The sequence below is a fragment of the Mauremys mutica genome, chromosome 1, assembly GCF_020497125.1.
Source record: "Mauremys mutica isolate MM-2020 ecotype Southern chromosome 1, ASM2049712v1, whole genome shotgun sequence".
In the NCBI taxonomy this organism is placed as follows: Eukaryota; Metazoa; Chordata; order Testudines; family Geoemydidae; genus Mauremys; species Mauremys mutica.
Window position 1 is genome coordinate 157922338 of NC_059072.1, and position 144179 is coordinate 158066516.

The 144179-nt window shown below is 45.6% G+C and overlaps 2 protein-coding genes and 1 long non-coding RNA gene across 9 annotated transcripts; 1 reads left to right on the top strand and 2 right to left on the bottom strand.

The window, feature by feature from the left end:
- Nucleotides 1-10365: 10365 nt before the first annotated feature.
- Nucleotides 10366-32834, bottom strand: MAB21L3 (mab-21 like 3). Of its 6 annotated transcripts, none has more exons than XM_045001191.1 (8): nucleotides 32761-32834; nucleotides 26784-26962; nucleotides 23419-23559; nucleotides 20497-20568; nucleotides 17283-17574; nucleotides 14147-14328; nucleotides 12674-12868; nucleotides 10366-11666 (listed from the first exon to the last, which is right to left on the bottom strand). In XM_045001191.1, the coding sequence occupies exons 2-8, from the start codon at nucleotides 26829-26831 to the stop codon at nucleotides 11433-11435; spliced, it is 1164 nt and encodes a 387-aa protein (XP_044857126.1). In that variant the 5' UTR covers nucleotides 26832-26962; nucleotides 32761-32834; the 3' UTR covers nucleotides 10366-11432. The 6 variants fall into 6 exon arrangements, with proteins under 6 accessions (XP_044857126.1, XP_044857121.1, XP_044857122.1 ...); XM_045001186.1 differs by lacking the exon at nucleotides 32761-32834 and adding an exon at nucleotides 31649-31854; XM_045001187.1 differs by lacking the exon at nucleotides 32761-32834 and adding an exon at nucleotides 31649-31854 and having other exon boundaries at nucleotides 26784-27041.
- A 17447-nt stretch (nucleotides 32835-50281) lies between these two features.
- Nucleotides 50282-91614, bottom strand: SLC22A15 (solute carrier family 22 member 15). Of its 2 annotated transcripts, none has more exons than XM_045001183.1 (12): nucleotides 91388-91614; nucleotides 81444-81656; nucleotides 76405-76537; nucleotides 75116-75280; nucleotides 73620-73749; nucleotides 71788-72003; nucleotides 69480-69620; nucleotides 68373-68458; nucleotides 64448-64568; nucleotides 63577-63649; nucleotides 61111-61236; nucleotides 50282-52540 (listed from the first exon to the last, which is right to left on the bottom strand). In XM_045001183.1, exons 1-12 carry the CDS (start codon nucleotides 91472-91474, stop codon nucleotides 52454-52456), a joined length of 1578 nt encoding a protein of 525 aa, XP_044857118.1. In that variant the 5' UTR covers nucleotides 91475-91614; the 3' UTR covers nucleotides 50282-52453. The 2 variants fall into 2 exon arrangements, with proteins under 2 accessions (XP_044857118.1, XP_044857117.1); XM_045001182.1 differs by having other exon boundaries at nucleotides 61048-61236.
- A 31883-nt stretch (nucleotides 91615-123497) lies between these two features.
- LOC123361726 lies at nucleotides 123498-136941 on the top strand. The gene is made up of 4 exons (XR_006576203.1): nucleotides 123498-123975; nucleotides 125110-125541; nucleotides 133282-133510; nucleotides 136874-136941. It is a non-coding gene; the product is annotated as an uncharacterized LOC123361726 (long non-coding RNA).
- Nucleotides 136942-144179: the final 7238 nt, after the last annotated feature.

The following is a 144179-nucleotide window of genomic DNA, read 5'->3' on the forward strand; positions in this document are numbered from 1 at the left end:
AGGATGGATCAAAGTGCGTTAGAACTTCAGAATTTAGCAATGCATCTTTAGCTTTGTTAAATGTAACATCACAGGCTTCAATCCACTTCCAGGCCTTGTTCTGCCCAAGGAGCTCATGAAGTGGTTTTAGCAGTGTGGCTAACTGTGAGATGAACTTTCCATAATAGTTCAGTAGTCCTAGAAACGAGCGCAGCTGGTTTATATTTTGAGGTGGGGGAGCCTCCACAATAGCTTTAACTTTTGCAGGGGCCTTATGAAGACCTGCAGAATCAATGATGTGTCCCAGATATTCAACAGAGGGCTTGAAGAATTCACACTTGTCTTTGCGAACTCGTAGGCCATACTCTTCCAGTCTTCATAGGGTAGCCTCTAAATTCTTTAAGTGATCCTCTTCATTTCTTCCAGTGACCAGGATATCATCCGGATAGCACTGAACTCCTGACAAGCCACACAAGATCTGGTCCATAGCCCTCTGGAACAGGGCGGGAGCAGACGTTATTCCGAAGGGTAGGCGACAGTATCGATAAAGCCCTTTATGAGTCACAATAGTCAACAGCTCTTGGGACTTTTCATCGACGTGCATCTGTAAATATGCTTGACTCAGATCAATCTTACTGAACTTTTGTCCCCCAGCCAGGCCTGCGAAGAGGTCATTGATGCGGGGAAGCGGGTATTGCTCTGCACACAACACTGGGTTGACAGTGACTTTAAAATCACCGCAAATCCGGAGAGAGCCATCTTTCTTCACTATTGGAACGATAGGAGTGGCCTATGAGCTATGAGTAACTGGTATTAGGACTCCATTGGTAACCAGGCGCTCCAGGTCTGCTTCAACTTTTGGCCTGATGGCATATGGCACAGTTCGGTCTTTCAGATATTTTTTGGTGGACTGTCAGGTTTAATGTTCAATGTCACAGTGATTCCCTTCATACTTCCCAAATCATCTCCAAAAACAGCAGCATGTTTCCTTAGTATAGGGGTTAGACTGGTTTCTTCTTTAGTCATCCGGTACACTTCTGCCCAGTTCAGTTGAATCTTCCCAAGCCAAGACCTACCCATTAAGGCTGGGTAGTTACCTCTCACCACAAACAGTGGCAATTTAGCAGCCTGTCCATTGAGCTGCACCTTAACATCAATAATGCCCAACATGGGCACAGCTTCTCCCGTATACGTCTTCAGAACAGTTTTTGTTGCCTTAAGCGGAAGATGCTGTAGCTTTTCTTTATACACAGTCTCGGAGACCAGCAAGACGGCTGCACCGGTGTCCAGTTCCATACGTATAGGTTTGCCATCCAACAACGGGGTAACCCAGTATTCATGTGAGCCCACTGCCAAAGACAAAACATGCAGTGGCACTTCCTCTTGCGATGAGGTGTCACTTTGATCATCCTGGGTCTGCTCTAGGGTATGCAGGGTTCCACTTTTTGTCGGCCAGACCACAGGCCTCTTTTTCTTTTGTTTACAGGCACACTCAATGTGTCCCTTTTTGCCACAGTGTCGACACACCAGGTCCTTACACCAGCATTATGATGCCTGGTGACCCAGCTTACCACAGCGGTAACATTCTTGACTCTGCACAGTTTTGTGGGTCGGTTCTTGTGACACTTTTTGCACCCTAGGGGATGCACCGATGTATTGCGCCTCCCTTGTAGCCAGTTCCATGGAGACAGCAATATCAACAGCCTTCTGTAAGGTAAGCTGAGCCTCTATCAGTAGGTGCTTCCGTATAGCTTCACTGTAGAGGCCACACACTAACCTGTCACGCAGGGCATCATTTAACATCTCTTTAAATTCACAGTGTTCTGCTAGCTTTTTTTAAATTGCTACAAATTGTACAACTGTTTCATCTTCCTTTTGGTCTCTTTTGTGGAACCTATATCTTTCAGCAATTACCAGTGGTTTTGGGGAAACATGGGACCCCAGGATTTCCACAATGTCACTGTAAGATTTAGTCTCAGGCTTAACAGTAAGCTGCATAGTAGGTTTTAGCCCCTACAACACTTAAGAATATTGGCACCTTCTTCGCTTCTGTAATGTCATTTGCAATAACAAAAAGCTCAAAACGCTCAGTATACACATGCCACTGCTCTGTATTCTCATCAAAAGGTTCCAGTGGCCTGGTCAGAGTAGCCATGATTTTTAGTTTCACTTTCACAGTCAGTGCAAACAAGCAGGTTTTTTGTTTGTTTGTTCTTTACCTTGACTTCTACTTCCTTCTGTTACTGGAGCAGCACCGGAATCCCACCCTCGTTGCCACTTGTTATATCCTTGGGGGCAGCCGGTTTAGGAAGAAATTACTTGAGGCCAGACAGCAGACAGCTAACAAAACTACCATTTTATTTACAGACACAGAGCTCACCCAACCGGCCGAAACTGGCTGGGCTATCCCCTAATAATCTAACTCAGTTGCCATAGGAACAAAAACCATGACAACCAAATACACAACAGCTATGTGAACTTGGAGGCTGGCAGAATTGATCTTCCTTCCAAATATGGATAGTTTCTTTGGATATTTCTCATCAGGCATCAACTTAGAAGGCTGGTGCTATTTTGTTTTTTCGCGTGCTGCAGTCACTAGTAGAGATCCAGGGGCAGGGTGAGTATAAAAACCCTTTTGGAGGGACTTGATCATTGTGATTTGTTCTTTTAACAGTGGCTGCGATAGAGGCCAGGGTCTGCCACAGATCTTGGCCAGCTCAAAGATGCCTTCATTAATGGGCTATTCCTCTGCCTCCTTCACCACTTAACGGGTACTACTGTGAGGGCCAAACTGTGCCCTGGGATACACAGGGCCTGGGCTACCCTCCTCAGCTCATGCCAGTCAGCATAGCTGTGTTGATTAACACCAGACATGGAGCCAATCCACCCCACAGCCATAATAGCGCAGGTTGTAATCTAATCAAAACTCGTATACTAAGCCAAGCTGGGCGTGGTAAGATTTTGACCCACTTTCAAGAAAAGCCCAGCAGCCGCCTGAAATAGTGCTAGGAATTCCTTACTCCTCCCACTACCCCAGAATGGAGCTTGTGGACTAGCATAACTGGCCTCTTTCAGATGTGATGTAAAATTAGAGTCCTGACCAATTGTGTTCATGGGTAGCCCGCACTGAAAATGCTCAGGGTAGGGCAGGCTGCAAAAAGGAGAGCAGAGTCTCCCAAAGCCGTCTGGTTAACACTGAAGTTAAACTCACCAACCAGTCACAAGCTGTGCTCCTGATCCCCCACACTGGTTATCAAGAATCAAAAAAGAAATCACACAGCCCCCTCTATTGCATTCCAATGCTCGGGCTCCCAGTCAGCACACAGGTCCAGTACAGGCAGAAGTTATTTGAAACTCTGCTCACTATACAAAATGTTCTTCTGACCCCAAAAGGCCAGCTACATTACCAGGTCAATATTAGTTTGGATCTTACCCAAAATACCAGGCTGCCAGCCAGTTCTTTAGTGTCTGAAACTAAAGCTTTATTATAAAAGAAAGAACAAGAAGAGCATTGTTAAATGGTAAAGCAGTCACATACATACAGAGACTTCAAAGTCCATATACCAGATTCTTAGCAGTGTTGGTGAGTGTGCTGGCTTGAAAGTCCCCCTGGAACACACCCACAGTTTGAAAGGGTCATTCAGCCCTTTGCAGTGGTGCAAGTAGAATTCACAAGGGGGGGCACCAGCTACAGGGGGGCAGGTGACCTCCCCACGTGACCCTCCATGTGATTCTTCCCGGCCCCAGCCTGGGGCCCCCATGCTCTCCCTGTCCCCTCCCCATGATCCATCCCACATCACCTTGGGGGGGCCCTCTGACCAACTCCTGCTGCCGGAGGAGCTGCCAGGCATTCAGCTCCTTTCTCTGCTGCCCATCTCATCAGGGAACGGAGCAGAACCCCCAGCCCTGCCCCCTGCCCTTCCACTGAGCTGCATCTCCTCCAGCTCCATCTGTACAGCAGCAGCCCTGCTGGGGGGGAGACGGGGGAGAGGAGACTGGATGTTCTGCCCCTTTCTACACTGGGAGGGGCAGCAGGGAAAGGAGCACAACAACATCGGCAGCTCCTCCGGCAGCAGTACCACGCCCAGCCTCGCCCCCCAGCCCTGTCCTCCAGCAGAGCTGCTGCTGCACAGACAGAGGGATGCAGCTCTGTGGAAGGGCAGGGGGCGGTAAAGCCACACCAGAGGAGCTCGAATCCTCCTGTGTCTTTCCAGTACACTGTACTGGCTATAAATACCTTGCTGATACGGCATGGCGGACCGGACCGCCCTACTTGCACTGCTGGTCCTTTGTTCAGAGCTTCAGTTTGTAGAAAAGTTCCTCGAGAGGTAAGAAGCAGGAATGAAGACAAAATGGAGAAGATGCAGCTGCCTTTTTATATCCTTTGCCATGTGGCCTTTGGCCCAAACACAAGCTTCACAGCACATGGCATGGAAAAGCCTAGAGTTCTGTCCAGAGGCAGGCATTCCCCTGCATGTCTTGCTGACTCGTAAGGTGTAGTCCTTGGCTTTTTCAATGGGTTCATTGTACAGCTGATGAGCCTTGATGGGCCATCGAACCGGCTAGGCAGTGCTGATGCCAATCTGTCTGGGGGTGTCACCCAGAAACACAGCACAAGTTTGGAAATACGGCGATACCCTAGATATCTATAACTCAGAATACAAAGGTGATACAAACATATAAACAAGATTATCATACTTGGCAAATCATAACATTTTCACAGATAGCTTACACAGCATATCTGGTCCGATTCGTTGCAATTTTATATTATTGGCATCAACAATATCCTGAAGTGTCTCCCATATTCCATACAGCGTAACAGGTTATCCCACAGTGACTTTTCATAAGAGTAGTACAATCAAATCTGGTGTCCTAATCAGAGTCCATTGTTCAGGCCGACATTCTGCTTACTTAAACTCCCCTCTACCCTTTCAGGTGGATTCAGTCTGCTTCACTTCCTGTCATAAATTACCATATGGCAGTGGTGCGTATTGGTAAACCGCTGCTGCGTGCCGTAGCAGCAGAGGCTCCATATGAGTGGTGCGGGAAGAGAGAGGACCACCACTAAGCCCTTCATCCACAAGACACCACATCCGTCTTCTGTGGGTGGTGGTACAATAGGTACGAGGCCCCTGGCCCAGCTCCGTGGCTCTCAGAAGTCATTCCTAGCACCAGAGATGTGGGACAGGCCCTGATTCCACCCACACAAACCCCTGCCCTGAGCTGCCTCAAGGGATACTAATACAAGCCTTCCTTGACCTGGGACTAGTGCTCCTCGCACAACAAGCCTTCCAAACACAGGGGTCAGCCATGTGGCACCCAGGCAGTCTTCTAAAGGCTAAAGAGCGGGAGCCGATTGGGAACTTTTGGACAAAAATTTTGTCAGAAAACGCTGATGCGTCAAAACTGACATCTTTTGCTTGAAACGTATCTGCTTTGATGCAACTTCCATTGAGAAGGCGCTGTTATATCCTTGGGGGCAGCCGGTTTAGGAAGAAATCACTTGAGGCCAGACAGCAGACAGCTAACAAAACTACCATTTTATTTACAGACACAGAGCTCACCCAACCGGCCGAAACAGGCTGGGCTATCCCCTAATAATCTAACTCAGTTGCCATAGGAACAAAAACCATGACAACCAAATACACAACAGGCGCCTGGGGTCCAGGGTGGAATTTCTGGTCAAAACCAGAGCGCACCTCAGAGATTAGGCAATACCCTGTAATTAGAACCCTCACCTGGGAGACCTTCAAGTTCTTCCTGTCAGCCAGACTGAAGAGGGACTTGAACTTGGCTCTCTTCTAGACTGGGCTGTAGTGGGGCCAGATTGCACTGCAATGGCAACCCTTCACTTTTGCTGCATGGAGAACAAAATGGCTTTCTCCAAATAGCATCCGCCGCTTAGCATGACCTCTCCTGCGCTGTTCTGGACGACACCACTACTCCTATGCCGGCGAGTGCCCCAACCAAAAGGCTATTCTGGAGTGGGGCCTGATCAATCACTCCTGTTGGAGTTGTTCCATTTTGTATAAATTATTAAATATTCAGTGGGCCACAAAAAGCAATAGACAGACTCTGTGATCCAATGGCTAAGGTACTCGCCTGGACTGTGTGAGAGCCATGTTCACATCCCTGTGCTGAATCAAACTCTGATGGGGTGGTGCTGGGTGTCTTTTCTTTTTTTGAAACTTCTTGATTTCATCCCAGGGCTGAATGGAAAAAAGTTGTGAACCTTTTTGAGATTTCATTGGCTAGGAAAAGCAGTTCCTACCCACCTCTGAGAAAGAGGCATGGAGCAAACCTCAAAGGCTAGGGATCTGGATTTGATAAATAGCCAAAACTCAACCCTGTGCTCTGGACTATGAGATCTGAACAAACTCAAAGGTGTGTTGCTTCCATTTATAAATCAAGGAGAGAGAAAACACAGACTATATAAGAAGAATTCCTGGCCATACCACAACTTGATACTAGAGGGTGCTGCAAGTCCACAGTTATCAATATAGGTGGAAACTTGGTGTTCTCCAGCCCCTTACATCACTTTTCACGTTCTTTGCAGCCCTACTGTCATCTTCTCTTCATCTTCGCTGTGCGGTGACCGTAGGATGGGGGAAGAGGCCAGCGTGGCGAATGGACAGGTCTCTTTATAGCCATTTTGGAAGCTCCCCATTTCCGTTCTCCTCTCCATCTGGGGACTGGGCAGAGGAGGGGTTGTAACTGAATACAACCCCTCTCCCAGCTTTACAGAATTATAAAGGGTGGTGGAGATGACAAGAGAAACACCAAAGGAGCAGTAGTGACTGCTGTATAAGCAGAAGCTGCGTGCTTGCATGAGATGTGCATACCATGCATGCTGAAGGGGGAAGGTCTGAAAAGACCCACAGGGAAGGACCTATCATGGAGATGAAACAAATTTTCCCTGAGTGTAGTGATCACATCAGGCAGAGTCATCTTCGTTGGTGCTGGTAACGGAGACCTGATTATCCAACCCATATTGAATTCCCTTCCTAGCATGAATGCTGAGAGGAGGTGAGAGACAGGCAGGTGCTGTAGGGGGACTGCCTTAAACAAGACAGAGTGAGTTCTGGGGAAAAGGGTCTGGCAGTGAAAAAGAGCCGTCTGGGGCGGGAGGATGGAACTGGAGGACAGAGAATGATGGTATCCTGCTACCACCTCAGAAATGGACAGTGATGCAAAAACGAGCCTATCAAATCCATGAGACCTCCTTCGAAGCAGACACTCAGGGCTGTTAGCTTGGATGACACTTGTATTCCTTGTCATGTCAGTGATGTTATCAAAGTTAAAATTGAAGTGAGAGTTTGGGAGCGAGAGTGAGAGGGCCAGACATGGGTGAAAAGCAGCCTTCGATATGAGAGAGAGCTGGGCCAGAGATGGCCTTTGAGAAGGAGGGACTGGAAAGAGACAGGGGAGGGAGCTGGAGACAGATTATTATTATTAGGGTTGTCAAGCAATTAAAAAAATTAATCATGATTAATCACACGATTCATTGCACTGTTAATATTTTTGGATGTTTTCGACATTTTCAAATATATTGATTTCAATTACAACATGGAATATAACGTGTATATAAGAACATAAGAATGGCCTAGCATTGGGCTAACAGGTACTGGGGGTTGCAGAGGGCAACCCAGGGGTAGGCAAAGGCAGCAGGTCCAAACCCTCCTTGCCAGTGATGAGTAGGCGTGGGGGCTAGATGATGACTGGCAGTAGCCTGATACTGAGGCGAGGTGGGAACAGTGGGTGGGGGTTCCCCGGGGAGGGGAGGCCCTAAGACTGATGGGTACTGCCAGGGGGAAGCACTCCAGTTACAGAGGTACCAGGGTCCAGAGAGGGACACGGGGGCCAGAGGACAGGTGGATCACCGGCCTGCAGAGTATCAGAGGGGTAGCCGTGTTAGTCTGGATCTGTAAAAGCAGCAAAGAGTCCTGTGGCACCTTATAGACTAACAGACGTATTGGAGCATGAGCTTTCGTGTGTGAATACCCACTTCGTCAGCCTGCAGAGGGCACTCCAGAGCTGGAACGAGCTAATTCCCGGAACAGACCAGCAGGAGGCACCACAGGGGTGAGTCCACTCCTTTACACATGGATTTATATAAGGGCAATAAGATATTCTCTGTCTTATTCTCTATCCCTTTTTGAATGATTCCTAACATCCTGTTTGCTTTTTTGACCGTCTCTGCACACTGCGTGGACATCTTCAGAGAACTATCCATGATGACTCCAAGATCTCTTTCCTGATTAGCTGTAGCTAAATTACAGTGCTCACTTTGTATTTATTTTTTATTACAAATATTTGTGCTGAAAAACATAAGAAATAGTATTTTTCAATTCACCTAATATGAGTACTATAGTGCAATCTCTTTATCATGAAAATTGAACTTACAAAAGTAGAATTATGTACAAAAAAAAACTGTGTTCAAAAATAAAACAATGTAAAACTTTAGAGTCTACAAGTCCACTCAGTCCTACTTCTTGTTCAGCCAGTAACTCAGAGAAACAAGTTTGTTTACATATGCAGGAGACAGGGCCGTCCTTACCCATACCCAAAGTACACAGCTCCGTGCTGGTCCAGCCCCTGCTCTGGCTCTTCCCCAGGGCCTCCGCCCCTGCCCCAGCCCCACCTCTTCCCAACCCTGCCCAACCCCGCCCCGACTCTCCTGAGCTCTGCAGCAGGGCCAGGGCTGCAGTCACCAGCGTCGGGTGTGCAGCAACCCAACCCCAGCCATGCTGCTGGTGAGTGCTGGGGGTGGTTCCCCCTCCCCCCCCCTGCAGAGACCTGGGGCCCGCTCCTCCCCTGTGGAGGGCCCCCGAATAGCTAGGGATGGCCCTGGCAGGAGATAATGCTGCTCACTTCTTGGTTACAATGTCACCTGAAAGTGAGAACAGGTGTTCACATGGCACTGTTGTAGCCGGTGTTGCAAGATATTTACGTGCCAGATGTGCTAAAGATTCATATGTCCCTTCATGCTTCAACCAGAGCATGTGTGTTCATGCTGATGACGGATTTTGCTCAATAACAATCCACAGCAGAGTGGACTGATGCATGTTCACTTTCATCATCTGAGTCAGGTGCCACCAGCAGAAGGTTGATTTCCTTTGTTGATGGTTCAGATTCTGTAGTTTCCGCATCAGAGGGTTGCTTTTTTAAGACTTCTGAAAGCATGCTCCACACCTCTCATCCCTCTCAGATTTTGGAAGGCACTTCAGATTCTGAAATTGTTATAGCTATCTTTAGAAATCTCACATTGGTACCTTCTTTACATCTTGTCAAATCAGCAGTGAAAGTGTTCTTAAAACGAACAACATATGTTAGGTCATCACCCGAGATTGCTATAATATGAAATGCATGGCAGAATTTGGGTAAAACAGAGCAGGAAACACAATTCTCTCCCAAGGAGTTCAGTCATAAATTTAATTAACACATTTTTTTAACAAGTGTCATCAGCATGGAAGCATGTCCCCTGGAATGGTGGCTGAAGAATGAAGGGACATAGGAATGTTCAGCATATCTGGCATGTAAATACCTTACAATGCCAGCTACAAAAGTGCCATGCGAACACCTGTTCTCACTTTCAGGTGACTTAAATAAGAAGCCAGCAGCAGTATCTCCCGCAAATGCAAATAAACTTCTTTGTTTTAGCGATTGGCTGAACAAGAAGTAGGACTGAGTGGACTTATAGGCTCTAAAGTTTTACATTGTTTTGTTTTTGAGTGCAGTTATGTAACAAAAAAAAAATCTACATTTGTAAGTTGTGCTTTCACCATAAAGAGATTGCAGTACAGTACTTGTATGAGGCAAATTGAAAAATACTATTTCTTATGTTTATAATTTTTACAGTGCAAATATTTGTAACACTTTGTATTCTGTGCTGTAATTTAAATCAATATATTGAAAATGTAGAGAAGCATCCAAAAGTAGTGAATACATTTCTATGGGTATTCTATTGTTTAACAGTACGATCAAAACTGCAATTAATTGTGATTACTTTTTAAAATCATGATTAATATTTTTTTAGTTAATCGTGTGAGTTAACTGTGATTAGCCAACAGCCCTAACTATTATCTATATTGTGGTAGGCTTCGCTGCCCCAATCAAGGATCATTGTGTTGGGTGCTGTATGCACTCATCATGAAAAGACAGACCCTGCCCCAAATCATAGAATCATAGAATATCAGGGTTGGAAGGGACCTCAGGAGGTCATCTAGTCCAATCCCCTGCTCAAAGCAGGACCAACACCAACTAAATCATCCAAATCACACGAAAAGAGTGTAAAGGGCTAGAGCAGAGCTCAGGATGATCCCCTGGCCATGGTAGCTAAGAGAAGGTTTCTTTTTAAATTATGTGAGCATGTTATAATCCAGCCAGCAATTTACGGTAGTAGAAAATAAAACACTTTATTGTAATTTGAGTAATTTAATAACATTAAACACAACATTCACTTTAGAATTCTTTTTGTTTCTTTTCTCAGAAGACTAGCACTTTATTTTTTTATATATTATATATAGAAAGCTCTGGAATCCTCTGCAACTAGGAACCTTTGAAAAATGCTCCTTCTGTCTCTAACAGCACCCAAAAATATACAGGTGCTAAAAGGTGAGAGATCAGTTCATCCCCCAGACAGCTGGGCAGAGCCAGGTGTGCTAGAGAGCTCTGTCACAGCAAACACCGCCAGGGGGCTGACGGCATGGCACTAGCACGGGTGGCAAAGGCAAACCCGAGGAGCCTGCCCCAAGAAAAACTTGAGAGAAAAAGACCACGAGGGAAAGGCGAAAAACAGTAACTGGACTATTCAACACTTACCAATTAAACTCTCTTTACAGTGAGGGTGGGACCACATTTAATTGTGGAGGGAGGTGAGACAGACTGGCTCTAACAATAACACCTTGTGATTGTACCGAGGTTTCCATCTGTGTATCTCAATGCACTGTACAAACATTCATTCAGTCTCACAACAATGCTGTCAGGTAGGTAGGTATTAATTCCATTTTACAGACAGGCGAGGAGGCAGCATAGAGGAGTCAAGTGATGAACACAAAGTCTCACAGCGAGTAGGTGGCAGAGTAAGGTCTCCTGGTTGCTATTCCCCTGCTCTTACCACTAGACCACTCTGCATTTTGGCCTATGAGCCATAGGACTAGTGACAAACAGTGGGGCAGTATCTGGTCTGGCTTGTTTTGGGGATCTGGATGGCAGTGGCTCCAAGACAGGCAGCTCAAGCTGTAGAAAGCACATTGCAATGACTGGGCATCAAGCAAACCCTCTAGATAGTTTTGTCCTCTCACTGCTTTCAGTTTGACTCTTCTCTTCCATACTGCACGTGCCACACGTCTCACATTCAAGGTCACAGCATCTACTGAAAGGGCAGAACAACTACAGACAACAAGAGGGACTAGGGTGTAAAAACAAGATTGGGAGATCAGGTTCTCTCTGCCTCAGTCCAGGCAGAGCACGGGGTTCTCCAGGAAGACGGCGAGCTTGCCGGCCACTAGGTCCAGGTCGCTGGTGTTGGCATACTTGAGCAGGTTGGTGCCCCTGACAAAGTAATGCTTCAGGAAGTGCTGGCTCACGCACTTGTGCAGCTTCTTCACCATGCGCAGGAAGCCTTCCCGGAAGCAGCGCCAGTCCTTGGCGCGTGGGTACTTCTCGCATGTCCAGAACAGCACCATCTGCAGGAGGCAGATGGGAGGGGAGGAGGAAGGAGAGATGTTACAGGGATGCTGCCACAGATTCACACAATTAGCAAAGATAATTTTACTGCTGATGAAAAGTGCTGGAGTGACACCCTGGAGACTGAAGGCAATGGCAACGCAAGCATCTCTTGTCACTTTACCCCCGCCCCCAACACAGAGGGATCATGCTAAATCAATCCTGGCCCTCCTATCTAATTACCATGCCAACAAGGATACCAATGGTGGGTTTTACTATGTGGACACCAGTTCACCACGGGCTGGTGAGTGAGACCCACCAAATTCATTTAGTGAGGCCACCAAACAGCCATCCATTGGGAACAATTTTCAGTCACTACTGACCTCGGCAGGATTGGAACCAGTGACCACTACCACCAGCATGCACTGTGTCACCCTGGGCAAGCCACTTCCCCTTTCTGTGCTTGTTTCCTACCTCTGTACCTACCTTGCTACCTCAGAGAGGGTGTTGTGAGCATGACCGGGTAAAAACTTTGAGCTCCTCAGACAGAAGTCTCAGTAGAAATGCAAAGTGGGTTAGGTTGTAGCAGGGAACATAGAGTATAATATATGATATTGGCCAAGAAATAGTGTGTCATCATGCAGTTGAAAACTGTATTGTAATGCATATGTGGACTTAAGGTAGCATGGGCAGCCTTAACTCTGAGACTGCCTGACTTTTGTGTGTTTACCTGTAACTGTGCAACCATAATGTTCTTTTAACATAATATTTTTGTATGGAATGTAGATAAACAACAATTCTCACACCATGTAAGAAAAGAGAGTAATGTGGTGAGGGTCGTTACCTTTGGTGTTAGCTAGGGGGCGCTACAGCCACTTAGGCCAATTATTTTATTACAATTGTTGCTACAGGCGTCCCGCAGCAAAGACACTGTTTGGTTGCTACTGTCTCCTGATGACAGTATATTCCCCCACCCCGCCCTAAACTCCTCTCTGCTGACCTCACCACTCTTGCCTGCTATACACACCTGTAGGTGATAGGTCGTCAGGATTGGCTTATTTCCTGTACACCAAACATCCTCCTTCATTTGTCTCATGACCCGGAAGCACTTCATGCGGCAGCCACCGTCCTCGTCAAGGCCCTCGATCAGCATGCGCTCAGCTCGGGAGAAGCCCAGCTGCCAGTGGTAATTGGAGCGGGCCAGGAGATTAAAGCCAAATGACTGCAGAAGAATGGGGGAAAAGTTACAAAGGGGGGGATGCAAACTTATCTTCAGAGCAGCATGAAGGGAGGATAAGGGAAGGATCCACTGCACCTGCCTGTTACCGCTTGAGATCTGGTTGTGCATTATGGACTGAGGTACAAGGGACAGCAAGTTTGGGTTTCCTAATTCCCAGTGAACATCTGTCTACATCAAACCAGGCCAGTTCCTCACATGTGGCTATTCCTCACCCCAGAGAGACCCAGCTCCAAAGGAGAAGGGGGAGCTGCAAGCAGTGCTGCTCTGGCAGAACTGTCTGGGGATGTGGTAATGGCACAGCAGGGCCCACTGCAGGTCAGGATGAAAAGGCAATTGAGTTACATGGGAAATCCCTGGACTAGAGCAGCAGGAGGAAATTCACTACATCAGGACCAAGGTGGCCAGAGCTCTGCCAGTGGTGTAAGACAGGACTCACCATGTACAGGGCAGGACGAGACTGAGGGGCATGTGCAGAGAAGGGTGGGGGGTGTGACAGTAAGAGGCAGAGTGATAAGACCAGAACTACCAGGATGGTGCTGGTCAGGACTGAGTGGCATTGGCAGAGCTGTGGGGAGAGGCATGGGGAGTCTTACACAACATCTGACTATACTGTTCCATACATTATCAAACCTGCACAGGATTCACAAACACTAATATTAAGAAAACTAGTACATTTATAAGCATTTCTAAGTATACAGATGTTTTTACTAAAGAAAGTAGCCCTTCCGGGCATTTAAGAAGCATGACTTTCTCAAGCTCTTTCTAGGTCTGATTTCAGGTCAGGAAGATCATTTTAGACAGCTACAGAACAGGGCGATCTGAAACCTTAAGACTGACCCACCTAGGAAGAAAATGATGACACTAATTGGAAATCCAGTACTGGCTGCTTGGCGCTCATCCTCCTCTGGGGAGCATTAGCTGCAGACTATGGAAGTCAAGAGAGCTTTCAGTGCCTGATGGAAAATGGTGTCTCATCCTCCCCATAAAAGGCCTAGTTCTCCCCATCTTGCACCTTGTCATTATTTACATCTGTGCCAAATGAGTAACAAGCAGGTAGAAAATTCTGCTGTTCTGATTTGGGTCAAGCCACCCTGACAAGGGTGTGCCGCGACCTCTGTGCTGCTCAGAACCATTTAACACTGATATCTTCTGGGAGTTCCAGCAGGTTTCCCAGTTGTGAGAGGTTTTTGACAATATGGTCAGACCTTTCACAGCGTTACTGGCCCTTTAAGTCCCCCTCCTGCGCCCCCTGCATTGTACCTTGATGCACTGCACTTTCTCCTGGGGAGGCCAGCGCTTGAAGCAGCGGGGCCACCGGGCTGTCTCAGGCCAGCAGGTTGGGATTTCCACAGTAGGGACCAGCTCCACCTCTACCTGGGAGTCTGGTGTCTCCACAGCAACTCGAACCACCGAGCTGAAACTCTCCAGAATACTGACTTTACCTGGGAAGGAACGACGAGAGGAGATGATAAAGACACGGCTGACCTTCTGTACAGGCCAAGCAAGAGGCCGTTTGGGGCTCTGTATCCCTTGCGAACCCTGCTGCTCAGGGGCCTGCTTCAACTCTCACTTTCCAACAACGGGACCAAAGAAAACAACTCACCACCTAGATCCCCTTGGGGCACCAGGACAAGGGGAGGAGGTAGCAACTCAACATCTTGTTTCCCCCTCAACCTCGACCCTTTGTGTGGGGCCAAGCAAATCATAAGACCAGCCTAAGATAAAGAGGAGCAGAATTGCTGCAACCTAAACATCTCCAACAACCCACTGACACAAGAGGAAGCAAGGGAGCTCAGTTAGTCTGAGTAGAGAAGGGTCTCAATTGAAACCTCAGCTTCAAAGACCCCCTCATCTTTAGGGGCAGTCCAGATCCATGAACTCTGTTGTGAGGCGTATCTCTGCCCCAGTGGTTATTAAGGATATTGTGTGAGTTAGGCATACTCTGGTCTGGCTGGGAACTTACATGGAAGCCAACTCCAGTGGACAGTCTGACCCGTGTGAAGTGACAATGGCAAACTGAGGCACTGCAAAGCCTCCAAATCTGCTACTGTGCGGCAAAGAGGCAACAGTGAAATCAGGGAAGTGTTCGGGTAACTTAAGCTGTCTTTGGCAGAGTTTGTCCTATTTGAAAACAGTTAAGCACACTGTCCTACTTCAGTCCATCTCTTCTCCCATCTGTCGTGTTCCAGAGGAGTCAGCACCATATGCCCAGACATCTTTGATGAACCAACAGTTTGGGAGCTGTTCCTTTAAAGAATGTTAGGTTTTCACCCTGACACGTTGCCTTCCACATAAGTAAAATATCTGAGGCAAGAAAACAAAACATTTGACTTTTCTGCCAAGCCATAGCATCTGCTTGGTGATGGGATTTTTTATTTCTCACTACTCCATCCCCCTCAATAGTAATAAATATTTGCTATAGGAATGAGTTGCTAAATGAATTGGTTGAACACTGAGTTTGATTTTAACAGGTCTCTCCAGGATCTTGCAAGACCAAAATCCAGAGTTACATCTGGGTAGGGAAAGTTGCATCTGTGCTTTTGCAATGCTGGGATGCAGTGTCATCCCACTGAAAGGTAAAGTTGTCCTTAGAAGAGAGGCAACATGGTCTGAGGTCAGCCTTGGACAAGATATAACCAATGTGCCTCAGTTTCCCCAGCTAAAGAATGGAGATAATAATACTCAGACCAGAGGGTGTGGGTTTAATAAGTTAAAGCCAGTAAAGTGCTTCAAAGACGACAATTGCTAAGTATGATTGTTATTATTAAGGTGGCCTCCCTTAAGCTAGCAGTTAGAAGTGACTGCAGCCACAGTTCTAAAGGAGTGTTTAAAACACAGCACAAAGCACATCACATCTGCAATCAATTCTTCAGTTTCTTTTGTATGGAAGGCTGGGATGTAAACACATATTTTGGAGCTGCCTATGAGAGGTAGCAGCAGTGTTGCTGCAAGTGACCCCCCGTGACATTACCTTGAAGTAGGATGGGGTGGGAGCAGCCTGGGCATAGCCAGTATTGGTCTAAAGTCTGAATAAAGATAACAAAGGGTTTTGCTCAAAGGAGAAGATCTGCCACCCAGCCGCTCAATATCACAAGCTGCAAAGCTGTGAAAGCCGCAGGCTTCTCTAGGGGAATATTCACCTCCAAGCAGTGGTGCCTGCAGCCAAACACACATTACACACGGCGCATGCCATTGGCAGGGTCTGCAAGTCATCAGGGTCAGGCCCTTCCCCATGGCAGTGGTGGGGAGGAACAGTGCTGGTTGCCCCGCTACTCACTCAGGTTTGACCCCGCCATCCCTGCATCATCATGGGAGGGCAGCAGGGCCAAAACTGAGTGAGCGGCATTGCAACATGGTGTACGGGGGTTGCAGCACCACTCAGGTTTGGCCCCACAACCCCTGCATCCAAACCTGAGCTGCGCTGCAACCCCCATGCACCAGGTCGCAATGTCACTCACTCATTTTTGGCCCTGCCACTCTCTCACCCCCACCATAATTGAGCGGCCTTGGGGCCAAACCTGAAGGGGCAGCACGGCAGCCAGCATTGCTTCTGCTCACCACTGCCATGGGGCTGGCTCTTGCACCAGGCTCCTACCCAGCCTCACCCCACATCAGCCCACGTCCCCTCTGCTCTGCCCACGGGACACAGTCAGCGACAGCCTCAAGAGCTGCGCTGAGTGCCCCCATGGGAGAGCTGTCTGGGAGAGGGCAGCGGGGAGCCCTGGGGTGTACCATGTCAAAAGTACCTGAGGGTGCCCCTGCCTCCCAGTACCATTCTCAATCCTCTCCCCAATCACTGTCCGAACCTTCATCCACACCATCACAGAGTGCCTTTCTGGTTGGTCTAGGCCCAGAAAGGAATGGACTTAAACACCAGCTGGCCATTGATATAGGTTTCAACCTCAGCTGCCTTCATTTAAAGACATTTGCAGGCAAGAGGTACCAGTGCTTGCCCTCTGCAGAGGGCACAAGGACACCCTAAGGAAGCTCTGCAGCTTGGGCTGGAGAAGCCTAGAAGGCCTATCGCGCCCACATAGTTTCTGGCCCAGCAGAAAAGCAGGTTATTTTCTGAAAATTTAGGCAAAAGACAATGTTGGTTGCTTTTTTGGGGTGGTGCTGAGGGAGGACGGGGTCCAAATTCATAACAGAATCCGAACATTCCTGAGCACTGACAGCTTGTAATCTGAACCTGGGTCGAGAGATCTTACTTGTGCAAATGGACCTCATCTTCATCATGGGCCAGTGTCTCCTCAGCTCTGGGGTGTGTGAGCCAATCTCTGTTCACAAGGAGTGAGGCAAGTGGCCAAACACCTGCTATGGGTAGTGATCACAGTCCCCTGTCAGAGGACTGCGCTTGAGAGGTGGATTCCCTTCACACCTTTCCCGCTCAACTCACTGGAGAGGTTACAGGAGGTAATTGACTTCTCCATCAACTCCCTGAAGATGGCAAGGACCTTGGCTGGAACGAGGTCACCTTCGATGTTCACCTCTGTCTCATGCCACTGCTGCAGGCTCTTTGAGAACTGCTCCACCTCCAGCCACTGCTGCAGCTCCTCTGGGTCCCGTACTGGGGAAAGGAGCTTTGCCCCATGCACGGTGTAATACCGCCAGTGCCGTACCTGGCGCTCCCGGTACCCTGTCAGGCCACGCAGTGGGATTGTGATGAGGAAGTGGCTGGGTGCTAAGACCTGGAAGAGTTCAGAGAGATTGAGAGAGGAAATGAGGGCAGATTTACAACCTGGATACGGGGAACGTGGTCACAGCAGGTAGAATCACTGGGGCTTCTGAGCAAAAGGGAAAGTCACGCTGGAATGGAAGCAGCTCAGTGCAGATAGATCCCACTCGGAGCCTATCTGGCTAGGACACCGTCTTAGAATAAGGCTGGAGGCTAGAATGTGTCAGCCATGTGCTATTTAGGTTCACAAAACAAGAAAACTGTCATTAGAAGGAAGCTGAAGTGACCATCATGGGCAATGCTACCAACGTCAAATTGGAACACCGTTGGCTGATTTGTTACCTCTCCCTCCACCTTCCCCTCCTCACCCTTCAGTGGAGCCATAATCTTCCACAGTTAGATCTGCAATTGCAAAAGATGCAGTTACCGAGAGAGATGCTAGGACGGAAGGCAAGATGTGTGTAAATTATTGCCTAAGTATTATTTCTAGAGATTGGCCTAGAGATTGTTAGTAGTAATAATAATGTCAATGCTCACTTCTCTAGCCCCTTTCACCCAAGAATCCCAAAGTCCCTTAAAGACATTAGTAAAATAAGCCTTTTACAGACTGCTTTGTGGTAGGGAAATATTGTCCCCATCTGACAGATGGGGAAGTTGAAAAGTGAAGTGACTTTCCCAAGGCCACACAGTGAGTCAGTGGCAGAGCCAGGAAGAGACTCCAGTAGTCTGGTCACCTATGTCACATGGAATTGTTTCTGTTCTTTGATTGGGTGACAAACTTTTAAAACATGATCGTAATAAACAAGTTGATAAATAACAAATAGCCACTAGTCTTGCTTGCATAACAATATGGTCTTTATATGAAGAACAACCATTCTCCTATAAAAAGCTCTTTGTGACTAGTGAATTAGCAGGGGAATGAACATAGTCAAACCTATTAGCTACTCAGAATTTGAACAAATGTTTCCTAACACTGTTCTTGGAGTATTGAACCATCTCAGCTCTCTCGGACCAAACAACGTGGCTAAAACATCCAGACGTTTACCAGTCTGAACTCTGAAGCTTTTCAGCTTTGCTTATCACTAATCATAACTCAGCCTGACATTATTAGGGGAAAACCTACTAGAGAAACAGAATCTAAACTGACAGCAACTGCTGGAAGGTGGTTACCCCAAGGTAAACAAAACACTACGCCATTCTGCAGTAATGAGCCGAAGCACTGTCGTAACACCGTTGGTAGCTCCACTGACTTAGGGTGTTGCTGCTGAACACGGTAGGGTCTTTTTAAACAAAGCCCACCAGCAGGAAGCATAGAAATTGCAAATGCAATGGTGGAAACCTTTGTTTAGTCAAATCCAGTTCATCAGACAGGAGGAGGAAAGAGGACAGTCACCACAGGAAATTTCAGAACAAAATGGACCCCACAAGAAATATTTTTGTTTCTGGGTATTGAGAAATAAGCAAAGCCAATTTAGGATCTACATGCTACACTCCATAAGAACAGAATGCAGCAGCTTTCATGGGATGACTGGCTTATTTTACAATGCATCTCCTTAATCACATCTGCACAGAAAAAAAATCATGCAGGACAGAATCAATTTTTCCCCAGCCTTTTTCCATTCTAGGACGTCTACTTTTACCTGCTCACACTGATTGTAACGTAATTGTTCTGATGCACCTGGGAACCACAAATGCTCCCCTCCTAGTGAATTATCAGCGATCCACAGGCTAAGAAACACTGGTCCAGTGATCCGAGCCAAAGACAAAGGTCCCAGGTCCTAATATGAACTCAGCCACGGCTTAAGCCTTGTTCAATCAGACTGAGATTCCCCCGTCACTTCGAATTACTCTTAAAGTGTTGTAAGGCCTCTCTCTCTCATGATGAAGGATTCTTCTGCGGTGTGTTTCAATGAGATATTTTAAAATCTCACTTCTTCAAGCTGTCCTGGATGGGAGAGAATCTGTGTGTGCATGGCCTCTGGGCAAGGCTGCTTTGTGCCACATGATCACTCCTGCCTCAGAAATCAGGCTTAAAATAACAGCAGGGCCTCAGTGAATGACACAGCATTGAATCTGTGCTGGCTAACGTCATACATCAATCTCACTGTTCAGAAGGCTGGAGATGGGGTGAGCAAGCCCCAGTGTATTGAACAACCACATTGCCATTCCCAAACTTTCAAAAATCATGAGTCGAGCCATAAGAGAGCATGAGATTTAAACAAAATAGTAATGATCTGGGAGGTTCTTTATATTCGCCTTCCGGTTTCTGAGCCCCAGGGGCTGCACTCAAGTCGTGCTTTCAAGCTTTTCTCTGCAACCGTGAGCACTAGAAATGTACTTTTTTGTTTTTCAGATGAAATCTAGGAGTCTCATGGAATCACAAGACTCCTGCAGATGGAGCTTTAGCAGAAAACACCAAATATCAAAAGACTCCAGACAGAATCCCGAGAGTTAGCAATAATGGAATAGGTGCATTCACATTTCAGCCCATTGGCTGAATAGGACTCACACCCACCTTTGTCTTTCATATGGACATTCTGTGCAGCCTGTATGTACTACAAGCCCCAGCATGCCATGTGCCACTTTTATCTGAGCAAAGGCACTGGGAGCAAACTAGAGCAATCTATGCTGGCACCTGTAGTCTCTGGCCCATTCCTCTGTATTAAAAACAGTTGTTAAAGTTATGGAATTTGATGCAGCCCAGCCCTTGGGCTCCTGGCAAATTGTAAAGCATTCCTTAGGGTATAGCAAGAAGGAAGTAGTAAGTTAGAAACAAGGGTCCTGCGCTCCGAGCTCCCTTGCAAGGAGGCTGGGAAGGTCGGAGGGGAGATTGGCTATGCGGGTGAGGGATCTTGTGTCTGGAGAAGAGGGATGGATGAGGATGAAGCAGGCATGGGGGCAACTGTTTGGAGGAGTTGGTGTGAGGTATTTGTACCTGGACAGATGGGTGGAATGGGCGTTTCCCCCGAAGCAGAGCGGACCACTTGGCCAGTAAAGCTGGCTGATCCTGAGAGAAGCAGAGAGGAAAATAAGAAGTATACAGAACACAGAGAGAAAGCATGTGCCATACAGTTAGTTCTTGCAGCATTTTGGAGTTTCCGCCGAGCCTAATAATAAAGAAAAGGTTGCCCAGCTATTGTCCACAGAGATAATACACTGGTGGGAAGTGCCACACTGACAGCTCTGGAGAGGGAGCTAAGCTGCCCAACTCTGCCTCACCAACGCCCCTCAAGCTGTCCCACGTGCCCCAGATTGACCACCTTGACTCCGGGAGGGGAGTCCCATCTCTACAGCTTGTTCAATCCATAGGAACTGTGTTGAGGCCACCAACATGGTGTCAACTGTGTGATGGTGGTTTTGCAATCTGGAATCTCTCAACTAGGAACTGAAATGAGACCCCAGACTCCTTTTGTACAGGCAATAATATCTGAATCAGTGACCTATATGTGAAAGGCTTGAGACCTGATTAAATGTCTCCCTGTGCAATCCACCAACTGGACAGATGTAGCCACTAGAGTACTATTTCCTGATGACAATCATGGGGTATGTTCCCTTTTTGTTGGGTATATGAGGTGATTACTTACCTGTAATTGTTTTTTTCTGAAATTCTGACCTGTAATAAATTCACATTCTTGGGCCTGTTATAGCTGCTATCTCTGAAGAACTCCCTCTGGCAGGCACAGAAAATAATGTAAATACTGGGCTGGGAGATGAAAATAAGGCCCTTTTCTGAAGAATAAACCATATCCACACTGGAGCATCTGGCTACTGGGAGCAGGTGAGATTTGCTTTGGCAAGAGCCTTTGACATACTTGCACTGAACAGTTTGTGGGTAGGGCTGATCAGGAATTCTTCAACAAAATCATTTACTGTCAAAAAAATGCCAATTTGTCAAAACTAGAAAGGGTCAGTTTCGACAAATTCCTCCTCTTGAAAATTTTTTTGAAAGAGTTTTGAAATTGTTGAAATGAAAAGTTCCATTTTTTTTGTTCAACATGACTTTTCATTTTCAAGTTGAAGTTCATGTACACTAAAAATAGTTTTAAAAATAAAAAGGTCAAAATCAAAACAAATCTTCTATTTTATCAAAACAAAATGTTTCAGTTGACGTAAACTGATTCCCTCCCCCCGGATTTTTAGTTTGTGAACATTTTCAAAATGTTGACTTTTTGTCCTGATTCAGGATGGGAAATCTGAAAAAAATCTTCCCAAGACAGGAAAACAGTTTCTTGTCCATGTCTATTTCTGGAAGAACACAGTTAGGAATGCTTAAAGTACAACATGGATGTCTAGATCTTCCCAACAATTGGAATCCCACCATATTAAATGATTCCTATTCCCAAAAGCAACACCCAAAAAGTTCTACTGAAAGGAACATAAGAATGGCCATAATAGGTCAGACCAATGGTCCATTTTGATCTAGTCCAATATCCTGTCTTCCAGCAGTGGAAGATGCTTCAAAGGGAACGAACAGAACAGGCAGTCACTGAGTGATCCATCCCATTGTCCACTCCCAGCATCAAACACAGACTGGCATGTGCTCTGACGTCTTTTCAACCATATTACTCTCCCACAGGCAGTCACAGCAATAACTTTATGGGCTTTGTTTTGGAAGCAGGAGTAGGTAGTGCCCTGAGCTAACTGTCATCTCTTATAAATACATCTTTTAAAACTCCATTCCTACACAATATAGTTAACAAACAGCTACATCCCCTTCCCCCCAAAAAAACGTAACTATAACATGCAGATTTTTAGCACTGGATTTAGTTAAATATGGATGATACACTGGCCACTTTATAGATAGTTAAGTTTTCAGGGTCTCACTTGGGCAGATCAAGTTTACCTATAGTAATTCCTGATTTCTGCCCCCCAAAAAGATTATCTTGCTTTTTTTGCAGGCTTCAGCAGCCATTCCATCTTGGACTGGGATCTTGCCACATCTCACATGTTAAGCAGAATTCATCTAGGTCAATATGGGAGAGCAGCTGGATGATGCACCAAGTGGTGTTTGTAGTTCAGAATGTGGCACTCTTCTCTGTGGATCAATACTGGAGTGGAGTACTGTGCTGCTGGAGATGCCATATTTCAAAAATGACCTACGAATGACAAAGACTGCGTGCCCCAGAGCATAGCTAAATTCCAACTCAGGTAATAATGTTCTGCTTCCCCAAATGCCCACGGAAGCTTCAATCACATACAGTATTTTTTTCACTTTCTGCCCCAAACTATTGCAAAGATTGCTCTGTGCTTTTACTCAGTTGCTTTGTTCCATCCTAGAAGTGGCTGCATTTCAGTAACGGGGTCTATAATGCCTAACTATAGTAACATAACGCTCTTCAGATGAAAGGGTCTGTTCAAATTTATTATTATTCTTTCATTATTAAACTGATTTATTTTTGACTTAAAGAGCCACATGAAATAACCAGTCTTCACACTGGCAGAGTTGAGAGTGAACATTATTATTTTGGTGGGTATCTGACAGTCTAATCCAGGGGGAAGTTTCACTTTTCCCACCATCAAACTTACATCCTCATGATGAAAATGGAAAAATTCCAGCTTATGAGTAAAATCTCTGAGACCTCCCCTGGTGACAGAAGTCCTTTGGTTATCCATGTTACACATGGCAGCAGTAGCAAGGCAAACTACCCAACTCCTTAATCTTGCCTTGCCAGATCCTCCTGTAGCAGTAACAAGGGAATTCAGTCTCCACACTCCCTTCAGACCGTGGCTTCTCTGCTGAGACTGCCAGTAAAGATGACAATGTGTGATATGGACACTTGCTCACTATGAACAGGGGTGAACCACCAACTCATTGCATGCAGCTCACCAGACGGTACACTAAACCCTTCACCCTTACCCTAAAATTCTCGTTGTGCACACCAGAGTTGGAGATGGCCTGAAATCGCGTGTCCCTGTAGCTGATTTCTGCGGTCAGCTGTTGGATGATCTTCTGCACCTCATCCACTGTCTTAGACACCAGCTGGTGTCGCCGTTCCACCTGTAGATATCAAGCAAGTAACTTTACATGCAAACAATCTGCAAACTGACTGCAAACAATCTCTATCTCCAGCCAAGAGATCATCTGAACCTGGGGCATCTTGAAATGTGTGCGCGCCTGTGTGCACACATGCGTGTGAGTACAGAACTCTGCGCCATAAAGGTTTAGAGTTCTCCTCTTGATAATTGCCAGCTTACTCCATCTGGTGATAATGGAGCTCTGGCTGGAGGCTCTAAAGTAGATGAGGCCACTCAGCAATGTATTACAGTATGGAAGGGTAGGTAGAGAATTCATTATCTTGGAATTTTTCCATTCTTTGGCCAATTTTGGTTTTGGCCTAAGACTACCCAGCTTTTCCTTTGTGTAGGCTAGCCAGTCACTGATCCAGGAACTGCAGTCTCCTAGGAGCTTGTGTGGCTCAAGTATTCTCTCCTGGGTCAAGCCCACTGATGCTGTGACAGAAAACACTGACTCAAATTAATTCCTGTCGTAGGCTGACACAACTCAACTGACTGGTCTGGCTGACACAACTCAACTGGACTGGTCTGAACTTGGCATGTATGAAGCATAGGAGCAATTCCATTCCTAAAGGGTGCTGAAGTTCCTCCTCTGTGCTGATCTCAGTGGTAACCACAACCACAAGCTCTCACGGGAAGTTCATGCCTTGCTGTACTCTCCCTCCAGTCAAGCAGTATCAGCCAAAATACTGATTATCGCGAGTTTCAGTGGAACAGAGGAGGTGGAGGACGAACTGAGGTGCAGGATGGGCAAACCAGATAAATAAGAACCAACATGAACCATCCCACACCAGCACAAGTGCAAGGGTCATACAGGGATGATACAAGATACAGGCCAGAGTCAATTATTCAGGGTTTAACAGAAGGAATATACAAGACCATGCCTAGTGAAGGACACTGGCATATTCCACACATGATCCTCACACATTCATCAATATGGGATGCAGGCTTATCCACACTGAACCATTCTGAGGCTAGTTCATTGCTACTACTAAGTAAGTTAATTAACATATGCCTAATTACTCCTCCACCCAGGGATCATTATGTAGGATAATGGGTGAGGACTGTTCACTGTACTTCCCTTCATCCTGGTGCCTGATCTTATATTTTAAGGATAGAGGCAGTGAGGAAGACACCCAGCAGAAACTCAACAGCCAGCGTTAGCAGAACTAATTGGGCGAAAATGAAACCAACCAGAACCTGCAGCCAAAATCCCAACCAAATGATTTGCAGATTTGAAATCGCAACATTTTGAAATAACAGCACTGAGGCTCAGCGAGCGGAAGTGACTTCCTCTTAGGCCACACAGTAAGTCACTGGCAGAAACAAGAATAAAAGCCAGGTCTACTCTCCCAGTCACCTCCTCTGACCTCAGCTGCCACTGATTCACTCTTCATTAGAGTACTGTGTGTCTGAAAACTCACCAGTGCCATGGTGATTATTACTATATCTAGTAATAGATGAACCTCAGGCCCCAGAATCTCTTAGGTCTGCAGAAACAGGATGGAGGTCTTGGGAGAAGCGGCTTTCCCATGTGATCTCTGATGTTTGCTACTTCCCGTCACAGTTATAACACTGCACCGAACAGCCTCTTTCACCATATACTGGTGTTTCCCTTTCCAGATCCCAGCTTTGGGAGTGTCAAAGCAAATGTTAAAAACTGAACACCAATGTATTAATATTTTGGATATCAAAAACGGGTTTGGTTTGGGATCTGGAACGGAGTTGGGGTTGGGTCTAATTCATCCCTCCATCTCCATCCAATACATATTTGGATTTTTTCTTTGCTACAGGAGTAACAACACTGATTCAGAAAAAAAGCAGACAGTAGCTTGCAGGCAGGCTGGTGGCTGGCTGCTGCCCTGCCTCCCTTGGGAGGAAGATCAATGACCGAGGAGTGGATAGAAGAATCCATACATTTAATAGACCCAGTTGTAAAAAGCCATTTAAGTTAACATGCATAAATTATTACATGGTATCTGTGCTGGCTCATTGAATAATTATAAGTTTTAACAAACAGGCTGTGAAGGGACATGATTTAATACATAATAATAATGATTAATAACTGAAACCTTGTCTTTCTCACTTAGGAGGCTGCTGGAAAAAAGTCGCTCTCTGAGGGATGAGAAGCTTCTGGTGGAACCTAAAATTTTCTGGGCCCCATTTAAATGCTACCTCTGGTGCTTGGTACCGCTGCATATGAGGCAGTACACTACCACAAATCTCTCTAAGCACAACCGTGCCCTCCGGCTCCTATGTCACCCTGCAACAGAAATCTTTACAGCGAGAAGTACTAATTGGCAGAGTTGGCTGGAAATTTTCGGATGGAACATTTTTCCATTGGAAAAATACCAATTTGTCAAAAGTGAAACATTTTGCAAAAACATGTTGATGTCAGTGATCTTTAGTTTAGAAAAAAATGAACAGGGTTCTGATAAGGGCAAAACATTTCCACCTTTTTGAAACAGAAGCCTCGCTTTTCTGTTTAATATGACTTTTTGTTGAATTTTGGTATATAATATAAGTTGAATTGGAACAAAACATTTTGATTGACCTGAAATAATTTCTCATTGTGCAGGCAATTTCAATTTTGGGGGGGTTTGGTCCATTTCAGAACAGAAAAAAAATTCAAAATCGGGGCATTTCCCATGAAATTGAAACCTGGTTCCTGCCTAGCTCTCTTAAAAAGGTTAGATGGCTTGTTTAGATAAGCATCCGAGGTTTAGGAAAAGGATTAGGTGAGTTCTAGTATTATCCACCTCTCCCTAATTATTGAACACATGCATTATCTTTCTTAGAGACAACCTTGCTACTATATTTTTGGCCCTGCTTCTATCAAATCTGGGCTTTTGGCTGGATAAAGATGAGCCCTAGAATCTCTCCTAGGTCTAAACATAAACAACTCCAGCTGTAACCACATTTGAAATTCCAAGTTTGGAGGACAGAGCCCAAAACACAAACTGGTTCTGGAGTGGGACAGGATGACCATGTAGGGAAAAGCTAAGAGGCCACCAAGCCAAACCCTTTGCTAAGGTGCTGAAAGGGAAGCATTGGAAATGTCACTAGAAAGCTTATCATCATGATACTTAAGCCCCATTTTGTCCCAAGACTCAAGAGTCAGACAAGCATCCAACCCTTGAATTCTGAACTTTTCAAGATCATCCCTACTTGTGGAGATGGAGAAGAGACATACATGCAAAGACTTACCTTATTCTGGATGTAAAATTCCACATCTTCTTCTGTGAATGGTTTCATGGTAGGATGTTCTTCCTTGTGCTCCAAAATTTAAATTTTATTCTCTTGCTTGGCTCTGGGTGTTTCAGAACCACTTCCAGCTTTTGGTCTGCAGCCTTCCTTGCCTTGCAAACCCAAGACACCTAATTCCTCTGTGGATGGAGAAGAGGGGAGACAAGCTGGGAGGTTTGCTTGTTTTTTCCGTTTTGTGTTACGATGTGTTTCAACTTACTAGGAAAAAACATGTCCAATTATTTTTTTCAAGCTCTGGTTTTACTATTGTTATTTTAAAATGGTGATTCTTAACATATATACATATATACAAAATCCCAAACACTGCTTTGCCTTTGGTCTGAATTCGAAGCACCTTTCAGACTCTGTTGGGGATTCAGAGCTCTCTTGCCCAGCATTATTTTCTGATTGCCACAAACACTTCCCTGTTTTCTAACTCTTAACTAGATCATTTATAAACCCTTTCAAAACACTCCCTTGCCGAGGTCAATCCACCCACTTTCCTTCTGTAGCTGTACTGCTATGTTTACATTCAGATCACTCATTTGGGTTGCAGTCCACGGCCTCTGCTCCTTATATTTCCTTTCTCTCTCCTGCTATATTGACAGTAAACATCCCACCGCCTGTCCCCAGCCTGCAGTTTGCTTCGCCTTCTTTACAATAAACAGATCTAAAGCTGCCTCTTGTTAGCTGCCAGCTGCCCAGATAACAAACCCAACACGTCGTTAGAAGGGAAAACCATTGATTGGGCCTTATCGATCTGATAAGAGTTGGTGGCTTTTAAAAAAAGGGTACGTCATCCTGGGGGAGAGTGGCAGAGCCCTGAAGAGACATGCGTCCATGCTGCAAACTTTCCCTGGTTAGGAAGAATGGGCCCATTGTTTAGCAAAATAGTTATTTTGGCCCAGATCCACAAAGCTATTTAGGCTCCTAAACGTCCACTGATTTCTGTGGAAGTTTAAACCCCAAACGCCTTTGAGGGTCTGGACCTTTTCCACTCTGTGTTCTCCAAGCCCTCTTTTATGTGTTCTTTGTACAGTGCCAAACACAATGGGGCTCCAGTCCTGACACTACCACAATACATTTATTAATTATTATTATTATTCATTAGTCAAACGATGATAATGTGCTAGGCACTATACAAGACCCAGCAGAAAATATGGTCCCTGCCTCCAGGCGCTGATAGTCTAAAACTCAAACCTGCCTCCGGATCTCCCAGTGTATTTTCTATTGTCTGTTTATTTAAAGCATTAGCCTCCCAACGTTCCCACCACACATTCTCCTACTCCTTTTGGGGCCCTTCTTTAAAGGAATGGCCCAAAGGAGCTTGGCAGGAGAAGTCAGCTTTAAGGCACAGAGTGTGTGAGTGTGGAACAGTGGGCTAAGGAGGGCACTGCGGGGACCAAGGATAGAATGGAAGAAGATGTAAGGAGAGGCGGGGCAGGACACACTGGCAGAGGAAGGATAAGACGCATTTTAAATATTCAGACAGAGTTAAAAAGTAGGTCCTTATTTCCCCTCCCCACACTCACTATCCCTAGTTAGAGATTTCAAATCCAGGAAGGTATGAGGAAGCCCGAGTCATTTTTCTTCACCTCATACACCCACAAGCCGTGTACGTCTGTGGTGGGTTTCAGCTTCCCTTTTCCCATGCCCACCAGCTGCCTGGTGCTATAGCAGCTATTGGACAAACAGGCATCAAGGAATCTGGTCCCAGTCATTGCACATTAAACAATAACACACAGCACTTTACGGTTCAAAAGCACTTCACAAAGAGGAATTTAAGTGTCACCTCCCCGCCCCATGAGGGAGGCCAGTGAAGCAATTTGGGCCAAGGACCATCTTTTTGTCACATGCACGCACAGCACCTCGCACAATGGGGGCCTGACCTTTCTTTGGCAGCCTCTAGGTGCTACTGCAGTGCCAATAATAAATCATCATTAGGATTACTACCCTCCTTTTACAGATGGGGGGAAACAGACCGAGAAAGGAGAAGTGACTTGCCTGAGCAAGTGTCAAAGCTAGGATCAGAACGCAGGAATTCCCGACTCCCAGACTCCTGCTCTAACCAGTAAGTTTTGCTGCTTTATTTGCTTAACTGCAGTTAATTCCAACGGAGAACAAAAAAGCTGGGGGTTGTTCAAGAGCTGACCCCAGTAGCCAATGGCCGACTGCGGTGTACTGGCCATGGGGGATTCCAGTGGATTTTGACATGCCTATTTTGGAATCACAGTGCTGCTGAAGGACAGCCAGGAAAACCTGTGTACAGCAAAGGGAAAGCCTCTGACACAGTAGAAGTCATGTAAGTGCAAGGAGTGTCGGCAGCTCCGCCTGGAAAGTGAAAGTGTCGGGTTTGGCCAGAAGCAGCAATGCGGCAATGGCACCAGGTGCCCAGCCCTGCTTACTTGTACCTGGCCCCGAGTCAGGATCAACAGGTCAAAGGCAACACACCAACCTGTGATTACAAAATACACGCGGGAGGGAGAGAATAAGAGGGGTGTGGGAGGGTAGAGAAAAATAGCGAGAGTGGGGTAGAGAAGAGAAAGAAAACAGGGGGGAGAGAGCTCTGGAGAGAGAGTGGGAAGAAAACAGAGAAACGGAAGCGAATATAGTCCAGGGACCCACAATGAGCACTTCTGGGCAGGCTGTACAGCAGCTTGTCACAATGGTGAAGCCTCCATCCATCTTCAAGCAGTGAACTTTGATCTCCAAGCCAAGTTCAGGACTCAGGATTTCCAGAGGCTTTTTTGACCAGCTACACTGAAGAAAGCACACCTGAGCTCCAATCTGGCCTCCCTGTGGTGGCTTCACCCCTCATACCATTTGTAGCTGAAAATAAAATTGGAGAGGGAGAAAACACTCAGGGAGGAGGGGAAGAGAACCAAACCACAAAGGCACCTGGACTGATCAAAGCAGCGGGGTACATAACAGGGATGTGCTGCCAGAATGATAAAAAAAAACTCCCACAAAAGTGCTTCCCCCAAGCTTATGAGCAAGTCTGTCCCAGGAGATTCGGGCATCAGAGAGGAGTGGCGAAGGAACAGGGCAATCAATTCATTTGTTTGGCTATTTGAACAAATGGTTTTCTCAACCCCCTAACCAGGGAGTGAGGCAGCACCATGCAGCAGACTCCTCGTGAGTACCCTTCCTGGGACATACTTAGACTTTGTTTCTAAATAGAGAGTCAGCTCAGCACTAACTGTAGCTCTTTGAGTGAATTATCTGCATGGATCACACTTTTGGGATGGGGAGGAGTCCTGGGGCTTCAGTTCACATCCCATTAGAAAGCAGTATCAGTCAGGGCCACATGGATTCTGAGCAGGCAGGGTCCAGTTGCTGAGTGCAGATAACACCAGAACTTTATTTAGGCAATGGGGAAAACTAAGTTTAACTACGGGAGTTCCCAAAGTACTAGGCCTCAAACTGGAGCAAGACTTATAAGAATTTGAGATGTGTCAGATGGAAAAGAGCTTTTATATCACATCTAATCCACCTCCCCTTGGACACTGCAAGATTGTGCCCTACAATATTCTCTGGGGCTGTGCCCCTTTTTAAATACCCCAAGCAATGAAGCTTCCACCCCTCCCTTTGGGATTCCATATTAGAAAAGATCTCGCTGTCATGATGTTTTGCCAGATGTTCAGCCTAAATTTTCCCTTTCTTAACTTCATACCAATATCCCCTAAGACAGCAAGACAGACAGAGAGCTGGAGCTTTGTTTTGAAACAGTTCAGTTCAAGATGGCTGGGAGTAAGCAACCAAGTTCCTCTTACTGGAGTAACACATCCAGTCCTTCTGACTCTAAACACAGGTACACACTGGAACGAAAATAAGCCCTAGCACAGTTAAGTGATCAGCAATGGGGACACCGATGGCTTTGCAATATCAGGTCACCACAGTTTAAGCAGATTAGGCCAAGACATCCAGCTGCAAATAGACTACAGAAAAATGCCAGCTGTCCCAGCTTTTCATCCTTAGCGAGTTAGTTTGCTAGTCCAAGGAACCTTCCATATTAACATCTCCTGAGAGCACAGCTCACCAGCATGCCACCAAGCAGTGTTGGTCATTGGTACTCTCTTGCCATTTTGTGGTTGCATCAGCTTCCACATATGAAAATAAGAAAGGCCATATCGGGACAGAGCAATGGTCTAGCTAGCCCCATATCCTGTCTTCGGACAGTGGCCAGTGGAAGGTGCTTCAGAGAGAATGAACAGACCAGGGCAGTTATCGAGTGATCCATCCCTTGTCCTACACTCCCAACTTCTGGCAGTCAGAGGTTTAGAGACTTCAGAGCACGGGGTTGTGTCCCTGAGCATCTTGGGTAATAGGCTTTGATGGACCCATCCTCCAAGAACTTATCTCATTCTTTTTTGAACCCTGTTATGCTTTTGGCCTTCACGACATCTAGCAACAAGGAGGATGAAGAGACCTTTGTGTGGGGTTAGCAGGTGGAGTTAGGGATCCTTTGAAATACTGTGCAGAGTAGCTGTCTCTAGCAATGACCAACGGCTGCTCAACCCATTTTTCATGCAGGGTGCTCTGGGACAAAACCTGCACTTGATCGGTTTATTTTGGGCAAAAAGTTCTGTGCATTTTACTTTTCCTTTCTCTACCACCGCCCCCGCCCCCCCGCAGATTTGGTCACAAGTGATGTTTAGTGCCCTGGGAGAGTTTAGAGGCGAGAGGAGGAAGGCTTTGTGTGAGTGCTGCTAATTCATTGTGACAGCATCAAGTCACATACAGCTGCCGCATTGAAATATGCCTCTCCCATACGCCCATCTATTTCCTGTCCACAGCCTCCTTTCTTCCCCCACCCTTCCCCTTACCGGGGTGCCCATGGCCACTCGGGGCCTTGTTCAGATTGGGCGCTGCATGATGATGTCACTGGAGGGTGCCTTCACCAGCACTCCCTCCCCAGCGGCACCCTACGCTGGCCGCAGGGCACAGAGTGGCCACCCCGGCTGGAGCTGGTCACCCACCGAGGGGAGAAGCTGGAGCCCCTCACTCAAGTGTCAACCTTGCCTGGGGAGGGGAGAACCCTCCTCTGATTGGCTGCCTGCCCCACTGCCCTGTCTCCTGAGGGAGAGCAGCCAATCAGAGTTGCAGGAGGCTGACAGAGCTCTCCCCGCCTCCCCTCAGGGGATGATCTAGGGTTGCCAACCTTCCAGGATTGGCCTGGAATCTCCAGGAATTAAAGATTTTGTCATGCGATGAAACCTCTAGGAAAACATCCAACCATAGGCACCAACTTTCCCCAGCACTGGTGGGTGCTCCTGGCCCCGCCCCAACCCACCCCCATTCCAACCCCTTCCCCAAAGTCCCCGCCTCTTCCCCGAGTGCACCACCCGTTCCCCCTCCTCCCTTCCAGCACTTGCTGTGCAAAACAGCTGTTTCGTAATGGCAAGCACTGGGAGCCGGGGGAAAAAGCGGGCATGCGGCACGCTCAGGGGAGGAGGCGAGGCAGAGGTGAGCGGGGGCGGGAGCTGCTCATGGAGTCGGCGCCTATGCATCCAACCAAAACTGGCAACCCTAGGCTGAGAGGGGGCGGGGGGAAGGAACAGTGACACCATGATTTCAGGAGGGAAGGAGGAGCCGAAAGATCCCAGCAGCTTAGGGTGTCTCCACTACCCCCTCCTGTGAACAATGGGCAGAAGCACTGGGCAAGCGGAGCGGTGCAAGCCCCCTGGCACCATTCCCTGGCTGGAGTGTGGGGGGATGGGGGAGATTACAGACAGAAGGGATGGGGAGGGGCCCCCACTTGCTCTCGCCCAGGGCCCCACAAAAGCTTAATCCATCTCTGAATGCACCACAAGTGCTGAAAGGGGGGAGGTTTGCAGAGTTGCCTTGTGGTTGGGGTTGCAGCGGGCTTGCCTTGGGGGCTGGGCAGCTGCCAGGTTTTTTGCATTTCAAAGGTGGTAACCCTAGCTACGGTACTTACCTGGTTCCCAACACCCTAGTATTTGAGCACTGCGTGTGATGTATTCATCCTACCCCTCTGAGCTAGGCAGAGCCATCATCCCCATGTCACAGATGGGGAACTGAAGCACAAAGAGGTTTAGTGACCCACTCAGGCTCACACACGGGAAGGCTGTGGCAGAACTGGGGATTGAACCTGGACCTCCCACAGCAGGTCAGTGCTCTAACCATGCTTCCTCTCAACACCAGGCTTGGGAAGGGAGAGAACTCCACTCCAGCTGCCCGCACCTCCTTGGGAGAGGGGGTGAAGAGCCCTTGGAGCTTCAGAAAGAGTAGATATGAGGGCTGGAGAAGCAGGCAGATGCGGGGCTGGGTATGTGAAATTAATAGTGGGGCTCTGGGGGCGATACAGAACTAACTAATTAGACCAGAGGTTCTCAAACTGTGGTCCGTGGACCACCAGTGGTCCACGAGCTCCATTCAGATGGTCAGTGGATAGTTCCTTTAAGGTGCGCGCCTGGGTGGCCGCACACCTAATCAGTGGAGATGTGCAGGCATGGCTCCACTAATTAGGTGCCTGGACTTTGGAGAAGACTCACATGTAAGGTGAGGTGGTGGCTTGAGGGGAATAGGGGGTAGGTGGGAGGGGGCAGTGGGGTGAGAAGAGGGGGTGGGGGGAGTTTGGGATATGCAGGGTTGTGGTGGGCAGAGAAAGAGGCGACTTTCCCCAGCTCCAGGACTGCAGCTGCCAGGGAGAGACGGCCTCCTTCCCAGCCCCAGTTCGGGGGCTGCTGCAGCAGGGGACAGAGGGCACATCCACCGCATGAGAATGATATTAAATGAGTTGTGTGCTTTTATTTATAGATCAAAAAATATTAATTTTTTTTTACATAGTGCTTCTATCCAAAGCGTTTTACAATAGTTAGCTAATGGTACAAACAACATTCGGAAAGATCATTAAGTGGTCCAGTGAAACCCTCAACAATTTTCAAGTGGTCTGCAAAAAAAAAAAAATGTTTTAAAACCACTGAATTAGTCTGTTGGGGTTTGGGGAGATGGTGGCAGCTCTGCTCCATCAGCAGCTGCGAGAGCTCCTGCAGCAGGGCCAAAACCTCCTCACTCCGTACAGGCGGGGGAGCTGGCAACAGCGTAACTGCCACCCCTGGGGTGTTAGACCAGGTGGGTGAGGTAATAGCTCCTATTGAGGGGGGGCAGGGGGAAATTGAACTGTCAAAGACAGGCCAAAATACTATACAGGCTTTCAAAATGTTATGATCTGGGATGGGGACAGCTCATAATTTTTGAACTTTTGGGGGATGGCAAACTTGCTTCAGCTGCACAGAATCAGTCCAGAGCATGTGGCCAGGCTCGATGTGTGTAAAAGCCCAGCCCCAGCACTGAGCCGGCAGGCCCACAAGGCTGTTTTTACAGTTACTTTTCACACCAGAAGTGCATTTTGGTAGTGCTCAGTATTACTTCCCCAAAGTCCCAGTCCCCATGCAGAGGGAAGGCAGCCTCCTCACCAGCCACCAAGACTTCTTCCTACAGCAACTTGGCTTTTGCTTGCAGGTTACAAAGCGTTGCCAGTGCTCATATTTGGTGTTTGTCTTATAGCCCCAGGTGTTGAAATCAAGTGATTATATGAGAACCTCAGTTTTATTTTTATAAAAGCCTCCTAGGATATGGCTACAGCAATGTAAGCCCAGGGTCAAGCCTAACCGCCACTTGCGTCCACACATCCATTGTACTAACCTAGGGCTCAGACCCAGGGTCCTAGGACCCTGCAGAGCTGGAGGGTCTGAGCCTGTGTTAAGCTGGGACATCGGGTCTGAGCCCTGTTGCTTTCCTGTGTGGACACAGACCCAGCTTGACTCAGGTCCTGGAAGTCCTCCAGATGTATCCCAGAGTTTCCAGAAGCAGAGCAACAGCACTCCAGGCAGTAAGCACAGTGGTTGGAAGTGCCATTGCTGCCTGGCTGAGCATGCTGCCTGTTCCTGCTCCTCTGGTGGCAGTGGCAGCTCTCGCCCCAGCTCCTCCTCACTGCTGGGTAGGGTTACCATATTTCAAGTTCCCATATAGAGGACACTGCCAGGAGGAGAGGTAGCTGGGGCAGATGGGATGGGAGGACGGGACACAGTTTCTACTATTGTACAGTTTCTTTCAATTTTTAATATCTAACATTTATAAATAACAAGTGTAATGGCCCCAAAAATAAATGTAAATCAAATTGTACCTTTTCACATGCAGTTAGCCCTTTCCTACTGCACTTCTTCTTGTGTCCATGCATATTTCTCTGTAGGGCATATCTTTCTCAGCTGTGGTTGATAGCTCATCAAGTAGCCGTGAAAGTCTTTGCAAGAGGTGTGCCTGAAGTTGTACTGTACAAGCAGGATCCCATTCAGCGATTCAACAGTCAGTACCACGCCACCCTTCCTTCTGCGCTGCCCACGGCAGTGGTGCTGCCTTCAGAGCCAGCAGTCACCACGCTCCAGTACTCCGCTCTGAAGGCAACACCCCCCAGCAGCAGCAGCAGTACAGAAGTAAGGGTGGCACACTGTTGTTAAGGCACACCAGGAATTGCAGTTCTACCAGAATTGATGTTGGAAAAAGGACGAGCAAGGAAGGGTGATGGACATTTGTTCATATTTCAAAAATCTGCCCGGACAGAAATCGGAGGACCAAAAAAAAAAAGTGCATGTCCAGAAAAACCTGGCTGTACTGTAACCCTATGTGCAGAGCTTGCCTGGAGCAGGGAACAAAAGCTGACAGGCAGGAGCATCATCCCTCCCCCAGCCGTGCTGAGCTGGAAGCTCTGTTACTTCCCCTCCCTGCAGGGCAGCTGCTTGGTCCTGCTTTGCTCACTGCCCCTTGCTGTCAGCCCCCCCCCCCTCCCTCCCTGGGGCTGTGTGTGCAGAGGCACCTGGGCACCCTGCACTGTGAGGGCACTGAGTGACAGCCAGCCCCAAAACTTCCCCACAGCCTCCCAGGGTGGGATCCCATATCCCTACTTCCTGAGGTGCGGCAGGGGCAGGAATAAGGGATCCCAGGGGTGCTGGAGCACACTACACCCCAAGCCCTTGGTGATGTATTTCACCCTCTGCAGCCAACACCAGCCAGGCTGGGTGGGTGGGTGTGTTTTCTCTGATACCTTCATTTTATGTCAAACTTCAAAATAAACAGACAAAAATAAATAAAAAAAAACAACCAAAACCACCTTCATTGAAGAGCCCAGTTTAAAAATTAAGAATTGCAAAGTTTCATAGTAATCATTTGACAGCCCTGGAGACTGATGTCCTAGTTATCCTCAGAGCAGGTACCCATGGGCATTGTCCTGCCATGGGACTCAGCCTAAAGGTGGGGAGCCCAATTCTCAGATTAGATGGTAGTTCAGTATAAGGCCCTCTCAAACTGCTGTCGTTCTACTGAGACAGTCACCCAGGGAGCTGAACACGCAGTTTATGTACTTGTGTGCTCCTTATGGGCATCAATAGCCCCGCCACAGTTAGGAAACAGGGTGAGCAGAGTTTTCCCCCCAGTGAGCCCCATTCCTAGGGCTAGAGTGTCAACATGTGGGAGGCGCTAGGCACTTTGGGAGAGGTTTACTTTGACTTGGATCTGTGCACAGCAGTGTAGACGCCTAGCCATAGGTTCAAGCACAGGTCAGAAAATTCGTAATCTAGGGTTAAAACGCAATGTAGACACTCAAGCCCAGGGTTCCTCGATCAGATGAGTTGAGTCCCAGCAACTTTAGGCTTACATTGCTGTGTAGACGTACCCTTAAGTTGCAGAGACAAACTTGAAAACATGAATCCTAAAAGCTCAAAAAACTAGAAAGCAAACTGACACCCCCTCCCCCCATTTCTTTTTCACCATTTCATGATTTTTGAACACTTGCGGTTGGCAATACACAATATCCTATCAAAATGTTGTCCAGAACAAACTTATGAGCTCTTACTGGAACACAATTTCAGGTAGCCCAGGACAATAGTTTTATAGCCAATCTGCTTGTAACCATTTCTGCTGGCTATTAATGTTTCTGCCATGTGTTTAAAGAAAAACTAGGTGATCGCTTATATGACTGCAACAGAATACAGAAGAAGAGTTAAATGGAGTGTTCTGCTCTTAATCATGAGGGAATTACCATTGGCAGCTCATCTCTCCTCCTGGCTATTGCAAACATTCAAGGACAAGCAAGAGGGTTAAGCAGACCCAAGCAAGAAGCCCAACTGATGGTCTCTAACTGGTTGTGATGTGGCATGTTTGCACCCTATACATTTCAGTGTAATGGAAAACCACACATGCAATTGCTTCAAGCAGGATTTTGTCATTGTTTCCTTTTGTAGGCTATGTCAAAGGCTATTGCCCCAAAGGAATAATAGCAAGAGCAGAGATGTGTGGCAGATGTTAACTGGGGCTTGATGTGTGCTAGTTAATATCAGCTTCGCAGAGTAATTGGATCATAGTTTTTTTTTTTTCTTCACTGTCCAAAACCAGACTTTCTTAATGCTGGACAGCGTCAGCAGATTCCAGAGGGTCCTGGGTGTAGGCTGGCCCAAAACCACGTGCACAAAATGGGTTGGGAGCAGGGCACGTTGCTGGGTTACCGTCAACGTAGATGATGCCCAGTATAAAGTGCAGTTTCTTGGCTCTTTCTCGACTCAGCCCCTCTTGGTCTTGTTGAAGCATTGAGCTGGAAGCAGGTCCACCCAGTAACGCAAGAACCACCTTCTCTCCTTGGTAAATAGCACGTTTCTTCCCAAGCATCGCATGGAACTTGTGAACAAAATACTCCCTAAAACAGGCCTTACAAAAGGCATCTCCAACACAAATGACTAACACAGGAGAGGCCTCTTTGCACTTTATGCACTTCTGCACACAGCTGACATGGGGCCGCCTCCGGGACTGGTCGCAGCCCCCGTACTCCTCCTCCTGCGCCTGGCACATGGCGGCAGCGCTCCCCTCCCCCACATGACATGCAGCCCCGGTCCCACTGCTTCAGGCAGGCACAAAGATATTTGTCTAGGTTCATGTGCATTGAGAGGCATTGGGTTTTCTGCAACAAAGTGAGACTTTTTATGGTAAAGTTTATTATAGTGGATTATTAATCATCTAGTGCATAGGCAATTTACCGATAAGGCTCCTGCCCTGAATAGCTTGCAACCTAACTTGACAATGTATAGATATGAACAGACATTCCTGCCAAGTTTCATGGAGCTCCATTGCTAACTTTTCATGCAAATTATGTAATGAGTGAGTTTGCATATCTAGAGATTTCAGTTTATAGTCAATATACCCTACCTCCAGCTGTGACAGGGTATATCATGGAGCTGCACAAACTTTGAAAGTGATGGCTGAGGTAGGTTGGTGAGTGTCTATGGGTGCTAACTAGCTAGGTAGTGAAGGGTGCTTGAGATTACCAGGCTAGGAGTGTAGATGCTGGAGTGTTCTTGAGAGACAAGCAAGCAGATAACTGGGATTTGTCTGGGGTACAGAATGCTGGGTGAGGGATACTGGATGCCAGCTGAGAATCTGGGGTTTTACTGGGGGGCTGGTGCCTGGGAACTCATTGGGTAATACCAAGGCCTCTGACCTTCTGTCCCTACCTGCTGATCACCTGTTCCTGCTGATGGCATTTATTCCTTCTAACTGCTCCTTTCCTGCTCTGAGCTAGTTGGGGGAAACAGTGAGAACGGAGGCAAAGAGACCATCTACACACTAAGCACCACAACAGCTCCCTATAGGTAGGGAGAGCAACTGCTACCCCTGGCTGGGGCCCAGCTTGATGGATGAGAATTCAATACAGCTGGGGGTAGGTGTGACAGGGATGCTAAATTTGTGAATGGCATGGGGATGCTTAGCAGATAACAACCCTGAACAGCGTATGGGAAGCAAACGCAACCCCGTGGCTGAAGGGGATTAGAATTCATGATTTCGTAGAGATTTCCCCCCCCTCCACGATTTAACAGTGCTTTGAGGAGAGGACTTGGGGCAGGTCAACATTTAAAATGCTGCAGCGGTGGAGCTGTGGCGCAGTAGTGCTTCAGTGAAGACAATATTACACCAATGGAAGAGCTTTTCCCATCGGTGTAGTTAATCCACCTCGAAGAGAGCTGTGTCAATGGGAGATGCCCTCCTATCGACAGAGCGCTGTCTACAGGGGGGCTTGGGTCAATATAATTGCATCACTCAGGGATATGGATTTTTTACACCCGAGTGACGTAGTTATACCAATAGAGGGCTGTAGGGTAGACTTAGCCTTGAACTTGGAGGCATCAGATGGATTCAGGAGCACGTTCCAGGTATACATTAGAAGTGACTTGGAAGAAGGCCCAGACTAGAATAGAAGGAAGGACACAGCAGGGGCCAGTTAGCTGCACATTTTGAACAGAGAAGGGAGGAAGCAAAGGAAAGATGAAGCAGGTAAGGGCTACGTTAGGCAGGGGCTCGAAGGTCAGACAGCAGTTAGGGTCATGGTGGAAAAAGGTGGACATAGAGGAACAATCAGGGTGACCATATTCCCAAAAGGAAAATGGGATACTGCATGGGGCTGGCTCAAGGCCCCCCCTCAGGGGGCTGGGCCCCGGTGCTCACCCAAGGTGCTCCCCAACTGTCTCTGGTCACTCAAACCCTGCTGGGCCCTCCCTTGGTCCAGGGAACCCTGCTGCACTCCCCCCCCCCCCCCACCAACTGGAACCCTTCCTCCCTCCCCCTCCAGCCCAGCATCGCCTCTGCACGGGGGAAGGAAGTGGGGAGGAAGACAGAGAGCAAACGGGACAAATGCCCACCAATACACTCCAGTAGAGGATTAACAAAATTAATAAGACATTTTACTAGAAATAAGTGCTGAACCTCTTGATCCACTTTGTTCCATTTGTAACTTATGTACTATACTGATGGGCATGGTATAATAAAGCTAGATTGACCCAGCAGCCTAGCTTGGCTGGAAGACGACCTAGTCAGAAGTTTCTACAAACTTTTGAAAGAATTCCTGTGCTCGGGATGGCTACAAATCCCAGGTCAGAGATACAGCTGCAATAGTTGAAGGTGCACTAACAGGCTCCTGGTCACTGTGGTTGGCACATATTTAGGAATAATTTTAGTTAAGCAGTCTCTTAGAATAACCTGCTGGCATCAATGGATGATGACTACATTTGTTTGGTAAACAAACAGTTTTCCTCAACCTCTGTCAATAGACAATTCAAGTTCAAGCTGCTCCCAATAACAAGATGCTTGGCCCTTCCCTCTTTAGTGGCTGCTTTGTGCTGTCACAGCCAAAAAGCCACAGGGAACAGTTCAATCATTTGCATTGTACTGGCCTCAAGGTTGCAGTGGAGCAAGGGTAGATATATAGGGCCAGAGCTGGTTAAAATGGAGAATTCACTGCAGAGCTCCTGAGAAACAGAAAGAGCAGGAGAAACTGGAGCACAAACTTTTAAATTTAAAAAGCATTAAACATTTGAATAGGCTTGTGTCATTTGGCTGGTAGAGGTGGAGAGGAACAAGAGACTTGATCTTTCTGTATCCCCTTCAAACAAGTTAAGATGACAACATGAATATGCCTGCCAATTTAATGACAAGAAAAGGCAGGGCTCCTCCCATCCATGCAGAGAATCTGGGTGGGATAAGGAGTGGAAATTCTGTAAGATACTAGGATTAAAGCATTAAATTCACTTCCTAATAATACTCTTTCTGCAACACTTCTCATCCAACAGAGCAGGATAGGCCAGTGGTTAGGGTACTAGCCAGGGACTTGGGAGACTTAAGGTTTAATTCCCTGCTCTTCCACAGACTTCCTGTATGACCGTGGGCAAGTCACAGTCTCTCTGTGCCTCAGTTGACCAGCTGTAAAAATGGGGATATTAATTCTTACCTACCTCACAGGCCTGTTGTGAGGATAAGTACATTGAAGACCAGGAGATGCTCAGGTATGATGGTAGCGAGGGGCGACAAATAATTTAGTTCGAGATAGCTTTAGAAACAGAAAGTGTCATAACCTGTGATAGAGATAACTGTATTGGTCCCATTGTATGGATTAGGGAATTAAAGTTTCAGAAAGGGTAAGCCTCAGGAATAGAAATCTGAGATTCAGCCCTACTTACTGCACTTCAGGATCTAAGAACTGTAAAAATGTAAGTCAGTATTAATCAGACACTCCCAAGCGAATGCCAGGGAAATAGAATGAAAGCTGTATCCAAGGGGAAAGGGGCTCTGGTAAACAAACAGCACCCGATACTGTTTAAGCAACAGCTCTCAGCCAGGGAGTGAATTACATGACTATTTTGGTGAACACTGCAGGTATAGTCTCGGCCCAGCTACACACCCTGTGATGTGTCTTGCAGAACGTTTACAAATGGAAGAAGAAAAAAAACACAAAGTGTTTGCTACATCAACAAATGCAAACCGGAATTTGAAACTATCCTCACAGCTTGGGAAGGATGGTGCCTAAAGAATACATTAGAACTTAAGTATAAGGGGGACAAGCTGCAGCTCAAAGTGGCCATCAAAATAAGGATGGTAAAGGGATACTATGGTATGGAGAGCTGCCACACTGGGCACATTACATTAGGAGTCTTGCATTTTAGAGACACTGACCCAAATTCTGCTCCCACTTAACCCCAGTGTAATTGGAAGCAGAATTTGGCTGCTTCTTCCCTAGTGTTTAAATACTGCCTTCACTGAACTCTGGAGGGCTGCTCTGCTAAGGTGTACGGTAAAAGCCAAGGGAGAACACAGGGAAAGTCACTGCTATTAGGCTGGGACTCTTTTGCTTATGTGGGAGGTGACAGATACTCCCACCGTCCAGGAGCCCATTTTGGAGGAAGGGGCAGATTGGGGGAATCCCCACAAACCCCCGTGCTGCAGGGGTGGGATGAGCCTGAGCAGAGATGTGGGGCCACAGAGCAAGTGACAGGTCAGCAGCAACCGAAGTGCCCTGCACTGAATGGCTTAATCTGCTGCCAAGACTCATGCTCCTTTCTTCAAGCATCAACATGCTGCTCATTTCTGTACCAGACCTACGGCTGGAGCAGCTTGGTAGGGATGCTAGTGCTGCTCCCCACCTCACACTGGCTGAGCAGATGAATGGAACCTCTGTTAATCCTGCCGGTGGAGAGTTTAAGGCTCTTGAACTGTGGTGCTGCTTATGCTGAACAGATACGATCTGTGAGTGATTCAAAGGACATCCCGCAATGAACCAGATGAAAGCAATCCAGCCCTACCTTCTCAGGGATTTGGTCCATGGCTAGCTACCACCTCAACAAAAAGGTCACTCTGGATAAAAGTAAGCAGTATTTTTAACGTTTATCCAGTCTCTTAAAACTTGCCTGGTCTCAAGCAATCCCATTATGCCACACATTCTGCATGGAGCAGTCACTCAGGCTTCTCTCGAATCAATCAGAATGGCATCCACACAACATACCACGCACGAGCAGCTGGCAAAGGAATTTAGTGTGCAATGGGAGAGCAGCACTGTGCATTAGGACAAGAGGAAACTGCACAAAGGAGACCGCCCCCCCATCATAATCACACAACCCGTACAATGTCACTACACTAGGACAGAGTGGGAGAGGGGTGCCCACAGTGAAGTTCCAAGACCTCCCCACATCTATCCTCTCCACTTCATGGTGAGGACGAAGCTCAACCACCTGAGCTTTGTCAGCTGTCAGAGAAATATGGATACAAACACACAGTCTGTGCTTTTTTAATTTGGTGAATTATGTACATGACCTAGAAGAGAGCTGCTGTCACTTCTGCACCAGGTTGTGTTTCCCCCCCAAAAAAGAGTTCAGGAGTTACTCAGTGATGTTCTTCACAGCAGCAGGTCAAGACTGTAGCTGTTTCCTTCAGAAATTCAAAGACAATTTGGCCACCACTGTCTCATCTCCAACCACCAAAAGAGATGCAAACTGACAATTCTGGGAAAAGCATAGTTCATTCTACTTCAGAAATCAACTGTTTTAAAACCAACTAGGAGGCTGCAATAGGAGAGATTTTTCACCTTTACCGTAGCAGTTTGAATCTGGTCCCGGTTAGATGTAACTAAAAGTTGTTACTGTTTGATGGCTGTTTGGCAGTCCATGGGGAAACGTGTTACTGTCACCACAGTTAGCACCACTCTTGGCCATCTTCACAGAGGGTCCACTATAACTCTCAAAGTGTCCCCTATTTCAAGGAATGACACTGATGTTAGTGCCAACATCTCATACCTTCCACACAGAGGTGGTGACCTCACCTTTATTACTGACGATTTACATCAGAAATGGAGAATGAAGCAGCTGAGGTGGTAGATAGTTATTCACAGTAAGGAACAAATACCACGATACCTTTAAGTTTTCCACATGAATAGTCTGTCACCCTCATTTTGGGTCTTCATAAATTGCATTTCTCATTTGGGCCTGGGTGACTGAAAGGCATGAGGGTCAGTTAAATGGCACTTGTCCACAGTGGGAATTTGTCCTAGTTACAGCCATTGATATTAAAACTGCTGTTCGTGGCAGGGCATCTTACTCCGTTCCAAGCAAGAAAGGAATGCATCAGTGAGTCACGGCTGTGTCATCAGTAAGGGTTTGTATGAGTGCAGATAAACCAATGGCTGGCCACAGATAACTAACCGGGACAAATCCCCACTGTCAAAAAAGACAGACCAAAGGCTGGTCTACACTAGAAGATTAGGTCAGTTCAACTACCCCTGAGCAGCACTGTTCAGACAACCTAAATCCCTGTGAGGACAGCAGTAGGTCGACAGAAGAATTCTTTTGTTGATGTAGCTACTGCCGCTCAGAGAGGTGGATTACTTACACCGACAGGAGAACCCCTCCTGTCAGCGAGCACAGCATCTGCATTGAAGCACTGCAGCAACACAACAGTTTTAAGTGTACACAAGCACCTACTTTCTTAACTCAGCTGTTCCCTCCAGGGCATAATTGAGGCAATTAGTGGTAAAGGATGTGGAAGTTTATACTGGTGTTAGCTGCACTGATTCTGTAGACAAGAGACCTTAAGTAGCTTTCAAGTCTACATCTTTCACCAACACTACATTGAAAATAAAAATAAAGTATTAAACCATTATGATAGAGGAGACAAATGTAATATCTACAGGAATGGGAAACAAAAGGTCAGTTTTGTTTAGTAATTCTAAACCAAGGTACCAAATAAATTGGTCATTTGATTGTTATGGACACTTCAACTGTTTGTAAAAATTCACTTAAAGATTACTGAAGAGGAAGACCATCTTCAGCTTTAGAAGTACTTTGTTTTGAGAGATTTATTTTATACTGTAAGAAAATAGAGGAGGTGAACGCAAAGACAGGCGACTATTTTAAATGCAAAGACAGGCGACTATTTTAAACAATGAAGCAACGTGAGCAGACTGGCTTCTTCCCATCCTTGTCGGTGCCAATGCCAGAGGTGGGAATACAAACCAGGAATCTTACTGGTCACTTTCACTTAGCCTCACTTTGCAGAAAGGGAAATGGCAACATACCTCACAGACTTATGTACATAACTTAGTACTGGACATATGCTCTTTTCTATTTAGTTTGTATAAATCAAAAATATTAACCTCTGAAGTGATTTCATATCCTTGTAAAAAAGGAGCTATTTAAGGGGAAGTTAAAAAATTAAATCAAAAGATGCTTTACTTACAGACATGTCCAAAGAACCTTACATTTTAAACAACTTTCTATTACTATGGAGTGGTAGATATATCACAGGGAAAAATCTCTTGCCCAATACTTAGAGAAGAGCATGATCCCCAATTTCCCTAAGCCATATTTTTTCAGGTATAGAAAAAGACTCTCTTGACATGATACAGGAAGTGCACTTCAGCTATTCATTACTTTTTTCTCAGCTAATGAAAACAAGTGTTAAAATATTGCCAGTAGCTGCCACAGCATTTCATAAAATGGTGTCATTTTAGACTGAACTGTTTAGGGCAGAGACAGTATTTTAGTGTGTTTGTGCAGCACCCAACACAACAGGACCCCGAGTCCCAACCAGTGTCTGTGGATACTACCATGATATAAATATGAAAAACCGCAGCATTGACATTTTACTGTTCTAAATCCCCAAGAGCGTTTCCAGTCTTTCAACATCAAGCAACAATTGAGGCTGGTAGTAAATTGATTCTCACATTCCACTTGCTCCAGTTTGTTTTTGTTAGAAATGATTTGTGATAGATATAGTGGAATATATTGATTAGTACTGACAGTCCCAGCTTCCCAGGCGTTTTGTGGCATTGCCATTCCAAAATGACCTGCTTTCCACCTTGTCAATTTCCTCCTGAACAGTCAGTTATAAATCTGTTCTATTAAGAGATCACTTTTCACCTTTCAAAAAACAAAAAGGGCGTCAGGCAAGTAAAATCAGTACAATGAAATAGACTTGCAATGTTCCGGAGCAGCTTATGTTTATTGAGAGAGCTTGCATTAGGGAAAGAAAAGGCACAAAATAAGCCACGAAGACATTTATATGAACTGTATGAGTCAGAGGTGGTTTCAGAGTTTTTACAAATCACCTAAAAGTTACGGTGCCACGGCAGACAAATATCTATGAAATCTTAAAGATTAACATCTTAAAAATGCTCAAAAGGTCACCCAGAAATAACTAACATCTCCCAGAATGTAAAGCATATCCCATATTGATTTCTGGCTAAATAGTGTTATTACCGAGACTTCCCATCCCCATTTTGGGCGTGTAAATCTGTAAAATTTTAATGGAGTCCTTTTTTTTAAATCTCACATTGCAAAAGGTTCCAAACTTGAACCAACTTGCTGGTTTTACCTTGCAGAGCTCCAGTGAATTATAGCAGCTATCGGTCAAACAATCTGCATTAAATATAACAATCTGCATTAGTTGTTCTGAATATTTTTACATTTGTTACAACAGTTTAGTCATCTGTGGCAAATGCATCTTAAAAGGAGACGGACCCAGCACTTAGTCACAGTGTGTAAGTGAATGCCACCACTAAAAGACATACATCAGGGAAACTAATGTTTTTAGGCTTGAACAAATGGTGACTTCTTGGTGTTAACAAACAAACAAAAAAACCCACCCACAACGCCCAGGCTTTAACCGTACAGCTGTGAACTAGAAATGGCAATCAGAGGATAATCACAGAAGGACAACTTCAAAATTCAATAAATCCACATATTTATGCTGAAAGACCTTTACATGCAGTGCTCAAGAAGTCCAAATCAAGGATTAAAAAAATATATATACCCACACACTGCATAAAACGAACTTCTAAAACCTTCTGCCTGGGTACATGGCCCAAGCAAAAACCCATCCCCCTCACCACCAGACATCTTTTTGCTTAACCCACAGCCTGACAAGATCTTCTGAATGTAGTATCAAATTCCATTCTTGTGTAAGCAAATCCATTGACGTTGTGAAGTTGTGAGTTATACTGGCACTGAACTTGGTCATATGATGTTGAAAAAACAAAGTTCATCCAGTTAGCTGCTCCTCTGTCAGGGTAATGTCCAAATTCTGCCTGAAGTTGAAATCAGTGGGGTTGTGTAAAGGTAACTGAGGGCAGAATTTGATCATCTATTCAGGAATTTCATTTGCTTGTCCTATGTGATTAACTGCTTACGAAAGGCTAAGAGCAAGGAGAAACAAGACAGTGCCAGAGTACAATCTTCTATCCAACAGAGGGGTTTCAGAACAGTAATGGCCTGGTTTTCAGAAGAGCAGAGCATCACCAATGACAGGCAGGGTTGTTCAACCCTTCTAAAACTACCCTCCACCCCAAAATAACCCCTGTACTTACATTCACTATTCAAAATTCACTGTAAAAAACATTAAAGTCATAAGTCCTTCCCCCTTTCAAGTTAATCAGTGGATCACGGGCAGCATACAAACAAGACAATGGAAAGTATTTTTTCCCCATAGTTTCCTAAAATCTCTTGAATGTAATATTCAGTACCAAATAAAGATTAATTGAAAGAGGTAGCTTAAAAAAATCCAACGTTACTAACTCAAGGAAGGAAAAGCTGCTACCATTAAGTATGCAGTGCAATAAAAATTTTCTTCATAAAGCAAAAATTATACCTGCACAATGACTGCATCTCATTCAATCTTCAGCAATAACATGAAAAAAAGGTTTTGACTTAACTTTTCCTTGGAATTAAAGACGGACCATTTAGAGACTCACCTGAAATTCTACGTAAAGAAAATAGATTATTAGCATTTCCCTAAGGTATTCTATTTTTAATCTGTGTTGACAATATCAAATGTTTCCATAAAGTTCTGCTCTTTTCAGATTATACACAGATGTTGGCTTCTTCCCAACTAAATACTTAGCAGCCTTTCAACTTTTATTGATTATTTATAACCACTGAAGGCCAAAATTTGAGCAACACTTCATGAATTTAGAAGGCTTCATGGATACTGTACTGTTCAAATACCATTCAGTATTTCTGTAATACAATCCATCCCAATTAGAATCAGAATTACTGATTAGTATTATTGTCATACTTTATCTGGCTCCTGATTGACTATGAACAATACGAGCAGTAACAAAGTTGGCTATGAAGCAGTAATATTTTGTTTTAGAGACTCATGTACCATTTGTAATTATGGGGCAGATATACAAAGGGAACAGTGATTGGTCCAGACAGCCATGTTATATGTATCCACATAAAAGGGTGAATTATGCCACCTCATGGCTTTGCTCCATTCCATTTCTGGAGATACAGAATCTCTTTACCATCTTTTGAAGACAAGAAGCAGCCAACTCCTGCTGTGCATTCCCTCAGTTGTCTGCATTTTTGCTGGTATATATGCTACCACCCAGCATTTGAGGGGGTTTTTAAACTGTGTTCCAAAAGAAAACTGAACTCTCTTCTAGACATTTAATATTTAGCACTGCCCTCAATCAAATACACCAGTTCTACCATCTACCTCATTCTATAAACTCCACGTGGCCTTCAATTTATCATTTCTTAAAAGTCTGATGAGTGAACTTAAACATTCTAGCAAGTGGTCTTATCTTGTTTACCCTGATCTTCAAGAGTGAGCTTTGATATTTACAATTAAAATAAGACCCCGCAGACTTGTGTATGATATATGAGACAGGCAATTGTTTCAAATTATGCAAATTCTATACTTTGTTTTTTTAATATTAATCTCTTTGGCTAATTACTGTCTCTGCAAGCAGTCAGAAGGGTTTCAGAAACAATGGTCATTAAAGTGCAAAGAGCACTAAGGCATGAACAAACAAAGGTAGTTTTCCCTTTTTCTGTCCTAAAGATCCATGGAGATACTTGTAAATACTAGTTTTAGCCGGTCACATGGAAGAATGCCAAATGAACACACACAACTAGTTTTAGACATTGTTTCATTCCAGCTTAGAAATCTGGCAACTGCTTAGACCAATTCCATAGAATTACTTATGTATAGCACCCGTCCAAACTGATTTGGACGACACTTAAAAGAGCTCTAGCACTAGGGACACTTCAAATGAATCAAAGTTAAACAAAAATCAATTCCCTATTTATATTTTCTTAATATTTTTCACTAGGTTTGCAATCAAAGCGATTTTAGGATGATTCAAGAAGCTATCAGAAGGAGAGAGGAGATGAAATTAAGTAAATTTGACTTTCATGATAACTTTTTAACACATCTACTAGACTGGAATAGTCCTATCACATGGGTCATTTGAGGGTTACAGCAGATCGGAGCAGGCACTGGCAACTATATGGTCATGAAGAATGTTGCACTGAATGCTAGAGGTGAATGAACTACATCATCAAATAAGCCCTTTTCATATGATTTCTATAATTACAGAGATTTTTCCACCTAAAAACCTTTCCTCCACTTTTTATACCCTACAATGAATTCATAGAGTACTGAGACTCAATACATTTACATGCATAGTCCTGCACTAGAAATAATTAACCTAAGAAGAGCTGTGCATAAAGACTTAGCTGGTCCACCCGGAGGTGTGCATGTACATGCTAACTTCCAACATACAATCCTGGGGTTGCCCACAGATTTTTTGGCGTATGTGCTGCCAGCCAGAATTGGGCCCATAATATTGAAATACTGGCATGAACCTATTACAGTTTTAAAATAAACTGAGAAGTTAATGCCATAGACTCCATAAGCAAATTCAAGATGGAAAAATGTTGACCAAGTCAACATGGTCTAGAAGTTAGAGCACATCCCCTGCCACACCCTGACAACTGAGTTGGGAAATGGTAAGAAGATGGGTCTCACTGGAAGCAGTGCTGGCCTGATCTCTGCTGTGAGAAAGTCTCAATTCTCTCCAGTAGAGCCCCATAAAGAGACACGGCTGAAAAACAACTTCTACAAAACAAGGAAATATAGGTAAGAGCTACCAACTTGGATTTATTCTTATGTCTACACAGGACCAAGAACTCTGAATAGTGCAGATCATTTATGTAAAGTTAACTTAGCAACAATGGAATAAACGCTCTCCCCATGCTTATTTTGTCAAACTTCAATCAAGAATTGCAAGGATTAAATCCGTCAGATCATCAGTGCTATTTTAGTGTCACTAACAGTGATACTTTTCTTTTTGAACTGGTGTATACTCGACAGTTTCCCCGGGCAGATGTCCAATATGTGCTGTCCATACGTGGAAAGAATTAGAATCAGGCCAGCATTGAACCATTAGATTATACTTGGAGGTAGGGTAGCCATACAAATGTTGTGACTTGGGCCTCTAATTAAAACAGGCACGAGCTGCAGAGTTCAGAAGAGCATGCACTGTCAATCTGAAGAGTTCTGCTTAGCAACACTGGTCTGCCTAGATACAGTGTATGCTGTCCATACTTGCCATGGAATGCAGCCTCTGTGGGTATAAGGGTCTCCAAAAAAAGTGCAATTAATTTATTTCATATAAAAGTTTCTTCATCCTTGGTTTTGCGATTATATGTACAAGTGTGCTTGTATGAAATGGAGGTAAATTTGACCGTAAATTAGGGACCGTCACAAATTTTGACCATGATCCTACAAAGAAATCCACCCACCTGAACCACTGCAACCACATGGAGTAAAAATGGAAAGTTACATGGATGGATCACTTTGCAGGTTTGGGACTTTTAGCAATCCAGAATGTAGATAAAACCAAATACCCAACAAGGCCAAGAGCGCTAGTCAGTCTCACAAGGGAGTCCCTATTTCCACTGCTCAAAGCCAGAAAGAGGCAGTGATTCCATTGTGGAGATTGATCCCCTAAGAAATCTAGGGTTTGTGACAGCATCAATACAGTTCCTAGGTACTGCAGCGTTAACTTCAGTAAGAGCTATTGCACATTTAGAACCTTTGAGGAAAAAAATCACCAAGAACCTAATGAAAAGAAAAAAATCCCCCCCATGTTCCTTATAATCCCCATATTTTAAAGTGTCAAACTAGAAAAAAAAAGGCACAAAACACAAACTTAATTATAACTCCAAGAACTCCACTCAGTCATTATAAATAAGGCTGAAAACATCCAGATTCATTTTTAAAAGTTCTATTAATTTTGCTATCACATCCACAAGAGCTGTGCAAGAGTCAGGAGAGACCAACTGCTGGTCAAATATGTCCCACTGATATCTACAGTGCAGTCAGCAGTCCTCTTCATCTTCCAGATAGAAGTGCTGCCTGCAGAGACTACTGAGCCCCACTACAGCTCGCCGTCGTTCTCATAGCACTGTATCAATCTGTTCGGAACAAGACGGAGTACTGCATGATAGGGAACATGTAGTCTTTGTGGGCTTCCTCTCTGCACTGAAGACAAGGATGGCAGCATGTCATTCAGGGCCGGCTCCAGCTTTTCTGCTGCCCCAAGCAGCAAAAAAACCAAAACAACAACAACAAAACGACTCGGAGGCAGCTCAATTGCGGCGCTTCATTCTTCGGCAGCGGACCCTTCACTCCCTCTCTTTCTCTTCAGCGGCAGCTCAAAGAGGAAGAGAGGGACTAAGGGACTCGCCGCCGAATTCCTGGAGGTGCTGCCCCGATACCGGATGGAGTGCCGCCCCTTTGTATTGGCCGCCCTAAGCACCTGCTTCCTTCGCTGGTGCCTGGAGCCAGCCCTGATGACATTCCACCTAAGTAACAGAGCTACAACTCTTGGGCTCCTAGAAAGTTGTCTATGCAGCTCTTGACTGGACAAAGTTTAGAGAGCCTGCTGTAAGTTTCAGATCTGATCTTCTGCTTCCTTCCGGAATAACAGTTTTTTGCTGACTCTGGAATATGTTCAATAAACACCCTTCTCCCCAATCATTTGATCCCCGTATTATTTTCCAATAGAATAACCAGCTACCTTTACACTTTTAATATGAAATTTGATCCCATAAACTGCAAAAAATTATATAGACATCAACTGTCGGAGCTAGGAGGATAAAGTCAACACTAACTAGGAATACTGAATCCGTACCCAAAGGCCACATCTATTAGTTGGCAAAACTTCAACACTCAACATCCTTCTATTTCAGTATACTTTAAAAAAAGTTTAGTGTAAACAAAAGAATACAGTTCTCCCTCAGCAAGGTCAAGTAACCAATTGAATGTGGGCTCAAGAAACTTCCAAAGAACTTTATCTATATATAGAAAAATAAAATAAATACGTGAATCCTCTTGCAGCGATCCCCAAGACACTAGCAGCAGCCTGCACAGGCAATTTCAGTACTCTGCACCACTGAAGATCTCATTTTTCTCCATAGCCATAACCGTGGCTAGTCACAATAATGCAAAACCTAGATAAGTAAAATTACCTCCCATAAGACACTCACTATATACCATGGAAAAACAAGCCCCTCAGTTTACATGGCAAAGTGAGAAAAGATGAGAGGAACAAAATCAAACAGAATATGCAACAGAAATACAGAGCCGTCCTGAGATTTATAGACTGTCATGACAAACCCGTGTGAGAAAGAACCAAAATAAAAGGAAAAAAAGGAAGTTGTTTTGAGAGGGGCGAGGCAGCGGAGACAGATGGGGGAGAAGAGATCAGCAATAATGGGGATTTCTGTTTTATTTAAGACCATCTGCCCTTTCCTATTAGTTGGTCCCTCCAACCGATGGTTCCTCTAGCCATCCACCCTACAACATCACTGAGTACAGCTATCTGTTGTTGGTGTTCCCTAACCACTTGAGGTATGAAATTCCATTCCAGTGAGTGGATGCAGAACTGGTAGAGAATCCATAGTTCATTCTTCCCAGTGTGCTGTAGGTAACTTGAGAGGATTTTGGGAATTTGTTCCCATCATACTGGCCTATAGTACCTTCTGTGTTCAGTTTAACTCTTTAGATTTCATCCATCTGAAGAAACCTAGTTGAAACCTTTCAAGTTTATGGATTTCAGCTGCTTCAAAAATCAACATGAGCCCACCTTGAAGGGAAAATGTGAACACATGCAGCGGAAGTCTGTCTGCAAGTTGGATCAGTTCTCAAGTTCAAGTTTCAGAAATACGTCAAATACCTCTCCATCATCTTTGGCCTCAAACCTAGCCTGCAATCATAATTTTGAGCCACAAACATTTGAATGGTTCTCATGAGTAAGAAAAAAAATCAGCAATGCTCATCAGTCAAACCACTGTAATGCATCTGAATAGTACTCTAATTCATCTCCCAACGCTGGAAAGGCAGAGGCACTTGCCCTGTTAAAATTCACCCGCAGACAGTTCCAGTTTTATTCTTACGGGTGGACCTGGCTGGACAAATTAAAAAAAAAAAGGCATAAAAAGGAAAGCTTCCTCTTGTTACTTGATCATTTGGGTCTCTTCATCAGCATCATAGAATTCTTCATCTTCACTTTCACTCCCTGCAGAGCTATCTTTGTCTGCAGACTAGAAAAAAATTGAAAAATTAAACACATTCAACAGTTAACATTGAAAAAAATGTACTTTTACAGCACCTTCAGAGCATCTCAAAGTACTCTTTACAAATAGGAAGCATTACAACCCTACTGAGAGGTAGGGAGGATTTTGCCCATTTTACATAGGGGAAACTGAAGTACAGAGAAGTTAAATGACCTGCCCAAAGTCAGTTCCTCTTGAATCTCAGGATTTTAGATTCATACTTCTTGGAACCCTCTTAGAAAATGATGGGCTTTTATCCAACATGAACTCCTGTGCTCCCTTTAGCAGACTAAGGAGGTTGGATGCAGGACAAATGAACTGACTAAGAATGCCAGATCAAGCCATCCACAAAGCTTTCTGAGTTAAGAAAGCAGTAGTAGTATCCCTGTCCCTCTGTGATGTACTAGAAGCAGAGAATCAGGCAGCAGAGTTTGGGTGCAAATGCCTCTTCATCCTTATTTATCATGAGTGAACATCTTCCTACACAAGTTTCATCTTAAAAAAATAAAATAATACGGCCAGTTGCCAGGATTACCTGCCATGGAGATAAACAAACAAAGCTCAAACTGGCCAACAATATAAAAAGCCTAAACACAGGTGAAAAGAGACTCATGGGCCCAGAAAGTTTATAGAACAAGCTACTAACTATTAGAAAAAACAAAACAGCAAAAAAACTGATTGTGCCTGACACAAAGGGAAAGAGGCTCTGCAGGTGCTGAAACTGCTGGAAAGGGAGAAACTGTGCGACAAAAGGCTATTCTGTACTCTTGCATTCTACAACACAAGGGTGTGCAACATACATACCTGCAAGCTATTTTCACTACTTGAAAAGTTTGTGGCTTGCGATCCAAGTCAGGTGACTAGATAGGGGCAGAGAAGGGAACTGCAGAGACAATTTGCTGAATGGCACGAACGGGGGAGAAGGTAGGTACCTTACTCCCAATGCTATACTTTGGCACAAGATCATTCTTATCCTCCAAGCAAAGGAATTTTCCCTACTTGCACTAATTACATATAAGAGGGGAATTGTTTCGCCTCCAAAAAAGCTTAAGGGTGGTGCCAGTGTGAAAATACATACATTTTAAATTTTGTTTGGATGAACAACATTCTTTCAGACAGAGCATTTCCAGCAATAGGCACCCTCTAACACAGGGATCAGCAACCTTTCAGAAGTGCTGTGCCGAGTCTTCATTTATTCACTCTAATTTAAGGTTTCGCGTGCCAATAATGCATTTTAACATTTTTTAGAAGGTGTCTCTGTCTATATTATATAACTAAACTATTGTCGTATGTAAAGTAGACAAGGTTTTCAAAATGTTTAAGAAGCTTCATTTAAAATGAAATTAAAATGCTGATCTTATGCCGCCGGCCCGCTCAGTTCGCTGCTGGCTTCATCTAGGCCGCAGGCTGAGCAGGACCAGCGACCGGGACCCTGGCTGGCAAGAGGCAGGCAGCAGGCTGAGCGGGGCGGGTGGCTGGGACCCCAGACCGACAGTGGGCTGAGCCCAATGCCAGTCTGGGGTCACGGCCCTGCCCACATAGAGTAGGTATCTACCTTCTCCCCCGTTCGAGCCCATTCTCTTCCTCTCTCTCTGCACTGAGCTGAGGGCGGGAAGTGCACAGAGCACAGGGCTGGGGGTGAAGGAGCAGGCTGGGAGTTGATGTGTAGGGTTTGGCCAGGAACTAGAATGAGGGAGGGGGCTCAGGGATGGGGCAGAAGGTTTGGGTATGGAGTACTTACCTGGGCAGCTCCCATTTGGTGCAAGGGGTGCAGGTGGGAATGTGTGTGTGTGGGGGGGGCGGTGCAGGAGCTCCCATTTGGTGCTCAGGGTGGGGGTGGGGATGTGGAGGGTGCAAGAGTCAGGGCATGGGGTGTGTGGGGGTGCAGGAGTCAGGGCAGGGGGCTGGGTATGTGGGGGGGGGCTGGAGTCAGGGCTGGGGTCATGGGGTGGTGCAGGGGTCAGGGCAGGGGGCTGGGTGTGTGGAGGAGGTGCAGGGGTCAGGGCAGAGGGCTGAGTGTGTGTACTCATTATGCCCTTCCAGCCTGTGAACCACTGATAACTACTCCCTGGGAACAGTTTTCCAACCAGTTATGCACCCACCTTAAAGTAGCTTCATCTAGGTTGCATTTCCCTAGATTGTTTATGATAAAAATCACAAATACCACTTCCTAAAATATCCTTTACTTGGATGAGCCATCCAGGGAAAGCAACTGACCCAGCCCAATCCTGTTCAGCTTGCAATATCTGTCTCTCATAGGTTTTAAAGTGCTTTCAAACCCAAAAAACGAAGCACCCCTACAACAGAGCCCTCTGGGATAGAAGGCAGCCACCAACCCGTGCATTACAGTTTTATAATATCACAATGATTTACGGGTCTTCCTTAGCATGGAGAATTATCACACTCAGTGTATATAACTTACAGACTCATGAGCCCACAAAACAACTGCTCCCAGAGAAGAGGGGAAACATTAACACATGTATTGGCATAGAATCACACAAGTCTTCTTACTTTGCCCAACCCAGACTAACAACATTGGATAGTCAGATTTTTCTCCAGAAATCTTTGGAAATTATCCAAACATTTCAGCTCTTATGGATCATATAAAGTGGCTACACTCAGTCCTTGTCTATAATTTAGGAGTTTGCCAATATAGTTGTACCAGCAAATCCTCCTAGTATAGATGCAGTTTATACCAGCAAAAGAGTTGGTATAAACTGCATCTATACCAGGAGGGTGAAAAAAAAGCTATTCCAGCAAAATGGCTTTGATGGTATAACTGGGGTATAACGCTATACTGATGATGCAACACTAGGGCTTTTGCTAACACAGCAAAGTCAGAAAAAAATCACTCCACTAATCAAGTCTATGATTCTATGACATAGCTATGTTGGCAAAACTTAAATGTACACTAGGCATCAGTGGGTATCAAGCAGAACAATGTGTTAAAGGCAAAGGGAGAAATTCAGAGGAATTCTGAACAGTTTGAGTAGTAACAGCTGTCAATGAAGGGATATTAAGGAAATCATGTTACACTGCTTTTTGCATTCTCAAAATCATTCCCGAAGAGCTGGTCTGTAACTGGATATTGTCCAAGGTGAATGTCATATTCCTGAGTGCAGTTAGAGGGACATACTCCACTTTGGAGAGACAATATATGCTGTGTTGAAGGTGGTCAGAAATGACACTTGGTTCCACAAGAGAAACTCTGAATTAGCCATCCAGAAATCCTAATGCTTGTTATAAGTCTTCTGGTAGCTCCACTAGGCCTTTCTATCACCTTTATCAGACAGGGCTGAGCTGAGTGACAGGTGGGGACCAAAGGTGGATGAGCTGCCCTGAAAGGATACGACATGCCCCTACACCAGAGGTGCTACCCCTCCCTGAACACCCCATACACCTGTCACTCAGCTCTCACCTGTGGCTCCCTGTAGCTGTAGCATGCGCAGCGGCCACACCCCGGGCAACAGCTTCGACCGGCTGGCTAAACCAGGTTGAGGGTAGCCGTTGGGCTTAGACCTCCGGTGAGATGGGGCCTTGTCTATCCCGAGCATGTGAAGACAGACTCCGGCGGATTGAGCGGATGAGACCTTCTAGAATAGGACCAACGGTCACGAAGGCGGTTTCTGCAAGCGGTGTGGTACGCTAAGAGCACGGCAAGACGCGAAAGATGCCCTGGTCAACCACTGCGCCCAGCCCATCTCCAACCGTCTCGACTTTTGTCCTGCCATTGGAGCAAGATGGGATCTGGGAAGAGAGAGTGAGGCTGACTATGCGCACCTCTCCCTCACTTTAATCCAATCCACGCGCAAGTCTTGACATCTCCTAACTTCCGTAAATTTCAAAGTCCTGTGGCGATGGGCGAGCGACGAAGCAGCAGGTGTGGATACACTGGGAGCTGTAGCTGCAGACCTGCACACAGGCGGCTCAGGTCTAATGGTCGTCTTCTTGCTGATCGAAGCAACAGCTGGATTCGGCGTCTACCTGAGTGATTGAGCAGCCCTTTTTAGGACCGCACTGCTCACCTCCGTAGCAAGAGGAAGGGGCTAGAAAAGGTGCCCTAAACATTGTTTGCTTCACAGAACCCTGGCCAGCTTACCGCGGCTGGAGGGGATCCCATCTTATGCGGTCGAACAACAAAACTTCAAATAACAAACCGCAAGGTGACACCACTCATTATTGGTACATGGAACGTACGCACGCTTCAAGATAATCCCTCAGCAGATCGACCAGAAAGAAGAACAGCCCTGGTCGCTAGAGAGCTCGCAAGATTTAACATCGATATTGCGGCCTTGTGTGAAACTCGTCTAGCCAACGAAGGTCAGCTCACAGAAATAGGGGGTGGTTACACATTCTTCTGGTGTGGACGTAGCAGTGACGAATGTCGTGAATCTGGAGTTGGCTTTGCGGTTAAGAATCAACTTGTCCGCAAATTTGCCAGTCTTCCCAAGGGTGTGAACGACCGACTCATGACACTGCATCTTCCACTACCGAGAGGAAAGCAAGCTATACTAATCAGCGCTTACGCACCCACAATGACGAATCCGAATGAAATAAAGGACAAGTTTTATGAAGATCTTGATGCCCTACTCTCATCCGTGAAGCGTACCGACAGGCTGATTCTACTTGGCAATTTTAACGTGAGAGTAGGATCTGATCACTCTGCCTGGGATGGCGTCATTGGAAAAAATGGAATCGGCAAATGTAACAGCAATGGCCTACTACTCCTGAAGACATGTGTGGCTCATGATCTGATCATTACCAATACCATCTTCTGTCTGCCCACTCGCAAAAAGACGTCCTGGATGCATCCACGCTCCAAGCACTGGCATCTCATTGATTATGTCATCGTGCGGAGGAAAGACAGACAGGATGTAAGGGTGACTAAGGCCATGCCGAGTGCTGACTGTTGGACTGATCATAGACTCATCATCTCTAAATTAAGCCTTTACATCAAGCCAAAGAGACGTCCGCAGGGAAACAAGAGCTGTGGTGAAAAAGATTAACGTCAGTAAACTGAGGAACCCCAATACAGCAGCTTTACTAGCAGAAGATCTTGACAACCAACTCTTAGAGCTGCAATTAGAGGAAAATGCTGAGAAGGACTGGGAACGCTTCCGGAATATTGTGCACTCTTCTGCACTAAAGGTTCTTGGACCCTCACACAGGAAACAGCAGGACTGGTTTGATGAAAACGAAGAGATCAAGGCCTTACTTGCTGAAAAGCACCGCCTTTACCGTGCTCATCAGAACAACCCGTCGCCATCAGCTAAGAAAAATGCCTTTAACAACACTCGCAGGACCGTACAGAGCAAGCTTCGCAAGATGCAGGACTCTTGGTTGAGTGCCAAGGCAGGTGAAATCCAGATGTTTGCTGATAGAAACGATGCCAAACGGTTCTACGAAGCCCTCAGATCCTTGTACGGCCCTCGGCCCTCAGGGAGCTCTCCTTTACTGGATTTAGATGGTGTAACTCTCATTACTGAGAAGACACTGATTCTACAGCGTTGGGCTGAGCATTTTCAATCCGTACTGAACCGCCCATCTTCCATTAATAACGAGGCGATTGATAGAATGCCCCAGGCGGATATCAACCACAGCCTGGACGTTCCACCATCAGAGACTGAAATCCTACAGGCCATCAGCCAGCTGTCCAGTGGCAAGGCCTCAGGATCTGATGCGATCCCAGCAGAAGTTTATAAGGATGGTGGTGCAGTGCTTGTTGACAAACTCACTCAACTGTTTCAGTCCTTCTGGAATCAAGGGTCTATTCCTCAGGAATTGAAAGACGCGTCCATCGTACACCTCTATAAGAGGAAAGGAAATCGAAAGGTCTGCGATAATCATAGAGGAATATCATTGCTTTCCAGCGCAGGCAAGATCCTTGCACGAGTGTTGCTGAATCGCCTGATTGACCACCTGGAACAGGGTCTATTACCCAAGACACAGTGCGGCTTTCGTAAAGAGCGTGGCACTGTGGACATGATCTTCGCAGTCCGACAGCTCCAAGAGAAGTGTCAAGAGCAGAATCATGAACTGTACACCATCTTTGTGGATCTCACTAAGGCTTTTGACACTGACAGTCGTGAAGGTCTGTGGCGTATCATGTCGAAGTTTGGGTGCCCTGATAGATTCATCCTGATGGTACGTCAGTTCCACGACGGCATGACGGCTCGTGTTCTGGACGACGGAGAAGCTTCAGAGGCCTTTCCCGTCACAAACGGCGTCAAGCAAGGGTGTGTGTTGGCACCGACCCTGTTCAGCATGATGTTTTCAGCCATGCTGTCAGACGCCTTTCAGAACAGTTCCTTGGGAGTCAGCCTGAGATACAGGACTGATGGGAAACTGTTCAACCTGCGAAGACTCCAGGCTGTCACCAAGATAAAGGAGACTGTGCTACGAGACCTCCTTTTTGCTGACGATTGTGCCCTGAATGCTGGATCAGAGCAGGAAATGCAAGCCAGTATGGACAAATTCGCAGCAGCATGCGATAACTTCGGCCTTCTTATCAACATAAAGAAAACCGAAGTGATGCACCAGCCAGCTCCGAAAGCCCAACACCAAGAGCCCACCATCACAGTGAAGGGGCAAAAGCTGCAAGCAGTGGACCAATTTACATACCTTGGCAGCACCCTCTCCCGCGCAGTGACAATTGACATCGAGGTCAACTGAAGAATCGCCAAGGCAAGCTCTGCATTTGGCGGACTGCTGACCAACGTGTGGGACCGCCGTGGAATAAGCCTTGCTACAAAGCTTAAAGTCTACCGAGCAGTAGTGCTAACTACCTTGATGTATATGCCAGTGAGACCTGGACTGTATACAGGAGGCACGCTAGGCAATTGAACCACTTCCACACGACTTGCCTCCGCAGACTTCTGAGGATTCGGTGGCAGGATAAGGTGCCTGACACAGAAGTCCTTTCCAGAGCAGGCCTGCCGTCAGTTTACTCTCTGCTTATGAAAGCCCAGACACGCTGGGCAGGCCATGTTGCAAGGATGCCAGACCACCGCATCCCCAAACAGCTCTTCTATGGTGAGCTGTCTCAAGGAAAGCGATCGCATGGGGGACAAAAGAAGCGATACAAAGATACGCTGAAAGCCTCTCTTAAGTCCCTGGATATCGACATCACCTCCTGGGAAACCCTGGCACAAGACCGATCGACATGGCGTACGCTGATCCACCAAGGCTGCCAGACATCTGAAGCCAGAAGGATAACCCTAGCACAAGAGAAGTGAGCACTCCGTAAAGCCAGAGCTGCAAATGTTGTAACAGTGGTGCCCACACGTCTGCCCGACATGTGGCAGAACATTCCGTGCCCGTATTGGCCTTACCAGCCATTTGCGGACGCACCGTGGACAGCTCACAACCTGATAGATGTTAAGGTCTTCTTCGAAAACGATGGACGATCATCATCAGACAGGGTTAATGTTTAACAGCTTTAAATTTTCCATATGTTTTATCTGTGATTGTCTTAAAAAATGTATAATGCGTCAGAGGCCATCCTGGGTGTAACTTCACTGAAGTAGACAGCGTCACTGCAGACACGAAACTGGCTCCTTTTGTTTTATCTGGATTCATCTCAGATGTATATCTGGGGAAGTGTGTTCCTAAAGACTGTGGATATTTTTTCATTTCATTTAATGTGACAAGACGTACCCTTCTAGTGCTCCAAGTCAATCTATAATCTTTATAAACCCTACAATACTTATAGGTTTTGGACCAGTGTTCAAAAACTTAATATCCCTCCCCAAACTTAATCACTCTTTCCACTCTAATTTATTTCTCCCTCCCCAGGAGAAAAAAATAGATGGAAGACTTCTCACACTTCAAGACATGACTGGAAGGTCAACAAAACCTGATGAATGAACAGAGGGAAGCAAACTCAGCAGTAAACCTCACTGAAAATACCTTGCCTCCAAGTCTCCTCATTATTAAACCTGGGAGCTGTTAGATCACGCACCTCAACTAATCTCAGCTACTATGTCTGCCTCATGCCTGACATCAGAGTTAACCACGTTCTAACCAATTTAAGGCTTTATATGTTAGAACCAACATCTTAAATTGCATCCGAAGACAAAGTGGAAGCCTGCACAGATTATATAATACAGGCACAACCCTCCCTCACAAACAAGCTGCTGCATCCTGTGCCTTTTTGAAAGGTCTTACAGACCAGCCTTACAAGACCCATGCTGCAGCAATCCAGCCTAGAGGTGACAGAGGCAGAGATTACTGTGTTAGGGTCCATTATCCTAAAAGAAAAAGTTGTAACTTTCTCACCAAGCATAGCTTGAAGGGATGAGTTGACCTAGCTAGGATCTGAGCCTGCACTTGCAGAGAGTATTTCAAATATGATGGTAAGATCACTAAACTATCCCGTATGTCCCCCTGGGGCCTGTCATCCACAGACTAAGCACCATCTAGTTTGGCACTCCTAAAGTTGACAGCTGTAATCAATGCACTACAATGGTAGAGAAATATTAAGAAAAGTGATGTACCCGGGAGCCACCTAGTGCTTGCAATGACATAGCTTCATCCCCCAGTCTCCAGTATGAGCACACCTGCAGGTCCGAGATCGTCTCTAGCAAAGGGCTGTTTAGTGTTTCTGGCAACAACAAACTCAGGAGCCCCGACAACAGGCCAGTCACTCCAAATACGATGTATGGAAGAGACCACTGCACAGATTTCTGGAAATTAAGAGCAGAGATAGTTAAGGAAAGCGGGACCAATATATGGCATTTTACATATTCAAACACTTAATTTTCAGCCACCCTGTGAGGTAGGTATTGTGACACTACACCCCATATTCTTCATACAGATATGATGATATAATTATGGCATAACCATGACGTATTTTATGCAAGATAGGTCATGTGAGATATTGAAAAGATTATGATTTACTGAATATGATTAATATTTGTATGCATGTATCATTTTGGTATCTGAAGTTAGGAATATTGTTTATGCATCTATTACAAAGGGGTTTACAAATGGTCCCCCCGGCTCCTCCACGCATTGGCATGCACGCCCCTTCTTCCCCCCCGCCCCACACCAGTGGAAGGGCCAGGGCCATCCCCTGAGCACCCGCAGTATGGCCCCCACACCACCACCAAGCACCCACAGCACCCCCCCCTCTAGTTTTAGTTAGGGGTATATAGTAAAAGTCATGGACGGGTCAGGGGCCGAGAATTTTTGTTTACTGCCCGTGACCTGTACATGACTTTTACTAAAAATATCTGTGACTAAAATGTAGCTTTAATGATACATAAAGACTGGAACAGAAGATTTCAGATATGCTTGGAACCAATCTTATCGATACCTCTGGATCCACAGGTTTTGGAAGGAATTTTAAATAAGTGCCTGCTAAATTCATGCATTCAAGCTCTTGGCTATGAAATTTTTACACAAACGCTGATCTGTGCGCACAAATTGAGTAGACGGCGAATGCAAAACCAAGTTTGGAGAAGCAAAACTGTGAGTTGCCTAAAATGGAAATCCAGAAACTTGAATGTTCAGTTTCAGGCAAACTGAGAAGCCAGGCAAGTTCATTTTGAAAATTTAACGCAACTGTTAATTGATTTTTTTTTTGTTTTAAGTCTTTCACTCACTTTCAATTGTGAAAAAATTCTAAATCGAGATAGGAAAAATTAACACATTAGACTATGACCAGGCATAAAGGCACAATGTATATATTGGTGATAAAACAATCTCATAACTTTCTCCCCCAACAAAAAGACAAACCTTATTTACAAGTGTGCTGGGGGGAACTCCCAAAACAAACAAGTTTTCCCCTCAATTCAACATTTATTTGTTCCCATATTTACACAAAGCTGACACGTGTTTAAGTTTGATGAAGTCTCAAATTTAAGATCGTTTGTTCAGATTCTCTACAGTGCCAAGTTTCTGTCAGACACAACAGGACGGAGTGCTCCCCATATCCTCACCTGATCACCACCACCCATGTCAGGGAGCCTATGACACTTCCTCAGGCAGATCTGCACTGGCCTGAACCTATCCTGGAGTAGGCTAGGGGCTGCTAGTCTACACCAGCTATCAACGGACTTCCAAAGGCCAGATAGTCAGAATACCCTCAACGTTCCCTGCCTTCCTGATAGACCCCTTTGCCTGAGTCAGGTGGGAGGGGATGCAGAAGCAAGAAAGCTCCACCCCACAAAGGGAATTTTCACTTGGTCAGAGTTGGAAGTTTCCAGTTCCTTTCTGCCATGAGAAAATCTGGCCATTTATTTTTATGAGTACCATACATAATATATGTATTTCCCCAGACCCTGATTTCTCATTCTGTTCAGGGCCTACTGCGAGATTCAGGCTCAGGGATTTTAAGTATCTCAGGTCTCTCTACATGAATATCCACGTCCAGAGACATGACACTTAGCTATGAATTTTAATTTGCATGTATCTAGTGAGAGTGAAGCCAGTTGGGGCTGCCTCTCTCTTCTCCATTAAGATATTAAGGTTAAACCGCAAACCTCACATTTCGAGGAATAAATTGATCACATCATTCCTTCCCTTTCCCCTATCCATTTCCAGGGCTACACGTTTGTTGAGGCAATTTATGTGAAAGGATTCATCTCTAGCATTAGCCACAGACAAAGGGGGAATAATAACTACTAAAGAGAGTACAACAATCTCATCTGATATGGTAAATCCTAGACACCAGCTTCGGTTTTAACTTTGCCTGCCCAGGGTTTTAGGAGAGGCTCACCACCATAGTATCTGAGCATCTGAAAGTGGTCAGCCTGTTGAAGTGTATAGGCCAGTTCACGAAATCCTTACATGGATAAAACAGATTGAAACAAATGGTGGGAGTTTTGCCTACATAAGGGCTACATCCTGCTGTCCTTCACCATGTATGGAGAAGCATGATACTATATCAACATCTCTTCCATGTTGATTCTATTTTCCAGATCTTGAATCACACACAGTTTATCCTATTTCCCCCATCCCTGCAAACATCTGATACATCAGAGCTAAGCAAGACAGAAATAAAAATGTAAGTGCAGACAAACCAGTGAAGGGATGAAGGGAGCAATAATCCCACCAACCCGGGAAAACATGGAGCAGGAACCCATTCCAACATTCCTAAAGAAAAATACAGGTATTAATCAATGGTATTTGCAGGAGAGGAATTAAGGAATTTTTAGAAAGATGTCAGCAATAAGAAAATTCTTGGTCATTGTACTATGCCTATGACAAAGTTTATTGGCAAGGGAGGTATTGGAATGCTGCTAAAAGCACTCCAGTAGTGGAACTGTACACAGTGCTGAAGAACAGAGACCCTGTTCACAAACAGAATTTCAGGCATTAGTGTAGCTGCCACAGTAGAGACAAAACCACTGTAAGCTGTGATTTGGACTAGTGCACATTAACCTTTCTTGAAATTGGGGATAAATAGCACTAATCCAAATCACACCACGGTGTGCTGGTACTAGCTACACTGGCTGGCTGGCTACCAATGGCTGTACCTGGGGGAACAGCCAGTACAAAGTGCATCTATATGCTACATTCATCTGTCCACTCTCCTACAAAGAGTATGTGGCTCCACTACTCCCTAGTAGATCAAACATGAGAGCTGCTCAAATATGTTTGTGAATGACCAAGTTGCTCTAAACAATTGCAGCCTCCTGAAGGTATAAGCCCCAACATCACCAGCTACACTAGCATGAATACTTAATGGAGCTGTCTTATGTTTACATAGCAGCTAGAGGATTTCAGGTGCTACTGCTATAAGGCCCTATGACTAATCACACACGTTTTCCTTTAATTAAAGAAAAGTCTCTATGAGAAGGTGCTGTTAACAGGACAAAAATAAAAGTGGAAGTAATAAGGATTAGAGAGATGGGCAAGAGAAACCACCACCACAAAGTGAATTTAGATTACCTGATCACTGTAGGATAAAGCTCTGATGTGTAGATATAAACAATGTTAAATGCTGCACTGATTGTCAGTTTCCCCAGTAAAGACAAAGAACGGCTGTTCACAACTGCAAACACTCCTGTGGCTGATAAAGAAAATGTGACCCTTGTAAGGATCCATAGCATACAGAAATGTCCTTTAGTAATCATTTCAGTTACAAATGGAATGAAAGGGAATCTGATGAAGAGTTTGTTATGCTGACCATATCTGTCAGAGGTGCATACACTGATTATATGCAGCTTCAGTAGAGGTCTCAAAGCTCAAGAGAATTCAAGAAATCCATCCTTCAGCCAGCAGTGGCAAAAAAGTCACCTGATTTTGTAAGATGTGGAGGGAAAATGCACCTATTTTCTTTAGCTGCACAGTTAGATTGTATAAAGAGGAAGAACTTCTTTGTTTGAACACCCTGTGAAATGTAGTTTAGAATTAAGTTTTACATTGAAAAGAGACTTTCAAATCTGGCCTACAATTTTTTGGTTGGAAGGGGGGAGGAGGAGGGGAAATAATTTAACATCTTATGTCAGTTCAGGTATTTCCATTAAATTAAGAAATCCAGTAGAAATAGTTTGTTTAAATGACTACAGTCCCCAGCACCACAGCATGAGATCCAGAAAAAGCAAAGAAGTCAGTTTGTCTCATTGCTCAAATTATGAAAAACAGTGAAGTTCAATTTTTTACTTATTCTGTTTTTAAATTGTTATAATAGGCATTAGATGTAAAAAGATAAGGTGACTGGTTTGAAAATTTTTATGACAATTTCTAAACGTTTTCTGGGAGTACTCTTGGTAACAGCAATAAATGCTGAAGAGTAGCATTTGTACTATTGGTAAGCTGGTGGAAAGGACAACAGAACATTTTTCAAAAGTGCTTAAGTGACTTAGTATCTAGGTGACTTTCAGTGAGACTTTGGTGATCTAAAATTGCCTCATTAGGAAAAAAGATGGGAACTGCCATATAGGATCAGACCAGTGGTCCACCTAGCCCAGTATCCTGTTTGACAGTGGCCAGTACCAGATGCTTCAGAGGAAAGTGTTAAAATCCTATATAAAGGATAATGACAAAAAATAACCTGTTTCTATTTCAGCCCAAGCAGTTAGTGATTGACATATACCCTAAAATTTGAGTTTTACCCCTTTAAAATAAACAATTATATTCACCACCGTCTAGTGAACCATAGGTATTAATCCATATAAATCAGGAGTTGACAACCTATGGCACGCAAACCGATTTTGAGAGGCACACAGCTGCCTGCCGCAGTCCCGGCCCCCAGCCCCACTCAGCCCCCCCCGCCCAACGCTCTCCCCTGCAGGGGCAGAAGGCAGAAGCTTGGTTCTGCGACAGCCAAGCTTCTCCCTCCCCTGCTTCTTCCCCCAGCATGGTGCTTTCATGCCTCGCCCCGCCCCCTCTCCGTCCCTGCGCGAATCAGCTGATGGCCCTAGTGAGGGGGAAGGAGAAGCACGGCAGAGTGCACACAGCTCCGTAGAGGAGACAGCGAGAGGTAGGGACGGGGCCTTGGGGAAGGGGGTGGAACAGGGCATATCCCTTCCAGCCCCTTGCCATGAGCTGCTCAGGGCAGGGGGCTGGGAGCACCCCTATGGGCCGAGCACCCCAGCCCTCTGCCCTGACCCCACACACACATTCAGCATTCTGCCCGGCACCCCCATACCCCCAGCCCTCTGCCCTGACCCCACACACACACTCAGCATTCTGCCCTGCACGCTCCATACCCCCAGCCCTCTGCCCTGACCCTTGAACCCCCACACCCTCCAGCCCTCTGCCCTGCACCCCCCCAATCCAACACACACTGAGCCCTCTGCCCTGACCCCTCCCCCCACACAGCCTTCTGCCCTGCACCCCCCACACCCTCCAGCCCTCTGCCCTGCACCCCCCCAATCCAACACACACCGAGCCCTCTGCCCTGCACTCCTAAAGCCCCATCCCTCTGCCCTGAACCCCCCCCCCCACACCCAGCCTTCTGCCCTGACCTCCCCCACCCCCCAGCCTTCTGCCCTGAGAATCCTGAACCCCACCCGCAGTCTGGGGTCCTGGCCGCAGGCCCTGCTCAGCCCGCTGCCGGCCTAGGTGAACAGAACCCCAGGCTGGCAGCAAGCTGAGCAGGCTGGCGGCGTAAGATCAGCAATTTAATTCTAAATGACGCTTCTCAAACATTTTGAAAACCTTGTTTACTTTACATACAATAGTTTAGTTATACAATATAGACTTATAGAAAGAGACCTTCTAAAAACGTTAAAATGTATTACGGGCACACGAAACCTTAAATTAGAGTGAATAAATGAAGACTCGGCACAGCACTTCTGAAAGGTTGCCGACCCCTGATTTAAATGTTTAATCCTTTTAAAAATCCTGCTAGGTTCAGCGGTCTAAAGCCTTTTGAGGCCCTCTCATAACTAGTACTATGTAAGTACAAGTATGAAGTATCATTAATTTTATGTGCTTTGCTTTGACAGGAAGAAGTCTTTTCTCTTACTAATATTTTCTGTTTCTCTATCTGTGTACAACAGTTGAAAAACAAGCTAGCATTGGACCTTTATATGGTTTCCCGAAATAAATTAAAATTCAGGGCTGTCAATTAATTGCAGTTAACTCAAAAAAATTAATCGTGATTAAAAAATTAATCATGATTAATCGCACTGTTAAACAATTGAAATTTATTAAATATTTTTGGATTTTTTCTACCTTTTCAAATATATTGATTTCTATTACAACACAGAACAAAGTATACAGTGCTCACTTTATTATTTTTATTACAAATATTTGCACTGTAAAAATGATAAACAAAAGAAATAGTATTTTTCAATTCACTTCATACAAGTACTGTCGTGTAATCTCTTTACCATGAAAGTGTAACTTACAAATGTAGAATTATGTACAAAAAATAACTGCACTCCAGCGGGGGAGCAGGCTCAGGGTGGCGCTTACTTCAAGCAGCTCCCAGAGCCCTCTCTGGCTCCTATGTTTAGGGGCAGCCAGGGGGCTCTGCTCCACATGCTACCCCCACCTCCAGTGCCGCCCCCGCAGGCCGGGAACCGCGGCCAATGAGAGCTGCAGGGGTGGCGCTTGTGGACGGGATAGCATGCAGCAGAGCCGCCAGGCCGGGCCTCTGCATAGGAGCCAGAGAGGAGACATGGCATTGCTTCTGGGAGATGCCTGAGGTAAGCGCCACCCGAGCCTGCACCCCTAAGCCCCCTCCCGCACTCTGAACCCCTCGGTCCCAGCCCGGAGCACCCTCCTGCATCCTAAACCTATCATCCCCAGCCCCACCCCAGAGCCGGAGCCCTCACAGCCAGAGCCCTCACCCCCACCTCAGCCCTGATCTCCCTTCTGCCCTCTGAACCCCTCGGTCCCAGACCGGAGCCCCCTCCTGCATCCCAAACTCCTCATTTCTGGCTCCACCCCAGAGCCCACACCCCCTGCCAGAGTCCTCACCCCCTCCCGCACCCCAACCCCAATTTCCTGAGCATTCATGGCCTACCATATAATTTCTATACCCAGATGTGGCCCTCGGGCCACAAAGTTTGCCCACCCTTGGCTAAGGTACATTTCCCCAATTCCTAAGAAATGTCTCGTATAAAGTAGAGACAGCAATATATTGGTATCGTGATTAACAGCATAGGACTGGTAGCCTGGAAATGGGTTCCATTCCAAACTCTTTCCCCAACTCATCACAAAACCTTCAGAAAACCACTTCCCCCTTATGCCTCAGTTTCCCCAGTTGTACAATGAAGATAATCATTACCTACATCATGTCAATGTTATGAACCGAACATTTGTGAAATCCTTAGATTCTGGGTTAGAGGGTGTTATATACATGCACAATACCACTATAAACTCCTTTTTTTGGGGGGTGGGGGGAGAAGACAACATTTACCTTTCTTTTCTGGAAGAAACATGATAATAAAACAGGCCAGTCCTCCCAGGAACAGGAATGCTGCCAGCGTCCGTTTTCGGCCAAACCTAATGGGGTCCCCAAAAAGGATAAATCACTAAAATCTCCAGGTAGACTGGCTGACTATTCCTAGCTTTTTAATTTGTCTCCCATTGGGAGGGCTGGGAGGGGCAGGGAAGTGGGTACATGCAGGAGGAGATGTTCCTCAAACACATAAGGAAGAGGGAGAAAAGCCACCTATTAATAAAGTTCTGAGATGACCTCTACTGAAAGAGAAAGAATGGAGTGCTGCAGATCAAACACAGGCTAGATGGCCCAGCGTTCAGTACGGCTGCCAATCCTCCAGGATTGTCCTGGAGTTTCCAGGAATTAAAGATTAATCTTTAATTAAAGAGGTCATTTGATTAAAACCTCCAGGAATACGGCTAACCAAAACTGGCAACCCTAGCGGTCAGCCCTATAAGGCACAATGCACATACCGCAAGGCAGGAGCTGCCCCCAAGACAGCACTCTAGTTCCAAAAGAATTCATCTTGGAGTGGCTTAGAAAGTATTATGGGATTCTTTACTGTGGCGTCACAAGATCAAAAGTCTGAAGAATGACATCCTGTGTGTTAGTAGAGTCAGAGCAGCTAGACTCTAGCTCAGTGGTTTGAGCATTGGCCTACTAAACCCAGGGTTGTAAGTTCAATCCTTGAGGGGCATTTAGGGCAAAAAAAATCTGTCTGAGGATTGGTTCCCCCTTTGAGCAGGGGGTTGGACTAGATGATCTCCTGAGGTCCCTTCCAACCCTGATAGTCTATGATTCTATGCCCTGACCTCAGTCTCCTCGAGAGCTTCAGTTTAATCTGTGTGCCAGAACTAGAGTATTATTTACTGCTTGGAAGTGGTTAGGAAAGATTAATTTATCTTTTTCATTATTATTATTATTTTATGTAATTCATTCCCCCAGGAGGACAGAGTAAGTTGGGATTGTTAATACGTCCTGTAACAGGACTAAATTGAGAATAAACTAAGGGCAAACTGGTGCCCAGGAAAATTACCTCTGGAAAAAAATTAGATATTGGGCTTCATTCTACTCAATACTCACCATTTTTGGTTAATCAAGTAGATACAGATTGGGTAGGCAGGTATCTCTATCAGCCCAGAGAGAGCCAAGTTGGCATAAATACTTCCACCTAAGTCACCTGCATTGAGAGTCAGACCATAGTATACCAAGCTGCACACAAACCTGCGGGGTGGGGGAGAGAGAGAGAAGATGAGAAAGAAAAACAAGTATAAAAGACTAAGATTTTTCTAGGCCAGATTGGTTCAACTAGTGCCTCTACTCCAATCTCCTTCCTCCAGCACAGTCACTACTAGTTATTTCAAAGGAAGGAAAAAGCTCTTCAAATACAATTGCCTGAGCAATGCTTTAGGAAGAGGGGAATTATTCCTTTCTGCAGAGATCCAGCCCCTGACATTTTACTTTAAGAATGAAATTAAGAATGTTGTGTATTAAAAAAAATGATCCAGAACTTTTAAAATCCAACCATAGTATGAATATGAAACAAATACATTATGACTTGATAAAGGTATAGACACGGTTCCCACTTTTACCCATTCCTGGAACTAATTCTTTACAATCACAGATATTTTTAGTAAAAGTCACGGACAGTAAACATTTTCTCTTTATTTTCCGTGTAACTATTTCTGATGTTTATGCCTCATTACCTGTAATCACTTATCTCTCTTTGTAGTTAATAAAGTTGTTTTACTGTTTTATTTAATCCAATGTGTTTATCTCAAATAGTTATTCAGACTATTCAATTTAAAGGGAATAATAAGCTAGCTTCTTAAGGAACAACAAACTTAAAATATTTGAACTGTAGAGAAGAGGGCTGAGCCGTACAGGACATACACTTCTGGGGGAAATGTGGGACTGGGGGGGAGTTGGGGTCATCCTGCAGCATAACCCAGGCTGGCAAGAGCCAGAGTGTAATCCAAGTGTGGCTGGCAGACTGCAGTTAAAACACAGACAATCAGGGTTTGGCTTTCATGCTGGAAGGCTATTTGAGAGTGGCCAAGGTGGGAGCTACTTCAGCAAGGCTTTGTAAGTCACCCAACATTGCAGGGCAGGGGTGACAGACCCACACTGGTCTGGACTGTACCCTGGTATGTCCCACATGTCTCATTTCATTTCCCCTGCCAGCCTGTGACACTAATTATTCCTTTAGGGTACATACACTGCATTGTACACCTGGGTCTGCTTGATCTGCACTTGCAAACCCATTTTTTCAAGATTTGCCTTTGAACCTCCACTCTGCATTGTTATGCATGCCTCATATCTGTGCCGGTGTGTTCACACTGATATGCAGACATGAGTGAGAGACTGTCTTCTGGGGGTGTATCCCAGGTTACTTGGCAATCTTGCAAACTCAGCCACTTTAGAGCTTGGTTCCTGATGTAGTGTGGGACAACTTGTCTGTCCATCAGAAGTGTTCTTGGCCCACAAACACATTCAGCTGAGCCAATTCAAGTCTGAGCCCTCCCTGCTATGAGTCAGGCCATGGATCCAGCACCGGTGGAAAGCCTTTGCCTGCTTGGGGTTTCACTGCTATTTCAGGATTCAGGCAGAGCAGCTATAAAATGCTAGTGGACAATTCAGCAGCAGTATCTGTCCTATAGAAGGCAGCTCTCAGAGAGGGGCACAGCCATGTCACCCGTAACCCAATTGATGCAGCTTACACCTGCTGCGAGAGAATCCCTGTATGTAGGCAACATTTCTGGAGCAGAATGACAAGCACAGCCTGGTGGGATCTCAACACCTTGCAGACTTGGGATGATCAGCAGTGGCTCCAGAACTTCCGCATGAAGCACATGTTCCTAGAACTGTGCAAACAGCTTGGACAGACATCCCAGCACCAGAACACACATACGACAGAAGCCATACCAGTCCAAAAGCAGGTCATTATAGCCAACTGTTTACCCCAGACTCCTATGGGCCTGTGGCCAACCAGTTTGGTGTTGGCAAGTCAACTGTGGGGGCTGTGGTTATGTAAGTTTGTAAACTAAAAAGGAATCAGACTAAAAACCCCACAACCTTGGGCCAAAGAACTAGTACATGACCAATCTCAGCAATTTTGAAGGGCTGCAGGGAAAGACAATTCTCAACTAGTTTTAACGTTCTTGGATGAAAAGCATCATAAAAGCATCAAGATGAAGTACTTCGGGCCTAGATTATTAAAGTGACATCAGGTTAAGAATAAGCACCAAGAGTTAAGGAACTCAAACAAAGATCCTGTTCCATGCACAATGCCCTTAGTAATAAAGAGACAGAAAGCACGACAAGCTGTCTCTCAACAATACATTTTTCAAATACTTTAAAAAGAGCTGAACTTAAAAAGAATTGTAAGTACCAGATGAACATCATGATCAAAGTGCGCCCCAAAAGGATCTTGTATCGGAACAGGTCCAAAAAACTGCCGGTCTCTCTGACACTCCTGTCAGCTGGGAGCTTTAGTGAAAAAGTGCATTTCTGCTTGCAGTTCCTCTTCGCAATGAGATAGAGGGCATTTTCTGCTTCTCTCAGCCGACCTTGTGAGTATAACCAACGGGGGGATTCAGGAATGAATCTGAAACAGAGATTTTGTTGAGGCTTTAGGGCCCTACTCTTATAGATGCTTGGATTTGCCCGTTTGGAATAAAACTGAAGGACATTTCAATGTAACAGCATGTTTTTTCAAACATTTCACCACAGGTTTAGAATTCACCCACAGGTTTAGAATTCAGCTGTAGTTGCAGGTAAATAAGAGCACCTTTATTTCACAATTTTCTGGGTATCTAACATGCAACAATTTTACACTGTATATTAAACTTCCACTCAAATGTTAGGAGTCTGCATTAGAGAAATACAGAATTAAGGATGTATGGATTAAGCAGTTACAGTAGAGAGGCTGCTACTGGTTATGAAAAACTAAACTGGTTTAGCTGTCTCATCTTCTCCCCAACACTCTTCCAAAATTCTATCCTGGAGGCATCAGAATAGCCACTGCAAAACAGCTCTATCACTCCCTATTGGCAGAATCTGATTCGTACAGCTGAGATTCCTGCCTATAAAAATCCTCCTGTGCCCCTTGTTTTCAGTAGCTTATAACTTCCTGAAGTTTTCACCTTTCTAGGTTGTGATCTCTACCCAAAGTTGATTTTTTAAACACATATCTAATGTGAGCAAAAGTGATCCAGCCACCTTTGCATAAAAGTTAGATAGGAGAAAATGTTCCTTTCCTAACACAAAACATCCTTGCAATCTTTTTTGAACAGCTCTAGGGTTAAACAGCTGGAGAACTGAGATTTGGTACAGAAATTGCACTTACTGTAGAGAGGTACTTTTGAGCAGAGCTTTGAAGTCCTGAGAGTAAAGCATTTTTATTTATTTTGCTTCAGAAAGACAAGCTGAAAGGTTAGGGTGTTTTTAACTGAAGATTTTTAACCTAGAAATATCGGGAATGTTAAGTCAGACTCTTCACTAAGGGAAGAGCAAAGTTCTCATTGGAATTTAATTGTAACACCTCAACTGAAAGGCTGAATGTGTTGAATCTCTAATAAAGGTTTCTTTTATTTAAAATGTCACTTTCAAATGCTAAATTTTTGCTCGTGATGTCTTGGCTGGAAGGCTATGACGAATGGACAACTAGTCACAGGATCCAAAACATGAAAGACAAACAGAAAAAAATAGTGCTTTTAATAAAAACCTTTTAGGCCTCTTTACCCATTATGTAATAAAAAAAGATGGCACCAAACTAAATTTTTCCCTTTTGCAGGTCACCTTTAAGATTGTATGCACAACCTCAATACTGTCCCTTGTGTGAATGCATTATGATACTGCCCTTGAAACTGAGAAATAGCATGTGATCATGTAGTTACATATATGCAGCATCTTGTAGTAAATGTGTAAATCCAGCATATTCAGGTATATGAAAAGTGCAAAGTAAGCTGTCTTAATCATACTAGAGAGTAAGAATAAAATTCAGAGTAATAAAAATATGGCATATCTAGGCCACTTAAGTTTGCAGATATGTCAGCACTGCAATGTAAGGGAGACATGGGATTTCTATGTGGTGTATGAGAGAAGTACCACTATCTTCACTCTAGTGCTCCATTTGATCCTTGGAGAACTCTTTGACCTACTTTCTCAATTCCTACTCTTTTGATGAAGGCCAATGAAACAATTTTAAAAACAATAACTTACAGAGAGAGGAGAAAGACTACTGTTCCCTCCAGGTTAACCACAACTGCCAGAGTCCTCCAGGAGCGAATGAAGTACCCTAACATAGCATACTGGGCAATTCCCACTGCAAAGAACAGGCCACCAATCGATCCTAACACATTGGAAACATATAGGGAAAAAAAAATGTTACAAACCATTTCACAACACTGCTCATCCCCATTGTGTGCTCAGAGAGACCAGCACTTTACTAGGAAGGCACAAAAAGGCTACTTGACTTAAAATCACAGAAAACAGATCCTTAACAGGGAAGAACTGTTAAAAAGATTAACAAACAGGAAAATAACAGGACAAAAGAAAAATGCTACAAAAATAATTATTTGGCCTTCCTACAGCACTTTTCACCCATCAATTTGAACATTATAAAACAATTAGATCTTATAACCCCCACGTGGCTTGTTGCAACCTCTCACACTCGAAAATAAATACTACTAATTATTGGAAAGATGACATTTCCAACAACATAAAATATTAGTTTATAATCTTCATGGTTCATGAGATATTAAGCTTTAAAACAGTCACTGATCCCTCAGCCAAGCACTTTCCTGGCATTAGGCAAAGAGTAAATGTGTCAAGTTCCAGACCTTGGAGCAATGTAATTTGCAGGCACTATGCTAGCATGCAAGCTGTCATGCAGTAACAACGACAGTTAAAGGTGTCTAAATGTTTCTATTATATGTTCTTTGCAGTGTTGTTGCAGCCACATTGGACCCCGGATCTGAGAGAGACAAGGTGGATGAGTGAGTTAATATCTTTTGTAGGGCCAATTTTTGTTACCTTTTCCAGACCTGAAGACCTCTGAGAAGCTCAAAAACTTGTCTCGTCCACCAAGAGATGTTGGTCAAAGAAGATATTACCTCATCCACCTTGCCTCTCTTCTATTTTAAGTTTTTAGGCTGATTTTTACCACAAGATGATTTTTTTGGGGAGGGCGGTAGTTTAAGTAAAAGTGGTCCAGTCACTTTTGAGTATAAGGAGAATACCAGGGGGGGAGGAGGGAGATCTTTTGTTTGCTTTATTAAAAAAAATACCTTGTGGGCTTTTTTGAGTCCTGTTGCACCAAAACTGCATGAGAAGGAAGGAATTGAAATTTGGCAGTGAAACAGCTCCCCTTGAGAAGTGCATTCCTGGGTCCAAAGTTCTACGTGAAGGAATGCAATATCACGCATACATGTGTGGCTTGTTCAGCTGCGTAGTGTGCAGAGGAGAGTGCCTCAACTAATGTGCATTTGCCAGTGTCCAGTCTTAGTTGGTCAGAAATCTGAAGTGGGCCAAAGTCATTTACTGTGTTCATCTAAGTTGTACATCGAATGTGGCAAGGCTCAGAGACTGTATGATCATGCATATGCACAAGGGAACAGAGTTTGCAACATTAAATTTGGCATTTCTTGACAAGTGCTTAAACTGAGATCTCTAGAGCTTAACAGTTTTCTATAAAAGTGTTGCAACTGAAGCTGTACCTGCTAATGCCCAATAGGCAGTGCCCACACATTCATTCAGTAGAACAAAGGCCACCAGAGACATCCCTCCATTCATCACCCCCACCAAGAAGCGAGAGACTGCAAAGAACTCGTATGAGGGGGAGAATCCATTTGCAATGGCAAACAGGATGTCAAGGGCAAAACCTGGAAGACAAAGCACAAGATTTAATTTAAGAAAAATACTTGGATGAGAAAGATAGCATTCAGCATGAGCATTACTTGACATTCAGTGAAACCTGTTCTAATCAAATCATATTCAAGACCTACAAGAGTCTGTTGCTTAATGTAGATGATGGGGCAGAATTGTAGTAAGCACACTGGGACAATCTCTTAAAGGAGATTGCCTAAGAAAGGTGGTGGTCTTCACAGGATTTACTGCACTAGTACCCCACACCAGTTCATAGAGAGCAGTTTTTCTCTTCAGAAAAACCACCATCACATTTGACAGTAACCAGGATATCTTGTTAGCAGTTTCAACAGAGAAGCCCAGGACTGAACAGGCCATGAACAGATTTTTTTTCTGACCCCTAGAAGTTCTCTCTCCAGATCATATCTCCTCCTTGTTGTCAGAAAATAGTTTGGAGGAAGTTTGCACTGCTATAATCTTCCCTGTATCTGTTCTGTGACTAGAGGGTTTCAGTGTTCTGGGTCAGACACCTTTTACCAGCACTGAGTAAAGTAAAGACTTAAAAATGTCATGCTTTTTAAAAAGAAAGTTAAATTTTAATATATGTCCTGTACATGAAATCCCCCGAACAAATGTATGGTATGAAAATGGTACATAAGGTCCATGGATTTTAAAACTTTGCTAAGTTCACAAATATCCAGCATGCATTATTTAAGAAGTGATGACAAACTCATCTAGAACTTTTAGGAGCCTTGACAATTAAGAGAGAGGTTAATAAATAATTAATTTCTGATACTCTGAAATTTTAGTTTCATTTTGTGGAACATTCAGGGATCATGAACATCATGGCAAACAATGTGGCCCAACTTTTGAGTTTAAGCATGTGTTGGGGGTCCCAACATCACAATTGGTTGCTTAAACACTTCAGGCATTTAAGTGCTGATCTGAGCACACAAATATGGATTATTTGCCCCCAACTTGGGCTCCTTGTGTGCAGTGGAAGATGCAAAATTCATCTCTATGCCTTGGCTTTCCACAAAGCTTGGATAACTGCTACTGTGTCTTCTGAGACAGACACTGAGGCACCAACAAGACAACAACATTTCTCTCTAGTCATTTTGTTTGGGCTGCAGTGGGTTACCTGTGAGATAGACCTTTTTCCTCCCAAAGCGATCTGAGAGCTGGCCAAAAGAGATCACTCCAACAAAGACACCACTGAAGAAAAATGAACTGGCAACACTGACTTTGTATGATGTGTTCCCAATTAAAAACCACTAGGGAGAAGAAAAAAAGCTTTAGTCAAAGTCCAAGAAGTGAACAGCTTGGGGAGGAAAAATCTTTTAAAAACAAAACTCCAGCACAACCTCCACTTTAGTCACCAAAATATCACCGCAAACACTCTAAAGACTTTGACCCATTGTACAATTCCTCCCCTCCTCCAAAACAGTAATGCCTTTCACATCTGAGAAGAGGGTTAGGTTCCTCAAGGGAACATTATGTTTTGTTGGCTTTGTTTTTTTTTTTAACCTATGTACCTTTCATCTACGTACCTGTATGTACATGACCATTGTAGCTAGGCAACATACACAGAGTTAAGGGTCACAACTTGGGTCCAAAGATGACCCTAGCTCTTCTCATCATGACCTATCTTGTAAGTGAGATCCATTTGGTTGGTTTCTACTTTTCTGCCTGTGTAAGCACTGGGGTTTGTTTTTTTTTAAATATAAACAGAAGAGCAGGCAGTGTGGGGTAGGGGTATAGGGAAACGTTCCCTAGCACTGTCTCTATTGTACCTGTATTGTGGATAACGAGTCTCCAGAGCTGTTAATCTAGGCAAGGCGTAGTCTATTTCTTATGAAGGTTCAAATTTCTTGGTCAAGGTATAGTCAAGGTCCATATGCCCCCCACCCCGAAACATGACCCAAGTGCACCCTAAACATTCAGAAACCATGTAACAAACAAAAATCTCATGATTTTTGGGGAGGCTAACTCATGACTGAGTTCTTGGGGTTAGCAATACAAGCAGTGAGACTCCAGAAAGGATTTGAATAAGAAGGTGGGGACCTAGAGCATTAGGTAACATTAGGAGTTTATTCCAAGAACAGGATGCAGCATGGAAAGAGGCATTAATGAAGAACTGGGAGAAGGAAACGTGGCATCAAGGCTGACACTGACAGCTAAGAAGGGAAACACTGGGGGAGAGCTGTACAAAGCCTTCAAAGTGAAGATGAGAAGTTTTATTATCCTTAGCAAGAAACTGTTCTGCCCATATTCACCTCATAGGTCCCCTAGTTTCTGAATCCTTCATCAGAGTAAAAAAATTACTCCGGTCAACTTTACAATTAATTTTGTTATTATGAACATTTCTACTAGATGACATCCAAGTCTCTTCAATTCCAGGAACAAACTCAGCCCTATAAATCAGATCCAGTTTCATTTTTGTAGCAGGTCTATAATACTGCAGCCTCTACAAGGCAATAACCTCCAACACAAAGGAATTCCAGAATGAACCTAATAAACATTCCATGCTGTTCAATGATACTGTTTTCTTGTGTTCTCTCCACCAGAACCTACTATCTTGCTTACCTTTCCCTGTTCACTGCTGCTGTGTTCATTTCCCAATAACATCCAGATCCTTTCCGTGACACAATTGTGCCATTTTTCCCCACTCTTGAAACATCCGTGCACTGACCTTCTGAATTCCCTTCCCTCTTCTACTACCCAGATGCGCCAAACACCGTTATGTATGGTTTTACTAGCAGAGCTTAAATAACTGGTTTGAAGCCCAGTAATGAACAGCCTCATCAAAAGCAGCAAAAACATGTAAGCAAAGCCTACAGAATATTTCAGGAACACCATGAAAATAACTTGATTCGTCTTACTGTATGTGTCATTCTGCATTATGACTTAATGGGTGATATGTGCATGCTGTTATAGTTAGTAACATGGCCATAAGGAATCCAGATGCTTGAGAAAATTAGCTTTGAAAGTTAATTATTGCCATGCATTTTTCAAATGTTTTTTCCACAGTATGTAGAAAAATCTAGAGAACAGGGCTCCGATAACATACACACATTAATTTCAATTATCTAATCAGGTTTTTTTCTGCAATATCACAAGAATCATACTGTAATTCTTGATATAAATGTTAATTAAGCCCAATAATCATGTGTCTGAGTGATACTTGATGCTTTCTGAATCAGTCACAGCTCAGGGAATATTTCAGGTACAACAGACAGCAATTTGCTCTCTAAATTCACCCAAATGGTTAGAAGAACTTCGTTTTAATGTAGTCAAGACTTATACAGGGAAAAAAGTACTAAGGTTCATTACATCACATCAGTTCATGAAATAATACTTAGTCTGTGAGTTATTCGATTTGTTCCAGTATGAATTTGTGACGGCCACATTAAAGTTACTCATGAGTTGTAAAGACAACAATTGTGCAGATCATCCCAAATAAATGCAGGTAATGTCTTTAGACCACTCCATGAATTATTAAAACATATTTTACAGAAATTTTTTTTAGGAAGTTTTTGTACATTTGACAGTATTTTAATAGGACTATTCTTTCCACCCGTAAAGCCAGGTACCACAGTTATTAGGAGTTCAATTAAACAGAACTCAAAAAGGAAAATTATAACTAATACCTTTTAGCTACCACATAACTTTAAAGCCTACTACAGCAGAACCTTCCATGCAATAGGACAAGTACTGCATCCCACACTGAAGGCTGAGAATCTCCCCATTCCAATAGTTTAAGGCTCCAATTTCTAGTATGGCATGGTGTCCAATGTCTCACGAGAAACACGATCATTCAGATCTTGTCAACAAGGGTCTAGATTTTGAGAAGTGATATTTTCAATGCTCATTATGACATGCCTAAAGAAGGATGACTGTCACAGTGTGGATGTTCATCTCTATAAATCAGGCTCCTTTAAGAGACTGCAAGTTGGGCACACAAAAAAATTGCATCACTTTTGAAAAATCTAAGCTAAAACCTTTAGAATACCACATGTGAGGTGATCTTCCGCCAAATATGCACTACACCTCTAGCAGACCCAAAACATGCTGTAGTTTAAATTGATCTTAGTCGGATGCAGAATTTTTAAAAAGATGAATCTGTGATGCAAAGTTCAGACCCAATTCTGAACCTTTCCAAAATACAAGTGTGTTCAGATACAAACTTTGTGTAGCTACTTCCCTAATTATTTTTTATTTGTTCTTTGCTTACATCTCTTATTTACAGAATGAAGCCATGTGAATGACTCTATGGAGAATCTAAGTCCCTAAAGACATTGGTTGGTGCCATGTATACAAATGTACTTGAATTCTTCACCCTTGTTTTTAACCTTAAGAAGAGGTGTTACATTTGAAGAAAAAGTTGTGTCTACAGAAGATTTTAGAATGTTATAGCCAATTGAAATTTTCTTAAGTTATGTACTAAAGTTATTATACACAATCACATTTTAAATTTAGAGTTAAGAACATTATATTCTTTTTTATTCTTCATTCTTTTTGCTCTATACTACAGGATGGAGCAGCATAGAAAGTCTCACTAAACAGAGTTAGTTGGGAGTGTGCTAAAACTGGCAGTTTGTATTAACATGCTCGTAACTAAGGCTGAGAGACTGTCACGGATTCCATGACTTCTGCAGCAGCTGATGTGGCTGGCTTGCGGTTGTCTGAGCAGCTTGAGCAGCACCTGGGCCAGCCGCAGCTGGAGCAGTCTCGGGCTACCGTGCCCCTCCCCCCCAGCAGCAGCAGGAGTTTGGGTGTGGGAGGTGGCTCAGGGCTGGGGAAGGGGGTTGAGGTGCGGGGGCAGGGGTGAGGGCTCCGGGCAGTGCTTACCTCGGGGGAGGCTCCCAAGAAGCGGTGACATGTCCCTCCCTTGGCTCCTAGGCTGAGGGGTGACCAGGCAGCTCTGTGCGCTGCCTCTGCATGCAGGCACCGTCCCCACAGTGTGCAGAGACCCCTGACTGCACCTCTGCCTAGGAGCTGAGGGACATGTCACCGCTTCCAGGGAGCTGTGCAGAGCCAGGCAGGGAATCTGCCAGCCCTGCCAAACCCAACACCCAGCACTAGTGGGGTCCTGGGCCACCACCCCCCAAAGTACCCCCTTTGCGCTCCCCCTCCCCCCAAGCACCTTGCGCTCCCCCTCCCCCCAAGCACCTGTGGCGCCTCCCACCCCCCACAGCACCCAAGATTTAGTCAGGGGTATATAGTACAAGTCATGGACAGGTCACTGGCCATGAATTTTTGTTTACTGCCCATGACCTGTCCATGACTTTTACTAAAAATACCCATGACTAAAACGTAGCCTTACTCATAACCAATGAAGTCTGAGTTTTTTTAAAACATATATTTCCAAGCTAAATTAATACTTCTGGACATTGACATACATTTATAAGCACTAACAGTTGACTAAACTGCACAGGTCTAAAATCAGGTCTTATATTTATAGTAAATGTACTCAGAATGGGCAACTACATATGCTAATTTAGCATTAATGTGTATCTAAGGCCTAGGACTGTCTAAATCCCCACCCCAGTACAGACTGGAGTAGGTTACAAATGGCAAATTACATGGGAATCATGGGAGGGTTACTTGCAAAAACTTATAGTCCTAAACCTATAAACCCTAAACCTCACCCTGGAATACCTCAAACAGCTCCTGCTATGGAGGAGCTGCAGAGCAACCTCCTCACGGGTTCTCATGCTGCATGCAGGCTGCCTGGGGTACATTTAAGCATAGCACTCTTTATCAATTAAGCCCCACCATGAGAATGGCAAAAGTTACGCAAGAAGAACACAGCCATCATGCAGAATTTTGAACACTAACGCCACTGATCCTTTTTCTCAGTTCCAATCCACTTCTAGAAACATGCAACAGTGTAATGTACAACTCCCATATGGGAAAGTTATTAAAGTTTTGGAGGTCTATATAGCAGAACGATGCTGATTTGTTGTTTCCATTTGTTGTTTCCATGCATACATTTGAACAGACAACTTGTGCTCCAGTTGGACTACAGCACCTACTTCTTTGCTAATCAGAACACTCATTGGTTTGGAAACCAAGACAAGAAAATTGGACAACCAGCTCCTCTACTTCTCCCACTTTCCCTCCATGAGGTGTATTAATCTCATAGTGGGCTAAGAAACCCATTTCATTATTTATTACCTCGGAAGCTATTGATGTGAAGCTGCTGCTGAAGTGCACATGCTTATGAACTTCACTCCCATTGGCTGTCAGAAGCCATTCCCCAAAGGCTCTTTCTTCATTAGTTGACTGGTTGCTATGGCTTTGATTGGCTGAGAGCTCTTCGAGGTCCCAGTGGTAGGGAGGTGTTGCCCCTACAAGCGCAATGAGGATTGCTTCAGTGGCTACATAGAGCTGAAACAAAACAGACAACAATCAGACGCTAAACACACACCAAAAAAGCAACATGTAATCCCCAGAGATTTCTAGTCAGTATTCAAATGCCCTTCCTTGTCTTTTTAGATTCTCTTATGACTACAAGATGCTTTGACTAGTCCCCAGTATCTAACATCACATACTCAAGTATCAGGATTCCGGACGAGTGGTTCACATGCTTTTAGAGCGTGGATCACTTATTGAGAAACCCTCTTTGTGGATACCTCCGTTCCCCCAAACCTTAAGATCCCAGTGACAACTATGGCAAATACAGGGCTTGGATACATGAAAGAGTACTTAGAGGAGTATCAAGAAAACAAAATGAAAACGCATTTTACTGGAACTAGATTACATTCTTTTCCACCTCATGATTTTATGCCTGTACTGTTCACTTTGTCCCCTTGGGAGGCACATTTTACTATTTGAACTACATATCCCCCCGCTGCCTACAGCAGACACCCCCCCATCACCAATCAAATCTCTCCAGATCTCATTGCAGTGTGTCCTCCTGTTTGCTACATTCGCAGCACTGGTGTCTTCTACAAACCTGATCAATTGATTTATTTCTATTAATGCACACACCCACACACTCATGCCACCTGACAAAGACATGAGTCAGGGATCGGACAGATGCTTTTTATTTAGTTAGTCAAAAAGCCCACTGATAATGCAAAGTGCCCTAGTCTGGCCTACAGCAGGGAACATTGCTGCTTGAAGACTGAGGCTATGGCTACGCTACAGAGCTTACAGTGGGGCAGCTGCACCAGTGTAGTGCTGCTAGTGCAGATGCTCCAAGCCGACAGGACAGAGTTCTCCCATCAACTTAATTAGTCCAGCCCCCCGAGCGGTGGTAGCTATGTCAGTGAGAGAAGCCCTCCTGCAGACACACTGCTGTCCACACCGAAGCTTAGGTTGGTGTAACTTGCGTTGCTGGGGGGGGGGGGGGTGGCTAGTCTCACCCCTGAACGACATAACTTATACCGATGTAAGCTGTAGTGTGTACACAGCCTGAGTTGTTTCCCCATTGACAGAAGATCCACAGACCACCAGTCAACAAATTCAAGGTGTCCAGACTCCAGGTTGAAAACTAGTGTTCTAAGACACCTGTAAAAATAGAAATCCCCCAACCGGAAAGCAGAAAAAATAAAGGAAGATTTTAAGAAGTTGTTTGTGGCATTACCAGATATATCTCCTAGGTCTGCTGGATTGTGTGATCTTATTTAAACAAACACCAAATAATGCTATCCTGGTCTAAATAACACTTGAGAATTCAAGGGTTAGTATAAGCCCAAAATACATTTATTACCAAGTTAACAGCCAGCACCCTTAAACTAGTAAAATATTTTGATGCATTTGGTTTGGGGAATGGAAGCACAATACTCATTTTTCTTTTAAAAGGAATCTACTCCACAGAACACTCAATCCAAAACTAGATAGATACAAGTGTACAATGGGAGGAGATAGATATTTTGGTACAGAAAGATTTCAGCTGCAAGCTTTCTACGGGTAACAGCATACACGGAGAAGAACCATTTTTAAAAGCCTATTTTTAAAAATAGGTCCCTTGAATAGGTCCTTTAAATTAAAAAGTACATGAACTATTAGGGACATATCTTGCTGCTATTCATTACAGCTTATTGGACTCGCTGTTATAAGACTGTTTTAACCCAAAGCTCCTCAGAGCTTTGTTGCCAACAGCAATGTTGTCAACTCAATTTTGTCATGAGCCTGGAGACATTTAGTATTTTCTCGAAGCTTTAGCTTCTGAAATTAAGTGAGATTCTCACCTTCCATTTAAAAACAGCCCCTGGCCCTCATAATTGTAGAGGGAAGCTTGAAAAATATGACCCAGATCAACACTACAGGTAAAAAAATCCAGAAGACAAATAAAAGCCAAATTTCTGTTTTATCATGATTTGGGGGGACCTCACTTTAATTTTGAATGCTTGGGATGTGATGTTACACAATCAGAACACTAATGTTTTACATTAACTTTGCAATGGGTAAATGATTGTAAAAGGTAGTAGGGAACCAGGCCTTTTATTTTCAATTTGGTATTCATCCTCTACAATAAAATAAGTCAAAATTCTGCCATTTAGTTTACATTCCGCCGTATAGTCCTATAATATTTGAATTTGATCCACACATTGATGCTATTGTTTCCCCACAGATAAAGCACTGATTTATTTAATAGGTGACCATAAAAGGGGAAAATAGCCCTATGCCCTTTTTTCTTTATGATGGATGAGGTAGGCCTCAAAGATGTTGTTTTTAAGTGTTAAGCACATTAGAAATTCAGATCCCGTCTAGCTCATAAAACTCTGATGACTAGCAAACCTGTGAAATGACATAACCATAAGAGCCAAAAAAGTGCAAGCTGACCAACTGAGAGGGTGTGACCCTGGGAGACCAGGTGCCAGCTCATGCCCGAGTCCCGATGTCTCAACTGAACCCTGACAAATGCACAGTTGGAATCAGTCTGGCTCACTTGTGTGTTAGTATTATTAAAATAGGCAATAGAATTATAAGACTGTTCAGCATTTAGGCTTTATTGAATGCTTGGGAGTTGCTGTATGCAATAGTTTCATTTATAACATCTGTATGCCATATTGTAAGGTAATATTTGAGCCTTTGCATTGTGAGCCTCTCCTGTCTGCTGATTTACAGTCAGAAAGAGACATTAATTAGTGTGAAAGGCTGATCTTCAACAGAAGACATTATGTCCTTCCCAACAGGAAAGGTCCATTGACTTCAAATGGACTATTGTGGGATCTTAAAGAGGACAAAAGACATTTGTTTTTCTGCTGTCTCCATCCACCTTCCCTGCCTGTGAAGATGAGCCATGCAAGATTCCTCCTGGCAGCTGAGTTTGCAGCTCAGACCACATGGCAGCAGGGTGATTAAAACCCCATATAAAAGGAATTAGGTATCTCTAAGCTATTTGAACTAGGGGAGGCAAAGTGTTTCTAGGCATAAGTGAGAGATACCCAGCTGCTTAGGGTTAGCCCTAAAAGACACACAGAGCTTGCTGATTATAGACGCTTTTATTATCTTTTGAAACCTACACAAATAAATTACAATCTTATCTACACGTACCTGCTTAAACCTTGTAAATAACTCCACGATGCATTTCCTTCCTAATAAATCTTTATATAATTTATTATAGGACTGACTACAAGCGTTGTCTCTGGTGTGAGATCTAAGTGCAACTGACCTGACGTAGAGTGACAGGTCCTTTAAGACTGGGAGTGACCTCAATATTGCTGTGATTTTTGGTATAAGGGACCATCACAAAGGTATGCTCACCTGGGTGGCAACATAGATTAGAGTATGCAAAGGGCCTCTCTGACTCCATGCTAAGGCTGTTACAGAATCTGAGGAGTTTACACTTGATAACTGGTTGGTAAAATCTAACTATAGAATTCACAACCAATTTTGGGTTTGTGCCCTGGTTCCTAACAGTCTGCTCTGAGGTGGATATTCTCACTCTTGAGCCACTTCAGGCAGCGTTACAGAGGGGAATGGATTTTTAATCAGACTGTTTAAAACTATTTTGTTATCAAAGTTTTGAAGTTAACAAATTAATATTTTGGAAATTAAGTCAATAACTAACAAAAATATCTCATTACCTCTGCTCCTGATACCAAGGTGTCTGTTCTCATCATAAACAAACTCCAAGACAACCTGGATATCCTCCAATAAAACCAAGAAAGACTAGAGTTGGCATTTCTAATATTACTGTTGTAAAAGGCTTTGATTGGCTGAGAGCTCTTGATTGGCTAGAGCAAAAAAAAACTTAAGAAAAAAATTACACCTTCTTTATCAAAGTAGTAAAAAAGAAGCAAGCACAGTATTTTTGGTTTGTTTTAACAAATCCTCTCTTGGTCACCTTTAAGTTGTGGTTTTTTTTTTTTTTCCAAACCAAATTATTAGAATTGGGGCCCTCACCATAGGGTGCAGCAGCAGCACCCTCTGTCTACTCATCCTCATTCTTAGTACCTTGGGGATGAAGAAGAAAGAGCTTCTCCGAGTACTGCTCCTGGATGGCCCGGGAAGCCTCCAACTTCCATGCTGGCATGGCACCTGGTAAATTTTTCAAGCACTGTGGCCCCTTTCCTGGGTGGAAGCAGATTTCATGGTCTTATTGGTCAGTTTCCAGTTTGGAACAAAAGCCTATATGAAGTTGGGTATTTTCTTAGGCCTGGTCTACATTTAAACTTTTGCTAACATAACTATGTTGGGTAGGGTTTCATTCCACCCCCACCCCACACCCCATAAGCCCCAGTGTAGATTTAGGTCAGGTCTACAATATAAACTTAGGTTGACGGAAGCCACCTAATAATGTATGCATCTATACTACCAGGTCATTTCTGCTGACCTAACTTGCCTGTAATGTTGATTTAATTACTCCACCTCCACGTGAGGCATAGCACTTAATTAGATGTTGATGGGTCGACAGAGAGGCAGTGTAGAAGCAGTATTGTGGCTTCCAGGAGGTGTCCCACAATGCTCCATTGTGACTGCTCTGGAGATCATTTTCTACTCCGCTGTACAGCAGCCAGGTACACAGAGTTGAAGCTCCAGGAACTTCTGAATTCCGATTTCCTGTGTGATCAGCATGGAGAGCTTGCCAGCCCAGCTGATCATGGTAACTCAATGCCCCAAATGCACTCCAGCCTGGACTACATAGGAATCACAGAATAGGATTAGAAGGGACCTCAAGAGGTCATCTAGTCCAGTTCCCTGCACTCATAGCAGGACTAGGTATTATCGAGACCAGTGGCTCTCAAACTAGGGCCGCCACTTGTTCAGGGAAAGCCCCTGGCGGGCCAGGCCGGTTTGTTTACCTGCCGCATCTGCAAGTTCGGCCGATCGTGGCTCTCATTGGCCGGGGCTCACCGCTCCAGGCCAATGGGGGCTGCAGGAAGTGCAGCCAGCATGTCCCTCGGCCCACGCTGCTTCCTGCAGCCCCCATTGGCCTGGAGCAGCGAACCTGCGGACGCAGCAGGTAAACAAACCAGTCCGGCCCATCAGGGGCTTTCCCTGAACAAGCAGCGGCCCTAGTTTGAGAACCACTGATCTAGACCATCCCTGATAGGTTGTCTGTCTAATCTGCTCTTAAAAATCTCCAATGATGGAGATTCCACAACACCCCCCCCTCCCCAGGCAATTTATTCCAGTGCTTAATCACCCTGACAGTTAGGAATTGTGTCCTAATATCCAACCTAAACCTCCCTTGCTGCAATTTAAGCCCATTGCTTCTTGTCCTCTCCCACCAGTCAGTGTTTATTTCTCCCTACCAGAAACAGCGCTCCACCATGTTCAGCTGCAGCATGACTCTCCAGCAGCAACCGGGAACTGTTTAGTTCTATGGCTTGCAGCAAGGCTGCTTGAATGACATCACAACGTTACATTCAGCGGCTCCTGTCTCGGCTCTGGAAATAATGCAGGATAAGGAGCGAGGTGTTTGTAATGCTCACAATAAGAGTGCACAGCTGAGCAGGGTCCATGCTTCTCGGGCTACGGCATAAGCACGGCTTAACCAGGCTTTCGAAAGAAGGCGCAAGAAAGTTGTTTGCCGTTGATATCAGGGTAGAGAGGGAGGGACGAAATTGCATCATGGGAGGCCAAAGCCATGTTCCCATTACCCACTGCAACAATGTTTTGGTCCCATGAGGCATTGCAAACCCTTCCCCAAGCCCGCTGTGGCTAGTTGCACCGTGGGATAGATACCCATGGTGCAACTGCTCTGTGCATCAATGCAAGCGCTGCTAGTGAGGATGCATTCCACCAACACGAGCATGGTGAGGACATGCACGACCGACTTAACTACTGTGACAGCTGGATGTCGACTTACATTAAGTTAACTTAACTTTGTAGTGTAAGTTGTACCTTTAATTATATCAGCAAAAAAGTCCTTTTGTTGACTTCTTATTTTGTTTGGGGACCTGGTATATACTATGTTGGCAAAAGAACTCTTTTGCTGTCATAAGCTGCATCTACAGTAGGAGACTTGTCACTATAGCTATACCAGCAAACCTTTATAATGCAGACAGACAAACTGCAACACATGCAACTCCTTCTCGCAGAAGCCTCAGGTCCACCCCTAGTTAATCTCAAAAAGCATGTGTCTTGGGCATCAATTTCCAGGCAGTACATGCCACCCAAACAAATCAAACTGATAAACATTCTCTGTGCCCCTTTTCCTCCCTCAGCCCCTGCCCTTTACATATGATAAATTCCTGGTCCTAGGAAAGCCTTGAACCAGGAGTGGAGCCTGGAGCATCTCCAGAGCAGTGGAGCTGAAGGTTTTTGCCTGGAGCTGGAGAGGAGCCGGAGCACAGCTCCAAAGCCCTGCCTTGAACCATAGAGTCTTGAGAGGTGGCCTATCCATTAGCCCCCCTTTTGTGCAGCTCCTCTGCAATGCAAAGGAAGCTCAGAAAGTTGTGTGGGTCATTTGTTGTATGCCATTACAATACCCCTAAAACCTATAATTATTTCTATAAAGTGTTTCATCCTGGATGCTTTTACATCCATGACTCCTATCATTCCACCCATTAGCACTTTTACTGTAGTTGCATTTCATTAATTAAAAACACAGTAATCAGCCCTTATAATGAAGTATTCATGAATTTACATTAGATTTGAATATGTCTCATACATTTGATTATTCCTGTAGCCAAGAGATCCAGTCCAACTGTCTTTAAATAGAGAGAAAACAAGAACACCTTCAACACTGCTTTGCTGCCATTTCAATTGCCTTATCAACAATTCACAACAAGCATAGTTGTTCTCAGCAAATACCAGGTGAAACATGTACTGCCAAACAAAGTAAGTCACTAAACTTTGACCCTTCTAGTACAAAAAGATTAAATCTGCACCTTGGAGAAAGAGATGAATTTAGCAAGATTAAAAAAAATGGCATTGCTACAGTAGGACTCAATGGTGCGGGGTGGTGAAAGATGCTCACATTTCCCAAGAGGAATAATTGGGTATTACAGCGCTAAACAGTCTTTCACAGAATAAATCGCCCAGAGGCAGGAGAAAAGGTAATACTGTAGATTTAAGACTAAAAATATTTGAGATTTGGAAAATGAAGATGTTGAACAACAACAAAGCATGCTCCACCTTCCTTCCCCTGAAAAGCATCAATAGCTTCTAGCATTTAAGGCTGCCCTTATGAGTTGATTCTAAAAAAACAGATGCTTGTTTCATTTGGTTGTATAGAAAATTTGGAATGGCTGTGAAGAAGGGAAAAGATGAAGCTTTATACCAAAATTATCTCATGCAGTGGCTTATGACTTGAAGGAATTTATATTCTGAAAACGTGCATGTGTGAGAGAGAGAAGAGGGTGAATGAAAACAGTCATAACCCCCTTAGTGTGTATATATTAGATATATTTTAACAACAAACTCTCTTCAACTATAAAATAAACTGCATATATCAAGTACCTTTCATCCACTTCCTTGCACTTTGCTCATTATTCCCTCTGAGTCAGGACTAGTACTTTTCCAATAACTGCCTTAAAAAAAGTTAAATATCACAGAAATGACAATTCCCCTGCTATCCCTCCTTCCCAATGCAGATTTGATCCAGACTCCTGCTCTACCTGGGGGATAGTGACCCACATCCAGTCAGTCTTGCAGCCAAAGATAGCTTAAAGGTTCAATATCTTTTAAATCAGTAGAAAAAGAAACTGGAGTCCAGCTTTTCCTATGTACAGGTACATCATGTTTTCAGCTCTGATATAACACCTGAATTTAAAGATAACTATTGTAAAGAGTTTTTTAAGAGATAATGTAAAAGACATCAAATATAGATATAAAGACATACATTAATGTGGCAAAGAATTTTAAACATTCAAAAGTCAGATAATTTCTATAACCACTGTCACTGGGCCACACTATATATACACAGATAAAGCTGTGCAATTTCCATAAAAATCTACCTGAGTTATCCACACCTACATAGAGACAGAAGTGAAATCACTGTGTATTAAAGTTAGACTCAAAAACATGACTAGTAATGCAGAATATTCCATCTGTGCAATACAGCCAGGCTACAGCGAAGGAAGAAATCATCGATTTTGAGAATATAAAATTGTAACCGTAATAGTGCAGTGAGTTTTGCTACCGAAGTCTTGTTCATTTTACAGGGAGGAAAAAAAGATCAAAGACTCAATTCTCCCAACTTCACTGAATTACAGAAATGTGCAAGCATAAAAACATGCATCTCAATGATCCCCCCCCTCCACACACACCCCCCCTCTCACTCGCCCCTCCCCGGCACAGATTCTCCCCAGGGCACACGCCCCTTCATTCGCCCTCCCCCCTCTTCCCCCAGGGCACAGGACACCCCCAGGACACGCTCACCCTCTCACTCGCCCCCCCCAGGCACAGACGCCGCCCAGGGCACAGACGCCCCCCCCCACCCCCGGGCACAGGACACCCCCAGGACACGCTCACACTCTCACTCGCCCCCCCCCCAGGCACAGACGCCGCCCAGGGCACAGACGCCCCCCCCGCCCCCAGGCACAGGACACGCTCACACTCTCACTCGCCCCCCCCTCTCCCCCCAGGGCACAGGACACCCCCAGGGCACACACACGCTCTCACTCGCCCCCCCCCAGGCACAGACGCCGCCCAGGGCACACGCCCCCCCGCCCCCAGGCACAGGACACGCTCACACTCTCACTCGCCCCCCCCAGGCACAGACGCCGCCCAGGGCACACGCCCCCCCCCGCCCCCAGGCACAGGACACGCTCACACTCTCACTCGCCCACCCCAGGGCACAGACGCCCCCCCCCCGCCCCCAGGCACAGGACACGCTCACACTCTCACTCGCCCCCCCCTCTGCCCCCAGGGCACAGGACACCCCCAGGGCACACACACACGCTCTCACTCGCCCCCCCCCAGGCACAGACGCCGCCCAGGGCACACGCCCCCCCGCCCCCAGGCACAGGACACGCTCACACTCTCACTCGCCCCCCCCCGGGCACAGACGCCGCCCAGGGCACACGCCCCCCCCCCCGCCCCCAGGCACAGGACACGCTCACACTCTCACTCGCCCCCCCCCCAGGCACAGACACCGCCCCGGGCACACGCCCGCCCCCGCCCCCAGGCACAGGACACGCTCACCCTCTCACTCGCCCCCCCCCCCCAGGCACAGACGCCGCCCAGGGCACAGACGCCCCCCCCCCGCCCCCGGGCACAGGACACCCGCAGGACACGCTCACCCTCTCACTCGCCCCCCCCCAGGCACAGACGCCGCCCAGGGCACAGACGCCCCCCCCCGCCCCCGGGCACAGGACACCCCCAGGACACGCTCACCCTCTCACTCGCCCCCCCCCCCAGGCACAGACACCGCCCCCCCGCCCCCAGGCACAGGACACGCTCACACTCTCACTCGCCCCCCCCTCTCCCCCCAGGGCACAGGACACCCCCAGGGCACACACACGCTCTCACTCGCCCCCCCCCCGGCACAGACGCCGCCCAGGGCACACGCCCCCCCGCCCCCAGGCACAGGACACGCTCACACTCTCCCTCGCCCCCCCCCCCGCCTCCGACGCCGCCCAGGGCTCCCGCCCCCCCCCCCGCCCCCAGGCACAGGACACGCTCACACTCTCACTCACCCCCCCCAGGGCACAGTCCCCCCGGCAGCCCCCTCGCCCGCCCCCCGAGCCCCTCCGCCGGCCCCGGCCGGGCCCCACCTGCAGCAGCACGGCCAGCAGCGCGCACAGATACACCTGGTAGGGCCCCATCTGCCCCACCAGCGCGAAGGCCTCCTCCACCTCCATGCCGGGCCGGGCCCGCGCACGCCCAGCGGTAGCACCGGGGGCCCGGCCAGCCCCTGCCCCAGGACCGCGGGCAGCGCATCCCCGCCGGGCGGGAAGCAGCCAGCGGCTCGGACCGGGCAACAGACACGACGCCTCGGAGCCGGGAGACACCCTGCGCATGCGTGTTCTCGCGCGCGGGGCGGGGGGGTGAGAGCGAGAAGCCGGTGACGCAGGGGCAACATGCGATCGAGGCACTAGCGGTGCATGCGCAGTGCGGCCGTTCGCGGACTACGGGCATGCACCGCTGCGGCTGAAGGAAGGGGCGGGGCTTGAGGGGTACAAGGGCGGAGCGAGAGTAGAGGTGGGCGGGGCAGGGTGAGTGGCAGCGTTTGCGCCGGCGCGAGCGCTGAGAAGGGCGGGTGCTGTAGGCTCCGCGCGATGGGGGCGTTGGATGTCCCGAGCAGGGTTGGTGCTGGGAGTGTCGCGCTGTGCGTGCGAAGTGCCTGGCACCCAGCGCCAAAGGCTGCCTGCCTGGATTGCGAGGGTGTCTATGCAGGAGTGACTCTGAACGTGCTGGACCAGCTCTGCACCTAGGCTTCCAGAAAAAAAAAATCAGCTTTGTCTGCAGACCACAGAGAAACTCTCAGCCCAAAAGCAGCGTGCTGGGATTCTGTAATGACCAAGCAAGACTTTGCATATCCCACAGCCCTGGCAACAGAATTATGAGTGTGTCGGATTTAACTATTTACTTAGCTCAAGTAGTGAGACAAATCCAACTTTTGTAGCAGGCGGACCTGAGTTGTATCCCCAGTGTTGCTCCAAAGTTGGGGATGTTCTCTGCATAGTGTGCAGCATCAAGAAAACCGCAAACTGTCAGAGGCCATGAACTTATTACAGTATAGTTTCACCTGATCTTCACAAGAAAACTCCAAGAACATGAGGCTAGTCAGAATACGGTGAGGGACCCACTAAACTATGCTCTCACCCTTACCCAAATCATAAACTCACTGCCTCACCCCTAAATCTGGAGTGACTCTGGTCTCTTCCAATAGGCCTTTGTGAGGTCTTGCACTCCAGTCTAAAGGGGTAGTTGTGGGGAGCACTTCAGTAGCATGCAGGACTATGGATATCTACTCCTACTTCCATTTCCCACCACTCATGACATTACCACTATATGCAAAAAGAAATAGAGAGATTGGTCAGGTTGGGCAGACCATAATATGATTGCCCTCTCTTCTTTCTTGCATGCTTTGATCAGCAATGGAATAGTTAAAATATTAACTTTTAAAATGCCACCATTACATTTTTTAGTGAACCCCCCCATTGAGTTGACTGGCAACAATTTACACTTACGGTTACATCTGGTTCACATTTTGAAACTTATCTTCACAACCATAATGGCTAGAGACTTTTTTTTAACTGAAAGCTTAGCCTCAGGAGTGTAAGGAGGCAGCTATTGAGGAATAGTACCAGCTCACCATGCTACCACAGACTGGCAATAACTAATTAGCGTGCACACAAAACCCTTTACCAACTGAAAGACCAACAGTGCCTTCATTTCTGGCTTATTAGGAAAATTGTCACAGAAAAAAATGTACAGTGCTGGCAGCTAAACAAGAATTCCCATATGAAGGTCCAACTGCAGCCCTTATTCATGTGAGCAATCCATTGAACTCACTAGCATAACTCTCATGAGGAAAGGCTGTAAGCTTAGGTCTCAGTTCCATAAATTACTAGATATGCACGTATGTATCTACCTTGCCAGATGCATTTTACAAGTTCACCTCTCGCTAAGAAAATAGATAAAACTACCTTATTAAAGCTGACAGACCATTCCAACCCATCAGAATTTTGTTTCCCATTTACAGTATCCATTCTAAATAGTTCTGAGGTTGCTCTTGTGACATTGCACCCCATAATGCTTTATGGAAATATGCTTATGTAGGGGCGGCTCTAGAAATTACGCCGCCCTTCCCCGGTCCCGCGGCCGGGGCAGAAGTGTCTGCGGACGGTCCCGTGGTCCCGCGGCTCCGGTGGACCAGCGCACCCGCCGCAGTCATGCCTGCGGGAGCTCAAGCGGAGCTGCGGGAAGAGGGGACCCTCCACAGTCATGCCTGCGGCAGGTCCGCTCGTCCCGGGGCTCCGGTGGACCTCCCGCAGTCATGACTGCGGAAGGTCCGCCGGAGCCACATGCCGCCCTGCCACGAAATGCCGCCCCACGCGCCTGCTTGGCACGCTGGGGTCTGGAGCCGGCCCTGTGCTTATGAATGTAAATATGACAACTGGAATATGTTTTATGCTATATATGCCATGTAACATCTCTGCAAAGGTTATGATCTACTGCAGTGGTCCCCAACGCAGTGCCCATGGGCGCCGGGGCATTTATATGCGCCCCCCTAGTGCCCAGCATGGGAGAGAAGCCGCGGCTCCGCACCTGCCGGGGACAGAGAACTCCGGGGCTGCAGGCTTCATTCTATGTTAAAGTAAGAATAATAAATATATTTGGACCAGCAGTTCAACAATGTTTTACTTCTTTAAAATAAGATGAAAACTGTTTATGACATTTATTTTGTAAAAACTCCTTAATTTTTCTTACAGGTAGATAAAAAAGAGCAAATTCACATGGTAAGGTGAAAGAGTAATTGCCGAATAATTTAATTAATACCTTTTACATGTAAAATTACCCTTTTTATCTTATGGATTCATATATTATGTAATATTAAATATGATGTTTTTCATATTATTTCATGTACAAATACAAAATAAGCCTTAAGTTAAGTTACAGAGGGTGAACAATTTATGAGTTTATCTTGTATAAGCTTTATACGGGGTAAAATGGATTTATTTGAGGTTTGGACCCCGTTGGGAGCTGGGCATCTGGGTGTTGGAGACCGGAACACTTCTTAAGCTGTTTTCAGTTAAGCCAGCAGCTTTTAGGGGACATGGTTCAGACCTGGGTGTGTGTTTGCAGCAGGCAAGTGTGTCTGGCTCAAACAAGGCAAGGTTCTGGAGTCCCAAGCTGGCAGAGAAAACGGGCTCAGAGGTAGTCTCAACACATCAGATGGCAGTCCCAAAGGGGTTTCAGTGATCCACCCCCCCCCCCACGCCCTTCTTAGGGGAAAAACAGTGCTGGAGTTCTTCTGGCTTCCTTGTAGTACATGTTCCGCAGCAGCATGACATCAGCAGTCTGGAATGTCATCAGTGAAGTGGTAATACCTGTCATGGTACCTTCCTTTGCTGGCTTTCTCTTACTGTACATGAAAGTTTTCTAACCAGACTAATCATCTGCATTGCAGCAGGCTTACCCCATTATGCTATGGAAGCCTAGCATACGGCTAATTACTGTTCCGCTAAACAATCCACTAAGGCCTTTTTGTTTCTCTGATGTACCATTTGCATTTTTTGCAGACAGTGCAACAAACAATTCCTTTGGAGGTACTTTTCAATTTTAAATGAGGATCTAGGAAGATGAATTTCTGGTTGGAATGTGAATGATGTTACAGCCTGGCCCGGCCCTCCTTTCTGGACTAACACAAGTCTTGTAAATGGACCCAAATCCTGGACTCACATGCTTCCAGATCTGGATAGTGACTGGGAAGTCACTGCTCCTAGCTCTGGTTCTCTTGGGCACACACCCAGGTGCAGATCCATGTCTGACACCCCTCTTGGGCAGTGTGACCATACAGTCAATTCAATTTAGGGTACGTCTACACAACAGCTAGACACCTATGGCTGACACGGAAGTTTACACAGCAATGAAACAGCCCTGCAGCCTGAGCCCCCCAAGCCTGAGTTGGCTGGCAAGAGCCAGCCATGGGTGTCTAGCTGCTGTGCAGATACACCATTAGACCATGGAACCAGTGTCCCAGCCCTCCTGAGCCCCCCAGTGGCTTTCCCCAGAGTCCACTTGGCTGTGGGAGCTCTAGTTCCTCAATTAACGCTTTCAGTGACAGCATGGCAGGCAAGCAAGGAATACAGGCTTAGCAAAGCAATTTCTTACCCACAGACACTTTTTTTTCCTTAACAAAACACATTAAAGGGTTACATATCTTTGAAAATCAGCAGACAGTCCTAAAATGCATGTTGGTCTCAGCTAAAGGCTTACCATCCCCTGATGCTGACCTAAGTAGGACTAGCTTCTTCAGACACCCCTCCTGTCTATCACATGCCACTATTCCACTCCGCCATCTGCACACTAAACTCAACAACTGGAATTAAACCACAGTAGTGCAGCCCTCGGGGACTTAACTATTGTGTGTCACAGGCAGAGAACAGGAGGGACTGAGATGCACCAATGCCTGAGAAACTGAATGAGACATACCCAGATGATACTCTGACTGTGGTCTGTGGACATATCCTAAGGGTACCAATGGTTAATCCTCTCAACCTCCCCACAACAGCCTAGTGGTGGAAGATGCTACTCCACTGGTCACTCTTATCATATGGTGCCCCCAGCTGAGGAACAGAGACACAGGGATGTCTTCAGAAGAAGGGGTTACTAATCAGGAATGTACACAGCTTGCAGTAGAGCATTTCTCTATCTAATCAATGTACACCTTGGAGGATCTCCCTGCCAGAAGAAGTCTAGGAGCCTCTGATCCCCAAGGACCCATGGTTATCTCAGATAAAAAGGGCTACCAGCGTTACATAGAGGAGACTACACAATCATCTTCAGGCGAAGGCTCTCATTTTACAGTATCAGGAAGAGACACTGCACAAAATCGAGTCCCTCCTGGCAAAGAAAGCCAATTGATCCTGCACCACTGGAAAAAGAGGGAAGAGAATTTCAGGTGATTCCCGATACCCAAGAAAACAGGAAGCTTCACCCCTTCTTGGATCTCAGCAATCTCAGTTTTTATGTAATGAAAGGAAAATTTCAAAAACCTTTCTCTGGGGACACTCATGCACCTCATAGAAAGCAACTGACTGTGCTCTGGAAATCATGGACACCCGTATGTCCTCAAGGGTATGTTTCAACCACCCAATGTATTATTCATGATTACAGTAATTATCATTATTGTTACTGGAGTGTCCGGAGGATCAAGATCCAAAAGTGTAGGATGTTCTTCAAACAGAACTCTTGCCCTGAAGAGTTTACAATCAAATTTAAGACATGAATCAACAAGAGGAATGTGGGAGAGAGAACATAAGAACGGCCATACTGGGTCAGACCAAAGGGCCATCTAGCCCAGTATCCTGTCTTCCGACAGTGGCCAATGCCAGGTGCCCCCGAAGGAGGGAACAGGTAATCATCAAGTGATCCATCCCCTGTCGCCCATTCCCAGTTTCTGGCAAACAGAGGCTAGAGACACCAGAGGACAAGGAAAACAGTGACATGAAACACATGGGTACATAGACTACTTGTGTGCACGGTTAGATTTTTTTTTGACTCAATTGATTTTATTATTTATGATCAATGTTACAATGTAAATGAGATGAATATAAGAAGTCCCTATTGGCCCTGTGCCTAATTGATATCAGCTGGTAGTTTTCCATAAGCATCAGGATAGCAGTGGGTTGGAAAGGATTAGAATAAGAACAGGGTAGTGGTTTTATAACTAGTTCAGGGAGAGCACAAGAGGAAACAGAGAAGGAATTATGCAGGAGAACAAACACCCATTGCTGGCATCATCAGTGGAGCAAAGGGGCAGGAGAGGACAAAGTGTGTTGTGAAGGGCCTTAAAGGTCAGGGCAAAAAGCTTGTTTTTGATGTGGTGAAGAAGCGGGAGCCAACAGAGAGATTCAAAATGAGGGTGGGTATAGGGATGACATGTTTAGAGCAATGGGCTGGGAAAGTGACCTTGAGCGTCATGTCCAGAACACTATTCATATTATTACCCATAACTCTTCTGTATAAAACACAACTTCAGGAGGCCTTGAAGTCTCAGCCGAGACCTTCACATTCTATGGGGGTTGCAGATAACTTGCAAACCACTCTAAGGCAGTAGCAATTCAGTCTGGGTCAGAATTTCTAGCTGGCCCCATTTCTACAATTGATCTCGCCAGAATTTTGGAGACGTTAAGATCTGGATTTAGGCCTGAACCTCTATATTGGACCAAACCAAAACTCCAGGTCTGAACATCACTAAACTTTGGGAAAGTCAGAATACAAAACCAAATCTGAGCTTTGCAGCTCAGGCTCATCTTTGTTAACAAGCATGTCCGATATAACTCATTTAATAGTCACTGTCAAGTGTGTGTGACTATTAAAATCACTCCCAGGTTAACAATAGTGATGTTGCAGGAATCAGCATAACTGAGTGTATTGGACAGAAGGATAAGGATAATTATAAAAGAGATTTTCATGGTCATAGATGTTGGCATTTGCATTGATGGAAAAGGAAATAGAAGGTTAAAAACAGCATGTGCCAGTATGATGTGGTTTAAATGAAAGAATCAGGTTTTGAATGTTTCCCTGAGGCATGTGTCCTCTGAATAACACAGACCCATGAAGTGTAGGCTTGGTTGCCAAAAAAAAGAATTACACAACTGAATAGAATGAGATGTGTAAATCACTTTTGTGAAGGGGGAAGACCTGTATTTGTTTTTGCTCCAGATTTATAAATCTGGGATTTTTTTGGAACAAAGAATTCCAGAAGTTCTATTCTTATCCACAAGGGGGAGCAGAGTTCCTATATAAAATGTGTTTAGTCCTTTCAAGCACAGCATGGCTGTCTAAAACAACTACAGCTGAGGGTGGGGGAGGAATTAAAAAGAAATGGGTGATGGCCTGGGCCTTAATTCAGTAGTGGGCATTCATAACAAATATAAAATAGACAGGAACATCAAAGTCTGTGGAATCATAGATGACTCATCCAGCTTACATAGCCAACAGTGTACAAGGGAGAAGTGTTGCTAGCATCATATCTGACTGCCTGACTTCCCTAACCCTATGGATCAAGTACCAGTTTTGCAGCTGCATGATCTGGAGGCAGCCTTACCATGTGAGAACAACTGAGACTCAAACCTGCAACCTCATAGAATATCAGGGTTGGAAGGGACCTCAGGAGGTCATCTAGTCCAACCCCCTGCTCAAGGCAGGACCCATCCCCAGACAGACTTGTGCCCCAGATCCCTAAATGGCCCCCCTCAAGGACTGAACTTACAACACTGGGTTTAGCAGGCCAGTGCTACCTGCTAATGGCCCCCCTCTAGGATTGTAAGCAAGTGCTAGGCTACCAACCCTTTAGACCAGGGGTGGGAAAACTTTTTAGCCTGAGGGCCGCATCGGGTTTCATAAATTGTATGGCGGGATGGTTAGGGTAGGGGGTCGTGGCCTGGCCCCTGCCTCCTATCTGTGCCTCCCCCAGGACCCCTGCCCCATCCACACACCCCTGTTCCCTGACAGCCACCCCAGGACCCCTGGCCCATCCACACACCCCCCCCCCGCTCTCTGTCCCCTGACTGCCCCTGGACCCCCGCCACCCCATCCAACCCCTCCTCTCATTCCTGATAGCCCCGCCCCGACCCCTGCCCCATCCAACCATCCCTTCTCCCTGTCTGCCCCTGGAACCCCACCCCTGACTGTCTCCTGCCACCCCATCCAACCCCCCCTCCTTCCTGTTTGCCTCCCAGGACCCCTGCCCCCATTCAATCCCGTTTCCCCCCGACTGCCCCACCCCCTATCCACACCCCCACCCCCTGACCACCCCCCAAACTCCCCTGCCCTCTATCCACCCCCGCTCTGTGTCCCCTTACCGCACTACCTGGAGCACCAGTGGCTGGCGGCGCTACAGTTGCTCCACCCGGCTGGAGCCAGGCCACACTGCTGCCGGGCCACCACCACACAGCACAGAGACTGGGTCAGGCTGGGCTCTGCAGCTGCGCTGCCCCAGGAGCTCACAGCCCCGCCGCCCAGAGCATTGTGCCAGTGGTGGAGCGAGCGAGCTGAGGGCTGCGTGGTAGGGGGAACAGCAGGGGAGGGACTGAGGCTAGCCTCCCGCGCCAGGAGCTCGGGGTGCCAGCAGGATGGTCCCGCGGGCATAGGGTGACCAGACAGCAAATGTGAAAAATCGGGAGCGGGGTGGGGGGTAATAGGAGCCTATATAAGAAAAAGACCCAAAAATCGGGACTGTCCCTATAAAAGGAGGACATCTGGTCACCCTACGCGGGCACCATAGTTTGCCCACCTCTGCTTTAGACACTAACATAGACAGGGATAAATCCACCAATCTGAACCACTGGAGGGCAGGAGGGAGCCTCTGTTTGTACTTTGAGTGATTTTAGTGAAAGGGATCAGATTGATAGCCCCAGAGAATAAAGTTCTCTCTTTATTCCCCTAAAATATACAACTCAAGCAGCAGCAACACGAGCTTCCTTCTCCTACTCCCACCACCTGCAGGGTCCCCCTGACCAAGTCACAAGATCGCTCATTCTTCATCACCCATTCAGTCACTGCCGGAGACTGCCAACCCAGGTGTCAAGTAGCACTAGTGGATGGTGGTTTTTTAATGATGTGGAAATACTAACTATCTATTAGGAATGAGCGTAAGACTGCTAACTAATTTCATATAGGCCACTGAACAGCCAAAGGATGATAACAGCTCCATTGAGGTTTGATGGTCTGAGTGCACCTTCAGGCTTCAACAATATTAATATGCCTTGCTACTGACTATGTCATAGATTTGCCATTGGGTCTGACTTCAGTGCATGATATTCTAAGAGGATTTGGCATTTATGACTGGTTCATTGGCCTTGACACCTGAGGCACAGAGAAAAGAGGAGTCTGCATAAGTCTGAGAGTGTACGTCAGACGCCTTTAATGATTGCAGTTATTGGAGTGAATTGTGCTGAGGGTACAAAGGACTGTAGGGATGAAGGCATACCCAGGAAAGCAGAAGGTGAAGAGATGGGTTACTCCCCTGATCCAGCTGTGACCGTAGAAGAGGAGCTCAGTTTATTGGCAGAGTTTACTGCTTGTTTCCTCACAGACCATTTTATGATCTGGAGAGCAGTGATTTTAATCAGAGATTCATCCTGGCTCCCATGCTTTCCCATGGGGAAGAACTGGGTGAGAATGTAAAAATAGTAGGGAAACTTGGAGCCAGTGACCATGAGTTAACTGATTTCATCAGAGTAGCAAAACAATATACATACACCGCCACAGCAAAGTGTGCAAATTATAGTCCTTCTGTATATAGCTCTGCTGTGATCATAGCTGAAATACTGCAGTCAGTACTAGCACCACATTGTCAGAAAGATATTGACAAATTGGAGGGTGTTTAGAGCAGACCAGCAAAAATAATCCCATTTCACTGGTCAGGAATTGCCAGAGCACAACATGCTGTGGTCAGGACCCCTCCAACAGCCAGGGGAACCAGCAGAAGGTGGTGTAGAGCCTAAGCAGCATAAAGCAGGGACTGAGGATCTGACCCATGGAGTTACACTGGTGCAAAGTGAGTAAGTGAGAGGAGAACCAGGACCTAGATCCCTAAAAAATGTTGGTTTTAATAATCCATGATGTCATTAGTAAATCTGAACAGGATTTGACAGTGTCACTTTAGTGACCGATTGATTGCCAAAACAAGGACTTTCCCACTTAAGATGGTCTCCGATTTATTTTACACATTTGCTTTACTGAATACAAAGATCACAGGAAACTGACTGAGTTGTGTTATTTATATATACTGCGCTATTAGATTTCAAGGAGTCTGCTGCCTGCAGTGCAGCTGCTATTTTGTGAGGCAGAGTTCCTGCAGCATGTTCTAGCAGAGAGACACACACCATGCTCTCTGTAGGAGACTTTTCTCCTGTTCTTTTCTGTTTTGATATTTTTTTCCTGATAAAAAATAAAGGGGAATTCAGACTTTTAGGCCTTGTTGACATTAGACTAAGTATATTTTGAGAGGAACATTGTTTCACTGTTCTATCAGTACAAGCACTAGTGTAGATAAGGGATGGATGGGTTTTTTTTTTTGCCAACAAGTCATCTAGACCTGCTCTGAGCAGGATTAGAGAACACAGTGGTAAAACTATCAGCAGTCTACACTAGTGCTTTCATCACTGAAGCTGCACCATGAAAAGTAAAATAGTGGGAGATTTTGTGGGAAACGCTAGTGTAGCCACAGCTTTAAATGTTTGCTCCTTGTGCATGGAAAACAGCCTGGAAGTGATGAGACAAAAACCACAGTACTGTACAATGCAACTTTATTTTTGACAGCATAGGCTATTAACGGTATGCCAACTCCCTTACAAAGTTAAATCATAGGAGAAGAACAGGGAGAGATAGCTCAGTGGTTTGAGCATTGGCCTGCTAAACCCAGGGTTGTGAGTTCCCTCCTTGAGGGGGCCATTTAGGGATCTGGGGCAAAAATCAGTCTGAGGATTGGTTCCCCCTTTGAGCAGGGGGTTAGGCTAGATGACCTCCTGAGGTCCCTTCCAATCCTGAGATTCTATGACAGAGATAGCTAACAGGTGATTAATATTGTGTAAAAGTCTACACAGATGGCTAGATAAAGGAAGGTATATTCCTTTTATTTAGACATGGACCCAAGCAGCAAAATTCAGATCAACATCCAGATTCTGAACTCCCTTGAAGTCTCTGGTATTCACATCTGGGTGTTTGGTTCAGCCCAATACAGACATAGGGAGCAGCTGGGGAATTCAGTTCCTGGATTTCAAACCTTCAAGTTCAAAGGTGTTTTTGATTGAATCCAGAAGAGATTTCCATCCTCTTTTGCTGACTTCAGGCAGTGTGCACCTGCCACCCATCCTCATCACAGAAAAGCAAGACTTCTTTAAATAAATACTCATTAGTCACTGATTTCTTCTGAGTTTCAGTTGGAGTCAGTGAGTGAGTTTACATTCTATTTCCAATTATCTGTGAATAAAGCAAAACAGCTACACAAACCTAGAGGGAGGGAAGGGAGAGGGATAATAGTCAGAAGAACTCTTTGGATTCAGTTAAAATAAGTCAATCCTTAATTCATGTACATCCAAATCAGTTTTTGTTTCTTTGTTTTTTTAATTGAAAAGTTTCTCCTATGGGCTCTTTATCTGATATTTAGCTATAAGGTGTAGCACATTTCACATTGATGTAGTGAGAGAGTTTTTATTAGTCAACAAGTTAACTGTCATTTATTAATAATGTATGTCCTTAGCAGCAAACTCAGAGTCCCTGGCAAGTCATTGCACCTTTATGCCTCAGTTTCCCCAGCCAGAAAATGAGATTAATAATACTTGCCTGCCTCCAGGAGTTTTGAGAGGCTTCCTACACTCATGTTTTAGAGCCCACCCCAAAGGCCATTGAAATCAATGAAAAGACTTCAGTTGCCTTGATTTCAATGGGCTTTGGATCAGCTTGTTGTGGCAGAGCTCTGACCTTGCTCCTGTGGGTACTGCGCTTCTAGGCGGTTTATGCTAGCTTCAGTGGCTCACTGTGACCCTCCACGTAGCCCTTCTCTCTCTCTAGGGCCAGGGTTACAGTCTACTGAGCCCTTTTCGTCATAGGCTGCAAGGAGGTTGGTGAGAGAACTCCCACAGTCTCTGTTCAGCCTCCTGTCCTGACAGGGACCTGACTTCCCCTCCCAGGAGCTGTTCCTGTAGTGGTGGGTTGGGGGGAACCCGGGCCCGCCCTCTACTCCGGGTTCCAGCCCAGGGACCCTAATGGTAGCAGTTGTTGGCAGTCAACCTTTCACTGCCAGAGTTGCTACATATCCCTGGGCCACTTCCCCACAGCTCTCCTGCTTCTCCCTTCTTCACCCTTACCTTAGGGCTCCTTTAACAATGGTTTGAGGGTGTCTTCAGTAACCAGCCCTTCAGCCGCACTTCCTCTCCCCTGGCTCCCTGGCTCTCCCTGGCCTGACTGGAGTGAGCCCTTTTTATAGTATCAGCAGGGCCTTAATTAGAGTCAGGTGGTCACATTAGCTTAATGGCCTCACCTGACTCTTAGCAGTTTAATTGGAGTCAGGTGTTCTCATTAGCCTGGAGCAGCCCCTGCTCTGGTCAGTCAGGGAACAGAAAACTGTTAATCCAGTGGCCAGTATATCTGCCTTCTGCTATTCTGCTGTATCCAACTGGCCTGGGTCTATCACATTGTTAAAAAGCTTTGGGGTCTTTGGGTGTACAACACTGTAAAAGTGCTACATATTATTAAAGGGTCATATCCTGAGCACTTTACTTAGTTTATACTCAGCCCTTATTCAGCCAAAATTCCCATTGAGAAACGACTGAGTAAAAACCAAGTAAGGCACTCAAGATCTGCTCCATTTTCTAATAAAACAGTGGATACATAATACATATTGCTGAGCTTTATTCTGACCATAATGTATCAATTCCCATAGAGCGTCTTTCCTCCCTGAAGATCCCAAATCACTTTCTTGGTAGGCAAAATGTAGTTACACCAGGACATGGGGTGAACAGGCCTACTCTTCTGAAAAGTGCCAGAAAGGAGTTTTACTGACCACATGAGATCAGGATCTTCATTTTACCTTTCATCCTAAATACAGCCCCAGCAGCAGAGTGCATCTATGAGCAGTGTTCTCCTTATTGTACAGCATGGGGAAGTGAGACATCAAGAAGGATTAAGGGCTTGATCCCGCACTCAGTGAATTCAATGCCAAAATGTCTTCTTTAGTGCAGGATCAGTCCTTAAGTGACCTGCCCCAGACCATCTAATGAATCAGAGACATAGCCAGCAAATGTACCCAGCACTCACTAATGTCTAGTTGTATATTAACCACAAAATCATGGTCCCTCTGTAGCCTCGTCTAAGCTGCTACCACTCATTTATTTCCACTGGTGACAGCAGCACCGGGAACCATAGTGCAAAGAGGCTGATGGCCTTTTAGGATAGGTCCTTCACTACAAGTGAAATTATGATGGGAGTGCAGGCACGCATAACCATGCTATCTTGAATCTAGCTAGCACAAATAGTAATACTGTAGTAGTGACAATGCGCTTCGGTGCAGGCTAGCCGCTTGAGTATGTCCCTGGCAGGCTCTCTCTAGGGCTGTCAGTCTGTGTTGAAGCCCATGCTGCCATATATTCCCTACTGTTGTTACCTTCCTGTCCACACTACAGTTACACCTTAATTTGCTGTGTAGCTGTACCCTTAAACACCAGTTGGTCTGACTCGGCTCTGCATAGGCCTTATTGATACAGTGCTTAATAGTAAAGTTCAGCAGCCAATAGCTCATCTATACTAAGGTTCCAGAGATTCCTAACTCTGGTGAAGCCAGATCTAGCAATGGTGGGAAATCCTACAAAAGTCCCTTTGTATAGACAAGGCTTTAAAGGTTTACATCTTGGCAAGATCCTTCCCTGGTGAACAGATGTGACCTACCCTGGAAATGTTCATTGCTTTGATCAGTGTATTAACATGCAACATTTCAATTATCAAAATTCTTTATGCATCCAAACATATTTCTCTTGCCCGGGAGCAGGAAGAGGTATTGAAACAAAGGCACTCACCTCTATACAAGACATAACACTTCTTTGAAATACATCCTGTAATGATGCCTGTCAAATGATGACAAACATAGCAGTCCCTGAATTGGAATGATGTGTAGCTTGCACCAGCCATAAGTATCATCTGTTTCTCTTTCCGGACTACAGGGTGTGAGCCACATGCAGAGAATTGCTTAGTCCATTTTTTTGTCTGCAGTCTTGTAGTGCTGTACTTCATGCAGCAATAGGTATCAGAATGACAGGCCTAGAAAGTCAAGTTCTCCGTTTCTGTAGAGCTGCCTCCCAAACTTCCATCACACCAGGGTTGCATGAAGAATGGAAACATTTATTCCCACATAATTACCCAGGAATGGCCAGATTTCACCATGGATATTATTCATGAGTTATTCAGCCAGCTCTTTACTCCCTGCGATAACAATGTGCCATAATATTCACCTTGAGGCGACATCTCTGGTGGCTAGAGGGGAGTTCAGTCCTCATGGCCCACTCAATCCTTGGCCTTTCAGCTGAGGTTGTTGACACTCATGCAGTAGTTGTGCTGGTTTCGGTTTGCATGGACAGCTATCCACTAGGAACTAGACTAAAGTCTAGACTAGACTCATTTCATACAGGGGCCAGAGAACAGTGACCAGATGGTAATGACTTTTAGTTACCACTGACCTGGGGTGTTGCTGAGCCACAATCTAGGGATGAAAGTCTCTATCTCCCAGTACCCTGTGCCATGCAACTTCTTCCCTTGAATGGACACTTAACACTTTGCACCTCACTTGGCACGGGTGTAAATGATGAAACAAGTGTAAGGTAGTGGGCAATCAGGCCCTTGGGATCATGCAGAAGTGTCCACTGATTTTACATGTCTGCAGTTTTGGGTGCCCAACATGAGAGCCATTGGGCCTTGTTCTTGGTCAGGCTGAGCACCCAGAATTTCAGCTGAAGTCAGTGAGAGCCATAGGGCCCTAGTAGCTCTGAAAATCAAATACAAAGTACCTCAGGCTGGGCACCCAGGAGTCAAGGCACACAAAGTTAGTGAACATCTCTGAAAATTCAGGTTTGAGTGCTTGATTTTCCTCTCACTCATACTAGTGGAACTCCATTGAATTCCATGGATTTACTTCTAATTTACACTGGTGTAAGCGAGAGGAGAATCAGGCTCCAGGGAAACACTGGGGAACAGCCTCCAAAATTAAAGCTCATAACTCTGTTCCCAGAGCACACACTCTTTCTAATGCTGAAAAGAAATAGCTGTGAGCAGGAAGTACATTCTGGGAACTGAGGTTCAAATGAACAGCATTAAGTATCTTCTTTAGTTTCAGAGGGTCAGCTCCTGTGGCCCAGGTGAGGAACGCTTGGGTCAGAAGATTGTGAGAATCACAAAGGTGGCTTTAATCTGCTTTTGCATTGCCCAGTCTTGGGGCAGCTGTATACTGGACCTGTCCCTTGGTGTAAATTACAGCAGCTTCTGCAGCAACTGGCATGGAGGTTGGAGGAGGTACAAGGAAATCAGTCTGTCTGCACAGGGCTTGAATCTTAGCTGCACTTGCAGCATCCCTGCAAATAGTTTCATAATGCAAGTTCCCTGTAATGCAAGTTTTTAAGTAAAATGTCATGTAGTACAAAGTCAGATGCCTTGGAGAAATGCAAGTATACTATAGCAACACAGTTGTCTTCATCAACTAGACCGTAATCTTGTCAAAAAAAAAAAAAGAAAACAGGTTTATATGACAAGACCTATCTTCCATGAAACCATGTTGATTGACATTACGTATAATTTTAGCCTCTAATCCTTACTCATTATGGACACGTGCCTCAGAAGCATGTTCTCTAATGAGATGTGGTGGTCTGTAACAGAGGCACATCAGTTAGAACTTTAATCCATAAGCATTCAAGGTCCTCTGATTCTGTAGTTTGTTGCAGCCCAGTGAGGGAACAATGGAGAGAAGCAGTTAAGAGGATGCCAAGCTAAGCAGGCAGCTTGCTACACCTGAGGCCACTGTGCACATGGGGAGCAGGTCTGGGTCCAAGTGTTGAATAGCCACATAAAGCAATGACAAAAGGCAACAGTCCAAGCTGCAGTGGGACACGGGTCGTATGAGGTAGCTATAGACTCAGGACAGTGGTGGAGATGAAGCCAACGACAACAGTGGAGTAGCAGCAGACAGCTAGGATACCTGGATACATGGGGCTAAGGCCAGGACCTGGAGGACTTAAAAAGAACCTCATCCATCAGCTGGTCTGACATAGGAGAGTCGGAAGAAATGAGGTATATGAACAACACAGAGGACCAACAGGATGCTACTCAATTGAATAGAGGCAGCATCAAGGTGGAAGCAAGTTCCCACCAATAGCGCTAACAGAAAAAAGAAGCAGGAGACTGGTTGGAAGACCTGCACACTTCACAGAATATGAGGCCTAACAGCTGCATGGGCTGGCCGTGGGCTATGTGCTGTGGGGGCATTCTAATGGGGGCATTGTACTAGTAACCTCTGGCCCCAGGAAGTCAGCAAACCCTTGCATAAAGACACGACAACAAAAATTGTATGGCACTCGGAGGGAGGAGACTGGTTGCTGGTGGGAACAGTTTGGAGGAGGCTAGTCTGAGTGCACATGGCTAAAATGCTAGCTGCAGTTGCAGCACTTCTGTAACTAGTTCTCTTAACAAAGAGCCTGTTTTGTTTTAGAAATATGGAGTCCGCTCATGTTATTACCCAGCACACAGTATATGAATCAGCCTAAAGGCTACATTCAAGCCTAAACGGGCCAATTCGGCAGTCAAGGCTTGCTGAGCACAGGTATATTTTGGACATTCCCTCTTTTCTGCAGCCATACTCCTTACATCAGCTGTAGGGATGGGTGTGATTTAGGAGTTGCCTCAGCTGCACTACATCCCACAATGATCACCTAACACCAGTTAATCTTCCAGTTAAGCTGACTTAAGGTTGCTCGGTGCTGGTGGAGTTGTGCAATGCTGCCCTAATGCCCTGGAGGTTTTGATCCAGAATTCCTGTCTCCAACTGTGTCAAAACAAGCAGCTTTTGAATCAGAGCAGAGTCTAGCCAGGCTGGATGCACAGCCAACATGGGCACATGCTTAGGACAGGTCAGCATATGGCACGGCAACCTGGCCTGATGAGACTAATGGAGCATGATAAAATGTGTCAAACTGCTATTGGCACTTGGTGCAACGAAAGACCATTTGCACTGTGTGTGTGTGTGCAGGAATTCCATTTGTCACTGAGGTGCAAAGTATTTTGAGTAAGCAAATGTATATTCAGAGAACCTTTCATCCCAAAGCACTTAACCGCTCAATTTCTGATTTCTACAGGAGTGAAGGAGGGGGAAATAGAGTAGTCAGTGGTCCCATCCACAGAAGCCAACTTTCCTTGGCGCTGGTGGGTGCTCGTGCGCCCCTGCCCCCATCCCAACTCTGCCCCATCCCTGCCTCTATTGGACCCCTCCCCAAATCCCCACCCTGGCCCCGCCTCTTCCCCGAGCATGCCATGTTCCTCCTCCCCCTCTCTCCCACCACAGCTGTTTCGCGGCGCAAGAGCTGGGAGGGATGGGGGAGAAGCAGGACTCGGCAGAATGCTCAGGGGAGGAGGCGGAGCAGGAGTGGGGTGAGCTGGGCAGGGGGGCAGAGCAGGGAGCTGCTGGTGGGTGCAGAGCACCCACCCATTTTTCCCTGTGGGTGCTCCAGGCCTGGAGCACCCACGGAATCAGCACCTATGGTCCCATCCATGACTGCTGAGTCCAAACCAGGTTTAAGGAAATCCTGTGTGGCAACACTAAGGAGCACAGGCTGTGTTAGTCCGAGAGCTAGAGAGCCAGAGAAAACCACAGGGTCTGTCTATGTCCAGTAGCTTCACTGAAGAATCTCCTTTACGTATGTTCATTTCATCTGATTCCTGTACTGCAACAGAGACGCTACAGAGGAACCCAGTAGCAGCCGGCGGTGGGTGGGGTAAATAGAGGCATGGGAAGGGAAGAGGCAGAAAAAAGGGAGCCAGGAAGCAGGCCCAGAAGACGCCAGAGCAGTAGGCAAGAAGACACAGAAGAGTTGCTAGCCAGCTGGTCTACCATTAGCAGCTGTGCTGTCTGAAAAACAGATGGGTAGGTGCATGTGGGCCAGTATGTAAGGGGAGGAAGCTGCATGTCATCAGCAGGAAAAAAAAGAGGTGAAGAGGCGGGTCCTTGTCACAGTGGGAGGAGCTGCAGAGTTGGCTGGCTCTATGTTATGAATGGGCTTCGTTATTCTAAGAGTTCTGAAACTGTTTAATCTCTGAGCACTAAAGTGGCATGTCAGAACTAAAGGAATAAATGCAGGCATCACGTCACCACTGCATTGCATCCACACAGCCAGAACCAGAAGAGAAAAGTTAACAGGAACAGCCCCTAGGCTAACAAAGTCTCCTGGGATCTTTAACATCTGTGAAGAGCATACAGGGATTCAGTATGTAAAGTCTCACCCAAAAGTGCAACACTCACTGAACTGTCTTTGGCTCAATGGGCCTGATTCTCCATGTTAGGGGAGGAGTAATTGCAGGGAGTCCCACTAGTGTAAATGAGATCAGAATTCATCTCAGATTATCTGTCTGGAGAAGATGACGGGCTGAGCTGATCTTACTGGGATTTGAACATGCAGTTCTATAAAAGAGAAATATTACAAACTTGGTGAGTCAACTAGTAGCTCATCTCCTCCCATGCGTGCTTGTGTCCTCTGAATTGGCCACAGTCTTGCTACCAGAGAACATCACAGGAGAATCAAGAGTACTGCTTAGTTATTACATCCTGCCCGTTCAAACATTAGTCTGGGTCTCTCAAAGTAAATTCTGCAAGTGCCTCCTTTATAGCTTCAAGTACTTTGAATATTGCTACTGCTGCTTAGGATGTCTGGGTGGTGATATCAATGGCCTGCATTAGCTGTGCTAAATGCACTTGCACAGCAGCAGTAGCAACAATCTGGAATTCAGAAAGTCTACAAACAGTTTTAATTAGTTGAGTACTGAGACTAATTAATATGCAAATGAGGAGCTTACCAATATTAATCATCTGTTTTACTAGGCTGCTTTACTAAAGAGTTTCTAACGAATTTGCAAATGAAGTTTCTGTCATTAAAAATCAGCTAAATGCCTATCTGAGAATATTCTCTACTTAATATGTGTGAAGGGGGAAAAGGAGATGGGGGGCTGTGTGTATTTTTGGAAGAAAAACAGCAGTGACTAAAACCAATTTTGTCTTTGGTAGGCACTGCACTGAGTCAACCCTTTTCAAACTCTAATTGACAGTGTTTCAGCAAGATAGCAGTAATCAGAAAGCAGTTGTAACGGGACCTTTGTGTGTGTGTGTGTGTGTTTCTCAAACCATGACAATTCAAAGAAACCCCCATCAAGACAAAAATAATCTCTCTGTTGAACATCTGCAGATAGAATTTAAATTCTATGTATATACACATCTATAGCTTCTAAAGTTTCCCTGCTATATTACTATGACTGACACCTTGGAGCATAGTAACTGAAGTCATTTACCTGAGCTAACATTCTTTATGCTGTTGATTTACATTTTGCACTTCACTGAGTTTACAGGTCAGTTTCACTCTCAATTTTCATGCACCAGGCCAATGTTTAGCATTCCAGCTCTGCCAGAGGGAATATTTAGCTCAAATGAAGAACATTTTCATGTACAATAAGAAAATCCACCAAAGCATTTCTGATTATATTAGTTGCCTTCTGATCTTTATTTCCCCCTTCCCCCATTAAAAATAGAGCCTAAATTCTTGGCATTAAGTACCCCTTGAAATGACTGCATATTCTGAAAAGTGAGAATGAGATTTGCAAATGTCTTATTGAAACAAACATGGGACCACAAAGAGAGAGACTTCAAAAAAATGGAAAAATCCTGCCTGAAAATGAATCCAAAACACTGGGTGTGATTCTCACTGCCAGTGAGTGGAGCTTGGCTGCAGATTTGGATTAAAGAGGTTCCTGAGGTTGCAGAGCTGGAAAATGGAAAAAGCTTAGCAGCACCTGCTATCAGGTCTGAAATAGACTTCTCCCTCTCAGCTGACCATAGAGAGGCTACACATTTCATTTATTTAGAAACAAGGCCTTAGCTGGGGCTGCCCCTACACCTCATTCAGCTGCACTTAAGTGACAGCTCGGGCATGTTTCCCTTCTGCTAGAAATTATTGACCTCATTTTCCTGAGCAGAGGAAAGGAGAGACTGGGAAGCAACAGAAAATAACTTGGGAGGATGCAGTTAGTGGCTGTGATACAGCAATGCTTGCACACTCAGAACTCCCATTGAAATCAAGTTACAGTTGGCATCTGGATAGGCCCGAGTGCTGGGTGAGACAGGGTTGGGGAGCTCTGCCGCCTTCTGGGTCAGATCCTGAGATCTTTACTCACACTGAATAGTACCGTGCTCCATGAGAAGTCCCACTATATCTAATGGGTCAGGTCCTCTATTGGTAATGATGTGGATTTATCAGCTGAGGATTTGGCTCAAAGAGCTTATTAATGTAGTGAGGCACTACTCATTGTGAGTAAGGGTTCCTCAGTGAGCATGTTACTGCACTGGGCTTTTTCCACACACTGTGCAGTGGATTAGGTATTTCTTCTCTGCACATTATGTCTGTAGGTTAACCACACAGACATTGGCCCTGCAGCATTCCCTCATGCAAACCATTGGTAAGAAGTGCTAAACAATCACTCCTCAATGACTGCGCATGCATGAACTGTAATTTTCACATCCTCCTGGACAAAACAAACCCAACTTTCAGTGGAAGGCTCAAAGCCAGTCCTCATCAGGAAAGGTTATTACCTGGGCAAACTGCACCTTTCTTCACCCAGCCATTTCAGCACAAAAGCTATTCCAAAACGAGTTGCAAGAATTCCCTTTTAAATAGGAAAACATGATTTTTCTTCATCTCTTCATACTCCAAACAGTCTGGATGGCTTTGTTCACATTAAAAAAAATACCTTAGGGGAAGAGACCACACCTGGAAAATTTCAGCCAAAGTTTTAGAAAGTTCTGAGCAACTGAATCCATGGCATCCTAAAGGAAATACTTAGGCAAATATAATTGTGGCTTTTGATAGCACTCCAGAAATTGAGCCTGATTCCCCATTGATGTGCACCTTGTGTCACTTCTCCCTATGCAAAGTGAGTGCAAAATGGTACCAAGTCTGAGTGCCCCACTCACTCACACTCAATGTGGCTCAAGTGCAAATGACTCTACAAGGGGTAAGGCAGTGAGGAATCCCCACTGCCCCATTGACTTCAGTTGAGTTGCACTGGTGGAACAGTGAGGTGCAGAGGGCCAGCACAAAGCCAGTGCTCTACTTACCCACTTTTTTGAGGACTTAAGTGGAGCTCAGCAGTTACACAGGCCTTGTGCTGGCCTGGCCCCCTGCATGGGAGGGAATTTCACTAGGAACGAGTGAAGGGCTTGTTGTGGGTATTGCTTTAAACACCATAGAAGGTGGCTGATCCAAAGCCTATTGAAATCAGTACGAAATCAAGCGCTAGATGAGTAATGAATGAGGGGAGGAGCCCTGCTCACTCAATGTGTGCCATCAGTAAATATTTCAACAGGCAGCTAGATTGGCCATGCATACATGCACAGCTCAGCCTTCCATCGTGCTGCACCTTCCTAATTTAGGCCTTGATCCTGCACCAGTGAGGTCAGTGGGAGTTGACTTCAGTGGGAGTAGCACTGGGACTGTAGTCATTAAACATTTACAGTGCATGTGCAAAGTGTGTGCTTGTCAATATGTCATAACCAGTGCTTAATTTGTGCCAGGGCTGAGCCCCAGCACCTCTCGGCTTGGCAGTTCATAGCCCCATCACATCTAGGCTTGGCAGTTCATAGCTCTGGGACCTCTGGGCTTGCTGCATCAATTATGAATGTAAAAATATTGCTTGAGCCCTGGCACCTCTTTCATTACAAATGAAGAACTGGTCATAACCTGAGCAAAACAAGGTCAATTTTCACCACAAAACTCAAAGACTTCTCCTCAGAGATTAATGTGCCCCTGCCTAATTTCAGCTTGCTCCCCCTAACTGCTCTAGTGCTAGAGTTGTAAAAAAATAAAATAAAAAAAAATTGTGCAACTTTTATAAAATGGGGAAATTGTATATTTTTCATTGTCCTGGTTCTCCAAAAAGGCTGAATGGTTGCAGCCCAAATTTTCCAAACAAATTCATCTTTATCTATAGCGGTTACTAGTGCACCACACATGCTTACACACATATACAGAAAGACACACAGAGAGAAGTATAATACATTGATCCAAACACTCAAACTAAAAAGGAAGCATTTAAGGGACAGTCATCTCAAATTTGACCCTAAATAGGTTTTGTAAAAATAACCTTTTAATAAAATCTAAGACTAACAACAATATTTCAATGAAAAAAAAATCCATTGGAAACAGATTTTTTTAAAACAGACAAACAGCCCCCGCTTCAATATTAGCAATGCAGACATTGTGCTAGATGACATTGACAAGAAACTGACTAGGGGAAAAATTGCAACTGATTATATTTTCTTTGTCCAAACAAAAATATGCAACAAAAGTAAATAAACGGGGGGAAAAAATCTAGGATTTAAAAATTATTCCATATTTAAATATTATGAGGTGTCGTTAGTGAGGAAGTAAGATTTTTTTAGAATGTGTGAGTTTTAAACTGACATTGTCCATTTTAACATATGCATTTTCCATTAAAAACTTGCAATATAGAATGAAACTATCTTGTTGTTCTAACGTGGAAACAAAGGGATAGGAGAAAAGCCAGAAAGAAAGAGAGACAAGGTGGGTGAGGTAATATCTTTTATTGAACCAACTTCTTTTGGTTAAAGAGACAAGATTTTGAGCTCCACAGACCTGAAGAAGAGTCCTGTGTACCTCAAAAACAGGTCTCTTTCACCAACAGACGTTGGTCCAATAAAAGATACTACCTGACCCATCTTGTCTCTCCTATATGCTGGGACCGACATGGCTACAACAACCCTGCAAAGGAAGAAAGAACAGGTAGGGGTAGGAAAGAATCCGACAGGTTACAGCTTCTCATTGCTAATATATAGTAAAAGATAAGGACTGTTGGATAGATATTTCAAAGTTCCAATACTAAGGCAGTCCTTCAAGCTGGATTAAAAATAGTTTAGACTTCAATGTTTATTAATACATTTTTGGTTATTTATATGAATCTTGAGGGGGAAAGGAAGCTTCTGCCATTTTAATTCCTTTGTTAATGTCTTTATGAATTCAATTAGCACTTCATTCACGCTTCTTTGTTTCTGAATCCCATTATGATATGGCTTATGCCAACTTCTTTCTCCCAGGAGACCTGAGGCATCACACAGTATTTCGCTCAGCTGTGTGGCTGAGCACTGACAAACTCAATTTACTGAAGGCGGGTGAGCTGACACCATACAGTCACAGCAGCCGTGACATGGACAAATGGCCTATATCATTCCAAACTCAAGATCACTGTCCTGGGGGAAACGTGCCTGTAAACTAGTAAATGGAAGACAAACGGAGTTGATTTACCTGACATGAAAATAACCTCCCATTGCTGGGCATAAAATTTAACTACCTAATAATTCATTTTTGTTTCTGTGATTCTATCATCTCTGTTCAAACTATCAGCAAGATTTTGGTGTAGCTGCTGTGCACCTAGAGACACTGGGCTAAATTCTTCTCTGGTGTAATTCCATTGACATCTATAATGTTACACCAGGGAGGAACTTGGCCACTAAGCCCAATTCTTCTCACACCAATTTTACATCAGGATAATTCAGCTCTTGATTTCACACTGGGGCAAAACTCAAGCCCATAGTTTACCAGGTGAATGAATAGTTGGGTCTTGATTCTGATCTCATCAATGGAAATTAGGAATAAATCCAATGAAATCAGTGGAGTTACAATGGGGCAAAACCTGTCATAGTGAGAACCCAATCAGGCCCATCAAATCTGATTTAGATTGTAAGGGCCAGGTTTTGAAAGGTATTTAGGCACCTAAAGATGCAGATAGGCACCTATTGAGATTTCTGAAGGTGCCTAAATTCCATTGAAAAATCAATGAGAGCTATGTGCCTAGATGCTGGTGAAAATCCCACTAGGTGTCCAATGGCATCTTTAGACACTTCTACACCTTGGAAAATTTGGCCCTAAGTGCCTGTGGGACTAGGGACCAAAGAAAAGGTCTGATTCACCACGGCGTCACTCCAGTTTTACACCAGTGCAATTCCAATTAAATTAATGGACTGGCAACAGCATAAAACTGGAGCAGCACAGTGATGATCTGAGTGCCAAAATACTAGAAACCTCTTTCACAGTTTGTGTCAGGGGTTAGGAGGCAGGTGACAGTATTTTCACCAGATGATTTATTTGGTTAAATAAATTCAGATATTCAACATGGCCTCAATACATACCTAGAGCAATAATGCTGGGCACTGGGAAGGTGACTGGGCAGTAGTGGAACCATTTGGCAGTCAAACCAATGGCTACTGCACCTCCTCACTTCAAAGGGTTTTGGGAGGATGGAGCTGCATACCTGTAAATCTTCTGTCCCTCCCTCTGCTTCTGTGCTGATCCAGCCTGCACCCCAGCCTACTCAGTGTACTGGGGCAGAGGAAGTGCTGCAGACCTGTGTTCTGAGGGAAAGGGGAGGGGTGCGTATAGACCCTTCATGGGGGGGAGGGGTTCAGAGTTCTGCTCTTCCCGCCCCCACCCTCCAAGCCAGTTGTACTGCAGGCAAATGACACTGTCTACATAAAAAGGAGAGTTGAGTTTTTAGTCCTGAGGAAAAGAGGCAGGGATTCTCTATTGCTTATTAAAATGTTCAATTCCAAATCCAGTGAATCAGAGATGAAAAGCTCCTGCTGAGAAAGGGAAGAGAGAAATTGCATTTTGGCCTCAGGGAAACCTGCGCCTCTGATATTAAAGACGTGCAAATAAATAAAGGAGATTAGATTTACACATCTAATATTCTCGAATGCCATGATCAATGTCTAGATTTTACTTTATGAGGTTCTCCAAAAATCTATAGCCCCTCTTTTATTAATTGTAGATCCTCACTGCAAAGGTCTTTCGCATGTCTCTGGCAACTAGGTCTTAGCTGTCAACTCCATTAAATTCCATTATAATATGGCATGATTGAATGCTCCAGCGGGATTGGCTAGCCACTGTGTATTAATATATTATGGAGCACGTACAGTCATGCATCAGCACCACGTTGCATTCAAAAAGATGCTGTTGTGTTTACATTTTTTTCCAGTGCACACGGCTACCATTTAAGTGGAAAACGGCTGCAATGTAAATAATCCCTTGCAAAAGAAAATCATCAGCCACTAAGTATCTTTCTCTGGGACGGGTGTGCTAACAAAGCTCTCTCATGTGCTCAGAGTCTCATTCCCTTAATGGGTTGCGTTTGAGTGGCTTTAATTAGTTAACAGTTGTGTAGTGCAACAGTATAGAAGGACCCAGGATTTTTTTGTATGAGGGAGATCTGAGGTGCCATGGTGTAGAGGGGCTAAGGATTTCCCACCCGCCAGATTAGATACTGGAACATTACACTGATGGGTCCACGATAAGAGTCTAAACAGAAAAAGTATTAGAAATGCTTCTCTGTTCAAGAAATATTGAAGCAGGACAGTGTGTGAACTAGAGAGGGTTCAAAAAGGCACAATTTTTTCACAAAAGTATCACTGGTTTTCACCCAGCTCTAATATGGACCAGAATGCTCAGCTACCCTTGCTGCACCCAAGGGAGAAGGAGGAGGCAGAGGGTGCACTACACCCCCATTATGACTCCCCAATCTTGAGCCATCCAGGAAGTGGCTCTAACTTGCTCCAGCTAGAAATATCCTCGAAGGATTGTTCCCCTGGCTAGGTATCAGCAGAGCATATCACAATCCAGCCCTGCCCCCTCTGGCCCCATCACACACCCATCTTTGCCTTGGATGCTCATCTCCCATTGCCCCCTGCAATGGGGTGAGGGTCATGTGGGGAGAATCCCTCACTGAGATCTGGTTTAAGCTCCCTTTGCACCACTTCGGCCCAAGGTTCTCATCCTACCAGTGTAATCTTCTGTCTCCTTTTCCTGCCGCTCCTCATGGTCCACCTGCTTTCCCTGTGCTCCCACTGACCACAGCCCAGTGTCTGAGCGGTATATTGGAGTTCGAACAGCATGATCCACGACTGAGACCCTTTTTTCCTGGTCAAAAGGCTGTCTTCCCTTCAATGCAGTACTGCAGTAGTGGCATCTCAAAGCAATGTGAGACTCAAATGGTTCAAGTGAAAACCAGGTTCATTAAGAACAGGGAAAATCAGTGTAATACAAAGGAAACAGTATGTATAATTATCTACTCCTATATGTGGCAAGGGTGGAGTTGGTTAGGTGCATTTTATGTTTATTGGGAGTAGAATGAGTTTTAAATTTCTAGAGCTCTCTCCTTTTCTCTGCTCAGATGTTAACGGTCCCTCAGGCCATCACAGGCACATACCTTGTGCTTTCCAATCCCTTTGGCTGCATTTACACATTTTTTTTCTTCCCTTAAAATTTCCCACTGCTGTTACCACTGGTGCAGATTCAGTAATGGTAACAACAGTGAAAGCTCTTATGTAGACTGTCTGCCAGCATTTTAGCCACTGTGTCTTCTAACCCTGCCTAGCACAAGTCTAGGTAATTGAGTGACCGCAAGCACCTTGTCTACACTAACACTCCCATCTTTGCTGCCACCACTGCAGCATCAGCAGCAATCAGAATGGTGAGAAATGATAAACAAGGCCTTTGATGTGCCAGGCTTATTATTCCGTGGGGGCTCCCCAAAGTGTTGTTCCCTGAGTTAAGTCCCCACATTCAGTCCAGATTGTATTCAGTGCGATGGCTAAACACTTTCAGTTCCTGTGTTCTACTTCCCCTTCTCATCGTATCGCCCCAGCCACAAATCTCCCCCCAAAACTGTCTGCCATTAGTGCCGGCCTCAACAACCATCCCTGGGCATGTTAGGTGTCTTGGACAGAGGTGTCACCCTGGCCAGCTGAGTGTGCTTTTAAAGATGAAGGACTTACACAATGCCATATTTCATCCTTACCATTCATTCTGCCCTCTATCAAATAGGAATCATAGCCAGATTAATTGATCTGGCACAATAAGGGCTAAGGATTTTTAGGCTTGGGAGCACTGGGGAAAAGTCTCTGCTAATAATAATGGGTTACAATGTTTTTCCCAGAAGATGTAGTTGTCTCTAGTCATTTCAAGAGACTAACCTCCCAATGTAGAGGAATAAAAATAATTATGGTTGTGACGGTGACCAAAAAATGCAGTCCTTCTGAGCAGTGACGGGGAAATAGATTCTGTTCTATTACCAGAGATATGCTTCACCTTTGTCCCTGTGCATTGCAGATGGGAAAGTCGGTCTGTATATCCTGGAGGCAAGCCAATGGGTAACCGTGTAAAACAAGCATGGGCTGTGTTTTCCCAGATCCGAGGAAGATGTAAATGTGTAAAATGTGATGGAAGAGGTTTGATTTTTTTTCCCTTTTATTCCTCTCAGGAATGGTCTGACAGCCCCAGGCTGGAATATGTGTCTCTCCCAACTACTCTGTCACCCTGGTAACCATGGAGACCATGACGATCGATTAGATGCCATCTGATCTCAACCTCATAAAAACACACATACAGGCAGCAGATGGCAACCAGACCACTAGACCTGTCTCGGGGGGCGGGGGAGAAGAGGAGAGAGGGACTGAGAGACAGAGAAAGAGAGGGATCGTGAGGGAAGGGAAAGAAAGACAGAGAAAAGGAAAAAAGACAAAGAACATGGGAGGAGAGAGGGAGGAATCATGAGAGGGAAAGAAAAGAGACAGACTGAACTCCACTGAAGTGAATGGGTCTATAATAATTTACACCAGTTGAAGATCTGCCCCCTTATGAGGGAAAAGTGAAACGCAGGCTGCGAGGCAAAGAAAAATGAGAAAACTACTATACAAATCTTGGGCCAAATCCTGGAGTGTGGCTGAACTGAAGGAGAAGAGGTGGTGTGTAAGTAGGGTGACCAGATGTCCCGATTTTATAGGGACAGTCCCGATATTTGTGGCTTTTTCTTATATAAGCTCCTATTACCCCCCACCCCCTGTCTCGATTTTTCACACTTGCTGTCTGGTCACCCTATATGTAAGTATCTTAAACTCACCATTGTGCTCCTCCTGCAGCCTCTAGTAACCATACTCAGGTCTCCTATAGCACTTTTAATCTGTAGCAATCACAGCACTTTACAAAGAAACATCAGTGTCATTAGCCCCATTTTACAGATGGGGGAAACTGAGAGGTGAAGTGACTCCCACAGTAGGTCTATAGCAGAGCCAGGAATAAAAATCCAGCTCTCATTACTACTAGCCCAGCAGCCAACCCACTGCTCTGCTCTGGCACTTCCTGCAACCTGTCAGTGTAGCTTGGCGGCTGCTCTACATTACTCCAGCTGTAAAAAGGAGCCAGAACTGCAGTTGAGGGTCAGTCTGGCACAGATGTGTCCTATCATGTCCCCTTTTCCCTGCTATACCAGCAGCAGGGAGAGAAAGTCACGTAAGAGCTCCTACACCAGCTCTGGGTCACCAAAGGATCATTGTGACATTCTGGAGCTCCTCAGGCTGGTTTAGGGGGTTTGAGGGGATCAGGTTGCTCCAGAGGTGAAGTGCAACACAGCCACACTGCACCAGAGAAGCTGGCCTCCTATCATAGGAGCGCTGTATAGTCTCTCTCAGGGTTATCACCCTGAAACTGGGCCAGTAGCTCAGAGTAATTCAAAAGTCCTGTGTCCCAAACACAGGGTCCATCACAGCAACCCCACAGTTCATACCCATCTGCTGCCCTCCTGCTTCCACAGAGACCTTATTCCACTCAGCAGAAACCTAGCCTTCTGGCTTCATGTTCTGAGAGGGCATGTGGCATATATATATTTATTACCCTTCTTCTGAAAGCTCCTCCCAGTTGGCCAGGAGAGAGGGGAGCCCTGCCCCACCCTACAGAGAGGGCTTCTGATCCTGGACCCTTAAAGTGATAGTGTCCTGGGATCTTCCCGTTCCACTGCTAACTCCCTCCTCCTCTCTTCTGGTTTCTGGGCCTGTGCTCATGGCAACACCCATTACAGACAAGGAAGCATGAAACCCCAAACAGACTGGAGAAAAAGTGTCTAGAGTACAGAAAGGGGCAAGGAGAACTATATGGAGAAAGCAAAATTCCTGTTTAATGCAGCTGATTCTCATTTTGTAACAGGAACAGGGACAAAGCAGTGACATAAGGGTACAAAAAGCCAGGAGCTGTAAGCTTATCCTAAGGGGAGCCATGCTATATCTGCGTGTATGCCCTGGCAGCTGGAATCCAGATAGCTTTGTGGCATTAAGACAGCTGGAAAATGACTCTTCAGCTTTCTTCCAACAGGTTTTTACTTAACTTTTTGATTCAGGAGGTTTCTCATTAGCCAACATACCAAGGTTGGGCACATCTGTTACTGCTTATTACAATCATATCTGTGTATGGCTGGGCCTGATCATTATGGGATATCTGCAGTGAAAACCTAGGATACTACAGGAAGTGCTGGTGACTGAGGTGCATTGTATTCAAAGGGCCTAGCTAGACTAGGAAAATAACTCATGTTAGTTAACACATTTTTAAACATGACCTAACATGTTTTTAAACATGGGTGTGGATAGATAAGACTTAACACCTTTAAACTATATTGCTTGGGTGTGGCCAGCACTAGGCTCCTCCCTAAGATTGATTTTACCCATCTAAATGGGAGAAAGGAACGCCTCTTTCCCTTTTCCTCCCTTCTGACATTAGGAAGTGGCTTCCCAGGTTGAGAAGGGAGTCTGACTATTGTCTAAGATGCAGCTTCACTGAGAGAAGCTCCTAAGAAGGTGGCTAAAGCCCAGATCCTCAAAGGTATTTAAGGTTGAAATCAATGGGAATTAAGTGACTAAATAACTTTACTTAAAGCCAGATACTTAACCTCCACTTTAAGAAAGCAAGGAGTATGTGAACAGAAATCATTCCCCCATGCTTCACCCCACACACAGGGGATTATACACATGTCATTACTCCTGGGGGAATTCTGCACCACTGCACATGCACAGAATTTATGTCCTCCACAGATTTATTTGCTTCCCTGCAGAAAAAATGACTGATTAGGATGCAAAGGGAAGCCACAAGAGCAGTCATGTGGCCCCCCCCCAGCAGTATGGTTCAGGTCCCCATGGCAGCCAGCAGAGAGGTAAATGACTGTGGGACAGGAGGCAGGATTGGGGAAGACCCGGCCGGCAGCGCCTACCCTGCGCCAGGCTCAGCTACTAGTCCTGGCTGGGACTTCCTCTTCTGCTGCACAGCATCCAAGGCTGTGTCAGAGCCACCCCTAGATTTCTATCCCAGCTGCAGGAAGCTCTGTATACTCCCCCTTCCTGCTCCCATAGCTCCTCAGCTGCATGGGAAGGGATTCCTGTACAGGGGGCTGCATCACCATCTGCCCTACATCCAGACTCCCTCATACCCAGACCTTCTCACCGAGCCTCACCCCCTGTACTCAGAACCCCCGCAATGAACCCCACTCCCCCTGCACCTGGACCACCCCAATGAGTCACCCAGATCCCCACCCCACCAAGCCCCAACCAGCTGCACCTTGATCCCTATTGAGCCCCACTCCCCCAGCATCTGGACCCCCCCACACCTAGACCCCCCTGCTGAGCTCTATTCCCCCCATACACAGACATCCCCTGCTGAGCCCCAACCACCTTCACCTGGACCTTCCTGCAGAGTCCCATTACCGTTGCACCCAGAACCGCCCCCCCACACACACAAGCTCCTGTGCATCCAGATCCCACACACACACCCAATCCCCCACTGAGCTGCCCACACCTAGGTTGCCCCACACAGAATCCTCTAAACCCACAGCTGGATCCCCCCACACTAAGCCCCTCCACACTTGGATCCTGCCTTGCTGAGCCTGCCTGCTCACATGGAGGAGCAGAGCCCTGGGATATTTCAGGGGCAGCCCCTGTCATTTGTGCTGTGTCAGGGTTGGGTGCAGCCTCACCACTGAGTCTATCTCCTGGATGGGGGCGGGTGGGGGGGAAGGGAAGCTGCACAATGATCTCCCACCTCTGTGCAGCCAGTGGCCTGTGCTCCCCCGTGCCATGCTGGAGCCTCCACAGCTTTATTTGACAGAAAATGTGCAGAATTTTAAAATATTAGTGTGCAGAATTTTTTGGTGCAGAATGCCCTCAGGAGTGACATGCCCTCTCCCTTTCCAGAGGTTTCCCTTTATTTTTAACAAAACCCTAAGACAGGCCTATACTTACAAATGCAAAGAAGAAAGTCAGAGTGAAGGTGGCAGGGAGTATTACAGAGCTAACCACAGACGGGTCATTGTTTGTTGGTCTCCTGGCCGGGTCCAGCTCTCAAGTGTACTGATCTAGCTGAGATTTTGGGAAAGTAAGAGTGCTCCAGAGTACCACAACTGATATTCAAATGCAACAGAAAAATGCATGTCCCCTAGGTGAAAAGGAAACTAATGCACATATTCCATGGCCTTCCTAAGCCAGCACCTACTGACACTGATGGGTACCTTATGCCAGCAGAGGCCTTTTAGTGTAGCAATCACAGAGGGTTTGGCTGAAGTACAAGTTCTCAACACACCAGAAACTGTTAGCACCTGCTGAGATTTGGCTGAACGCTTCATCATGAGGCTAGAGAGAAAATACTGGACCTGTGACAAAATCCACCCCATATTTGACATGTATGCAGATGAATCCATTAAAAATGTTACCAGAAAGAATAGACTTCATGGTATCACACCTGTCCCATACAAAAATCATTGACTCTACAAACATGTCCAATATCACAGCGAAGAAGCTACTGTCTCATAGGCACACGAAGGATGAGATAACCACATACCTTGCAGGAAAAATGCTCCAGCATGTGAAGAATTGCTCAAATAATTCTGTTGTCATATGATAGCTCAGTGGTTTGAGCATTGGCCTACTAAACCCAGGATTGTAAATTCAATCCTTGAGGGTGCTATTTAGGGATCTGGGGCAAAAATCTGTCTGGGGACTGGTCCTGCTTTAAGCAGGGGGTTGGACTAGATGACCCTCTGAGGTCCCTTCCAGCCCTGATATTCTATGACATAATGAAGTTGCTGCCTCGCACTGTTCAGTGGAGTTTCTTCATCATTCCCATGATGAGGCTGACACCAGAGAGGCACCACTAAACTCCAGATTTTTGCACAGGACCCAGATGTTCCAGTGCTCTTCGTGAGATGCTGCCTAAGACTTCCACAAGATTGTTTTTGTGCCTGCTGCTGGGGAACAGCATCGCTGTATATTTCTCAGAGATGAGTTCCTGTCACTCAGACCATTACAAGCTGCTGCACTGCCAAGTTTCCACTCCCTTTCAGGACGCGATGCTACTGGAAGGTTGGTTGGAAAGACCACATTATCTTCCTGGAAGGCGATTGATTCAGCCTCCAAAGACTCTCTCCTCACTCTGAAGGTGCTCAGAATGGCTGACACAGTCACTGATGAGGTCATAATTGCACTGGGGGTGTTCATACGCTGAATTTACCATTTGAAGACCAACATTATGACACTTGGAGCACTACATTGGTGGCTGTTTTCCAAGAAGCTGACAAATGGAGAATAATTGCCATTGACAAGGGGTGCAGTTATACCTGCTATCAAGAGGGTGAATTATCATGCAGTGGAATGGCTCCAGGATGATTGCATGCATCCAGAACTACCTGCCTCTCTCAGGCACGGATGGTCCTTGGAGGATGGACTGATCACACCAGTTATGTGTAAAATATCATGTGCTCCCAAATCAATCCTTCAGCTAATCATATACTCATGTGCAAAGACCAGATGCTCACTGCCCTGCAAATGTTTGGCTAGCAGCCTGCCTTGTACGGAGACATGTGAGTGTGGCACGGACGAGGATCAATGTGACAATGTGCCAGCAGTGGTGCCCTAGACGGAGATGACACTGATGATGATTTTGATAATTGTGTTCAGTCTTACATGTCAAGGCTAACTTCCATAGGATTACCAAAGCCCAATGTCTTTTTTTATGTAAGCAATGCATCCCAGTGTTAAAGTATAATTTTAAAAAAGTTGATTTGTAAACATGTTTTTAATGCATATCTACATAATTGTTCTAGGTTTGCCATGTGTGTTACCATTGTGTTAATGGGAGAAAGGGCTTTTGAATGATACCCAACTTGACCCATTTCTGAAAACACTGTATTATCAAAATTTCCACCAACCGGAGAACCTGGAACTGAGAGGGTAGTGAGTCCCCCCACTCTGTCATTGAAATTATGATTCTGTAGATTTTTATGACTCACATGACACCTCCCTTACCATTCGATCACTAATCAGCCCACAGAATGAGATTGTATTATATTATGCTCCCAGACTACTAAAGGCATTTTGTAGCCAGATTGATCCCAATGACCACCCTTAGCCTCAGGACAGAATGTCCTCGTGGTGAGAGTCAATACGACTGCCCTCCCTTGCAGGTCTGCATGGTCTGGTGGCCAAAGCCAGTATGGCTGCCCTCTTCTGCAGGGATGTGTGGCCTAGCAGTCAGTGGGGAAATGGGCTGTCACCCATGGCTGGGTGGCTGCTGGGTAGGCGGACCTAGGCCCTCCCAGCTCCACCGGGTCCCAACCCAGGGCCCTGATAGTGACAAATGGATTAGCCACTAGAACAGTGAGGATCTGTCCAAAACATGCTGCCTTTGTCACGGTTCCACAACTGGTCTTGTTCCCCTGTGTCACTGCCTACCCTGTTTTCCAGCACTGATGACCACAAGCCTCCTGGGCCTCTGGGGTAGTCAGCTTACAAAGCCCCCAAAGACCCCATCCCCTCTTGGGCTTCCACAGGCAGCTGGGTATTCGCCTGGGTCTTGGAGCACTTGGCCTCTGCGATCTGGGGCTCCAGCAGCTTCCAGGAGGGAGCCTGCAATGTACATCCTCTCTCCCTGGCAGTCAGCCCCAACCGGGCTGGGCTGCTCCCTTTTTATACTGATGCTCCAGTTTGAGCATAACTAGGCAGTGGTGAGAGTGTGTGGCTTCCTCCACCCACAATGTGGGGTTAACCCCTTCTTCTCCAGTGTGGGGCAAGTATGCCTTGTCACAGGGTGAATCAGCAGAATAGCTCTGCAGTTCTCCACAGGATCTTAATGTCTGACATCATTTTCAGAGTCAATGTATAAGGCCCAGCAGCTCTCAAACTCAGGCCTGCAGATCTTCTACTCAGTGAACACCTCTACACTTCCACCCAGCAGCAACAGAAGCCAGTTCACACTCCACTACCCACAACTCGCTGAAAATACAGACCTCAGGAAGTCCTGCCTCAAGGGTCCAACAGGCAGTAGCTTCATGGCTCCTGATTGGCTCCCCACCCTATATAAACCCAAGTGGCATTCCAAGAAGCATCCAGACAACAGTGTGGACTTTCTGTAACTGCTATGACCATTCCAGCTTTCTGCTATCAAACTCCTGGGTTTGACCTCAGCTAGATTTGGACCTTGCCTCCAGAACTGGACCCTGAAACCTGGCTCGAACTCTGATCCTTGAGATTGATCCTGGCCTGGAACTTGACGACAAGCTCCTCTGCTACTCTCAGCCTCAGGTTTGTCCCTGCTCCAACCATTAATCTTGACTGCCTTTTTAAGGGTCCTGACAGTTTGCCTGTACCACCCTAGCTCGTGGTGAAGGGCTATCCTGTGGGAGCATGGAGACAGTGGGCCACTCCCTACCCAGCATGCCCCAGAGGGTGCTGGAGATGCCTGAATGAGTTGACCTCCCATAGGAGGAGCTCCCCACACTGTGAGCCCAAGTATGCAGTTTGCAACAGAAAACAAGAGCTGCACAGGCAATCAGCCCAGCTCCATGATGGAAACATGCCACTGTGGGCCCAGCTGGCACAGCATGCCAGATAACAGATGCTATGAGGACAGGTGGCCCGGCTATGGGTTGTGAACACTCCCCTCTGGGCATATGCTGCAGTCATGCGCCCAGATCCAGGACCACCGGTTTCCCTCCCAGAATGTTTTAATGGGGACTGTCAAAAATGCAGAGGGTTTCTGAATCAATGCTGCTTGTTTTTTCTGTTCCGCCCCAAGTCCTACCACGCCGACTGAGCAAAAGTAGGACTCGCTATTAGCATCCTGATGGGAGAGGTGTTGGACTGAGCCTTGCTCCTACTTGAGTGAGCAAGCCAATGCTATCTAACTGGAATGCTTTCCTCCAGACATTTTCCACCATATTCAATGATCCCCACCATCAGACACCACCTTTGCCTGCTGATAGTGGGGGTGCACAGCCCCAGAACAGCTCCAGTCACCACCACCCAGGTAGTCTCCCCCTCTCAGAAAGCAGCTCCCCCGCCTCAGAAAGCAGCAGTCCCTCTCTGCAGCTCCCACCTGTTCCGCCTGCCTCTCCTGGCAGAGTTAAAGCAGTGGCCCTTCCCTGAGTTTCCAGCTATTCCTCCTGCCTCTGCCTGTCCCTGCCCAGCACAGCTTGCAGCTCACTGGTTCAGCTGCCCTGCAGGGAGGGGGCCCAGCCACACTGTGTGGCCAAGCAATCTGGGGGGGGGGGCGGGGGCACACGTGATCCCACATCTCCTCCTCCCACCATGTCACCTCTGCCCACCATGCTGGCCTGCACCTACACTGCCCACTTTTGATGACTAGTCTCCAACACCAAGTGGAATGAAGAGGCCTGGCTCTACCAATTCCAGTGGGGACTACGTAGGGTTGCCAACATTGTATTTCAAAACTAAGGGACTGTTTTCTTAGCACCCTCATGTCACCCCTCCTCCCAATATCATCATCATCACTACTACTGTGATGTGGTCTGTGATGGGATGTTAGATGGGGTGGGATCTGAGTTACTACAGAGAATTCTTTCCGGGTGCTGGCGGGTGAGTCTTGCCCACATGCTCAGGGTTTAACTGATCGCCATATTTGGGGTCGGGAAGGAATTTTCCTCTAGGGCAGATTGACAGAGGCCCTGGAGGTTTTTTGCCTTCCTCTGCAGCATGGGGCACGGGTCACTTGCTGGAGGATTCTCTGCACCTTGAGGTCTTCAAACCACAATTTGGGGACTTCAATAACTCAGACATAGGTTAGGGGTTGGTTACAGGAGTGGGGGGTGAGATTCTGTGGCCTGCATTGTGCAGGAGGTCAGACTAGATGATCATAATGGTCCCTTCTGACCTTAAAGTCTATGTGTCTACTACTACTACTAATAAGCAGTGCTCACCTACATTCATCCCAGGTATTTCTTGCTGCTTTTTGCAGAACTCAGCAACTCCTGAACTTGTTGTACAGAGATGAAAAAAATAAGGGCTGTCCCTTGTAATAAGGGACTGCGGGCAACCCTAAGACTATGTGAGGAGGTTAAGGATGGGCCCTGACCAACTTACCATACTCATTGACCTCACCACACTCATTGACAATAGGCTATGCAAGTGACAAGGGGAAAGGAAGGGATCTGGGCCAACACCTGACAGGCACCCCTTGATACCTATCTCCAGCCCTGACCCTGAACCATCTGCTGGATACCATCCACTATGGGCTGTGTTTCTATTGTGGAGGATCTGGCAATGCTCTCTCCAACTGCCTGTCACATTTTGCACAACCCAGTTTGGGAAATGACCACACCCAGGCCCAGTAGAGAGGGTTGGTCTGGGTGAGCCCCAAAGTAATGTCCCCTCACGCCTCAATGAAACATGATCCAGCTGAACAGAATTCTATAAGGAAATTATTGATAAGGAGATTCCAGCCATCAAAGAGGCCTTCGAAGAGTGGTGCCACTACCTGGAGGGTGCTTGGTACCCAGTACTGGCCTACACAGATCATAAAAAACTTACAGTACTTCTGCCAAGCCAAGACGCTGAATGAAAGGCAGTTTTGCTGGGTTCTTTTCTTCACAACACTTCAGTTTCACGTCATGTACCACCCAGGAGCCCAGAACAAGACCTCTGGTGCCTTGTACTGAAAAGAGGAATATCTTGCCAGCCAAGAACCACCCCTTTCCCATGCTGAGTACCCATGCATTCTCAAGCCCTGGAACTTTCTGGATGCTGCAGTGCCCCAAGGCCCCATGACACTGATCCACTTATCTGTAGAGAAGGAGTCTCCCCCCACCCCCCTAGGCACTTGAGACAGCAAGCCTGGGGCAACACCAGGTCCGGTTTGGCTTGCTCTATGTCAAGGGCCGCCTGTATGTTCTATCAGAACCCCCTCAGTTAGAGGTACTATAGCTCTGTTATGACTTGCATTAGCAGGCCATCTGAGTTGCCTCAAGATCCTCCATTTGGTTGGCCCGCTCCTTCTGGTGACTCTGAATGCACATGACAATCCATTTGTATATTGATTCCTGTGTGACATGCATCTGACCCAAGATGCCATGCTCAGAACCCTTGTGTACCGTAATGCCTTCAGAGACTTCATCCAGACCCTGGGTAGCCATTACCCTGGACTTTATGGTCGATCATTTGTGTCTGATGGGCACACTGTAATCCTCACCACGGTCAACCAATTAACACTTCATCCCCAGTGCGCAACCCATTTCTTCCCCAGTGCGCACCCCATTTCTTCACAGAAGAAACGGCCCAGCTCCTGGTGATTCATGTCACATCTCCATGGATTCCTGCAGCAAGTCACAACAGATTGGGGTCTGCAGTTTGTCTCAGTTTTGACACAAAACACTACAACTGCTTGGGGTCCACAGTTACACATCCACTGCCTATCACCCACAAACTGATGATCAGTCCAAGCGAGCAAATCAAATGTTAGAACAATGTTTGTGCTTCTTCATAAATTTCCCCCAGGACAACTGGTCAAGCCTATTACCCCAAGCAGAGTTTGCTGACAGCAATGCCAGTCATATCTCCACCATGCAGAATCAGTTCTACACAAACTGTGGCTTGTGCCTCCGTCTCCACCTGGCTATGCCTGTCTCCTCTACCAGTCCCACAGCCTGAGTAAGTGAAATCCATGAGGTTCAAGAAGAATTCAAGGCACATCTGGACAAGGCCAAGCAAGACTACAAATAGAACAGTGACCACTGGCACTGGAAAAGCCCAGCATTCACCATCAGGCAAAAAGTGTAGCTCTCAGCCCAACACCTCCATGCCAGCTGGCCATGTTGTAAACTGGAGTACTGATACCTTGGGTCATGTTCTATCAGCCAAGTAATCAGCCCAGTAATTGTGAGACTTCAATTACCTGGATCCCTCAAAATCCACCTGGTGTTCCATGTACCCTTGCTAAAGCCCTACATCAACAACCCCTTTGCTTTCCGGGCCCAACCATCCAGAGCAGATCCAATGATATGACAAGTACAAGGTCCAAGAAATACTGGAGCCACGTTTGGCTTTTGAATCTCTCTGGTACCTTGTAGACTGTGAGGGCTATGGTCCAACAGAATGATACTGGGCACCAGCATCCCAAGTCCATACCCCTGACCTCTTGGCAGCCTTCAACTTGGCTCATGAACCTGGGTGAACCAAGGGCACCCTGGGGGGTTGGAGGGAACTGTGAGGCCCAGTACCTGGGCCTGCAGAGCTGTCAGGCAGTGAACACCTTCACACTGCCACCAGCAGCAGCCAGCTTGCACTCCACTATCTACTGCTGACACAGACCATGGGAAAGTCCATCTCCAAAGGTCTGACAAGCAGCAGCCTCGTGGCTCCTGATTGGCTCCCACCCTCTATAAACCAAAGGACATTTTAGGAAGTGTCTGGGCAACAATGTGGATCATTCCTGCTTTTGAACTCCTGGTTTCAACCTCAGCTTGATTTAGACCTTGCCTCAGGACCAGGACCCTGAACCCAATTTGGACTGATCTTTGGTATCGACGCCAGCCTGGATTTAACTACGAACTCCTTCACTACTCTCAGCCTCAGGTTTGAGCCTGGCCTAATCATCCTGATGGTTTTTGTCAGGATTCTGATACTAAAATGTTCCTGTTTTTAATCACATTTATTGAAAAGAGGCTTACATACAAATCCCAAACAGCCCACAGGTATAGGGAGAGAAAGAATCAGAAAGCACCAAAGGGAAGATAATAAATAAGGGATCATTTATATCAGTGAAAATATTATTTCTTGTCTTTTTCTAAGAGTGGTAAAACAGATGGCCTAATTCTGTTCAGTTACACCAGGGAAAATCTGGATTAATTCCCTTGACTTCTGTAGTGTTATTCCTGATTTACACTGGTGTAACTGAGATCACAATGTAATCTAATCTACTTTCTCTCATCAGGTTGTTCACTCAACTCAACCTTAGTCCTTCTCCAGATGGTGGGAAGAAGTTGAGAAATGTCACTACACTTATCTGAATGTTGCCTTGAAAATAATGGGCCAAATTCATCTCTAGCCTAATGACATTATCTTCCAGTTAGTCACACTGGGGATAGAATTGGTCCAGTAAGGCTGAGAGACTATATAGCTGATCTAGGGCCCAAACCATCTCCCATTAAATTCAATAGAATTTTTCCCCATTGATTTGGATCAGCCCTTTAAAAAGTGATAGATGCATCCAGAAAGAGATAGGTTGAGGACCCTTCCTAAGAAGATATCACCTCTGCTGCTTGATGTTCTCTCTCATTCAACCATAAGTCACCGTGCTAGACATAGGAATCATTGGATGAAATTCTATGGCCTATATTGTGCAGGAAGTCAGTCTAGATGATCAGAATAGTCCTTTGTAGCCTTAAAAACTATGGGTGAAGACCTGGTCCCATTGAAACCAATGGGAGTTTGCCACTATTTCAGTGGCACTGGAATGCCTATTAATCTGTTTTTCCCCTTTGTATATGGCTGACAGAATGGCTGATTTGTGGGGGAAGAAAGGAGCATGGCCATAGAAACATAGAAAGATAGGGCTGGAAGAGACCTTAAGAGGTCATCTAGTCTGTTTATTCGCCGTGCCTTATTATTCTGTTTGGGAGGTGGAGATTAGTTAGTTTTTGGTTCTCTAATAACCCAATAAGTTTAACTATTAAGATTAACTCTTGTGAGAATTTTTCCAGAAGAGTATCCCAGAAACCTGGGTCCCTGCTCCACATAGAATTGGAATGGTTGGGTCTCTGTAGTTCCATTAAGAATCCTTCAGGGTTCCATCTCGTATCTCTAACAAGTGATGGGACATTAGGGATGGGCTGTGCATTAGGCAGAATTTGGCCTGTTTGGTTTACTTGTGGCTCATATAGCCAACTCAGTTTGCTTTATCCTGCCCAGTAAAAGAAGGTCTGAACATCCATTTTTGAGTAATTCATAGTTGCATTATGCTGGGAGTTTTCTGAAACACGTCAGGGGAAATCAATACCCTGTAACAATGCAACATGGATGTACCATAAATCAGTCCTTTGGGTGCTGCTGACAGTTAAGTGAAGTCTTGTTTGTTTGTGTGTTTGAGGGAAGGAAGCAAAATTGTGCTCACCTGTGTCTCCTACAGACATAATCCATTTTTTTTTTAAAAACCTGGGTGCCTACAGTTAAGATCCCAAATCTGTATTTGGGCACCAAAATAAAGATGGTCTGATTTTTTTATTATTATTATTTTTTTTATTTTTTTTTGCAGAAGTGCTCAGCACCCAGACATCCTACTAAGAGCTGCAGATGCTTAGCATGTTTGGAAATCAAACCAAAAAACTTTGACTTAGGTGCCTAAACATGAATTTAGGAGCTTAACTTTATTCACACAGGTTTGAAAATTGTGGCCATTAAACTTAGCTGGGTAATGAAAGATTCTCACTGGGATTTTCCCTTAATCTACATACAACCTCTCACTGCTGGAGCATAAGCAAACAGGGATCAATCCTGTTTCCACTTAAGTCAATGGGAGTTTTGCCATTGATTTCACTTGGAGCAGAAGCAGGCCCATAGCACAGATCAGTATTTTTTAGGCACCTGCTATAAAGAAATACAGTGTTTTTCCTCAGTCATCTTCATTGCCAAATAGCCTTGTTTCAATTCCCAGTGTCTGTTGCTCTCAGTTACTGCCAATGAAAAATCAAGTAATGAAGACTAACATCACGTAATAAAGATGAAAATTACTCATCTATTTGTTGTTTTTAACCAAACTCAGTATTTTTTTGCTACCCTTTTTCAATCCCCTTCTCATCATCAGACCTTCTCCCACGCTACTCGGAAACAGTTGCACTATCCACAGCTGCTGTGTGCCAAGGCTGTCTCCTGAGGTTGATGGTAGGGTGGAAATTGTTGAAATCTTGGTGGAATTCCTCAAAGGCCTCCTTCCCATGGGTCCAGATGATGAAGATATCATCAATGTAGCACGAGTAGGGGTGTAAGGGGACGAGAGCAGAGAGCTGTCACCTACTACAAGACAGGCCCAAGGAAAATAACAGAAAACCACTAGCTGTCACCTGCAGCCCCCATCTAAAACCTCTCCAGCGCATCATCAAGGATCTACAATCTATCCTGAAGGACAATCCCTCACTCTCATAGACCTTGGGAGACAGGCCAATCCTCGCCTACAGACAGCCCCCCAACCTAAAGCAAATACTCACCAGCAACTACACACCACACAACAAAAACATCAACCCAGGAACCAAACCCTGCTACAAACCCCAGTGCCAACTCTGTCCACATATCTATTCAAGGGACACCATCATAGGACCTAATCACATCAGCCACACCATCTGGGGCTCGTTCACCTGCACATGTACCAATGTGATATATGCCATCATGTGCCAGCAATGCCCCTCTGCCATGTACATTGGCCAAACCGGACAGTCTCTATGCAAAAGAATAAATGGACACAAATCTGACATCGGGAATCATAAAATTAAAAAACTAGTAGGAGAACACTTCAATCTCTCTGGTCACTCAATAACAGACCTAAAAGTGGCAATTGTTCAACAACAACAACAAAAACTTCAAAAACAGACTCCAACATGAAGCTGCAGAACTGGAATTAATTTGCAAACTGTATACCATCAGATTAGGCCTGAATAAAGACTGGGAGTGGCTGGGTCATTACAAAACCTAAACTTAATTTCCCCAATACCAATTTCTCCCTGCTGTTACTTACACCTTCTTGTCAATTGTCTGTAATGCGCCACTCTCTTACCACTTCAAAAGTTATTTTTCCTCCCTTGGTATCCTGCTGTTAATTGATTTATCTCATTAGACTGACCTCACACTTGGTAAAGCAACCCCCATCCTTTCATGTATTTATACCTGCTCCTGTATTTTTCACTCCATACATCCGATGAAGTGAGCTGTAGCCCACGAAAGCTTATGCCCAAATAAATTTGTTAGTCTCTAAGGTGCCACAAGGACTCCTCGTTGTTTTTGTTCTAACTCTGAAATGGTACTTTTCAAAAATCCCACTAGGTGCCTATCTCCACTCCACGTATTGATGCATCATGGTGACTATAGACCTGTGACCTGAAATATCAGCAGTGCTGGAGGAAGCAGTTGGTGACACATGAGCTGATCTAGAGTGTGAAGCAGCCTGCTGAAGTTCTGCCAACAAAACAGACGTGAAGCTGATCCTGCATGTGCACCCCAACACTCAGCATCATGCTTTCCTCCCAGATGCCATTCAGCAGCTAAAGCCCAGGTTTCACTTCCCAGAAGATGTGTATTTTCACCTGTCTACCATGTATCTGTGTAGTATGTGGCCTTAAAAATCAATGTCACCCCTGAAAAACCTCTTTCTTTAGTCTCACTTGTACTCTTTTCTCCTGAGCCAGAGGATAAAGAGTAGGAGGACCAGTATTTCCCCCCACTTTCTCCAAGATCAACAGTTTTAACCTAGAGTTTTCTTTCTGACCCTAGACATTCAAGCCAGCTGTGAAGTTCCGATCAGGATCCTTAGGCCAGGTTTACACTAGGAGTGCTTCACTAGTATAGCTATACCTGTATGTTATACAAGCAAAGCTCACCTAGTGTGGTAGCCACAACTCATACCAGCAAAAATGGCACTTTTGTTGGTATAGCTCATTCCAGCCCTGCTGAGCTAAATAAGCTACACTGGAAAACAAAACACCACAATTTTGCCAGTATAATTGTGTCTACACTAGGGGCTTCTACCAGAACAGCTCTGTTGGTCAAAAAAAATCACAGCTCAAACAACCCCTGACATAGCCATGCCAACAGAAGTAGTAAACAGTGAGGTGGCAAAATTTGCCAACAATACTCAAGATAGTGAAGTCTAAAGCTGACTGCAAAGAGAGTTACAAAGGGATCTCACAAAACTGGGTGTCTAGATGAAATTCAGTGGTGATAAATGCAAAGTAATGCGCACTGGAAAACATAATCCCATGTCTACATACAAAATGATGGGGTTTAAATTAGCTGTTGCCACTCAAGAAAGAGGTCTTGGGATCAATAGGGATAGTTCTCTGAAAACATCCACTCCATGTGCAGCAGCAGTCAAAAAAGCGAACAGAGTGTTAGGAAAAGGATAGATAAGACAAAATATCATAATGCCACAGTATAAACCCACACCTGGAATACCACGTACAGTTCTGGTCACCCACATCTCAAAAGAGATATTAGAAGTGGAAAAAGTACAGAGAAGGGCAACAAAAATGATTAGGGGTATAGAGCAGCTTCCATATGAGGAGAGATTAAAAAGACTGGGACTTCTTAGCATGGAAAAGATGACTTGGGGTACGTCCAGACTACCCGCCGAATCGGCGGGTAGCGATCGATTTTGCGGGGATCGATATATCGCGTCTCATCTAGACGTGATATATCGATCCCCGAACGCGCTCCCGTCGACTCCGGAACTCCACCGGAGCGAGTGGCGGTAGCGGAGTCGACGGGGGAGCCGTGGACGTCGATCCCGAGCGGTGAGGACGGGAGGTAAGTCGCATGCCCCCCAGTGTGGACCAGGCCTAAGGGGGAATATGATAGTGGTCTATAAAATCATGACTAGTGTGGAGAAAGTAAATAAGAACATGTTATGTACCCGATCACATAACACAGAACCAGGGGTCACCCAATGAAATAGGAAGCAGGTTGAAAACAAACCTAAGGAAGGACTTCACACAATGTACAGTCAACCTGTGGAACTCATTGCCAGGGATGTTGTGAAGGCCAAAAGTATAACTTTGTTCAAAAAAGTAGTAGCTAAGTTCATGAAGGATAGATCCATTAATGGCTATTAGCCAAAATGGTCAGGGATCCAACCCCATGTTCTACATGTCCTAAGCCTCTAACTGCCAGAAGCTGAGAGTGGACGACAGGAGATGGATGACTCGATACTTGCCCTGTTCTGTTCATTCCCTCTGGGGCACCTGGCATTGGCTTCAGAGTCGGAAGACAGGATACTGGGCTAGATGGACCATTGGTCTGACCTATTATGGCCATTCTTATGTTTTCTTAGGGGGGTCAGGATCTGACTCATTGCTCTTATGACTGGGTATGGTAATCTGTTCTCTCTTCCACAACAGGCTCTAAAAATCTACATTTTTATCCCAGAGCCTTTCCCGCAACAAACAGGTCTTTTCCTTGCAAAATCTAACCCTACCTTCTCTAACCCTACCAGACCAATGTCATTATACCCCTCCCACGCTCATCTAGCGGTTAGACCAGGAGCCAGGCAGGATTCCTGGGTTCTAGTCATATTCTCCAGCTTTCTCATTGTGTGGTCACGGGCAGGTCAATTCCCCCCTCTGAGCCCCAGCTTCCCCATCTGTAAAATAAGGTTACTGCTACCCACCATTTGCTCTATCTAGGCACTTATATGGCCCCATCACTGAAGTATCACAACATTAATGAATTTCCTCTGACAACACCCCTGAGCCGTGGGAAGAATTGTCCCTATTTTACAGATTAAAGGTGCTACAGAAATGCAAGGGTTTATTATTATTCACACACAGGGCATGATTTTTCCTCATCATTATACTAGTGCGACTATGGCACAACTCCAGTGAAGTCAATGAGCCTGATTCACCATTGCATTACTTCAGTTTTACATCAGTGCAACTCCATTTATTTCAATGGAGTTCCACCAGGATAAAGTTGGAAAACCCAGTGCTGAATCAGGCCCAGAAAAATGACATTGCATTTCAGTGAGAACAGAATGCAATCTCCCTACTGTACAAACACACATAGCATGAGCCTCTTCTCACTTACACTATACAAGTGTAAATCGGGAGTACATTAATTGATGGCAATATAGCTGCACCATTGTAAAGAAGGTGTGACTAAGAGAATCAAGCCCAGACAAAACACATCTGACACACACATGCAACGGATCACAACACGGTTTGACAGCCAATTTCCTACATTTTTTTTAATCTCCTCCTCCTCATGTTTAACTTTGTTCTCTTGCTTCCTAGCATTATTATTATTGCTTTGCCGGCTGGCTTCTGCAGATCTCAGGAACGAAGCAGATGTCAGCAGCTCTGAAAGATCCTATTCCATTACACAGCAGAACAAATGAGTATGTCAAAGAAGGGCCCTCCAATCTAACAAGAAAACAGAGTGAACAGACACAAAATAAATAAATAAACCCTGCGGGGCCAGGCAGGCTAGTTCTGATTAGATATTATGCTAACATGATGCCTTCTTTCTGCACTAACAGTGTTTTAATACATTTAAATGATACAGGGGAAATAAGTCATGAAACAGGAGAAGACGCTTTCGTGTCAGAAACGATTACGATTATCCAGGAAACCTGGCTGCAGCTCCCATGAAAAATGCAGCTTGCGGTGCGGGATTATGAATGTAGCCCAAACCATATTTACATAGTTTGCCTGACATTATGTCATTACATTTGCCAGCGATTGCTTTTCCTGGGTGCTGGATGAGTGATATGGCTGTTACAAATGCATAAGCCTCCTAGACACAGGCTGATCCCAGTGCTGTCCTAGAATGGCAGCCTCTCCTGTGGTTCCTTAGTGCCTTGTGGAAGCAGAGGGGGTGAGGCATCTCAGCACAGCTGGACTGAATTCCCCTTTGTCTCTTGCAGGACTACACCACAGGAACAGCTTCTGAACAGCAGTAAGAGGAAGCCCCAAGCAGGCCTATGAGATCATGACACCCCGGCTGCCATACTGAAGGCCACACACCAGTTTTTTGGGTGAGATTTTCAAACGCACCTAAGTGAGTTGAGAGCAAAAGTCTCAGGCCTGGTCTGTACTACAGAGTTAGATCAACGTAAGCTGCCTTGCATTGACCTAACAATGGAAGTGTTTACACTTACATTTCATTCCTGCTGACATAACTCCCTGTGATGCCGCCTTAACTTCACCTCCACGAGTGGCGTAGAGTCAAGGTCGATGTAGTGTCATTATAGACACTGCATTGCTTACGTTGACTGTTACTGGCTTTCAGGAGCTGTCCCACAATGCTCCACCCTGACAGTACAATCGATAGGAGCACTCTGGATGAGGACCCGCACCGCTGACACCAGGAGCAAAGCACAGACATGCACAAGCAATGTGATTACTGCGGTGGCTGTATGCTGCCCTAAGTTAGGTTGACTGAATTTTGTTGTGTAGCCATGGCCTCCCTGGCAATCAGTGAGACTTGTGCTCCTAAATCACTTACACACTTCTGAAAACCCTACCCTTCATCTATTCACCACCATCAGTGTTTTCTTAATGGCTTCACCAGCTTTTGGGTGAGGCATGCTGCTAAGGCCTTGACCATTTGTGGTCATTAAAGATCCCCTGGCACTTTTCATGAGAGCAGGCTTCTTAACCTCAGAGTCCTGGCCAAATTCCTTTTCGGTAATTACATTCTGCTTCCATAAGTTTCACTTTCAGCTGGATATGGTGTTTACTTCATTCCCTGTCCTAAGCTGGTGTGTGATGTTACTGTGTGCTGTTAAATAGCTATTGTACTCCACCCTAGAGGTAGCTGCATTTCAGCAGTGGATAAACTTATTCCTACCGGGAAGCTTGTGGAGTCAGTCAAAAGGTGGCAGCCTCCAAGATAAAAATTTCTGTATAAATGGAAGTTCATTTTAATATTTAAATTCCAAAAGCATTCTACAAATATTAACTAATGAGGAGAGAGAGGTACCTAGGATGACCAGATGTCCCAATTTTATAGGGACAGTCCCAATATTTGGGTCTTTTTCTTATATAGGCTCCTATTACCCCCCACCCCGTCCCAATTTTTCACATTTGCTGTCTGGCCACCCTAGAGGTACCCCAGAGTCCTTCCATCATTCTGTGATTCAAGGACTCCTCTTTCTCCCTGCCTCTTGTTTTTCAGTCCCTCTTTCTTCTTCATCTCATCACCTCTCTTCTGCCTTCCCTCCTTTCTCCTCTCACTCTCCACAGCCATTCTATCTTCTCTTGTCACCTTGCCTCTCCTCTTATCCTCCCCTTTCCATCTCTCACTAGCCCATACTCAGCCCCCCCCCAGACAAAGGAGGATATTGCTTGTATCTCAAAGGGCTAGTGTGGGGAAACGAAGAAGAAAACATGTCAAATGTTATGTGATGATGTTAATCCTGCAGTAAAATTACAGCCTGGGAATAGATCCCTCTATCCCCTCAAGTCTATACAACACTAACAAATGGCCATTTATTAGCTGCAGCCCACACTCTCCCTGCTGCTCTAACCCATCCTGTCATTTTCCTTAAGATGAAAAGCTACGAATGAAAAACAGATGCATGTTTCACTTATGATGTATAAAGTGTAGAGATGGGCATGAAAAGCTAAATCCATCAAGAAAGCAGGGAGTTCTCATTAGAACTTAAAGGTCATTGTATTGTGTGGCCACATCTATATTCTGTGAGCTGGATTCCTTCTCAGGCACATGGATTTTCCATTGGCAAAACCTCACAGATGTACTCCTGACTTCTCTGGGTTTAAGCGAGCAGAGAACCAGGCCACATTATACTCCCCTGGATACTGTGGAGGGGTGGTTGTTAGGGAGCTGGCAGCCAGTGCACAGAGCACTGCAGCGCAGAGGTCAATGTACACATTTTAAATGAATGACAGGGAGGAGAAACATGGGGAGGGAAAACACATCTAAAAAAGGAAGCAGAGTGGCTGTGGCAACTTCAACTAGTCCTGCGCCCTGCTTCTTGTTACTAGAGCACCGGTTCAAATCCAGCCCTAGCCAGCAGTTAAGTCAAAGTGGTTAATCTAGAGATTGCTCAGCAGTTTTCTTGGGGAAGGGTCTGCTTTTTGCTGAGCTGCAGCCACAAGCTCAGTGGGACAGGTGTCCATCCTGTGAAGAATGCCACCAGCACTGCACATGATTGGGCCTGAAATCCCATGAGAACATTCCCTAGCCACAGGGGCCAATCAGTGGCTGCACCAAGGGGCCCAGCAGTCAAACAACTGTATTTTGTACAACATCTATCCTAACAACACTATCCTACCCTGCCTGCTGGGGGGAGCTGGGAGCGGGGAGTCTCCCACCACAGCATGAGTGATTCCTGTTATCCAAGTGCTGGGGGTGCTGGGTGGGGGTAAAAGAAAGTCACATTCCCATCCCTACTCTGTCAGACTTAACTGGCTTGCCTTGAGGGCACAGAGTACCCCATTTTCCCCATCTGTCAAGTGAAACTAATACTACTTATTCACCTTTTGAAAAAGCTTTGAGATCTATGGGCGAAAAGCACCCATGTAAGCATACTATTAAGCTGAATTCATTAGTTCAGTATCGCTCAACTGGTGTGTCATGACCCACGGTGGGGTCACAAAAGGCAATCAGCGGGGCCATGGGGAGTTGTAAATGTTATTACAATCGAAAGCAAATCAAAAGCTCATTTCCCCAATCCCCTTATCTCCTCATCCTTCAAGGTCAAGTATTCTTTGTCAGCCTCTAGAAAAAAAGACAACTAAATTATACAGGCTTACCATTGTTATCATTCACAGGTTTGCTTCTACATTTGTAGTCGATGTAAGAAGGGGGTCATGAAAAGTTTTGGCTGCAAATAAAGGGAGGCCTACCTGAAAAAGTTAAGGAACTAACTGAGTGTTTCTCAATTATCAGTAGCACTCTCTCCCCATCCCGACGCTCTTATTTAAGAGGTACAAGCAAGAAGGAAGATGGATATTTAGAGCTGAGGTTTCAAACGCGATGGAAAGTTGATGAGCCAGCGATGATGGGAGGCGGTTCCAGATGGATGGATCTGTGGGAAGGATGCGGCAGCTCTGGAGCCTGTAGCGAAGAAATGATGTGCAGAGGCAGAGAAGAAGCTGTTGCTGTGCAAACAGCGGGAGTGCAAAGGGAAAAAAGATCCATGAGACTGGCTGGATTAAGTCCAAGGAGACTCTTAAAAACCAGGAGGGCAATTTTGCATTAGCCTGTGACACACAGGTACAGTGGCTGAGTGGTGAAGGTACTTGAAGACACTCCTGAAGGCTGTGAGGTTGAGTCATGCTCAATCTCACGCTGAACAACTGACTCTCGTTCACTTACCTGCAAAAATGGATATGGGAGCTACTGGATTAGGGCATCCAAAGGTGAGCAGAGGTAACACAGGGCACATTATTCCCTTGGGTACCATTGTCTATGAAACAGGTGTGTCTTAACCACGTCAGCCTGATGAGCCTTTGGCTTGGGGGCCCTTTGACTTAGGCCACAACATGGATGGACAGCCTATGGAGATGCCAGAGGAGGTAAGAGATGTGGACAGCCGCCTTCTGCACATGCTGGAAGCTGGAAAGGTGGCGTCTGGGGAGGCCGAGGAAGAGGGAATTGCAGTAGCTGAGGCAACTAAGGCCTGGACAAAGATTTTACCAGAGATGGAGTCAAGGCAATGGTGGGAAGCCATATCAGAGGAGAGTGGCTTTTCAGACAGCTGGAAGAGTTTCTTGGAGGATAGGGTGAAGAAAGTGATTCAGGAGGTATAAGCTACTTCCTACACAGGCAAGAACAGACTAGCTGCTGCCAGCAGCCCCCTAACACAGTAACTGGTGGGCAATGTTCCTGGATGGAGGAATGGACTGGACTCTCCTTTGTTCTTCCCTTGCATGCTCCAGAGAGGGCGAAGAAACATGCATGTCCTCATTATGCTTATGAGACATCTGTGTATTACAATAAAGGTAATCGTGAGCAGCGCAGCGCCTGTGAAACAATTTATCTGCGCCTATCAAGAGTGACCAGAGAACCCGCAAGAGGCAGAACAAAGCCAATTACATCTGGTCAGACCTAAACAAGTGGAAATAAATTGGTCAGTCCGGGCCCCTTATGCTCTGTGCTGCAGCAAAACTCAGTCTGCTCTTGGGATGTATTAAAATTGTTTGGATTTTTATATGCTCTTTAATTATTAATCAAGCAATTAGTTTTAGTCTTCTGTTTGCAAGTGAATCACAGGGACCAAGGATGGAAGTACTGCAAGCGAGGGAGCACTGAGGGGAGGAGAATTAGAACTTCCTTTACAGTCACTTAATTAGGAATAATACTAATAAATCATCAGTTGCGCTTCTAGAGCAGCTTACATCCATGGATCTCAAAGAGCTTTAGGGACATTAGCCTCACATTACCTCCTGTAAGGTAGGTGGGCATTATCACCATTTTACAGAGGGCACAGCTGAGATTCAGACAGGTGAAATAAATTGCCCAAGGCCAAACTCTGCGTCTGTATTACAGCCAGGTATAGAACACACATGTTCTTGATTCACTATCTTCCCCCCGCCATTCTAGCTACTGAACCACACACCCACCTTTCACCCAGAGTGCCCTACAGATAGTAGATATAGGCAGCAGACTGAAAATGCGACCACCTTTGGAGCAAAATGTGGCAAGCAGTGATCTCCCTTCTGACTAGCCAGCTCTCTGTCCGTCACAGCTGGTTAAAATATTCATAACAACTAGGTTATGCAATTACTTAGGCCATTTTTTCTGTGACATATCCATGGCCAGGATGTTTATGAATGTATCTATTGCTAGGTGATCACTGACTCCTTTATGCAAACATAGTATTATCTAGGATTTCTTTGTCTTATATGGTTATTCACTACTAGTGATGACCCACAACCTTGTGGCTTAAGTTTGTGGTTTTATGTGAAGTATGAGCACAGATGCCAACTTTAATTTGTCTCTGAGGGGTGCTGCATCCCCGCTCTGCTCTGAGGCCCTGCCCCCGCTCTGCCCCCTCCCCTGAGACCCCCACCCTGGCTCCGCCTCTTCCTGCCCCCCCACTCTAATCCCTCCCTTAAGGCCCCGTCCTTGCTCTGCCTCTTCCTGCCCCCACTCACCGCTCTCCACCCTTCCCCACGCATCTCCCACAGCTGCCAAACAGCCGATCAGCGGCGCCTCCCTCATCAGCTCATTGGAGGGTGGCACCCAACAGCTGTGGCTGGTAGGTGCTGACCACCCACTATTCCCCCCCCACACCCATGGGTGCTTGAGCCCCGAAGCACCCACGGAGTCAGCCCCTATGAATGAGGGTGGGTATTGTGCTGGGAGATTGTGTTGATTTGTGCAGGTGGTGAATGAGGAGGCTATATGTGTTTGGGGTTGTTGTATGTGCTGGTTGTCTGGCTGTGCTGGGAGATTTGTGTGTGTGTTGGCTGTGTTATTGTGTGGGTGGTTGTGCTGTCATGTGAGTGGTTGTTCTGATTTGCCTGGGAGGAAGGGTGTGTGAGAGAGTTGTATGGATTGTGTGGAGGGTGAATGAGGGGTTTGTGCTGGGGGAGGGGGGGCTGTATGTGTTTGGGGTTATTGTATGGGCTTGTGGTTTTGAGAAACCGTGGCAGCTGGATCAAGTAATCCACCATGTGTGTAGTCTGCCTCAGATAACCAAAGAAATGGTTGCATTTAAATTAGTTGTAGAGTAAGGGTGGCGATTGGTTGAGTTACCTCTGATATCACAATGGTCTAGGACTCTGGGCATGGTCGAGATACATGCCTTGCTGTCGCATGGGTGTAATTCATTAAGTCAAAATTGCTGAGAACTTAAAAATTGGATGGTAACAGACCATGAATCCCAGTGCTGATTGAATCTGGTGATATTCTGAACAAAACAAAACAAACAAACAAAAAAGCTCTCAGCCCCACTTGTAGTTCTTTCTATTGCTTCACACTGACTCAGTCATTCTGGATTTCAAAGTGACACACAGACAGGTGCCAATCTTGGAATATTATATAGATTTTCACTTAAGACTACATACTAGTCCTGCCAAAACTGCCTCCTGTGAGGTTTTTTGCACCTACCTGTGAAGCATCTAGTACAGGTCATTGTTGGAGACCGAATGCTGGATGGGATGGAGCACTAATTTCATCCAGTATGGAAATTCGTATGTCATTAAGTCATAGTATGGTTTCTGTTCTCTGACTGGATGACCAAAGCTTGGTAAAACAGGTATAGTGCTTTTCACTGTGGCCTTGATTTCTTCAGTGTGACAGGGAAGGAAGCGTTTCAGGGAGCGGGAGCAATAGAAAGAGATGGCTGCTTAGGGAATTGAAGAACACTTTAGATGTTTTCTTACTCTTTTGCACAGAAAAAAAAAAGAGAGAGCGAGCATTCCACTTGGCTACATATACAGAGACCTCAGATTTAAAAATAGCCATGTTCCATCCCGACTGTGGGGGAGTGACAGACAGAAGGCAGATTTATGGCTGCCTAGAAGACTTGTACATTCAATTTTCTTTGTCACACTGACACAACGTAATGGCATGTGTGTACACATGCCTGTTCCTAGTTACAAAGATTATAGGCAGATCACCTGTGGCCCATCAAAGTGCCTGAGTGCTAGGCCTCCAGACATGAGCGTTTGGGAGCCACATATGCCAGCACATACTATTTCATCTATCTGCCAAGTGCATGGATTGAAATCCACTGACTTCCACTGTTTGTCGTGCTCCATATACCAACCATTCACTAGTTATTCACACTGTTTATATGAACTGTTTGCTATAAGCTAATGCTCTTTGCAAAGGTTACATTCGCGTACCATTTTTTAGCTCATTGCATAAACCCTGTTAGTGCCAGTTCTATACAACTTTCTTCACCACCGCTGTCAGTCACTCAAACTGCTCAGTAAACGTGTGTGCAATGTAAGGACTATCTGCAGAGGGTGCAGTCCAAGGGCCCTATCAGTCTAGTTTATTAGCTGGACTTAATGAACCAGGCCTCTTGCTTTGGGTTCTCGAGGCTGCCTTAGCACGGCTTAATTGTGTGCTCATCTTTCTCTAAATATTTTACAGGTTATCTGTGCTTTCCACCACTTGCACTCGTTGATGGTGACAACACTAATTGTTCATAAATATTTTTGCAGATGAAAACATTGAGACTATGCCCCATGTTCTTCATAGATATAACAATATCTCAATATGGCATATCTAAGATATGTTTTATGCAA

What these genes read in the sequence shown, in the direction of transcription:
- MAB21L3 (XM_045001191.1), bottom strand. Translation starts at nt 26,831, where the DNA reads ATGAAACCATTCACAGAAGAAGATGTGGAATTTTACATCCAGAATAAG. An exon ending in CATTCCACCCATCTGTCCAG is followed by an intron (nt 17,575 to 20,496) that starts GTACAAATACCT and finishes GAACTCTTCCAG; the next exon opens with GTCTTAGCACCCAGCCACTT. An exon ending in AGAAAGTGCAGTGCATCAAG is followed by an intron (nt 12,869 to 14,146) that starts GTACAATGCAGG and finishes ATTCTTCTGCAG; the next exon opens with TCATTTGGCTTTAATCTCCT.
- SLC22A15 (XM_045001182.1), bottom strand. Translation starts at nt 91,474, where the DNA reads ATGGAGGTGGAGGAGGCCTTCGCGCTGGTGGGGCAGATGGGGCCCTAC. An exon ending in GAAAAAGGTCTATCTCACAG is followed by an intron (nt 75,281 to 76,404) that starts GTAACCCACTGC and finishes TTTGTCTTCCAG; the next exon opens with GTTTTGCCCTTGACATCCTG. An exon ending in TACTTGATTAACCAAAAATG is followed by an intron (nt 68,459 to 69,479) that starts GTGAGTATTGAG and finishes GGACCCCATTAG; the next exon opens with GTTTGGCCGAAAACGGACGC.